Source organism: Mastacembelus armatus, chromosome 13, assembly GCF_900324485.2.
Source record: "Mastacembelus armatus chromosome 13, fMasArm1.2, whole genome shotgun sequence".
Classification (NCBI taxonomy): Eukaryota; Metazoa; Chordata; class Actinopteri; order Synbranchiformes; family Mastacembelidae; genus Mastacembelus; species Mastacembelus armatus.
In genome coordinates, this window is record NC_046645.1 from 8,565,415 (window position 1) to 8,696,786 (window position 131,372).

General features: G+C 41.1%; 10 protein-coding genes, 1 long non-coding RNA gene, 2 other non-coding genes and 1 pseudogene across 19 annotated transcripts; 8 read left to right on the forward strand and 6 right to left on the reverse strand.

Annotated features, from left to right (window-relative positions):
• The first annotated feature begins 1,358 nt into the window (after positions 1–1,358).
• On the forward strand, positions 1,359–7,337 carry LOC113125271 (protein NipSnap homolog 2-like). The gene is made up of 10 exons (XM_026298620.1): positions 1,359–1,475; positions 2,128–2,267; positions 2,362–2,407; positions 2,743–2,837; positions 3,118–3,188; positions 3,288–3,428; positions 4,201–4,232; positions 5,393–5,487; positions 6,054–6,137; positions 6,289–7,337. Exons 1-10 carry the CDS (start codon positions 1,384–1,386, stop codon positions 6,351–6,353), a joined length of 861 nt encoding a protein of 286 aa, XP_026154405.1. The 5' UTR covers positions 1,359–1,383; the 3' UTR covers positions 6,354–7,337.
• Positions 7,338–7,340: 3 nt separating this feature from the next.
• On the reverse strand, positions 7,341–10,503 carry psph (phosphoserine phosphatase). Of its 2 annotated transcripts, none has more exons than XM_026298621.1 (6): positions 10,381–10,503; positions 8,918–9,061; positions 8,634–8,768; positions 8,396–8,541; positions 8,021–8,169; positions 7,341–7,878 (listed from the first exon to the last, which is right to left on the reverse strand). In XM_026298621.1, exons 1-6 carry the CDS (start codon positions 10,419–10,421, stop codon positions 7,768–7,770), a joined length of 726 nt encoding a protein of 241 aa, XP_026154406.1. In that variant the 5' UTR covers positions 10,422–10,503; the 3' UTR covers positions 7,341–7,767. The 2 variants fall into 2 exon arrangements, with proteins under 2 accessions (XP_026154406.1, XP_026154407.1); XM_026298622.1 differs by lacking the exon at positions 10,381–10,503 and adding an exon at positions 9,689–9,803.
• A 1,659-nt stretch (positions 10,504–12,162) lies between these two features.
• LOC113144251 (uncharacterized) lies at positions 12,163–17,256 on the forward strand. Of its 2 annotated transcripts, XR_003297143.2 has the most exons (5): positions 12,163–12,300; positions 12,519–12,680; positions 12,999–13,089; positions 13,380–13,441; positions 15,952–17,256. It is a non-coding gene; the product is annotated as an uncharacterized LOC113144251 (long non-coding RNA). The 2 variants fall into 2 exon arrangements; XR_003297142.2 differs by lacking the exon at positions 15,952–17,256 and having other exon boundaries at positions 13,380–14,322.
• Positions 12,718–12,856, forward strand: LOC113125767 (small nucleolar RNA SNORA15). The gene has a single exon (XR_003295183.1). It is a non-coding gene; the product is annotated as a small nucleolar RNA SNORA15 (small nucleolar RNA).
• On the forward strand, positions 13,166–13,302 carry LOC113125768 (small nucleolar RNA SNORA15). Its single transcript, XR_003295184.1, has one exon. It is a non-coding gene; the product is annotated as a small nucleolar RNA SNORA15 (small nucleolar RNA).
• phkg1a (phosphorylase kinase, gamma 1a (muscle)) lies at positions 13,966–20,070 on the reverse strand. The gene is made up of 10 exons (XM_026330127.2): positions 19,842–20,070; positions 18,604–18,741; positions 17,474–17,652; positions 17,262–17,316; positions 17,112–17,177; positions 16,862–17,025; positions 15,967–16,057; positions 15,499–15,652; positions 15,192–15,317; positions 13,966–14,735 (listed from the first exon to the last, which is right to left on the reverse strand). The coding sequence occupies exons 2-10, from the start codon at positions 18,684–18,686 to the stop codon at positions 14,469–14,471; spliced, it is 1,185 nt and encodes a 394-aa protein (XP_026185912.1). The 5' UTR covers positions 18,687–18,741; positions 19,842–20,070; the 3' UTR covers positions 13,966–14,468.
• Positions 20,071–20,359: 289 nt separating this feature from the next.
• chchd2 (coiled-coil-helix-coiled-coil-helix domain containing 2) lies at positions 20,360–22,651 on the reverse strand. Its single transcript, XM_026330140.2, has 4 exons — positions 22,464–22,651; positions 21,572–21,830; positions 21,196–21,358; positions 20,360–20,671 (listed from the first exon to the last, which is right to left on the reverse strand). Exons 1-4 carry the CDS (start codon positions 22,511–22,513, stop codon positions 20,661–20,663), a joined length of 483 nt encoding a protein of 160 aa, XP_026185925.1. The 5' UTR covers positions 22,514–22,651; the 3' UTR covers positions 20,360–20,660.
• Positions 22,652–23,125: 474 nt separating this feature from the next.
• LOC113133965 (protein FAM98B) lies at positions 23,126–26,285 on the reverse strand. The gene is made up of 8 exons (XM_026313069.2): positions 26,136–26,285; positions 25,897–26,003; positions 25,349–25,474; positions 24,979–25,241; positions 24,813–24,893; positions 24,603–24,719; positions 24,097–24,243; positions 23,126–23,907 (listed from the first exon to the last, which is right to left on the reverse strand). Exons 1-8 carry the CDS (start codon positions 26,177–26,179, stop codon positions 23,755–23,757), a joined length of 1,038 nt encoding a protein of 345 aa, XP_026168854.1. The 5' UTR covers positions 26,180–26,285; the 3' UTR covers positions 23,126–23,754.
• A 3,750-nt stretch (positions 26,286–30,035) lies between these two features.
• On the reverse strand, positions 30,036–34,029 carry LOC113121518 (elastase-1-like; annotated as a pseudogene).
• Positions 34,030–37,028: 2,999 nt separating this feature from the next.
• LOC113121512 (BICD family-like cargo adapter 1) lies at positions 37,029–52,419 on the forward strand. Its single transcript, XM_026292081.1, has 10 exons — positions 37,029–37,274; positions 39,348–39,563; positions 44,357–44,476; positions 44,830–44,976; positions 46,644–46,826; positions 48,258–48,422; positions 49,212–49,289; positions 49,690–49,802; positions 50,078–50,198; positions 51,503–52,419. Exons 1-10 carry the CDS (start codon positions 37,029–37,031, stop codon positions 51,740–51,742), a joined length of 1,629 nt encoding a protein of 542 aa, XP_026147866.1. The 3' UTR covers positions 51,743–52,419.
• Positions 52,420–53,529: 1,110 nt separating this feature from the next.
• ube4a (ubiquitination factor E4A (UFD2 homolog, yeast)) lies at positions 53,530–66,742 on the forward strand. Of its 3 annotated transcripts, none has more exons than XM_026331439.1 (20): positions 53,530–53,740; positions 54,185–54,401; positions 54,941–55,117; positions 57,990–58,102; positions 58,337–58,489; positions 58,640–58,799; positions 58,948–59,150; positions 59,528–59,719; positions 59,808–60,141; positions 61,987–62,113; positions 62,219–62,526; positions 62,798–62,930; positions 63,051–63,241; positions 63,436–63,536; positions 64,231–64,344; positions 64,588–64,762; positions 64,896–65,076; positions 65,267–65,414; positions 65,565–65,722; positions 65,961–66,742. In XM_026331439.1, exons 2-20 carry the CDS (start codon positions 54,272–54,274, stop codon positions 66,094–66,096), a joined length of 3,234 nt encoding a protein of 1,077 aa, XP_026187224.1. In that variant the 5' UTR covers positions 53,530–53,740; positions 54,185–54,271; the 3' UTR covers positions 66,097–66,742. The 3 variants fall into 3 exon arrangements, with proteins under 3 accessions (XP_026187224.1, XP_026187213.1, XP_026187232.1); XM_026331428.1 differs by having other exon boundaries at positions 53,531–53,740; positions 54,232–54,401; XM_026331447.1 differs by having other exon boundaries at positions 53,640–53,740; positions 54,199–54,401.
• A 3,215-nt stretch (positions 66,743–69,957) lies between these two features.
• kmt2a (lysine (K)-specific methyltransferase 2A) lies at positions 69,958–101,658 on the forward strand. Of its 3 annotated transcripts, none has more exons than XM_026316824.2 (34): positions 69,958–70,295; positions 78,648–78,720; positions 78,849–82,231; positions 82,824–83,001; positions 84,042–84,270; positions 84,411–85,099; positions 85,204–85,277; positions 85,406–85,642; positions 85,763–85,909; positions 87,081–87,179; positions 87,414–87,534; positions 87,684–87,797; positions 88,032–88,216; positions 88,384–88,560; positions 89,039–89,149; positions 89,522–89,595; positions 91,544–91,758; positions 91,869–91,963; positions 92,048–92,185; positions 92,287–92,445; positions 92,657–92,768; positions 92,864–92,942; positions 93,100–93,260; positions 93,362–93,508; positions 93,650–96,320; positions 96,411–99,050; positions 99,203–99,274; positions 99,353–99,576; positions 99,908–99,982; positions 100,134–100,308; positions 100,667–100,774; positions 100,897–100,977; positions 101,125–101,254; positions 101,355–101,658. In XM_026316824.2, the coding sequence occupies exons 1-34, from the start codon at positions 70,050–70,052 to the stop codon at positions 101,628–101,630; spliced, it is 13,695 nt and encodes a 4,564-aa protein (XP_026172609.1). In that variant the 5' UTR covers positions 69,958–70,049; the 3' UTR covers positions 101,631–101,658. The 3 variants fall into 3 exon arrangements, with proteins under 3 accessions (XP_026172609.1, XP_026172628.1, XP_026172619.1); XM_026316843.2 differs by having other exon boundaries at positions 91,547–91,758; XM_026316834.2 differs by having other exon boundaries at positions 69,959–70,295; positions 99,206–99,274.
• c1qtnf5 (C1q and TNF related 5) lies at positions 101,630–113,069 on the forward strand. Its single transcript, XM_026312695.2, has 4 exons — positions 101,630–101,713; positions 108,713–108,828; positions 111,807–112,051; positions 112,125–113,069. The coding sequence occupies exons 1-4, from the start codon at positions 101,630–101,632 to the stop codon at positions 112,643–112,645; spliced, it is 966 nt and encodes a 321-aa protein (XP_026168480.2). The 3' UTR covers positions 112,646–113,069.
• A 9,374-nt stretch (positions 113,070–122,443) lies between these two features.
• On the reverse strand, positions 122,444–124,996 carry rnf26 (ring finger protein 26). The gene has a single exon (XM_026312810.1). It carries the CDS (start codon positions 124,583–124,585, stop codon positions 123,230–123,232), a length of 1,356 nt encoding a protein of 451 aa, XP_026168595.1. The 5' UTR covers positions 124,586–124,996; the 3' UTR covers positions 122,444–123,229.
• Positions 124,997–131,372: the final 6,376 nt, after the last annotated feature.

The following is a 131,372-nucleotide window of genomic DNA, read 5'->3' on the forward strand; positions in this document are numbered from 1 at the left end:
AGGATTAATTCTTACAGAACAACATGCAATATACGTAGGACAACTACTATGCTCAAAACAGTTCACCACTTCAGTTCATAGTAAATCTCCATATTTTTCTCAACAAATGTTTAATTTATAAGTTGGAATGCTGCAACACAACATCTTGATAAGTTTCAGTATGGATATGAAGATTTCCCCTGCCCCTGAAAGCAAAATACATATGGATATTTGTTTTTGTAAGATCAGCAAAATGTAAATAATAAAGGTAATGATGGCTGGATTTCATTTAGATGCTTCATTTTCAGGTTCCTGATATTGTCATTAATTTTTAAGTAGTAACATTTTCCTATTATGACAAATCAGAGCACATTTTCTTTCTTTTAAACATCTTCACAGTATCCAGTGTACATGGTACTGACTTTATGTGAATGTTTGCAGCTATGTCACTTTGTACTCACACCCATATAGTTTTTAATACAAAAAAATTACATAATACAACATGGACAATAGGCTAAAGAAAAAAATCATTCTCTGCTCTGTCATTCTAAGTTGTAACAATATCACAACTACTGCCATAGTTTGGCCTGAGCATCTAAAGTATATATAACTGGCAAATCCAGGCTATTGGCATTAACATATTCAAGAAAGGATTTCCACATTATATTAACATTAGCGGTCTTGGACTGTATACAACAGCTCATAAAGAAGTCCATTGGAATAAACCTTATGTTATCCTGTACCAGCCAGAGGTTGTGGGGAACTAGGAAGAAATCCACTGAAGTAATGTACTTTTCTTTGCACAAATGTTGAGATATTAATCAATTTTCTATGCTGCACATTAGTAATGCACATATTAGGAAGACAGGAAATACTTGGTCAAATAGCATGTTCTGCATTTACACTTTCGCTGTAATTTAAGGCAGGTCCACATTGTGTATTTTTTACAGAGGGTGCAAAAAAGACTTGCTGAGATTACATTTCGCCGAAATGCATTGAGCAATTTAAGTCAAAAGAAGTATAATGATGGATGGGCCTATGGGGCACTGGCCCAGTGGCCCTAGGGGAGAATCTTGAAGGGACTATAGCATCACAAAAGTCTACAAACAACAACAAAATACAGCAGGAAATATTGGTATAAAAACACTGGTGAATAAAAAGAGTGTGAAAATAAAGTGACATCCAAAATATGAAAAACCTCACAACACAGACACAAAAAAAGAAAATATAGGTGCAAAACTAAACATACACAAGAAGACCAATAATGTGATTTCTCCTCCAAATGCAACGTTTCAGTGCCAGCTGTCTGATGACTAAATCCTCCATGGCCCTGGTCATCTGTGAGTGTGCGGTGCTGCAGCGCCACCTGGTGGTGAACAGCCTTGTGGCCCAGCACAGCTGAAGATGGCGACTGGAGTCCTTCAGAGAGTCAGCGGAGGCTTGGGTCGGGCTAAAAACAGGGCCCACTCGGTCGGACAGCTCGTCCTGTGGGCCAGGTGGGGCAGTCGTCAGTGTGGGTGCTCGGTGTTTCTCTCTCGGTGCAGTTTCACGTTGGCTGCTGTGCGTTTTTATCGTCAGGTTTCTGCTGCGGCTACGATGATCCAGGGCGAGCTAGCCCGGAAACCGCTAGTCAGTCAGCGGGCTTCAGCTTTAACTTCCACACAGGCTGCAGCTAAAATGGTTTAATTTGAGGTGTGAACGTTTAAAGCTGCGCGGGTTTGCCCATAAACGCGAAAGAATCTAAGTTTCTCTCATCTTCTGTTACTCGGCATCTCAGGTGCTCAAGGTCAATTTGATACTTGGTGTCTTCATATCAAATTTTAATGTTTGCTTATGTCTTACAAATGGCTGACAACATAATACATTAGGTCATTAGGTATATAGCTCTGTCATTGTTACATGCAGCAGAGGTAACAAACTATACTTGGATTATATTATTGTAAGGATTTTGTCTTACAAGCTTTCAAACCTGTCACCACTGTGATAATGTTTGTTTTCAATGAAGCCCACAGTGGGAACGATGATCTAATGTTACTCAGGTTTCAGGATAAGACCTCAGGCCCTGGGACTTTCCACATCTGGTCAGAAATGATTGACACTTTCTATTTCATGCACTTGTTGTTGATTGTGAATTATCTGTGTTTGCAGGGGGTTTGCAACATCATGCCCCAGAAACAGAGAGGACAGCTGGTTTAAATCACTGTTTGTGAGGAAAGTCGACCCCAGGAAAGATGCACACTCCAACCTACTGACCAAAAATGAGGAAAGTAACCTCTACAAAGTACAGTGTGAGTAGCCTTGACTGTAGAAATAAATACTTCAAGATAACCCACCGATCTTAAAATATCAGATTGTTTTCAAACACAAAACTTTTGTTTTCAGTCCATAATGTCAAGCCAGAGTGCCTGGATGCATACAACAAGCTATGGTGAGTCTTATTTTATATTATCATCTAAGTGTGTATCGTAGGACTGACAGCAGTAGTATTATGAGACCTGAACTACCACATAGAGTATTTCACAGTATTGAGTAAAAATAATCCTCAACACTCTGTTCCTATGAAGTGATTGACAGGCTGGTATGACTTTACTCCTTCACAGACCAACCTTGCTCATAGCTAAGATGACTGGGGGCCTTGTACTTGTAGCTCGGGGCTAATTTTGGGTTTGTAACACTAGACGCACAGCATGTGACATGAAAGCATGTGACTGATGTGATGATCAAATGCAGCTGTTTAAGTTTGGCGTTTCTCATTGATCCCAGTGAGGATGTTCTGCCCTCCATCCACGCTGATAAGTACTACCCATGTGAGCTGGTGGGAACCTGGAATACCTGGTATGGAGAACAAGACCAGGCTGGTAGGATTATTAATATCGACACACAAGCATCTGCAGTATAGGTCTGGGGGTCTGCACAGTCTGTAAATCAAAACACATATTATACTTCTTATCCACACTCATGCAAGTACACTATAAATACACAAATGTAAGCAAGAATCAGTGATATACGTCCACATTATAAATCTAGCAGTGTTTACCTGTGCTAATCATCTTATTTAATGGCCCAGCCTTGAAGAAACTTTGTCTTGATTTCTGTAGTTTGTGTGATTTTGCATCCATTATATATTATTTCCCACAGTTCATCTGTGGCGTTACAGAGGTGGATACCCAGCCTTGACAGAGGTGATGAACAAGCTGAGGCAGAACAAGGTAAAGTCATCCCTCTATAAGGCTTTAACAGTGTGCCAGTCAGCTAGTATGGCCATTAATGGAAGTAAAGCATATTGATGAATGTCTGTATATTGGCAGGAGTTCACAGCTTACAGGAAGGAGCGCGGTAAGATGCTGTTATCTCGCAGAAATCAGCTTCTCTTGGAGTTCAGTTTCTGGAACGAGCCTGTACCCCGAAAGGGCCCCAACGTTTATGAGCTCAGGTCTTATCAGCTCAGGGTGAGTACCTCATCAGCAGTAAGTTATCATTTGCAGTTCAATAGGTCATGTACCAATCCAGTATATTGCCTTGTTTAAAAATTACCTAGCTTGTTTTGCCAAATAGAATCTGAGCTTGAAACCAACAATCCAAACAATAATTAAACTTGTATTCAGCTAATTTCTTTTTATTTATTGCTTTTTTTTTTTTAGCAAAAAAATCCAGTTTTACCCTGAGAATAAAGAAATAATGGAGCAGTACATACTGTATATGTGATAATTCTGTGATTTGGCATTAAAGATGAGAGTGAAGCATCTCTCTTTTTTTTTTCCCACCAGGCCATGTAAACATTTTGTATCTCCTTGCTACATACATGGTTAAATTGAAAGTAGTCTTACTGACATAATCCTCTATACACTCTCTGCCAGCTACAGATTAAATTGTCGTTTCTAATCTAAAAAGGCAAAACTGCCTGTAGATCAGCATTCCCTGTGATGTGATGAATGCAAGCTTTTATCCCTCATCACAGACTGAGATTACATTTTAGAAAGAGCAGGGCGTTTGTTGTCTTAAGCACCAGAGAATGATTGAAGAAGCTTTTGGGTGTAATTATTATTGCAGATTATCTTCACAATGACAAAATATCTGTGTTACGTCTTCACCATTTATTTGGGCTAATACATTTACCCTGGAAAGAAGAAGAAAATGTGATATCAATCTCAAGTTTGGAAAGCTCTGAATTATATGTTTTTCTTTATTGTAATAAAAAATACTGTGTTTTCTTTCCTGCAGCCAGGAACCATGATCGAGTGGGGTAATTACTGGTAAGCCTGTCTGAATTCAATTGATTCACTGAACTGTAGTTACAGAACAGTTGCACTACATGAAACCTCATCACAGTGTCATTAATAAAACGGTTCCACAGAGAGAGGCCCTATTTTGAAGCTCTACTGTCGTGCTCTCAAGCCAAGACACAAATTCAACTGGGATATTATGTAGACTAAAAGAATGTGTGCATAATGGTTGACCAGAATCAACCTGGAAAGATAAACTATGTGAGTGGAGGGAGCCAACAAGTCAGCATTTATCTATTTATGCAACACAGTTAATTGTCGTTGATTAAAACTAAGACGTGAGCTTAGCTATCTCTGCTAGAGTATTTGTATTTGTCTGATCAGCTGTTACTAATCCACTGCATTACACATCATGTACTTAATGTGTGTCATCATCAAGTATGTAAATTTGTAATGGTTGTCATTATACTGTAAATTGTTCTGTGTTTTTTTTTTTTTTTTTTTAAGGTTAACAGATTTGCAATGCATTCTAAAGCCATGGAATAATACCCAGTGCTCTGTTTAATGTCTTCATGTTTCCTTTCTTTCTAAACGGCATACATATGATTTTAATGAACCACAGGACAAAACAATACTTTGCTTTTGATGTTAAAGCCATGTTTCTTCTTTTGTTTGCATTTACACTTATTTTGACCAGTCTTTATTTGAACAAACCTATATTCATAGTAATTATGGAAGTAAAGCAATTACGGGCAATTTCAGTATCATGTGTGGAGCTAAAGGTTTAAACATGTACTTGTAATAACATTATGATTTAAATACATGTTTGCTTTAGGGTAAAACATAATGGATGTAAAACATTTCTGTCACCCCAGTCCACTCATTTCACCTAGACTTGGCCAGTGTTAAGATTCATAAACATACATACAGTAAATTATGGCATCACATCTTATATTTGGACGTTGGATAATCATAGCTATGGAGGACAATTGTTGTCCAGCTTATGTTATGCAAACAAACTAAATCCAATTGTGTAAATTAAAAACAGTCCAGAGTAAATTCTGAGATGCTGTTGAAATCCTTGTTTGAAGACTGCTCAAATATCTCATGTGCACTGGCTTGGTCTTGTTATGCCAGAAACCTTGGTTTTTTTTGGCCTGTGCAGTGACTAAAGTTGTTCTTGTCTGCAGGGCCAGGGCCATTGGATACCGCCAGCAGAACAGAGAAGCTGTGGGAGGGTTTTTCTCACAGATCGGCAGCCTCTATATGGTTCATCACCTTTGGGGTATGGTCAAACACCTGCTTTTTGCACAATTACATGCTGACCAACTCACCATGTACTGTAGATGATCGTACTGTTGCTTAAATTGCTTTTTGCTCCACAGAAAATGAATCGTGTGCTGTAAAAATAAAATGTGCTGTCTTTTTCTGGTCAACATCACTGTAAATAGAATATATTTAGGTTCTGGACAAAACATAATCACCTCAGGATCTGTACATTTTTATAGGAGTTTTCACAATTTTCTGTTATTTAAATTTAAAGCTGCACTCATTTATGTTTTTGGATGGATCAAATGACTGCGAAATGTTGTAAACACCCACAGAATAACTATCATCCAAGTGTGTAGTTTATCTGAAATGTACAGGATGTTTTGCTCTTTTAACTCATTGTTTGGGTTTACCGCTGACGTAGCCTTTGCAGACAGTGGGAACATTTCTAAGACTCAACAAAGACAGACAACGCTAACGTATAGCTGGTTAACATAGTTGGTGGAATGCAAAACATCAAAGGTGGAAACAAATGTGACTCCAAAAGAATACTCATCAGCTTTATTGATTTGTTGATTTTAGCTTACAAAGATCTTCAGTCCCGAGAAGATACAAGGAATGCTGTCTGGCAGCAGGAGGGTTGGCATGAGGTGGTCTATTACACTGGTGAGTAACAGAAAACAAATCCTGTATAACCAGAGTGTAGTGATTTGTGTAATTTGTGTTATGAGTGACAAGATTTGGAGCTTGATCAATATCAAAATGACTTGAAATGACTAAACTAGCTCTAAATCCATCATGTTTCACCTGTCTCCAGTTCCTCTCATTCAGCATATGGAATCCAGGATTATGATCCCAACAAAGGCTTCCCCACTGCAGTGAGAAACAAGTGGAAACCAACTGACGCCCTTTCAAGTGTTACATTCATCAAGCACACCACTCTCACAGTTTCAGCCTCCTGTTAGTGCTGCCAAACATCTCTTCTTATTTCTTGTCTTTGCGTTATGATTTCCAGATGTCAATAGGACAGAGACAACAATGTAACACGTATCAAGCAAAATAGTCCAAGCCACTTATAGCCCTTCATGACGCACAACTTTTTCTTTGTTGTTCTGGAGTGGGTTGAGTATATTTGGCCAATATAAGCCTCCTGATGGACATTATGTCCATCATTACAAGTGGTCCATAGAGAGCTCATGTCAAATGTCAGAAACAACCAAAGTTACTTGAAAACACGAGCAGCTGTATGGTGTGTCCGTGTGAGAACAGATAGAAACTAGTACTGCTGAAGCTCACTGCACAATGCAGTGGTTGTGTATGTATTTAATGTAAATTTGGAATATTTAGATGTTAAGTGCTGAGAAAGTGGCACTTTGATGTAAGCCATGCCATTGCAGAGCAAAGCAAAAGTGAGCAAAAGCCTCTGTATAATCATGAAAATTGTATTTCTCTTGCAAACGATAAAATAGGCCATGGGCAAAAACCTCAATTTTATATTTGAGGTGTACAAAAAAAAAGTAACATTTTTTTGGAGAAATACTTTCAGTTGCTTTTCTGGATGTTCCCAGTTTTCCTGTTCATATTGGTATTTCATGGTGCTGTGTTTGTAACTATGGCTTCTACTTTTTTCTTGTGAAGACAGCATGTCTGGTTTTAAAAACAGTTTTTATCAAATATGTTTTAATGGGATACAACCACCAGTGCTGAGTGATTCTGGCACTAAGTGGGCTGTGGTGATGCTACATACTGAAATATCAGAGATTTTATTGCTAACAGAGGCGTGTTCATCTTGTTCATCAATTCATAGGGAACAGTGTACAGCAAAGGACAGGAACACACAAAAAGAATAAAGGAGCTTAAGCAACATCCTTGACAGCCTCTTATTCTTTAATCTTCACATGCTTTACAGGACTTGTCTCTTCTTTCATTGACAGGTTTGGTTACAACATGTAGTAGCATTACAGAGTTAAAATACTTATCATTATCATTGCATATGGCTCACTATAAAAGGAGCTGCGTTAGCTTACCTAAAGGTTTGATGCAAAAGTGCAAAAACACATTTTTTTTATTTTTTTTTTCCGAACTTGCACACAGACAGTGCTTGGTTATTCTTTGAATAACAAAATACACAGGGCAACATCCCCATGTAATGTAGTAGTAAAATTAGTGTAAACATTTTCATTTATTATAAAAACCTATTGATAGTCCAAAGAAAAATGTGCACTGGATAAAACCATCAAACACATTCTTAGATGCAAATATAACATTTTAACCTTAGTACTCTCAGTGTTTTTTTTTAAATCTTCTCTAGTTCTTTTAGGAGTTCCCCAAAGCTTGTCACGTACCACGAACACCTCTCCTTAACCTGTGGCCTCACGATGTTCCCACCAAATCCAATGAAAGCACTCTGAGGTCAAAAGAGATAATGTAATCACACTGCAACTAGAATATGTGCATTCATACTGTAACAGCCCCCCTATTTAACATGCAAATGTGCACACATGACACTGAAAACCAGTTTTAGGCAGCATAAAACAATGAACACTTACGGCAGGGGGGCAGGCCTCAAGGTCAGTGGCTCCATCTCCAATCATCACCACAGTCTTGAAGCCATATTGTTCCTTCAGCATGCTGATTACCTTTCCTTTCCCACCACTCTCAGCTGTGGGCTGACTCTCATCAAAACCAGCATACTCCCCTGGAAAACAAACATATTGTAATTTGGATAATGACTGTTGTGGCAACAGACACATAAGAAAGAGGAAAAAAGTTAAAAGATTTTAAGGAGTGAACAAAACATTTTCTTTATAGATGATAGATTGTAGATGATTCAGGCCCACAGAAGTAATAATTATTTCATTCACTTATTTTTAAGACACAATACTCTTGTGAAAATACAGAAACATCACAATCACTCTGCTTACCATTAAAGTAGAACTTGAGCCGGTTGGCAAAGACATGGTGCAGAGGAATATTTAGCTGAGTGGCCACATGTTCAACAATACAACGAAAGCCGCCTGAAATGAGGAACACCTTTACGTTGCGCTGGTGCAGATGGTCCACAAGTTCCCTAGATGACAACACATGGACATTTAGCACTAAAAGGATGCAGTTAAATCACAATGAGTGTCATGACTCATAAACTGGAATCTTCTCACTCACCTAATACCTGGTGTCAGCTGAGGGGGGTGGTCTGTTATCAGTTTGTTTACTTGCTCTCTTGAACATCGAATGATAGACAGACGTTCTGTCAGAGCTGTTTTAAAGGTCACTGAGCCACCCATAGCTTTGCGAGTCCTGAAAGGTGAAAGCAAAACAGGATTGCTTAAAATCTGGAACCAATTAATTAATTAATATGATCAATATTATATGATCAGTAAGATAGTTTTTTACTTTTAATGTGACACTATCAGCATGTATGCACATAATAAACACAATGCACATACATTTCAGTGACTGCATCTCCCACACCACAAAATTTGGCAAGTTCATCAATGCCTTCCTCTCTGATAACTGTGCTGTCCACATCAAAACAGACAGCTTCTGCTCGCCGGAAAAGTTCCTTGGTCTGTGAAAGTGTTGTCATCATGCTGGGTAAAGAAACAGTATAGTATAAATATACAGGAAATAAAGAATAAAACAAACAAACAAAAAAGAAACATAGCTAGATATTCACGATTGAATATTAGTATATAAGTAAAATTCTGACTTCATCCATGGAAGAGAACCATGGATCTGACGTACACCCCTGTTCTGACGGGACTCTAGGTGTCTCTTCAGTTCTTTAGCTTTTATAGTGATCACTGACAGAGTTTTGAGTGGTTAGCACTGTTGCCTCACAGCAACAAGGTCGTGAGTTCACAACCCGGCCTTTCTGTGTGGAGTTATCATGTTCTCCCCACAAGGAGGAGTGAGTGTGAGTGTGTGTGGTTGTCTGTCTTTGCGTGTCTCTATGTGGCCCTGTGATGGACTGGTGACCTGTCCAGGGTGTACCCCTGCCTTCCACCCAAAGAGAGCTGGGATAGGCTCCAGCAGATCCCCGTGACCCGGGTTAAGCGGATATAGAAAATGGATGGATGGATGACCACACTCTCTGTGAATCCAAGAATAAGATACGCGTCGTCATATTGTCTCGTTCTGGATTTTGGTGGGGAACCATCGATCACATTGCCCTCATTGTCTTGTCAGTGAGAAACTTGTCCATTGTTCAAACTTACCCGTGCGTAGTCCGTGAGAAACAGAGACCGGTGAGAACTCACCGTGGCACTGGAGTTGTTGTTGTACGTCACTAAAATGGATCCGTGTTGCCCAGAAACCAAAACAATAATTCTGCCTGCTACATGTTCTAACATCAAAGGGAGGAAAAAAAAAAACCACCCAGGAATGATGTGCCCCCACGCCCCACGGTTTGCCTCACAGGAAGAAGGTTTGTGGTTCGAAACTATACACGAGCGTTTTACTGCCATGGATTCAGGTTCTTTATGTCAAGAAACATGATTTGGCGACATTAGATTTAATCACGTGAATTCTTAGTTGTCATGTTTCTTTAAGGTTGGGTCTGACTTTACTGTCTGTTTTCAATGTTTAACGAAACACTATGAAACAAAACACATGCACTGTCTCAAATACATATGTGCAAACGTGTCTGCGTGGACGGAGCTCATGTGAAGTAGCTAATCACGTGTCACGTTACATAAAGCAGCGAGCCTAAACAAACCACTGCGCTGTGTGGACATCGTATCGCCGGGTTGCGTCACCCTAGCGCTCTACAGAGAACCGGCGAACACCGGCAGTCGAAACAAGCGTGAGGACGAAAACCCGATGAGAAACTATCTACACGCGAAGTTAATATCTTTGTAAGATTGGATGCATAATACTGAAAATGTACCTGCTGTCCTCTGGTACTTACCGGTAGTGGTATCGTTGAAAAGGCACAAGCAGCTTCTGCATCAGTGGCCCCCTCTCAATGGAAGAGACGAGCTGGAGTCTGGACCAATCAGAGACAAACCGGTGACGGACCGCCCCCTCCCCGCCGATCCGGAGCCATGGCAACGGCAGCGGTTAGCTAACGCTAATGGTTAATTTATGCTAACTATAGTAAAATGTGCGTTATATTTTAGAAAAACTCCGTTAAAGCAAAGTTTGAGCTATTAAAGGAGAAGTTTCAGCCACCAACAAAGAACCGGACCGACAGAATTACAACCTGTGACTGAAGGTAGTAATTAATTAATAGTAATTAGTTAGAACAAAATCTAATTAGAATTAGATAATTCATATTTGATGGTGTTTAAATTATCTTAGTAACGTAACTTGTTAGCTAACGTTATGTGATTATCTACAAATATTAACTAACGCTACCTGTAAACCTACAGACAGGTTCTGCTCTGTAAATTAACAGCACTGATAACGTTAATGTTAGCTAGCTATATCTGCACATAACTTTAGCTATGTCTGAAACTCAACAAGCTGCTGGTGTGTGTGTGTGCGCGCGCGCACACTATCCCGCAGACAGCAGAGCTGTATCTGAAACATTATTTTAGCTAATTATTTAATCTTCCTGTGGTCTAACTCGCTTCATGAGCCGGTGTTACAGCTTCTGTTTTGTTTGTAAAGAGCTTAGACTTCACCACACCTTTACTTCCTGTGTAATCAAAGGCTCCAAGTTTTACTCTTCTTCTCACGGCTCTGGGACTGATTGGTCAAGCTTACAAGTTAAGAGTTAGCCAATCAGAGGAAAGGTAGGGGCGGGTCATAGCAGATGCAGGTGTGGACCCATCATGATGAGCAGGTGGTTTGAATGTGGGATTGAATTCTGACACTAAAAGAGTGGTGATAATGAAATTAAAACGCAGTTGACTGGGAGGCGTTGTTTCACTGCCACATCCACTGCCCAAGAACCCATTTCAAATTTTAACCAGTATTATTCAAAGTGATTTGAGTATTTAGTTGCTATTTTGTGCATTGAATTGCCAATTGCAAAATGCATTTTCAAATTACATGTTGAAATTGCACATTGAATTGCCACTTCGCAAAATGAATTGCAAATTGAATAAAGAGACCAAAAACCCATGGCAATATGACATGCAACTGATTTAGCTTCCATTTAAAGTTTCAATCAAAATAATTGAAAATGAACTGGGTATTAAATTGCCACTTTGGATACTGTATTGTCATTTTCAGAATTTCAAATTGAATACTCAAGCCAAAAAACGTCCATACATTTGAAGGTGAGGACTATAGAGCCATTAAGTTGTAATGGTGAAGAACATAACTAATGGGCTGTAATTTCACTCGACTGAGAGACACAGTCATCTCACATAACAAAGACTTTGTCTCTGACTCGAGTAGATAATATATATTTATCTCTTGCTAACATGCTCATATTGTATATTGTAACAGGCTTCTATCTATCTATCTATCTATCTATCTATCTATCTATCTATCTATCTATCTATCTATCTATTATGATAAATCTGAAATTATGTTGAGTTGGCAGAATTAGTATGATAATAAAAAGAACAATGGGATGTTTTTAAAAGAACTGAAAGGAAAGTTGGGCTTACTACAAATGCCAAAAGAAGATATGAAATATGGGCACGCACTGGTTTAAGTACCAGACTTACATTCAGTATAAGTATAGTTGCTACATACTCCAGTCCGGTAGGTGGCGACATACACCTTTAAAGATGGTTTTCAGGTCGCCATTAACTATAAGATTTGTTAGCGCTTCACGTTGAGTCGGATGGTGCGGAGTGTATGTGAGATATAACTCTTTCTCCTGGTTTGCTTCAAACTGTTCCTGAATCCAAAGGAAACAAACAATGAAACTGTGAGTTTACTTTCCTTTGGCTAACAGGCTAAAGTCTGTGATTAGCGGTTGGATATGTAGCTTCTTTAGCTTGGAAAACGTGCCTTCGTCCAATGCAGTTTGGAAAGTTTTAGGCGTGAAGCCTTAAAACACACAACTTTCAGAAACGTGCCCTGTTGTAAAATTTAAAGAAGCCCTCTGAATTATAACTAGGATTATTTTCTGTTTTGTGGTCAAAGAACAAGGTGACTTTGAAGGAGACATCCCTCATCCTACTCAGCATGGAGGAGCTTCCCCCGTGAAACCCAGACCATGTGGCAGAGGTGAGGAGCAGCAGGCTGTCATTAGCTGACTCTTCTCAGAGGCCTCGTCTGATCATGGCTTTGTTGATCCATACACAGGTAACTCCTACTGTGTAACATTAACGCCTATTTCAATGCATGGCTGAATTCTGTATTACTCTTGAAATAGTAAATGCAGTCAGACACCATGCTAAATGAATGATTTCACACTGACCACACAGCATGAGAGGAGTGCTTCTTATATGCCTCATTCTTATGTCAGGGTGAATACAGCAAGGCGATTGGCTAATTTCTGGTTTGTGTGAGACTACACTAGCTCAGTTACATGGCAGCAGATAAATAGGCCTTTATTATTATTGTTGCATTAGTGACTATGATATTATAGCCTCTGTTATATTTTTGTTTCTATTTATGGAGGAGCAGTAATCCATCCTCAGTTACACTGCTGGTGCGATGACAAGAGGCTTCCAGGAATGACCTGCAGGTGGTGATGAATCGCCAGCAGATGGTGTGTGTACACTCACTATTACATAGTGACATATAACATAATTATTATTCCAAGCATTGAAAAACTTCCCACCAAAGCATGGCTGAATTCTGTACCAGCTGGTCTGTGGTGGATACAGTCAGACACCGTGCAAAAGCATCATCTCATTTCTGCTAAATATGTGGATGAGTGCTACCAAGAGCCTCATCCAAATGTGTAGAAATGAGTACAACAATACATGTGTAAACTGAAGATTTTTGCTCTGACAGTGTTCCTGCAGGTTTTGGATTGATTTTGTTTTCTTTCTGCAGATCACTCAGTGGCGATTTCAAAAGCAGGACAGTGGCAAGAACTTGTGAACTATTCACTCATGGTAAACACATGAAACTAAAAGTCTAAACAACTGTTAGCACACTATTTGATGTTTAACTTAGTGTCTTAGTGTCACTCTTAACACCATAATGGAAAGGCACATCCTTTACCCCGAACTAGTACTCCATCACCTCTTTTGGAGATTATTTAGATTAAAGATGCTGTGGATGTGAATGAACCTCACATTTCTTTAAATAATAAAAAACTTGTAACTGTTCAAAATGGATAAGTATTTTGCATTGGGGTTGAACCTGTTGGGGAATTAAAGGGTCCTGACATTTAAAAAATACAAAAGGTCACATTTCTAGTAGTCTTGGAATTTGCTTTAAATAAATTTAATAAATTAATTCATAGAATACACGTTAAGATGCTATCACCTTTTAAAACTTCCTTAAGGCTGTTACCAGTACAGTACAACCTGTATGGTTAGTACACAAATACAGAAGTCGTACAATTTTAGTTATACAGGTTTTATATTTCAGTCATACTCTGTGCAAGTTATTTCTACACTTTTTGCTTTGGCTGCTACACCAAGAGCAAAGACTTCAGATAAAATGTGTAGAAGTACTTAAATAGCCATGTAAATACAGTCATTTGAAATTTAAGTGTATACCTTGTGTCCAATTATGAGATATAGAGATTGATTGCTGCATAGTGTTAATGAAACTCTCTTTAATAACATTAGTGGTTGCTGGCTCCAGCTGCCATTAAGTAAAGAATAAGTTAAAATTTTCACAGTATATACACTTGAGCACATGATCCTTTTAAAATTCAATATTTTGAAACATTCATCATTAGACTTTCATTTTCCTGCCTTTAAGCAAGCAAACTGTTCACATCACAGTGGCATTGTTGCAGATTTCATGTTTGCCATACTTGGCGCTCCTTGAGGTAAAAACAATAGCACTGTAATGATCAATATTGCTTTTAAAATTGATGAGCAAAATCCATTAACATTAAAGATGTATTTAAACCTATAGAAAGCCACACAGGGTAGAACTGTATCCCTAGTTAAGAACAATCACTTGTTACCAGATGTGGTGTATTGGCTCATCTGCTTCAGCAGCTATCGACAGCAGGATGGCCTTGGGAGTGTTCTCGAATAGTGCTGCTCTGTTCTGGGTTTGGCCCTTCTTGACCCAGTGGCCATAGATCTTGAACGCACAGGCATCAATGAGCTTACGGATGGGCTTGACTGCGTAAGGGTCACTCCTGATCACCTCCTTGGTGACAGGCTTGGCACGGCGGTAGTTGCAGTAGATCCTCATTGTGGCGAGCACAGTCATACAAATGACCTGATGGGAGAAGGTTAGTTAATGTGGAAAACTGTACAGTGAAAGTAATTGTTTTTATCATTATCCCAGGGAATTAAGTGTTAACTAAGTGTTCTATAAGACTTTTGTGATTAATATCATACCTTCATGGGACTGATGACATTAATGAAAATTAAAATTATGCAAAACAAAAACTGAAAAGGTGTGATCTAAAAATCTAAATATACCCATCCTTCACATTTTATTAACCTTAGGATTCTACTGTGATTGCTGGCGTGACGGTAGACTCCTAAAGGTTAAGGTAACATATATTTTGCCTTTTTACTGTGGGTGTGACAGTTGAGCATTAGCAGTCTAATAATGTTGCTTTCACTGGTTGTGCTTGCAGTCAAGCCAGAAAATCAAACCTGAATACAGATGGAAATCTATGCATATTGGAGAGCAAAAACAGGTCGTACAAAGTCATTTACATCTCACCTTGAACCTCCTGTAAGGACTGAACTGTCGTACTTCATCCACAACATACTGGGAAAAGAAGGAGTGGTTGAGAGCATCTGTAGCTGTGTAGCGCTGCTTCGGATCCACCACCAGCATTCGAGAGATCTAAAACCACATGCGTTATAAATTCTTGTGTAATTAAAGCTCCAGATTTTATTGTCACTAATTCTCACAAGTGTACCAACACTTGATTCACATTGTAAGGGACCACTTGCTTTTGATTCTTTTGTTATAAAATATGAGCAGAATGTAGGTGTAAAAAAAAAAATGGTGAAAAAAAGCCTACCAAATCTTTAACAGTGTCTGAGCGGTCTTCCCACTCTGGAGATGAGAAGTCGTAACTGCCAGCCAAGATCATACGCAGCATCAGTATTTGTTTCCTGTGCCAGAAGGGCGGAGAGCCTGCAAGCAGTGTGTACATAATCACCCCTGAGCTCCATCTGCAAACATGAGCCAGAACACAATCAGACATACCATCTCCGTTTACAGTGTAATCTATACAGACATTATCTAATCCATACAGACATTATCTAAAACCTGAAAGCATATTAGATATGTCACATGTATGATAACATACACATGCACTGTGGTGGTGGGACTATACAAGCTTACATTCTGAAAATTCTATAAATCTTTGAAATAATGGCACGAGTCAATCATTAAAATTTTCTATAACTTATTTGCAGTAACTAAAATTCATGATGTTTAAATGACTTTGCTTTGTGTTGTGTTATTTCAGTTTATGGATACTCACATGTCCACGGCAGTACCATATCCTGCATGTTCTGAGTCCATGGAGCACCCAATGATCTCAGGAGCAAGGTAACCAGGAGTCCCACACACCTCTGCATGCCAAAATAGTGTCAACCAACATTATATGACATCTATTATAAAATATAGAACACATTTCTTTTTGGTGTTTTTGAATCAGGCATACTATATTCCAGTAGAAGTAAAGATACTTGAAGTAACTTAAATGAAGGGACATTAATGGCTCTATTGAAGTACAGGTTACTTAATACCTAAAGCATGTAAAAGCACTGTCACATCTAAATCTTATGTATTATATTTATATAGCAGCTATTAAAATTATCCACCTGATGAAACCAGTCGTTCTCCTAAACAACAATTCTGTCAAAACAACCATAAAGGTATAAAAGTGAATTCCTATTTAACTCACACTTTGAGTGAGTTAGATAGGAATTCACTTTTATACCATTTGCATGGTTTCTATAGACAGGGACAAAGTTACAGCTCTGATGCACATTTGACGTGGCTACTAATGATCTGATGCTTTCTAAGAGGTCAGATTGAAAGGTCAGTATACTCTGAGACGACAGCAAATAGATGAGTGTCCTGTTGCATCTTAACCTTTGTAAGAGCAGCTAACAGAGATAGGACTGTGTTGTGCAATGAGACCCAGATTCTCTGCCACCCACCAGCAGCTGTGGGTCATCAACAAAGTAACTTTAAATAAAGCAGGAGACCTATGGATCTTTAATGGAATATGTTGGAGAAGGTACTTCCTTGAATGATTTGGGCCACTTTGGGACCCCGTAGAGGTGAACTTGTCTTTTGAGATGACCATAAAAGTATTAACCATTCAGAAACATGTTTTAAGCATATTTGCTGGTGGGTTTCTGTGCAACCTTTGAGCTTCTGTTCTGGCTTCATTTGCACTGCAAAGCCAAAGTCAGTGAGTTTGATGTTCATCTGGTCATCTAAAAGGATGTTCTCAGGCTTCAGATCCCGGTGCACGATGTTCTGATTGTGGAGATATTGGACCACCTTCAGCAGAGCACGCATGATATTCCTAAAACCAACACACACATTACACACTCAAAGTTTTTTTTTTGTTTTGTTTTTGCCTAAAATCAGTGCAATAACAAACCCACTGACCTGGTTTCCTTCTCACTCAGAGTAACTTTCTCTGTGAGGTAGTCAAAAAGTTCACCCCTTTTCATCCTGAGGGAAAGAATGAATTTTTGAACAGCTTCCCCTTGCTAGCGCAAAGGTGAATGTCTGTATCATCCACAAAAGCAAACTCACAGATCAAAAACCAGGAAGAAGAAGGCTTTGGATTCATAGCAATCTTTGAGCTGAACTGAAGGAGAGAGAGACATGTGAGGTACTGCCAGTATTCAATCAAGACAGGCAGAATAAAACAGCTTTTTTTTTTTTTTTTTTTGTATAAGTCAGTTAATATGAAGGTTTTAATAAAGCTTCTGATGCACACAGTTTTAATTAAAAACTATAGTTACTGATGTTGTCCTGTCCACAGACTTTCTTGAGGATGTCGATTTCTTTCACAGTGGCCTCTCTGATCTCCTCAATCTCCTGCGCGGTCATCTTGTCTGAAGGAGTGATGTCGATGATCTTCACCGCATACTCCTGAGACGTCCGTTTGTGGATGCAGCGACGCACCACACTGCTCACGCCCCTATGGAAGAGAAAGATCATGTTTTGCTTTCTTTTTATCCTGTGTGCTTTCATATAATTAACTTTCAAGAAAATAGCCATTGACTCAACTAAATTAGATTCTCATTATTATTAAAGCAGAGCTATCTCATGTATACACAATAGGTCTTAATGACAGAAACTTGAAGGTGACCAACATCAAAACACTGAGCCCGGCCAAGTGAACAGCGGCTTCAGCTGAACACACTGTCCACATCCAGTGAGCTAATGACATGCATGTGATAGCGGTTGTGAAATTATGTAACATATCTGCTAGTCCCGTGCAGCTGTCAACACTGAACCTTTGTCCAAAACATGCTGAGGTTAATGAGTGCAGCCTCCTCCTACACTGTGGCTTATGTAACAGCTCCACCGTCTGACACATGGTGGGGAATCACAATGAGCACTGCATTCCCCAGAGACTCCTGGGAGACTTCAGGGAAACCAGTTGGTTTCATTTTGTACTGTCCACAACAACAGTGACAGTTGTTCAAAATGGAGTCTGACTCAAATAAACATTACTGACATGTGTTGACCTGCAGTATATTACATTGCTGTGCTGACTAAAATTTTAGAAAATAGAAAAAAGTAGTGTATTTCTATTTCATAGCCTGGTCCCGTCCAGAAGTACCACAACTCAACTTTGTGGAGTTTCCTCTGGAAGCCTGAAAAACTGATCTTTTTAGAATTAAACAATCATGATATGACATGTTAATACTGAGCTTTAGAGCTGCTTCTGGGTGGTTTCCTTAAAATGTTGAACAACTTGTTTTAAATGAAGTAACATACAGGATATATGTATGCATCCCTTAGGCAAAGGTTAAAAATGTCTGACTGATTAGAGGAATCTAATAACTCCTCCAGTTTTGTTTAAGAGCCCTGGGTGGGAACCTCTGCTGCAGGTTATATTAGGACGAGTGCTTTATGAACAAACCTTCCCAGAATCTCCTTGGGCTCATATTTGTCGTAGAACTCCTTAGCTCCCACCCAGTCAGGGATCTCCTCTTCTTTGGTCATGATGCAGTGATAATGTTCACCACAGGCACAGAGCTGTTCTCCTCGCAGCAGGTGGCTGACAGAAACACTTGCGGTTATACACTGATACAACACAGCTCTAGGTGGGGCACATTTGTTAAAGTTTGAGGAAGTACCATTGATAACAGTTAACAGCTTATGCAACAGCAGTGGTGAAAAGTAAAGTACATTTTCTCAAGTACTGTACTTAAGTACAATTTTGAGGTATCAGTACTTTACTGGAATATTTCATTTTTCTGCTACTTCATACATCAGCTCCACTACATTTATTTTATAACTTTAGTTACTTTTTGGAATCAGATATATAAAACAAAATACAGTATAATAAGACTTTATTGATCCTCAGTAGGAAATTCAGAAGCTACCTAGCAGTATGTAAATGAACTCAAATAAGAAAATATTCACATTAGTTAACATTCAACTGATGGAGACAGTAATGTATCAATTAAAATCATCCAGTAACATAAAACATGTTAATGTGAGATCTGCCATTGAGTACTTTTACTTTTGGTACTGCAGGTTTTAATTTTAAATGACTCATAAAACTTATAAGACTTATAAAAATATTGAGTATTGTTAGATTATGGGTTTTACATTGTACTTTTATTTAAATAAAGGATCTCAGGGCTTCTTTCACACCTGCTCAGTAGAAACGTTTTGATGCTGTTGGCTCCATTAATCTGTTATAATACATACACCTTTACAATCCCACATGCTTTGTATGTACAGATAAATACACTGGAGTGAAATACACAATACTACCCTGTGATTTAGTGGCGCAGAGCATAAAAACTGAAGTATTAAAGCATGTCAACATGGTACTTGAGTACAGTAGCCTACTCAAACAGGTGACACTAGACAGGTTTGTGAATTTACAATGAGAGGTTTGAATGTCTGCTGTCTCAGACATGTTGCTTGTAACAGGATCTAATGAGCAAGCGATGTGTTCTGGACCTAGAAAATCTTGAGTCCTTAATGTCATACCCGACATGCAGCAGGGAGTAGACTAATAGAGCAATGTGCCACGATGCGTAAACTGGATATCCCTCTCATCCTCTGAGATTATTTGACCTTTGGAGGATTCCAACACAAAGCAGTGCGTTCAATAAAAAAGAAAAACTCGTTTGCTCACCGTACCTGTACCGATCAGTCCCTGTCGCGAAGGTTATCCATCATTATACCGAGCGTGCACGTTCCTAAGTCCCTTCACAAACTGGAGGGGGACGCACAGAGGGGTCCGGTCAGACGCCGGTGCTGTCGCAGCTTTGTGCCAGCACCAAAGGGTGAGCTCTAATGTCAGATTGCCAAAAATAAATCGGTGCTTCCACAGGAGCAGATACAGCACGCTCTGAACTCATGCCCGTACAAGAAGTAGCCCCATGAAATAACACCCTGCAGTTCTCGCTCTCACCAGGAGACATTTACAGCGCCTGGGGCTGCTCTGCACGATCAACATTACTTAACATGCGACGCTCAGTTTGTGGGTTTAAAATGAGGCTGGAGTGACACGACAGGTGCTGGACCCTCTGCTTTGTAGCTCTTTAAATCTAATTAAAGAAACTACATGTACAAATAGAAACCTTTCTTCAAGACTCCAGTGTAATAATGTGCTCTGCCCTGGGCACGGAGAGAAATAAATCAACAGCAAAACAATATTCATGATCCAAGTGCTTTATTATTTTTAAACCTAAGCTTGTTAACAAGCAAACTGTGGAAACTGATGAGCTAAATGGGAGGAAATTAAATTAAACAGCACTAACTGATTAAACATCCAACACCAAAATAGAAACATTATTTAAAACACTATGATTACAAGCTCTGAATTACTCTCCTGAGAAATGAATACAACTGTGCGGTCTGATGGTGCTGAGCAATGAAAATAAAGGTTGTTTATTGAGCTCTTGCGAATAACTTCCTTTCAGTAGAGTATAAATTCCCGCTCTTCAGCTCTTTGTCTCATGACAGACCTGTGAAGAAACGATAAGTTTAATTAGATTGGACTGGATGATTAGATTGTTTTCACTCTTCCAATACATTATAACAATTCATTCATTTTATTTACAGTACAAAAAAACACATTGTGCTTTATGAAACATTCAAAAAGCAACTCCTCCTCTTGGCAACACATGGTACTGCAACACATTACATCAGAGCCATGATACTGCAAAGTCATGTGACTGATGTCTGGACGACCAGGAGCCTAAACAAAACCTCATTTGTCAGTGTCAAATCATGTATGGAAAGTTCAGCAAACAAGACAACAGAGAATTGGTAGCCTGATGTATATATATTTAAAAAAAAAGAGATAAAACCTATTGTAAGTTGTTTGAAACAAAAAACACAAATTATTGTAATAGAACTGAATTTCCTTTCAGGTATGATTTAAGTTTATCTTATCTTAGTATTACATTAGCAGCCCAAAGTTGTACTTGTGGAATACCAAATGCACCAATTAAATACTCATATAATCTAATTTCATAGCAATACTCACCATTAGCAAACTTGCACTGTTTAAGGACCTCACTGAAGCCTTCGCAGAGTTTGAGGTCGCTCTGGTTTTGGGCACACTCGATGAACTGTTTGAGTTCATAGGAGCAGGCCTGCTGCTGCTGAGGGGCCCCCTGCTGGTGCATGGGCTGTGCCTGATACGGCTCCTGATTGAAAAGAGCAAATGATGGGATAGTTCAGTTACAGTGCTGTTGAGAGTATGTTACTACATACAAATTAGACATTTATTTCATCAGTAATTTCTGTATTTGGATGTTAGTAGAAGACAAACCTATTCTTTGTTACTGACGACGTACTCTCACACTAATCTGACCTGATGCTATTCCAGCCCCTAACCAGCTAAGCCACAGTTTATTTACCTGGTATGTGACGTCAGGCCTGGCAGGCTCTGAGTGTCCTCCACTGAAACCTCCAGTCAGCGCGTGGCCAATGGTGTGCCCTACCGCAGATCCTACCGCCACTCCGGCAGCTGTAGACGCCATTTGGGCAAACATACCTGGCTGCCTGGGTGCGGCGGCTGGAGCACCCACAGCAGATGCAGGGGCCTGCACTGGAACTGGGGCATGGGAGGGAGGCGGTGCCGCCCTGGCCATGGGTGGTGGTGATGGTGGTGCCCGGCTGTAAAGAGAAAAGTGACATTACCTGTATTAATGATATCGATTTCCCACATTTATACTCTAATTTTCCATCAGTTTACTGCAAACATCCAGTTCAGGTTTGACATGATCTCATATGGAAACACACTGAACATGTGTTAATGCGACACAACAAGTCAGTGTGGAGACTGTAGGTGGCAGTGGCACATGGGATTAATTAACATGAGATCTTCGCTTGGCATTAGAAGTAATGCTACTGAAAACACATATTCCAGGATGAATCCTGAGCTTTCGATCCAAACCTAACCTGAATTAGTCATTACTTAACGACAACACACAAATATCTTCTCATCTTCTCCTGTGTTTGGGATTTCTAACAGGGTTATAGGCTTATGTAAGACACTGGTGCAGATTAAGCCCGTGACCTTCATCTGTATTAGCTATAAGTTTTTGATTAAACACAGGATTCCTGGGGAAAGACATGCAGATGTAATCACATAAACACAAGTTAGTTATTTCCAGCTTATGAGTCATTTTCCTGTCAGGTAACTTACTGTGACATTACCTAAAGTCGCTAGCATGTAGGCTAGCTCACATAGCAGCCTCCCTACGGGTTAACAAGCCCCAGGAAACGGCGTTAACTGTTACATTTTACCTGGCAGGCGGGGACATCCTTGATGTTCGGCTTCTGCTTCCTCTTGGCATGTTCAATCGGCTGTTTTACTTCAGTTTCAGGATGACAATAGTAGACACGGTGCTGTCCAGTTCACTCGCAGATATCTCTCGACCTTCGTCCGGAACTTTCCATGTGTTGGTCTTCTTCTTTAGTTTGTTGGCAACCGGCTGAAACGAGCGCCACCTACTGGGCTGGAGTAGCAAACAGACAAAATCTAATCATTTTTATCGTAAAGTAATTTCTATGGTACAGTAGCTGTGGGAGCAAACGATACACAGAGAGACTGGGAGTGGGATTCAAACCTAGAACCTTCTTATTATGAGGCGACAGCAGTAACCACTACACTCTCCTGCCACACAAGATGTAAATGGAAAAAAAAAAACACATACTATCACAAATATTTTTAAAAAAAATGTATGTTAAGGCAGCTAGTTTACAGTGTAAAAAGAACAAAAGATTTTATTTTTTTCAATGATTATCAAGTGTAGGCTAACTTAAATATTTTAAAAATAGTGTTACTATTTACAAGTAGAAAGTACTACAAAGTCTAAAAATCAATTTTTAATGTAACCAAACATCCTATAATATAAATACAGTTTCGACATTTGTAACAAATCAAACTGCTGGAAAATCAGTTGTAATAAAGTTTGTTATGATTATTTTAATTGTGGGCAGAGCTGCTTCCTTTACAGATACATCAGAAAACATGACATTGCGGTGTGGTGAAGTTTAAGAGTATATTTCTATCACAGGCATATATCATATGTTAGGCAGCTTGTTTATTAGTCTCCTTTAATATTTGGTCTAAACTAATTCTAAATCATCTTTATTAATGAGAAAATCACCCAGACCATAACTAAACAGTTGGAGTTCCCAGGTTGCTTATCTAAATGGCACTTAACCCTGATAAGAAAAGGTTTAAAAGAAGATTGCACACAAAATTACAATACATATCTGCATTTCATAGGTTTATTTTTGAGTAAACAAACCTGTCTATAAATGCACAAATGCAATATAAAAAAAAAAAAAAGTATTTTTCTGTTTCTTATCAACAAAAATATCTGGTCAAGTACCAGTCCATTATTGATAATGGATAAGCTATTTTATAAATGTACACAGTCTGGTTTGTCTATGTACTATAACTAAGAATTATACATATATTTATAATAAAATTATATCATTTCAAAGTCATTTTTTAACTTATCCTAGGTTTAATAAAGGAAAGTGATTTATTTCTCAAACTAAGTATTAATGGCATAAAAGGGAAAGGTTACTCGTTTTTCCCTTTTTTCTTTTTATCTGAAAATCTACGCCGCTGATGGTGCCCTGATCTGCTTCCTTTCGCTCGACTGTCCCATGCCGGCATAGGTGGCTCAATTTCCCCTGGTCGTCCTCCTCTGTCTGGTACGCTGCCCATCAATTTCTAGAGAGACCAGCAAATTTAGAAACCATTTGTATTTTAAGATAGAAACGTCTTAGCTCAGAATCAAAGGCTTGGTTTAGAATTGTTTACAGATAAAAAAAAAGCATAAATGAAAACCCCTTTAGGCAAATTTGTGAAATGTGATATTGACCAACATAAATAAAATCTGATTTTGTGGGACAGTTGTACCTTGTAGACAGGGGTACGTGTTCCAGCCTTGATTGGCTCAATGAAGGACTGATCCTCTCGGGCAGCAAGCACATGAGACATGGACACTCGAGACGACTCAGCAAGGGGTGTAAGAGGACGCACTGAGGCCAGCGCTTCACTGCGCTCCTGTAAATGAAGGATGTTGTCATGATGCCCAGTGATGCTTCTGTCGTGTTCCCACAAAAACATCAACTATGCTGAGATTATTTTTAAATTTTATTTTACATAAAACTGTAAACACAACATGCCACATTTTTATCTAAAGTCATATCCAATTTACACAATGAATCAAACGATTTTGGTTTTGGACCGTTGGTCTGATGATTTCTAACCTTCACCGTTTGTGTTTAGGTCCTTGTGTTACTGTGCACCTGTCTGCATAGTGATGGAAAAAGTTACCAAATAAAACCCAAACAACTAACCATTTTCACCTGTTTTTAAAGTCAGCAGGTTTTAACAGATGCAATGATTAAAAAAAAACCTACCTCTTCTTTGTCTCCCCATGCAAATGACTCAAGTGTAACCTGAAACCGTTTGATCATCATTTGCCTCCGGCACTGATAGTCCTTTGACAGATGTTCATTGATCTTTTTAAGTTGGATCTGAGAAACAGAAAAGCAAACCTGCTGAAATGCTGATGATGGAGTGGCACACTGTTTCATTACAATGAAGTGGTAATGACTCAGCCAACTTACCCACTGCTCTGAGCTGAGGCTGGTGTTAAGAAGAGGGTGCATCGCCCTACAGTCCTCTACACGAGCAAGCCTCGACTCCACCTGCATCAAAACAGCATTAAAATAAGTCTTTCCGTGCTTCTCAGTTTGTAGTCATGACTCACACAGTCTCTTTCAAAAACCATACCTCACTCAACACATCTGCAAACTGAGAGGAGGCGTCCATGTCAAGAGCACGCAGCAGTAATATCCATTCTGCCTGCATCTCTGCCTTCGTTCGGTCTTTGTCAGAAGCATCATTGTCATGTTCCTGACACAACTCAGCGAGTTCATGACTGTGATCTTCCACTCGCTGCTCCTGTTCACTCTCCTCTCCTTTGCTCTTCTCCTCAGGATTCACTTCCTTATGTCTGATTATGTGAGCTGCTTGCAGTTCTGACACCAGGAACTCTGAAGGATTAAATGCTCATTTTTCATTTAAAATGATGTGAAGCAAATGCAGATATCCATGGGCACTGCAGTCAAATGTATTCCAACAACATTTTGTTTCTTCTCACCAGTGACTTTGATGAGGGTGGATGGCTCCAGTACCTCTGAGGTCGTCTCAGTGAGAGAGGAGAACAAGTCTGACAGTAAATTTCTCAGCTCTCCCACCAGCAAGACGTCACCTGTCCTACCTGAGTCTAGAGGAAGGAAATACAGAGGATTAATCCATTAATTTAATATCAAGTATTAAAAGCTAAGTACATAGAAAACTGATCAGAATCTGATAATGGATGAAATGGTCGACACAGCTTCTCACATGTGAGAGTAGCTCAGCATCACAGTTTCTGTAATATACTTGTATATGTATGTGTGTATGTACATGTATGCTTGTTTTACAACAGAACACTTACAATTTCAGAAACACAATAAAAATAATGACTTCCCAATGAAGACTACAACCAGCTCACACGCCCACACAGACACACAATCAGAAACCTGAGAGACCAGTTCATTCTGCTTTAAATGTACAGAGCTGTATTGCTGTGTGGACTATTCAGTTACTGCACCTGCTCGACTAACAGCGGCAATAGGGGGTTAATAAATCCTGGACCTGTCTCACCTCGGAGCTCTGGACAGACGGTCCTGAGCTGAGCACTGAGCCAGGTGAGCAGCGGACAGGGCAGCTCGTCACATTTACACCGAGTCAGGCAGGAACCTCCCGGGTACCTGTGCCGGAAACGACAGGTGAGTTTACCTGGCGGCCATGATTTACCAGAAAGCCCGGAATAATAATACGGTGAACAGTGACACTGAGATGCAGGTGTAGTACGACATGAAAATAATTTAAACGTTACTTACCCTAAAGCTTTAATAGCTACAACTGTCCTCACGCTCCTCTCCATTGTCTCCAGGGCATAGGCAACAAATTTAAGAGTTAGTACTATAAATCAGCCCCGACTCACCTGCTCAAACCTGGACCCTGTTCACAACTGGAGCTTCCGCCTTTGAGGCGTTTGTTGGCGGCCTCATATCGCCACCTGCTGGGCGGAGGGAGAACAGCTACTTCATGTCGCCACCTACTGTACTAGATTAACACATCTCTGTAGTCCATCCATCCATCATCTATACCTGTTTATTCCTATTTACTGTCACAGGATCTGCTGGAGCCTATCCCAGCTCTCTTTGGGTGAAAGGCAGGGGTACACCAGCTCTGTCTTTTGCCATGGGTAAATGTAAATGTAATGACAATTGGTTACAAAACCCTAATTTTGGTTAAGTCCAGTTAGTGGCAACGTGTTCGAGGTCCGGTGCAGGGTGTGCAAAAAAATGTAAAACTCGGAACAATGGGTATGAAAGCTTTGGAGACCCACATGCGGTGTGAATAAGACAAAGCGGCTGCTGAAACCTGTCGGAAAACACCTGGCATTTTATTTTTGTTTTACTCAATAAATCAAACGGTGTGTAAACAGCTTATATCAATAAACAGTGTGTTATGGTAATTGGTTGTATTGTGGGATGTTTTATTTTATTTCTACAAAATTGGTCTTAAATTTTATTCTGCGTGGTATTAAAAAGGTCTTTAAAAGTCTTAAATCTAGCTCTTAGAAACCTGCAGATACCCTGGGTTAGCTTTTCATCTGGTATCATCATCTGGTAAAATTTTTAATTTCTGTGGTTCATGAGCAAATAACTGGGAAACATATGGCATTATCAACCTCAGCTATATTTCCTGTTTAGTCTTAGTTTGCAAATGTTAACATATTAGCATTAGCATGCTGGTCACAGCATTTAGCTCAAAGACCTGCTGTGCAGCTTCAGAGTCAATACCCTGGCTGTGGGCTCTAGCCAGGTTGATATTTATATGGAAATATGTAATAATACAGGGGATCCTTCATCCCCACTGTCATCCAGCCTTAGAGCACATTAGACAATGGCAGATGACAACTCACTACTGACTACTTTCATTTTCGCTACAAGACAACCTGAATTTCCCTTCAGGGATTAATAAGGCCCCTGCCTTCCACCCGAGAGAGAGCTGGGATAGGCTCCAGCAGATCCCCGTGACCCTGAACAGGAAAAGCGGGTATAGAAGATGGATGGATGGATGGATTAATAAGGAGGAGGAAGTTTATGCACATTGCAGAGAAATGTTACAGAAGAGGCGGGACTAAAGAAAGGGACAGGTATGTTTAATTATAGCTATGCAAAGATGTTGTTCCATTTAGGGTTAAGACCAATTTAAAGACTGTGCCAGAGGTGATAACAATGAAGACAAAGACAATTATTAGCAGGCAGGCAGCCACAGTGAGCAGGAAATAAATCATACAGGAAAAATTTTATTGGAATAAATTTTGTTACTTTCTTATTGTTTTTCTTCTTTAAGTGTTCCATTGCCATTTATTGAAAGGGCTTAATGAAAACTCAAATGTTAGGTAGTTTAATTGTAGTTCAGAGACAGTCTAGAGATTGACAGAATTGGAAACCTGCTGTGCAAGAAGCTTGATCGTAAAGGTTTCCGTGTGCTGGCTGGTTGTCTCACAGAAAAGGAGCCGATGACCTGAAAAGAGTAGCAGGCCTTTACCTGAAGACAATCCTGCTGGATGTAAAAAACCATCAGCATCCAAAAAGCCATGGAGTGGACCAAGAAGGAGGTTGGCGATAAGGGTAAGAGATGATTTGCATAACCTAAATGCAAAAATGTATAAGCCAGACAATGTGTGGTGATTCAGTTATGTAAATTTTCAGTTTTCATTTTCACGACATGTCTCTAAAAGAGAAAATCTTCATCTCTCTTTAATGTTTCATTTCCTCAATAAAGTCTGAGGTTCATTGTCACGTTACAAAAATCACCACATGAAGCTTACACAACCTACTATATGCACATTTTTAGGTAAAGAAAAAAAAATTAGTATGGTGTGTACACACAGTACCTGTTCATCCATTCACAGCATGTAAATCTCCTTTTTAGTCATCAAGGTCCAGCGTTTGATCATGAATGCTGTCTGCGACTCTGACCTCACTAAAGTGACCAACTGCACGGAGCACGCACTGACTGCTGCACACCCACGCACCAGATACAGTGCTGGCTGGGATGCCAAGCTTATCTGGATCCCCCTCTCTTACATGCCTTCCTGTGTAGTTGATATCAGGCTTAAGTTGGTGCTGCCTCGTCCTACAAAGAGTGTTTAAGTCACTGACTTTGAAGAACTGTCTTCAAAGTTATCAGCTTCTTTGCATCATTTTGATGCGATTCAGAGGCTGACTTTAAAAGTATATATTTTACTATTAAGAACGTCCCTCATTTACAAGCTGAGATGCAGGCAAACAGTGGTTGCAGACAGTCTTGCATCCACCAGATGGCACTCTGCCCGTCTCTTTATTGTCTAACTCTGTAACTGGTGATCACACAGCATCTGCTGTGTGCATAATGATGTTCCTACAGAAAAGACTGTGCCGATATCCAGAGAGTTTGCTGGTAACTGAACAGACGTGGTCTTCACAGATCCTCTCACTTCCTCCACTGCAGAAACAGGCAGCTGCAAGTCCACCTTTACTGTCTGTCAAATTCTGACATACCAATATGACTCATGTTACTGAATTGGAAAGGCATTCAGCATATTATGTTTATGAACAGATATGGCACAATTGTAGATATACAGCACTTTGAATGTTTAAAGGAAAAATCTACTACATATTGACATATTGACATATTTCAAGGATACATATTGCCTCACTGATTATGTTTGTAGATGATATGAAGCTGTGAGAATGTAGGACTTTAATGAAGTCTGGACAAAAAATAGGAAAGATGAACTTGGGAGAAAACTGAAAGGCAGAAGGAAGAGCAATGAGAAAGTAGATATGAAATGTGGTTATATTTTTGCTGAATATCAGGTCAGTTAAAGATCTGGTTGTGAATTTATGGTGCAAAGAAAAGTTGTATATGTATAGTTGTATATTTGTATGCTGTGAGGATGTCTGCAATATCAATGTCACCCATGTGCATGCTAATTTTTATTTATACTCAGTCTTCTCTAGTGTAATGGAATTACCTCTGATTATTGCTTGTATCCACATAACATCTGGATATGAAGCTACTGAAATCAATCTTATTGGTTGGTTCTTTATTTTGTCATAGAGTGATAAACAAGTTTGCAATATTTATTTGTAAAACAGAATCATCTTCAATTTTGCCTTTAGATTGTGTTTTATGTGTTTTTTAAAATGTATTTTTAATTGAACTTAATTACACTATTACTCTAACAAACACTATTACAGAACATTTACAGCTTTATTGAAAGCTGTCTTTAATGATTCCTGTATTATAGTGCAGCTGTTCAGTTTTGAAATTAGTTTATTTGTCAAAATTTAAATATGTAAATTTACTCTTTAAATCTAACCATAACTACTGTTAAGTTTCTCTCGCATCTAAATTTCACCTAGGTTTTTAGACATTTTAAAAGCACCCATGCTTGTTGTCTCCCACCCTAAATACAACACAAAAAAGGTGAGGCAAATGCATTTTCGAGGAAATTTTATTCTTATAGAGTTGGTCAGAAACTCAGAACATTCTTCTTTTGTCTCCATAATCGTCCTTCTTAACCCATGATCTGGAAAAACAAGGACAGATGAGTCCGTTTCTGATTGTTCTCAGGAATTTGAGCAAAATACTGCACAAATGCATTTATAAGGCTGAATGAGTGCACAAAACTTGCAGTTACAGCATGTAGCCTGATTTTAAAAACTGACTGAAAAGTGTTAAATACTGACGCGGTTCATCCAGCTGATGTAGTTAGAGACCCGGGAGAAGACAGTTGGCTGCCTATAGGCAATGCAGTCAAGTGAGGACCCAAAGCTGGTCACACCGTGGACAACCCACTGGCCATTGACATAGCAGTTGAGGGGGCCACCAGAGTCACCCTGCATTTAGAGAAAACACATGACAAAAAACTCAGGTACTGGAGCCCTAAAAAGTTGTCAAGCTGTGGTAATGCCGCTTCCATATTTTGGCTTCTGTTCGTCCATGAATGCTGTGTTCCAGTAGCCCACCAACATAAAGGCACTAATCATAGCAGCACAGGAACAGGCTCTGAGCACAAGTTCGATTGATTGAACAGCAGGTTGTAAGATGCTAGCAGGCAGGGCATAGATGGAATGCCATAACCAAGTGGCTGGCATCGTGTACAGGAACATCTGTGCTGAGTATGGGCTGGAGGTCCCAAGGTCAAAATGGGATACACCTCCAAAGGCTGTGGAGAAGATCCTGTAGGACTTCCAGATATGGACTGACAAACTGGTTATGGTTAACCAACTGGACATAGTAGTGGCAGACAAACAGAGGAAGGCCATAGTGGTAGATGAAGCAATCCCAAGTGATAGTAGCATCAGAATTAACAAACATGGGAAGCTTGAGAAGTACCAAGGGCTGAAAGAACAGCTAGAAAAGATGTGGAAGGTGACGCTACTGTGGTCCCCATGGTAATTGGCACCCTCAGGGCTGTGAAACCCAAACTGGTAGAGTGTCTCCAACAGATCCCAGGAACAACATCAGAGCTCTCAGTTCAGAAGAGTGCAGTGCTATGAACTGCAGAGGACTTGAGACTGAGGAAGACAAGTGTGTGTGTGTGTTTTAACTGTCCATACTGATTTTGACAGGGTTAGTCTTGCAATATTTAATCATTGGAGTACTTTTATTAGAAAATAAATACTAAATGTTATGGTCCTGTCTGTCTTTGTGTGTCTATATGTGGCCCTGTGATGGACTGGTGACCTGTCCAGGGTGTCCCCCTGCCTTCCACCCGAGAGAGAGCTGGGATAGGCTCCAGCAGATCCCCGTGACCCTGAGCCAGGAAAAGCGGGTATAGAAAATGGATGGATGGATGGATGTTATGGTCCTTTCTAAGACCTCATAGACTCACCTCGCAACCAGACTTGCTGCCACCACCAGCACAGACCATGGTGGTCTTCACAGTGCTGCCCCACCATTGAGGGCTGGAGCAGGTCTGATAGTCAACAGTAGGCAGGTAGGCCTGTTTCAGCCGAACAGACATTTGTCCTCCAGCTGGGGACAGCAGAAATAAGACATCTTACAACTGTGAAAAGTCTTGTGACATCAGGATCATACACTGCTGTGACATGATTACTGCATTGAAGTACTGAACTGAATACTGGCTTTTAACATGTAAATTGATCAATGTGTCAAACTCACTCTGGGTTCGTCCCCATCCAGTGATGTAGCAGAAATTGTTGTTGGGCAGGATCTGACCAGAGGGAGGCAGGTTGGCGAGCTTGACGTAGGTGTTGAGAGTGGCATCAGAAGACAGACGCAGGAGAGCGATGTCCCACCTGAGGGTCAGAACAGCAAGGTCTCTGATCTTTGACCTGACATTTTTCTCTCTATAATAACCATGTTTAACAGTAGTCTATTGTTTGTCTTCTGATGGAAGTGATTTAAATGGCAAATAATAATTTCATGATCATTACTGTCTCATTTTATTAATTTTTCCATAGACCCTAGTTGATGTTGATGTCTGAAATTCATTTGTTTTATCTGACCTTTCCATAGTCTTAAAATAAAAAAGAATATTTATTAACATACCTCTGGAATTTTGAACCATTGTTTAATTTACCTTTACAAGTAACAACAGCTGTTAAATAATTTTCTGTTAACTACTGTTATATTGTAGGTACTACGTGTTTTCATTTATATTTAGGCTAGAGGAATGAGTCTTGTAAAATATTTCAGTTTTTGTTTCATGTATACAAATAACAAAATAATTTTATGATAGGTTATGCACAAATAATTTGTTATTTCATTTGGAGAAGAAATTCACAGTAACCACTAACCCCGCAGCAATATTGTTTCTGTTCCAGTTGGGGTGGATGTAGACACGGCTCACGCACTTGCTCTGCTCTTTGAATTCATAAAGGTGGCGGTTGTGTTGTCCAAGAACAACACGCCAGGTGTTGGATCTGTTGGCAGGAAACAAATGTCATTCTTCCACTCATACCTTCTACTCATATTCTAGCAAGGAGCAATATGTAGTAATCCTACACATTGTTGAAAATCAATACATGGAAGCTACATTGCTGACTTGCTGTAAGTCAAATTTATTCATAAGATGTTTTAGCTATAGCCTTTAACCAGGAAATGTAATATTCTGTCAGAGAAAATATCCTATTACTTGCTCATTGCTCTTTTTAGAATCAGAGGCTGAATTCATTTATTCTATATTTATACCCGCTTATTCCTTAACCAGGGTCATAGGGATCTGCTGGAGCCTATCCCAGCTCTCTATGGGTGAAAGGCAGGGGTACACCCTGGACAGGTCACCAGTCCATCACAGGGGACATGAAACTCATACTTTGTTATAATTTGTCATAATTCCTGAGCTCACAATAGGACACAAGTGCCATGAGCAACCATTTGTAAAAGGGTAAATAGGTAAAGCTAAACCACATGCTATATATTGACGTGTGTTTATATGGATAATAACAAATATGCAAATATATATATATATATATTAACTCAACGCACATTTCCTGTTTGACCTGTGGCCTAGCCCATAATAGGAGAACTCAAAAATGCAGGCAGCAGAATGCAGCAGCAAACAGAAATGGAGAAAGCACAAGATCTTCTGAACAGTAAATTCATTTACAAAAGGGATGCCTGCACATACTTGGCAACACCTGCCATATCCATGTCTTGTGAAATATTGTTTTCACTGTCAGGGCATGTTCAGAAAACCTGACCTGCCCTGTCATCGGAAAATGTAAAAAGGTTTGTCTGTTTGAGCAACCGGCTCAGTGCAAAGAAAGAGGGTTTAATAGACATGAGCAAGTTCTCAATGATTATATAACTTAATCGCACATTTTTACTCACGATTAAGAATGTGCGATTAAGTTATATAATCATGAATTAACTCATGAGTCATGAGTTAATTCATGATTATATAACTTAATCGCACATTCATGCTTATATATTAGTATGTAAATATATATAAATATAAATATAAAAAAATATATATATATATTCTTAGAATGCCCTGTTGTCTGCTCAGACATATGTCCTAAATACAGTGCCATAATCTCTTACCTGTCCACACAGTGAGCAGCAGTCATGACCCATCCTCTCCTGATGAGGGTTCCTCCACATGTGTGTCTGTAGATGAGGCCAGATTTGTACTGAAGAGAGATCTAAGAGGGAAAACACGTCTGAGTGTGTATGAAAACATTCAAAGTTAAACTTTTTTTTTTTTTTTAATCTATCAGCTCCGTATTGGCACACTCCCTACACACAATATATTATTTCTGCTGAAACTGGGAGTTAAAGATGAATGGAATCATTGACATTATGTTACTGTAGGTTACCTGTCAGGGCCAGGAGTTGGGTCTGGCCACTTCACCTCCCATAACCTTTTCAACACTGTCCTCCAGCACTATGGGAAAAATATGAAAATTTAAATCATGATTTATAAATGATTTACAAGGAACCAAACAATATCATTTTGTTTCCCTCTAAATAAAGAGTAAAGGAGAAAAACAGGTCAGGAGAGTCTATAGGAAGATCAGATTATCTGAAGATTCTATTTCTCACTGGATGGCAGCAAGCCCTATTAACTAACTGACTATTAACAGAGTGTAAGAGAGCGAATAAGACAGAAAGAGAATAATGCAGGCTATAGTGCATAGTGTGTGCTGTCATTTTCTTACCTATGGCTGCAAGACTTGTCAACACCAGAAATCTCAGCATGTCTGTAGTGCTTCAGAATGTTTCTGCAAGGACCAATTCCTTCTGTCCTTCTTTTATACCTCAGTTTGGCCATCAGCTGATGCAGAAAGGTGTGGCTGTGACAATATGCACCTGAGGTCTGTCACACACAGGTGTTTTCCACACACTTCTTGCTTTGACTTTAAGAAATCGTTCAGATTAAAGAATAACAGGTAGACTGACCAGTATATCAGTATGACGAATCACATTTGAATTTATTTGTTTGATAAAGTCCACCACCATTTTTTTTATTTTCTTATATTTTTAGGTATAGTTTCTAATTATATGTTCCATACATAAATGAATTATGTTTTATGTTTTTATTTTTTCTTAGTTTATTTTGGATTTCATATATATGTCATTTTTTATATGTTTTCTTTTCCACCCAGTCTCAAGACTGGATTATCCAGAAACACAGACTCAAAGAGGCATCGTTATCCTCAGGGTGTGTCCCACTGAACCTGGAATAATGATATTGCTTTTCTCTTTGAGGATGTTCAAATAGATTTGGCAAGCTATAATAAAATAGGCTAATCCAGAGTTGGAGATTTGTTTATTTAATCAATTACATCTTTCTGTGAGTCTGACATTTTGATTTTGTTTGATGATTTTCAAGAAGCTGCAATTTGGTGTAAATTTGGTGAATATGTTTATTTCTCCATATGAGGAATTGTAATAAATTGGTTAGAGACAAACAACCTCACACACTCACACTCATTCCTATGGACAATTTAGAGTCACCAATCAACCTGACATACATGTTTTTGGACTGTGGGAGGAAACCAGAGTACCTGGAGAAAACCCACACAAGCACAGGGAGAACATGCAAACTCCACACAGAAAGGCCCCTGATGGGTTTCAAACCAGGAACCTTCTTGTTTTGAGGCAACAGTGCTAACCACTAATCCACTGTGCTGGCCCTGTCACTAAATACCACTGAACATACACAATGAGAGTAATGAGAACAAATAATGAAGAAAAACAAAACAGATAGAAAATATGAAAAGGAAAAGAACATGATACACAGTGTAATCCCGTTTACAGAATCTTAAACCATTTTTATATTTTTGAATGGCCTACGAATTTAAAGAAACCATTCAAGTTATTTTCAAAAGCTGAAAACTGATAGTAAGTCCCTCATCTGTGAGTCAGTTAAGATTCACATTTTTGCACTGACTCTTGACACAGTTTTGTCTTTTTTCATTTGTGTCCAGTGTTTTGTTGCGTTTTATGATGCCTAGTTTTCTCTGTGTCCAGGTACATTTTTCTGTCTGTCTTGTCTTGTGCTGCTTTAATGTTATTTGGCCCCAGAGAAACAAAAATTACATCCAAGTTAATGGATGTGTTGACAGTTAAAACTCTCAGCCTTTTCCAGTCTGACACTTACTCTGATATCCCCCAAATTAAAATTTTAGCAATTGCAAACAAAGAAATTAGCCCTTTAAAACATATAAATAAATAAATGGCTGTATTTCCATTTTCTTCCACCAGATGCCACTAGACATCCGTGATAAAGAGTCAGACTGGGTGGGTAATGTAACAACTCAGGATTTAGAGGTAAAAATAAATACTCTTGGACTTAATGATGTGTACTCAATCAGTCTTATAAAATATATATATATGGATATATTTATTACATTGATTAGCTTTGGCTGAATGTGTTGTTGGGGCTGACTCTCCGTCAGCAGCCTGTAAACTCAGCAGGAACAATGGAGAAGAAGGCACTGAGGCGTACTAGACCTTGATGTACAGTGCGTCTGTGCCATATGTACAGAAGCTGTGGCCTCCCCAACAACAAAGCCTCACCATGCGTCAGGATGCTTCATCTTTTATTCCTCTGACAATGCCCCCTGCTCCAGGAAACCTTCTGTGGCCTGACCTTTGACCCTGACAAGTGGCCAGACAAAGCCCACAGACACTCCCTCTGTGCTTGGCAGCCGTGATCATGCACGGTGGATTAGTCGAGCACTTGCTGGATGTAGGTGAATGAGTAACACAATGACGTATACTGACAATACTTTAACTCAGCGCTGTGAAGCAATAAAACATGACGTTTCTAAGGCGACTTTTTATAGGTGTAGCTCAAAATATACATGTTGGCCTACATACATTTTTTCAGTGATAAGGCTGAGACTGTACTTTGATGAGTTTTGTATGAATCTTAATGTTAAAGCTGATGTGTCTCATTTTTCAGGACATGAACAGAGTAAAAATATAGAACTTATAAAAGAAATCCACGTTTTCTTATTCAGCAAAGAAATAAAAAGATTAGTGACATAAACAATAAGGTGCAACTGTGGAAGTACAAGTTGTATGAAATGAACATGTGGACATTTACACGAACAACAATAATACGTCTCTTAAAAATACATTTCCAAAGTGAAAATGATGCTTCTGTCAGAGTGGGCAGCACACACAAAGATATCTGTGGTTGAGGTTTAAGATTTAGAAAGAGTGGCTTTGTTTTTCAGACTAATCAGCTGCTCTGTGAAGTGACCACAGCAACAGAAACCCCTGAACATTGTGACAACACAGCTGCTCTAAACTTTTATTTGTTCATTTACGCTGTGAGGTTGTGATTCAATGCTACACTTACTAAGCAGGACCCGAGTAGAAATATCACACACACAAACAGCTGCACGGTTTATCAGCCAGCAGGTGCTTTGTGTGTGTGTGTGTGTGTGTGATTCTCTGACTCGGGGCAGGTGGATGAGGACGCAGGGCGGGGAGCAGGAGCTCAGGTGATCGAGGACAGCTCCCCCTCCCCCGGACACAAAGAGTCATCTGCTGGTGACAGAAGGAGCAGTTCACTCTCAGACTCTCAGCTCCGTCCACAGCCCCGCAGATATACGGAGACAGCAGCGACCCACGCAGGTGTTATGGATGGGCAACACATCGGCCCCTGCGTCTCCTGCGTGTTTTTGTGGCTTTGCATTAAAACGCTGTTTATTCAGGAGTCATCGCTGAATTAACTCCCGGTTATGGATCAACTGGACGAATGGAGCTTCACGTCCAAGAACATGGACCTGAAGGAGGATTTCTACTTGGACTACGGAGCGGAGGAAATAACAGATTATCAAGACCCCAGTGAACTGCTGGCTGCTCTGAAACAAAAGGAGGAAGAGGTTATTTTGGCAGCCCAGCTGGGAAACGCGTTGCTCCTGGAAAACCGTCAGCTGAAAGAGCAGAGCGACAAACTTCATGAACAATACGCAGACAAGCTGGAGGTAAGACAAATCTGCGCTTTTTCTGGGTGCGAGAGGGCAGATAGACAATAAAACGAGTTATTCAGTGAGAAATGTAGTTTAGAAACTTCTGACGACGGCGCTGCTGCTAAAGTCTGGGAGTGAGCGGGGAAAACCAAATGAAGTTTCCTCATTTCTGCTCAATAATACAGACACATCTGTATGAGGCTGGCAGGCTGTTTAGGAAGCTCTGGAAGTAGAATAGGCCAGAAAATACCTTAAATTTTACTAATCGTAAATGATAAAGTTTATTTCCATGTGGTAAATACACCACATTAACAGATTGTTTCTTGTTCTATTCAGAAATTATAATTGGAAACATTTTTAAACATCTGTACCATCAAAGATGTTCACAGGATTTTCATTTCTAAGAGTCTCAAGTCTCTTATCGTTGAAATCAGCATTATGTCATCTCCTACATGTGGCCCAGACTGCTCAGATATAATTACATAAGAGTTTTAATTATGTCCTGCATGATCATCACTGCTTTATCTATTGTCATACAGTATCAGCACTGATTTGTTGTTTGGTAGATGGTTAATTTAAATTGGCTGTAATATGAAAAAAAAACACACTCCGCAGCTACATCAGGTAAATAATCTACTTTAACTCTTTATTTTATTTTATTCCATATTTGTAATATTTTCTTTGTCTGCCATCTTAGCACTAACAAGTTTGTATTCATGTCCAGTTTGGGGAATTGATGACAGTATCTGCTCAATGCATCATGTATTTTTCCACAGTCAAGTCACAGTTGGGAATAACATTCAGATCATCAGACATTTCCTTCATGATTGTTCACAAGTCCCAAATCTGGAGCAGCTGTCACTTATGTAGTGTAGTTTAAATGGCTCCACATCAAACTGCTGCATAACTAAACTTTCCTAAGTGTGATCTGGTCAGTGTGTGTGTGGCCTTGAACTATGAACTGTCAGCTAAGATGATGCTGTAGCATAAGAGGCCTGTCCATGCTGAATTATTTCTCAGACAAACCATCGTAATATGAGAAAGAAATTGGCGACCTGCTGCTGTGGAATCAAACTTGAAAGACACTCACTCTGAATGAGCCATCAGCCCATAACTTCCACAGTGCATGTCAGCAGCAGGGCCCACAGATCTACTGGGGTGCCCTCAACGCTCAGACACTTTAACCACCTTGACATGACTTAGTGACGAGTCTCCCAAATTTAATAAAAGTCTTACAAAACAGATAAATCCATCCTGACAGCAGTGGAGTTGAAGACAGCAGGGCAGATGATGTCTGCAAACTTTTCCCTGCGTTTGTCTTTGTTGTGAAGCTGTTGGCTGCAGCACAACATCACACGCCTCAGTGGTCATGACAGACGAAGTAATGAGCTTGTTACTTTTCTCAGGGTGAAGGCTGACGTCTCCTCTGGTCTTAAATCTTATCAGGTGTGACTACAGCTTAAATCACAGTAAGGACGAAGAGACAGGATGTTAATGCACCTTACAGAGATGTGACAACAGAGAGGTGCATAATGTGATGTGTCATTGAATATACTTTAAAATTGCAATCAGAGTTATTTCCATAATTAAATCATCTGTCAGTATTTTGTCTATGAATCAAATGAATGAATTATGAAAGTAGATGAAGGTTAGTTAATGGACTGACAACTTAAGAGAGACTTTATTGTCATATGTCTACAAGGTAATTTTGCTCTGATGGAATATATGAAAACATTTGATTATGTTCTGGTGTAATGAATTATATCGTAAGTGGTAAATTCTCAGTGTGATCTTCATTTTAATAATGCAGATCATGGCTGTTGCACATTTCCCATGATCCTTTACAGGACGAAATGAGGCTCAATGATGTAATTAGTCCCTCAGATTCCCACCAAAACAACAGGATTTTGTTATAACACAAGGTTATTGGCAAAATATTTTCCCACAAACACATAGTGTAAACATGTTCAGTGAACTGTATTTATGGCTTGACATTTAGACTTTTATTGGCCTTCATTGATATTCCTGCTCTTCACCTCTAAAGATGTTGACCTCTACACCCAACCCCCCTCCCCTCCCAAAATTTAGGAGCTGGAGCAGGGCAGGCATGAGCTGCGGCAGAAGCTGGAGGGCTGCCAGTCCCAGTGGGAGAGCCAGGTGGGGGACCTGGAGAGGGATGTGAAGGAGCTGAGCGCTCAGGTGGAGCGGCTCACCCGGGCGCTCAGCGAGGCCGAGAGGGACAAGAGTCGAGCCGAGCTGGAGCACAGCGAACACGTGCAGCAGCTCAGGGAGGAGCTCAACACTGTGAGTCCCAAACATGGATATCAGGGCATGGTTGGGTGTATAAACTTAATGTTATTTGGACTCACATGAGCTGGAGGTGAAGCACAGAGCTGAGACTACTGTCTGAGCCCAGGTGAAACAAACACCTGCTGTGGATCCGAAGCTGCAGGCCTTCTGAGTCAAACTAGATAAGAAGGACTGTGACCCAATCCACAAGGTGAAACTCAATATTCTCTTCAAACCACTCAGGTATCATCTCTGACTCAGTCTAATCTGTTCTAGAGCAAGGCCAGACTCTCAGGCTGTTTATGGGCTCAGAGCAAGGCCATGACAAATTGCCTACTATACAAATACAAGTTTTTATTTTAAAAAAAAATAAATAAAGTTTTCATCTGGCCTGGGGAATCAGAAGTGGAGTTGGTTAGTGAGAAGCTATGAAAACCGAGTCTGTTGGCCTGAGGGAAAGTATCCGTGCCAGTGTGGAGCAGGATGGAAATGATATGTAAACGAGTGAAAGTTAATGCCATGACTTGATTTTTTAGATCTAGGACAGAGGGAGGGAAGCTTAGTCTGGAAGATGCTGGTTTTACTTTCGTCAGCCCCACTGAAGCATGTTCAATTCAACACTTAAGAATTTAGTTGAAACTATTACTCAAGATCTATTTTGTTCATCAATCAATTGTTTAAATGAAGCAAAGATGCCACAAAGTGACTAGTTCTGATTCTGTCTTCTGGTCCCAGATAGGAATGTATGCTTAGTCTTTGATGGTAAACTAAGTACCTTTGGGTTTGGGACATGTTCATACATTTGGAGACATTGGCCTGTGGGAACTTTTCTAAAAATAATTTTCTGATATTTTATGAGCAAACATTATTTAACAAAATAATCCAGACTACCTGATCATGAAAAAACAAATCAGTAATTGTGGCCTTTTGAGTTACGTTTTGAGCAAAAATAGCAAATTCTGATTTCAGTTATGTAAAACTTGAAATTTGAAGAGTTTCCTGTGAAATATTTATGATCTTTAGTTTTTTTTCATGCCATGGAACCAATCAAACTGGTGACACATTTTACAGCCTCTCATCAGTGAACATGGAGAAGCTGATTGGGTCACACAGCTGAACAACCTTGAGATCTAAACATTACAGCTGTAATGTGTTGCTTTACACATGACCAGTCATTTAGCACAGCAGTTCCTCGAGTTTCAACGTCAACAGCAGACCTGAGCTCACAAAGTTAAAAATGAATCCAAACAATAGTGTACACCCTCCCACAAGGCAAGGTCCACAGTATAAGGAACTTTCAATGTGTTTTCCCTTCTGCTGCCAAGACTAAAAGACTTTTGCTGTGGAAAACCAACTCCCTAAAAGTTCAGGAAAATACCAATTTAGATAAAAGTTGCTATCTTGGTTTGGGTTGCTCATGAAAGAGGAAACGGAGAACATGCTCGGCTGCCCGGTGTGGTGAGTTGAGTTTGTATTTCTGTGTCTGAGAGTGTGTGTTTGCACAGGCACTCCCACAATTATTACAGGAACAGAGGATTTGTTCTGTGTGTCCTGACTGGGTCTCAGTACGGCTGCAACCGATAATTATTTTCATTATCAGTAAATCTGTGATTGTTTTCATGACTTACTGTTTAGAAAATAGTGACAAATGTCTGTCACAAGTTCCCAGAGATAATACCTTCAGATGTCTCAGCCCAAAACCCACATTTGGGACCAAGTAGGTATCAGAGAGCTTGAAGACCTAAGTCCTAATTGAGTGTTTGTAAGTAGAGTATGACAGGAATCTGTAGGAGGATGTCAGTATCACACCACAGAAACCTGAGAGAGAAAGAATTCAACGTGTTTGCCAGTAACAGCAAAGCGGCGCCCTGATGTGAGAGGAAAGATCTGTTATTGCTCTCCAGCCTGCTGCATTAAAAACGATACTGACATGTGCCGCATCAGTCACAGGCTGACACTTTAAAGAGCAGTTGAAGTGCATGAAAGCAGTGTAGGTGTTAAGTATCAAGTACTGTCGAGTGATATAAGGGCTTTTTTTTGGTTTTGTTTTGTTTTCTGGTTACTTTAAACGATATCATTCCATTAATGAGGACATTTCAAGGCAATCGCTAAATGTTTAACGAGGAAATCCATGAAATAAGGTTCTGAGGAGCCAGAAGGTTATGAGATTATTTACAGAGGAGGAGAGTGAAAGAAGATTAAGACATTTTGTTGATTTAGTTGGAATTTTATCCAAGAAAATGATTCATATTGTTTCCATGTATTCAAAACTGAAATATAAACAGATCAACTCAAGGAGAAATGTTAAGGTGAAAAGGGAGGATTTTATCATGGGGCGATAAGCTGGAAATCCTGACGAAACTGAGCTTGTATATTGGGGATTTCCAGGTAATCGCGTGGAAAATCATTATTTAATCAAGTCTTAGGAAATAACTGATACGTGCCCAAAAATAAGTGAAAACAGAAAGAAGAAAAGTGGTTTAGACCTGCATCAGGTTTGATTCAGCCAAAGCTTTAGTCACTTGCAGGTTTTGGTTATCATGATTCATGTTTATGTGGGCTCCAATAAGCTACGCCATGGTCTTCTTCAAGAATAGTTCTGGTTTCAAAAGAAAAAGAGTGATATGTAGGCCAGGATAACCAGCTCTCAGTTGCCAGTTTATAAGATAGATGAAGCAAAGAAGGTCCACAAAGTGTTTTGGATTTAAAAAATAATCATTTTTTAAAAAGCAAAACTATAAAACATTTGCTGGACCTCAGCTTCTCAGGAATTGATGCATTTTCAGCAAAATGAGGTTTTGGACTTGTCAAATCAAGCAATTTGATTTATTTTTACATTCTGCAACAATTTGATTAATCCGCTTTTCACAATGAATCGGTTAAAGAAAATTGTGAAATGTCTGCTATAGTTTCCTCATGTCCACAATGACATCTTAAAATGTTTTTATATAAAAAAATATGTTTATATAAAAAACAGGATTTTGCTTTCAAAGTAAATAATAATTGACACATTAGAAGCTGCAGATGTTTCACAGCTCAGATATTTTGTCCATTGCATATTTGGTGATTTGGTCTTTTTAGCTTCAGGTTAACACATGAAAACACTTTACCTTTTCATCTCCTGCTTTCATTACATGATCACATTCCCTGGCCGTGGGTCTCCGTGTGGCAAATCCCTCACTGTGGATTTCCGTTATTGTAAAAGAAGCCGCCCAATCTGAGGCGAGCCCTGTGACCTCTGCTCCCTCTCCCAGCATCACCCAGCTCACAGACAAAAAGGCAAAGACAATATCCATTGCAAGGAGATATAAATCTTTTCATTTGCTTCTTTGATGTTGCCCCTCATACCCCAACATCCCATCATCCCACGGGAAAACCATGTTTTCTGTTTGCTCCCTGAGGGCCTCTGCAGTAGCTGGGGTAGTCAGCTGTTAGATAACAGTGTTTGGATTGGTGAAGGGCTGAGGCTGGGGGCCTACATGAGAGGATATTATCTTTGACTAGCTACCAATCTAAGCATCCTCCCATCACTCCTGTTTTGGTCATCCTAAGTGTTGTTGCCTCAGTTGTGGAAGAGATGAGTTGACCAGGCAGCAGTAGCTACGTTATTCTTTGAGGCCCCTCTTCTCCTCCTCACAGTGTTTCCGCATGTACTGTTTTGTTTTTGTCCCTCCGTGCATGCTTTACCCTCACACACACATTTCTCTCCAGTTTTAGCCCTGGCGCCTCTCTCGCTTCCTCTGTACACTCCTACATACACATTCACACAAGCTGCCCCCTCTGCTTTGCCGTCCTGGTGCCCAAATTTCCCCTTCGCCACATTGTTGTTTAACGGTGGATGATGATGTCACTAACAAGACCAAGATGCCCCCTGCTTCATCTACTGCACAGGCCAGCCTTTCATCTTGTATTATTAGGCAGTGATTTGACCTGACAGGCACCCGCCATAACTGCTGAATAAGGGGAACTGAGGGCCCCAGACCAGGACTGGAGAGGGGGGGCATCAGAAGTGAAAAAGACCTCAACATTTTTGTTGTTCTATGTTTCCAGATCCTGTTGTGGGTGATAGAGATGTTTTGTGAAAGTAGCTGATGGGGAAACTAGCAGATCCACAACTAAAAACAGACATGGATTTATTTATCATTTCTAAATAACTTGATATGACATGTTTGTCAATGATTAGCTTATATTTCCCTGTTCTTTGAAGGATCAGTGATCACAGGAGTCGTCCTGTTTTTCCTTCAGTTGCAGCAGTGGCTTACTGCCTTTTTTGGACTGTGACCTCATGAGAATTTTTTTGTAAAAATTATTTCACGTTTAACTTCAGTGTTTATCTCCAAAATGCAGTGTTTAATTTTGAGACCCGACACACATGTTGTATGCATTTTGTTCTTTCCAAAATTTAAATGTTAAAAAAAATGATTTTAAAATGTTTAATTTAAGGTATATTTAGGCTTTTATAGGGGAGAATAGCTGGTATGTGACATGTAAAAAAAAAAACAAAAAAAAAAAGAGCAACAATTAAGAGAAAAGGTGTGAAAAAGTTTTTTGGTGTCAATTAAAACTTCACTGTTTTTTTTGCCTCCTTAATATCGTTTTAACCTCAGACCTCACTGGGTGTCCGGTCTCTCAGTTTGTCTTGGTTAAGGTTTCATTTCTGTTTGAAATTCTTTTTTGTTCGAATCTCTCTTTGTGTATTTAAGTGAGCACAAAGCACAAAGAGGGCTGCCCTCATTCAAAAGCTGCACGTCTCTTTTCTTTTAATCCAATTCCTTTGTTTTCTCCCTGATGTTGATTTGTGTGTATAGGCGATGGAGGTAGAGAGAACCATGTCCAGTGAGCTGCAGGCTCTGAAACAGGAGCTCCGACAAAAAGGAAACCACAGCAGGCCACAGGATGAGGAGCTGATCAGTGCCATGAAGGAGCAGGTACAATGAGCATTTCTTAAGCAGTAATAATCTGCCAGTGCTCATTCAAATACTCATTTGGATCCGTGTGCGTCATAGAAAAGATCTGTCCCCTGAAATTCACAGCTGGGTTAGTTTTGGCAGTGAGCCATGTGTCCCTATAATAATTTGTTTACAAAAACATCAAGCCAAAAAAAACATTCTCTTAAGAAATGAAGTAGCTTTTTTTTTTTTCTTTAGGTAGAATATTTCTGGTACATCTCCAAATGTTCAGATGGCTGGATTGATGGGGTTGGATGAGAACAAGAGGGAGTAACTTTTTTTTTTTTTTTTTTGTCATATTTAAGATCAGTATTTGTGTGCAATTTTTCCAGGTGTTGCGGCTTACGCAGAAGGAACAGGTGCTGGAGGAGCGTTTGGCGAGTGTGTGCCAGGAAAATGATGAGCTGAGGTCGAGTTTGGCCTCGTTACACGCACGTCTGGCTCTACACGACCAACTCAACCAGCAGCACAGCCAGCAGGTGCATACACAGAAATAGCACAAACTTGCGTACATTACATTATCTTTCTCAAAAGTAAATGCACACTGAATAATTTTTAATGTAGCAGCAGGAAACAAAGAACAGCTCAGTGCGACCGGTGTATGAATGAAAGAGCCTCAGCAACAAAAGGGTGTTCTGCTCCCTGCCTGGGGGCCTGCGTTTCAGGGAAGGCATTATTGAACAATCACCTCATCCCTGTCATTGTGACTTTCATCTGCGGTTCTGCATTCCATTCATGTTCGTTTAGTTTCATGTCGGGCTTGAGGCTGTAATCTGGCACGTCAGGATTTCTGTCACGCTGAATGTTAGTGGAGCACATGAGTGTTACATGGCAGCATTTTAAAAAAGCTTCAGGAGTTCAAAAAGCTGGAATTAAAGGACAAAAACACAACAAACTCAATAACAGAGAAAAGGATTGAGAAGTGATTTTCTAGATAAATATATGCTTGAGAAAGGCCTAGGGTAAGATACAAAATGCCACAGCTATGTAAGGACAAAGAGGGGGGTTGGTCTTCCAGTCTTAAAAGGCTATCATAAGGTAGTGCACACCTAATTATAAAGCTAGATGAATATATTGTCTTGTTAGTTAAGTGATAGGAAGGAGCTTCCAATACAAAATCAGTTAGTAGAACTGAGAGTTTTAGATATTTAGAAGTTAAATATTATAATGTGATAGATTTCACTCCATCCTGAGCCTGAGCAGGCTGGTTTGGTGAAAGTGAGCTCAGGTGAGGTTGTTAGGATCTTATGGTTGACTCTTGTGACCCCTCTAATCCACAAACTGGCTGCAGTGTGTGTCCTCCTTTAAGGACATGTGAAGAGTTCCTTAACTTCCTGGGAACAGATGAAAGGGCAGCCTGGTAGATTGTTATGCCTGAGTCCTCCACCCTGTTAAAGGAGGGTTTTTCTACTTGGACATATATGGTGTCTCAGACCCTTCTCTCAAACCATCTATCCCCTCTGTCCACAATATGTACATCCTGTTCTTCAAAAGAGTTTCTTGTGTACTTTAAATTGAGGTACATGGCTGATTCTGGTTCTAAGGAGCTGCTCCCTCCTGTGCTGGGACCACATACACTACACTGCTCATGTTTTGTTTTGGTGTTCGGTCTTTTGGGAGGACTAGTCCCTGTCTCTTTTTCCTCTGTGGATCCTGAATCTCAGCTGGTTCCCTTGTCTTTCTGCCCGATGTGGTTGCTGTCTTATTGAAAGCCCCACTTTGAGTATCTGTTTTTTAGGGCTACTCAGGCTGGCGGTGAATAAAACTAACCTGGAGGATAAATTTGAGATCTTTAACCAACTTCATTTTCTCACTGAAGAAGACACTTGAGTTAGTGCTGAAATGTTTCGACCGAACAAGAAGACCAGTTGCCATGACTCAGCCTCTAGATGGGTAGAAAATAAACCACTCCAAACATGTAGAAGTGCATATGAGGAAAGACCTCTTAAAGCAATATCATAACTACACTTGATGTATGTATGATTTTTTTTTTTTTAATCTATGAGAATTCATATTATTATTTTAATCCCTGCGTTTGTTGTACGTGTTGTTAACCCCAGACTCATGTTTGCAGGTTGCAGGCTGCCTGCAGGTTCTGTATCTACTGTATGTTTGTTCATGCGTGTGCTTATCCTTGTGTTTTCAGCTAGCCGAAGCGTTGCAGGAGGTGGAGGTGGCACGGGATCGTTCGCAGCAGCTGCAGGCCCAGGTGGAGGAGCTTCAGGAGGAGGTGTCCCTGCATGAAGGCAGGAGCCACGGAGACGCCTCCCTGCTGTCCGAACTGGAGGGGAGCCTGGAGATGGTGGGTCTGGGAGTCAGCAAAGAAGAGGTACTGAAACGTCAGGAGTTGAGTTGATTAATGTTTAACACAGTCAGACCCAGGAAGGAGAAAACATTGTCCTTTGTCAGTCAAAATGACTGTAAAAGCATCTGTAGAAATAAATGAGCAGGACTTTTAAGATCAGATTATTCTTCATCAACTGTTTATTTGATCTTTCAAAAACTGTACTAGCATTAATTGCAAAACAAAAAAAAATTTGGTTTCATACTCTTTTTTAAGTTTCCACATTCTTCACAAATGCAGTGAATCCTGTGGAGTAATTACAAAATAAAAGTATGTCTCTTGTGAGAATCAGGAAAGTTTTATCTGAACAATAGAACAAACACAACAAGCCTTGATTACAATGCAGAGAGACTATAAATCCAACCAAGGACTGTAAATGCCAGAAACAGACAGAATAGTTTAGTGTGGGGCCTGCTGTGCTGATGTTTTCTCCATATCATGGTTGACAAGTGTTGGTTAGGCTCCTTTGTAGTCCTGCACACATTGATTCTTGTATGTTTAGGGGAAATTCTTTTCCTGTGATGGCTGAAAACAGAGAATGTTAAAGTCTTTACAAAACGATGTGTACAGTAAGATCACACAATACCACAATACCACCATAGAAACATCCTCTGCCAGATGAGTTTTAGGAAACCTGTAAAAATACAAAGGCACAGTCACTGTCTCTGCTGAAGAGAACGAGCTGAGTGAACATTTTGTGCCAAGCTCTCTGTGACACTGTGACTTTTGATGCGAGGAGAAGGTGTGAAAGTCCTTTTCAAAGAGAAGACACCACAAAGAAATATTAGATAAAGCTTTAGGGAGCAGACATAAGTATGAATTACATCTGGGAGAGAACATACAGTAAAAACCAGTCCTCTAATTCTCGCTCTCTGGATGTTATTGTTTTGTTCCAGCAGGAAAATATGATGTATGACCGCACTCGTGAGTCATTCACTACATTTCCTGTTTGTCATGGCCACATTGTAGGAGAGTTTCCTTGTTTTACAGTCTCAACACGTGTATATCAGAAATCTGTAACATTATCACATATTTCATAATCATCCCCTCTACCAAAACAAACCTGTTTGTCTGTTCAGTTCAGTATCACCACCTGATAAATGTGACTCAAGGAAACTAAATAAAGCAATGAGGTAATGTTTGCACTTCCCAGCATGTAAATACACATCACCCAAAATGTGACATGCGAGGATAATATATGTCATGTTGAAAGGTAAAGGGCAAAAGAAACTGGAAACATTAGCTGTCTTAACATGGGACAAATATGTAGCAGCAGCCTCCAGGCTATAACAATTGTGTTGTGAAAGTCAAAACCTCAAATTATACTTAGCTATGACGACATAAAGATCATAGTTAAGCCAACACTACTTTCAAAGTCATAATTAACATAAATCACTATGCCTCGTCTCCTGTTAGATAACACAAGAAATTGGGTCCATCCTTCAGTTACTGCTCCCACTGACTCAGGAACTAAACAGCTTGGGGAGGTCAGTAGTTGTGGATCAACAGGAGGACATGCAGGACTTGCTGCACCGGCTGAAGGGAGTGGCTCAAACCCTGGCACAGACATCTAACCCTCAGGTGAGCGGCAATCGCTCAACAAAACAAGTGCAGCAGGACAGGAAATGCAAACCAAAGGCTGACCTTGTTTGTCCAAAGGAGCACAGGACTATTACACTGTAGTTTTTTTTAATCGTTTGTCATTGAGGTATATAGATGTGGAGTCTAAATGTCAAACTCCCAGTTTGTGTTCATTGTTTGTGCCATGTGTTCTGAGGGTCATGAGTAAGACTAGTGATACAGGTGTGTATTAGCTGTATGCTCTTTAAAATATTGTCGTGCATCTGTGGGACAGCATAAGGCATTTGTTGATTTTATTCAGCAGGAGAAGATATTTTATGTTTTAATAATCCAAAAAAGGATTATTTTGCTGCTGGAATGACTACCCAGCTTTTTTACCTTTGTGCTGTGAGAGATTAGATCATAGAGCTAGAAAACAGCCCATTCATCTATGTCATTCAGTCATTTATGCAGTTCACTTTGCTGCCCCTTAGTGGCTGTTACTGGAATTTCACTGAATCATGACAACTGTGGCTACTGAAAAAGATTCCAGTGACGTGTTGCATTTGTTAGATTATATGGTCTGCTAAGCCTCTGTTGGGCATGAATGGGCATATACAGTTGTCTAGTTGTGCCTTAAGTCGTTTGCTTTCCATTCAGACCATCATTGTAACAAAATATTCCAGCCCAGCCTCTTTCTCCCTCAGAGCACCATGCAAATAGGCCAAGACCACAGAAACTCTTTTTGCTGTTAATTTCTGTGAAACGCACGGCCGACACCTGATCCCTTTGTTAATGTGTCTGCTCCAGGAGCTGAATCAGGCTTTTGTCAACAGGACGGGTGATCAGTGTGGGAATCTGAGTGCAGCGCAGGAGCTGAGGGATCAGGTAACCCAGTGATGAACAAACACTGTCTGTCAGGGAGGGGCAGCTCCTGTGGTGGCCCATTATTTTAGTATTTGACCGTGCCAGTACTGACCATGTTATCGTCGCTGTAAATCATTTTAGTGTTGTATATAGATGCACTGACCTTTGAGCACATTTGATATTCTCAAGTTCATTAAGGTACAAGCTTAATGTGGTAGAAATGATCAAATGTACTCACATAAAGAGGGTTTTCACTTTGAAATGCATCTCAAAAAAGAACATTTAACGTTGCTATGACTTGTTGGAAGACTTGAACTAAATTAGTGCAAAAATGTTTTTATTGTGTTAAAAAAACAAGTCACTATATAGCATAAGTTTAACTCAGCGCTCTAAACACAGCTTTTTGGTCTTCCTCCTCCAGAACGTCCAGCTGCAGGAGGAAAATGCTGAGCTGAGGCAGAAGCTGCAGACTGTACAAGAACAAGCTGAAAGTGCCCAACAAGCTATCAGAGATCGAGATGAAGCCATATCCAAGTGAGAAGCTCATTTTTGGCAATGTTCTCAAGGCAAACTATGAAATCAAATATATTCAGATTACATTTGGTTTACAACCAAGAATTGTCATTTCTGACTCTGGATTAAAACTTGTACTATGTTTCTAAACAAAAACACAGAGGTTATTCTTTGTTCCCATAGAAAGCTACTGTTGCACCCATAAAGATGAGTTTTTACTGTGAAGACTTTGGACATTGAGTGTGAGTGTAAAAAGTCTTGTAACTGAATGATCAAGGTCAATCATTTCTTGGCAGGAAGAAACTGATGGAGGCTGAACTGATAAGAAGTAAAAATGACATGATGTGTCTGAACAACCAGTTATTAGAAGCTATCCAACGTAAACTGGAGCTGTCACAGGAATTGGAGGCCTGGCAGGTAGGCTCTATTTTTTTCTCTGTAGAGTTTTTTGTTCAATGTATGTATCCTAATCCTCCTTTAAGGCATCTCTCATGCAGTCACTTTGCCACACTGATTCTTTTAAGTCTTATTATTAAACAGTACATTTAAATTACACCTCGAAAATATTGCCAATTTAAAATATTTTTTTAAAGAACACTGTCTGCATTTTAAGTGATAATTTCACAAGACAGAAGAAGGATGTGTTTCAGTTCAGTGTCCTCAGTGGGACGTCAGAGACAGACGCAGCCATATCGCTCTCAGCCCCGTCAGTTTGGAGCAACGTGACCAGCAGGAGTCTCTGTCTATGAGTCCTTCTGCTGCTGATACACTATGCCAAGCTGAACCATCTGCTAGAGAGTCTGATCTCTTGTGTTTTGATGCAGTATATTTCAATGCAAATGTCATGTATGAGCAGATATACACATGGGTATCAAAGGTGTGATGATACAAAAACATAAGTCTCCAGATTCCTTATTTACAGATGGAAGAAGCATTTATTCAGAGACAGGTCCAGAAATAAAAACTGTCAAATATACAGAAAAGTACAGGAATGTACAAACCAAGTACAGGTCAGTGCTTTCATTGAGCCGTACATATTATTTTATTATAACAACATACTCAGATCCATTTTCTCTTCTCTGCCTGCTGCCGTAGTAAAAATGGATTGGTCAAAGTAACATTTTTATAAAAATACTTCTTCACCCTGTGTCACAGCTGAGGAGATTAAACTGTGGAAATATTACCACATGGTTGTAATCCACACCAAAGACATCTATTCCTTGTTCCATGGGCCACGGCTGAATTTTCCACTAGTTTTAACTGAAATCTGCTAACAGACAGACAAAGATGCAGACTCATGATTGAAAACACAACCTCCTGATAATATAATATCCAGTTGATAATATTCTGTATTTTTATTACTGTTGACGAATCCAAATAAAATGACAAATCTAACCATGTTTTACTCCATCCTCCAGTATTTCATCTGTGCAGTGGAGGTCTGTGGTGCAAAAGAATAAGCTATATCAGTTATGAAGGCAGTTTGTGTTAGCAGGATCAGTTTTTTTTGTTGATTGATGCTTGTTAACCTCAAACAAAATATATTTAACATCAAGAACTAGTGACAAAAAAGGTCATTGCAACAATAAAGACATGTTAAGTAATGTTTATATCTGATTTAATTAGAGTACCATATGGTTTAAGTTAGAATGATATCACAGTGCTGACATGAGGCACCAGACTGAGTTTCTCATTCGCTCTTCCACCCCAACTTTCCTCAGGATGACATCCAGATCATCATCAACCAGCAGCTCAAGTCCCAGGAGCAGTCAGAGCAGCCTCAGAAGAAACCTGCCCCCAATGGCATGTCATTCTTCCGCAGGCCCAGCAGGACGCCCTCCACATGGACACGCCAGCCCTCATCCTCCTCCACTTGGAATTCAGACACTAATCTCGACAGAACCCAGACCCCCTGGAGAGACTGGTTGAGACGGGGCAAAGGAGCACAATATGGCAAATAATGAACATTGATAATAACTATCTCCTGACTGCTGAGGTGGTGATGTGCCTCGAGGAAAGGACACGGGTAAAGCTCCTCATACACCATATATAGTGCAAAAGAGCCATAAAAACAGCTTTATTTCAGTGACGAACAACAGAGCCACAATGGACAAAGACTTACAGGCACTTACTGAAACACATTCATTCAAGGGGCTGTGACAGAAAGGAACACTAGTATTTTCACAAAATTACACAGCATTTGCTTGAGACTGTAAATATTGTGCCTTATTTTATAATACTGTGAATGTCTTTATGTGTAATTATACATGATACAATAGGTCTAGATCAGTATTGAGTCTTTGTTCAGATTATTTAACTTTACAGAGTAAAGACTACAGCATAAGAGTACAGTCAGGAATCTTCTCATTATGTTGGATGTCAAAAGTCTGTTTTGCTTAGAAGCTTAATGTGTTTAAAAAAAAGGTGTATATATGTTTAAGATACACCATAGGTTTTTGTGTAGATGGAGAAAAATGTTTTTTTTTTTTATCATTTCATTTTGCTTTTGTTTTGTTTTTTTGGTATGTGTCAGTGTATGTGTATGCTCAGCGACCCAGCGCTCAATATTGAACCTGTTTAGTACTGTGTTGTTTCCTAAGCTGTCTGACTGACCACATCTGGAATAATTGCAGGATGATGCTATAAAAAATATAACAATTATGTTAATAACAAAAATATAACTTTTTGTGTATTTGTGTTGTTGATTGACTATACATACTATAGTTCTAAAAAAAGTATTGTTATCTTGTAACAGTTTCCTAAACTTTGTTTTATGTAAAGGATTTGATCAGAAAAAAGAGAGAATATAATGAGAACAGAGAATGCCTTCAAGTTAGAGATGTATCGCTGCTTCCAGGATGAGCATGTACTGAGACTGTTTAACAAATTTACATTGGTTGAAAATAATAGTCTGCATTGTCTAAAGCAGTATAAATACCAAGGGTACCCTCAATGTACAGACCTTTTAGTAAATTCCACTCTCAAGTGCATATGATTATAGTCTCAAATGAAGCAAGTGAAAGTGAGACTGTATTCGCTTTGGGAAAATTGATCAGAGCTGAATCTACTCTGAAGGTGCTGTGTTAAATGGGAACAGGATAAAAAATGGTGTCAGGCCTACGTCATATGGGGAAATATATGAGTTTTATTAAGTAAAGAACTAGATTATTATCTAGAACCTACAAAGCAAATTCGAAACAAATAACATATAAATAATACATAAGGGTCAGTATGAAGAAAAAGATATGATTATTGAAGAGGGGCAAGTTTTATGTGCCATTTTCTGAAATTACAAAAGACTATTAAAAATAGATAAAGAACAAACACCCATTGATCCTCAAACATCCTCAAACCTAAACCTTGACTCTGTGATGGACAGTCCCAAATGCAGTCTGCAGCTGCCCTCTGCTGATGGTGGGCAGACACTACCACTACCACTCACTAAAACCAAGGTGAGGACTTGAAAACTGATCTCCAACACATTTTGTACAAAAAGGAAAGAAAGCAGGTGTTAAAATATTATTTTTGTTAAAGTTAATTCACTAAATCCTGTGCATGTAACATTGGGCTCAGAAATGATTAAATATATTTTTGCATATATCTGATCTATTGATCGTATAGCAATATTGTTCAGCTTTATTTTCATAATAATCGTAAAAACCTTAATTATTTCTACAAATATTTATACTTTTTAGTACTTGTGTAATCGTGGGTCAAATTAGACATGTGTTGACGTACACATTAATGCATACAGTTATTATTAGTTGCATAAATGCACTTTATTTATATTACTGTTAGAGAATATACTTGATTAAATAGTTTCCATCGTATTTTCATGTTTACTCTGCGGCGCAGACACTCGGGCTCATTTTGATGACGTGTACAATTTGTTTACTGAGGAAGTGTCCCTGGTCTCGTAGAAGAAAAATCAAAAATACGCTTTTATTCCCGCCAGACAGGTACGACAGCACTTTTTATCGCTGGCACACTTTATTTAGGTTGCTAATACTTGAAATACTTGACTTCGTGACAGCTTAGCTTGGTGTGGTAGAGCGTTAGGACGGTCAGTGCTACTTGCTAACCGCTATTTAGCTAACTATCGTCAAGTTCCTGCCTTTTAATTTGACTATCGTGATATTACCGACACCTTTGATATGGTTAGCTGGAAAACTAGCTCAGTGAAGAGTCATCTGTTTTACTTATGGTGCGTTATTATCGCTCCTGTTACGGTGAACTGACCTGACGACATACAACGTTAAGGTGACCATTAGTAAACAGCGATGACAGTTAGTGTTGTCGCGATACCAAAGCCACGACCCGATGCCAATACTTGTCTTGGTGTTAAATGTTGTCGCGTTACCAAAACTGTACACGCTCGCTAATCCCATCCTTGGTTCTTGTGGTCTTGTCCCCTCAGCACTTCTTTGTTGTGTTTGTGTTGGGGTTCTAGGCTGAGATCTTGGATGGAGTGAGAGTTGAGTCTCAGTGAGATGACTGACCAGGGCAACAACAACCAGAACATCTCCTGTAACCCCTTCGCTGCCCTCTTCAGTTCACTGGCTGATGCCAAACAGTTTGCATCAGACCAGAAACCACAGCAAAAGTCTACTGAACCACCATGTGAGTAATTATCAGGTGCTCTGCAGTCCTCCCCTGAAATATACATATAATATAGTGATGGTGTTAAGCTGCTGGAATACTTGCTTTTTACCACTACATATGTGTAGACGACAGATGTGACGATAGCATAATTGTATATACACAGGTGACAGAAAATGGAATATCTTACTTTGAATGCACAAGATTAACAGAATTCATGGCGACCCTTGAGTATGTTACAGTATTGTTATTGTTAGGGCATAGAAAACGGCAGCAGTGACATCATAGTTGGTGTGTTAACCAGACAAGACCTATGAGTTACTGCTGGTAACTTTACTTCCTGCCCGCACTGGTCATGTGTTAATTTCTGAGGATGTGCACAATCAATACTTGCAAGAAACCCAGGATATGTGAGGAAGCCATGATGCAAATGTGTAGTTAAAGCAAGTATACCTGCTCACTTTAGAGAAGCATCAGCATACATAGTGTAAGTCATATAACATCTGGCTTCACTTTGTTCACATGGATTTCATAATTACTCTTGGCATCTGGTATCACAGTGGAGGACTCAGGAGAGAGCCAGTCAGAGTCAGAAAACTCTGTGTCTGACAGTGTTGACGACAATGACGACTCAGTGGCGGAGATCAGCCGCTCCTTCCGGTCTCGACAGGAGCTGTGTGAACAGCTCAATGTCAATCACATGATCCAGCGAATATTTCTCATCACACTGGACAACAGTAAGTAAAAGGAATAAAATGATTACACTGCTGCCTGTAACCTAGACAGATATATATATATGAGATATATATATAACATATATAAGGTGATGGCTAACCAACTGGACATAGTAGTGGTGGACAAACAGCAGAAGAAAGCTGTAGTGGTAGATATAGCAATCCCAAGTGATAGCAACATCAGAAAGAAGGAACATGAGAAGCCTGAGAAATACCAGGGGCTGAAAGAACAGCTAGAAAAGATGTGAAAGGTGAAGGCAACAGTGGCCCCCCCGGTAACCTCGGGGTTGTGACCCCTAAACTGGGAGTGTGGCTTCAACAGATCCCAGGAACATCATCAGAGCTCTCAGTTCAGAAGAGCGAAGTGCTAGGAACAGCTAAGATACTGCGAAGAACCCTCAAACTCTTTACATATGTGTTTTAAAAAGTAAACTTTTTATGACTGCATGCCCATATGCTGCTTATAGTCCAGTAAATACAGTAAAACACATGCATTTGACTCTCATCAGAGGTCACAGTCCCTGCTGTTTACACAACCCATTTCAACAACTGTAGTCCCTTACTCGTCGCTGCGTCTGTATTCGCCTTACTGTTTTTCACATTAATAACTACAGAGAATATGTACAATAGTTTACCTTTTTGTAGCTATGGATTTTATGGTTAAGCAGTAGCGACTGTAGTTATCGTAATAACCTGTTTTCTATGATTGATGTGAGTGTGAGAAGAGGTAGCAATGTCAGATAATCCGTGACCCTTTTACTTGACCCAAAATTCTTAATACTATCTGAAAGGGACATTAGACAGTGTAGCGAACCAAAGGCAGGAGAATATGGTCACGTTCCTGAGTGAGGCAGGAGTGATATCATCTGACAATTTATGACTATGAAACACTGTGACCCACTAAGGTAAACAACCGGGGATGGTACAGGTACTGCAATGTCAAGACTCCCTTTTGACAAAGAGCAGGCCAATGGCCCTCACAAAGAGAACCCCTCTTAACGAACAGACTCCCCCTGCTCACCTCCTGCCACAAATACGTTAAGACTATTTACTTTTTAGGCAAGACCTGAAAACTATACAATGACTTGAACTGGTCTTCATATCCTGTCCTTATAGTCCTGCTTTGGTTGATAAAAATGTAACATGTGTGACCAGACCTACAGAGCATCATTGTCAGACTACAGTGTGACATAAATTTTTCATGTGTTTAAACTTTGCTGGGTGGAAAAAGAAATTGTTGTTTCCATCTTAGGAATCAGTCTTAAAACACACAGCACTTAAAGAATAGGGTGATATCTTGATTCACAGAGATTAGTGAGACTGTCCATCACAGTAAGGAGACTGAACCAAATATGCAGCACTTTCTGGACCAGTCACATTGTGTTATGCACAATGAGGCATGGATTCCCCCGCCCAGCGTGGCAAGACACAAAAATACATTACACAGACAGACACACCCAAACTGAGAAAAAGAACAAGAACCTAACCAGAACTGGAACTTGAAGCAGACTTGAGAATTAACTCTTGGAAATGAACTCTGTGGAACTGAACACCCCGAAGAGAACAGAAATGGACAAAGTTCCAGACAGATTCAGAGAAAGTTAAGAGATGTCCAGACTCTCAAGATCCTCTTGCTCTGAGGAGAAAGACTCTCAGAAAGAGACCTACAGGAGAACCATGAAGTAGAGATTGTTTTACTGCCCAGCAGAGGAGGAACGAAGACATTCTCCCTGTGTGTGGCTGTCCTCCAGCTGACCATCTCACATCAACCAACTCCATGAGATGACCCTGCAGTGGCCAGACGGAGAGCAAGAAAGACGACGAACGGACTCAGGCTAAGACTCCGGGGAACGCCTACTCTCTCCTACTCCCGCCGGCAGACTGCAGTCGGACCAGCCCGCAGACCAATGGACCGAGCCTCAGTAAACCCGAGGACAAACAAGTAACCTGTGGCTGCGCTGGTTTTCTCACACTAATCTCCATAATTACTAGAGCTTCTTCCTAAAATATGTTTAGACCTCAGACTCAAACACATAACAGAAATTAATTTCAAGATTTCTTTTCCACCACTGCAAACAACCTACTGTTAGACTCTTATGTTTTATTCGTTAATTCAGCTAATTCCTCTGACCAGTTCTACCTTCATTTCCCCCTGTGTAAATATTGTAAATAGCTGAATAAATCTTAAAAAGACAACTGCGACTGGTATCATTAATGTTATTTCACACAGTAAATACGTCACTGAATCAGGAGAACTCTCCCTCAGATTGTAGACCGATATCCTTTAAGGTGAATTAATTGACTGGTTGAACCACCAAAAAAGGATCTGGTGCCCCAAATCATTAAGATGGTTTATGATATACAGAATTCATAAATTAGACATAATAAACCTTCATGTTCAATACATTTATATATTAAAATTCGCTACAACAGACAGATGACTGCCTGATGATGTAAACGTATAGCACAGTCTTAGTGGTGTTGATTTATGGCGCGGACCGTCTTCAAAGTCGAATTTAAAATTTCTCGTAAGTAACAATGACTCATCACCCTTCCAGCACAAAACAAAGGCCTTGTTCACTGTGAAGTCTCACTGAGTTGGCTCTGAGTCTCTCCAGCAATGAGGTGACCTAAGGATGAGTCATGGTGTTCAGGAAATGCTGGCTGTTTTCACACAGGAGCCTTTTAATAAATCCCACTGTCACCTCAGTCTAGAAATAAGTAAATACAAACCCCAGGTGTCTTATTTATTCTAGGTTAGGCTGTTTATTTATTTCTCAATTATAATGCAGTGATCCTGCGTCATTGGTTTCTATGTGCAAGAGGATTTGAATAGACTTTGTTTTATTGACCCTGGTTTTATTTTCACCCCAAGGTGACCCTAGTCTGCGAGGGGGTAATGGGATCCCTCCTCGCTGTGTGTACCTGGAGGAGATGGCTGCAGATCTGGATGGACAGGACTGGCTGGACATGGACAACATTGAGCAGGTCAAATTTCTACAACCTGTTCTTATGTCATCACTCCTTTGTTGCTGCGTTTTGTTTCTCTTCTCTCAATAAGCGTCAAATTGTTTGGTGTAATTTCTGTAGAAATGCCGACCTTAAAGCAATGCCATGGGCACCCAGTCAAATTTAGAATCTGTCAGACAAATTTGGAAGTTGGATGTGAGTAGGCAGTTGTGGCAAATGTTTAACATGTGTTGTGTGTGATTTGTCCACCAGGCTCTGTTTAACCGACTGCTGCTGCTAGAGCCAGGTAACCACCTCATCTACATGACGTCATGCAGCGCTGTTAACCTGTCTGCTGACCGTGATGCTGGCGAGAAATGTGCCATCCCTTACCTTTATGCTTGTTATCAGAGAGCCAAAGAAGAGGTGCGAGTTTTTTTCCTGCTTGACTGTAGTTGTAGAATTTTAATGGAACTATTTTTAGAGATCGCCAACTGTCAAGAGGCTATTCTTGGTAATTGAAGTGTAAAAATAACCCACACTCCTTCATAATTCAGCGACTTTTCTGTGCACCAGGTGACGAAGGTACCAGAAAAGTTGCTGTCATTTGCTGTTCGCTGCAAGAACCTGACAGTTTCTAACACACGGACAGTTCTGCTCACCCCGGAGATCTACATTAGCCAGAATGTCTACGAACAGCTTCTGGACCTGCTGCTGGAAGGTTTCAGTGGAGCACGTAGGTTCAGGATTGGGCCTGTTTTGTACTGATCATTCTTGTGTTCTTGCTTTATCCCCCTTCCTCACACTTTTACTGTTGTCTGCACTTGTTTTCAGCAAAAACATTCCCTGTGGTTTTCTCTGCTTACAAAGGCACTGTGTTTCAGGGCCAGAGGAGGTGGTTGAGTTTGTGGAAGAGGTCATTGCTGGCCTGTTCTCTGACCAGGAGGTGCGTACCTTTGAGGAGGTGATAGTACCAGTGTTTGATATCTTCCATGGGCGCGTTAAAGACTTGGATCTCTGCCAGCCCCTCCTCTACTCCTACCTAGATGTTCTTCTCTATTTCAGCCACCATAAAGATATTGCCAAGGTCAGGAGACACACACAGACATTACAAATGTTATGTTAGAGTAACATTAGAGTAACATTTGCAAATGTTACTCTAACTCTAACTCTTGACAACAACAGGCAATTTTCCTGCTCACTGCTAACGGTATTATGTTATCTTACTATATTTATATTTTTCTATTGTATTTGGTCTGTAATTTAGTCATTATTCTATATCTTTGTCTGTTCACCCATCTATCCATCCACCTCCAGTACCAACCAATACAAAGAAATAATTCTCTATATTTATTCCGTGATCAAAATCACTAGCATTTCACAGTGTTACCTATATGTTTGTCATTTCAGGGCCCTAACTTTTCAAATCCTTCCAATAGTTTTTGTTGTTTTGTGTTTTCCTAGGTATTAGTAGACCACATTCAACCCAAAGACCCAGCGAATGGGTTGCAGTACCAGAAGAGCCTACTAGGAGCAGTACTGAATATCTCCTGCCTGTTAAAAACTCCAGGTGTGGTGGAGGGACATGGCTACTTTCTGAACCCTTCCCGTTCCAGCGCCCAGGAGACAAGAGTCCAGGAGGCCAACATCCACCAGGTAAACAGACTGTTATTTTGTCGGCATTTTTGTGTTAAAACCATACAATACAACAGGGCTAATTATCTTTACACCCTTCGTGTTGCAGTTTATGGGCCAGTTTCATGACAAACTGCACCAGATCTTGAAAAACCTGCTCCAGCGATCTGGTGAGACGCGCCACCTGCTGCTCTCTTGGTTGGGCAGCTGTCTGCAGGCTAATTCTGGTCGAGCTAAGATATGGGCTAATCAGATGCCAGAGATCTTTTTCCAGATGTACGCTTCAGATGCATTCTTCTTAAACCTTGGTGGAGCTCTGCTAAAGCTGTGCCAGCCCTTCTGCCGGCCACGTTCACCCAAACTGCTGACCTTTAACCCCACCTATTGTGCCCTCAAAGAACTAAGCGAAGAAGAGAGGCGGAATCGCAATGTGCACGCAAGAGGTTAATATATGTGGAAACGAGTGCCAGTAACCCCATTTACCATTCTAAATACGTTAAGATACAGTGGGTACGGAAAGTATTCAGACCCCTTTAAATTTTTCACTCTTTGTGTCACTGCAGCCATTTGCCAAAATCAAAAAAGTTCATTTTATTTCTCATTAATGTACACTCAGCACCCCATCTTGACAGAAAAAAACAGAAATGTAGAAATTTTTGCAAATTTATTAAAAAAGAAAAACTGAAATATCACATGGTCGTAAGTATTCAGACCCTGTGCTCAGTATTGAGTAGAAGCACCCTTTTGAGCTAGTACAGCCATGAGTCTTCTTGGGAATGATGCAACAAGTTTTTCACACCTGGATTTGGGGATCCTCTGTCATTCTTCCTTGCAGATCCTCTCCAGTTCTGTCAGGTTGGATGGTGAACGTTGGTGGACAGCCATTTTCAGGTCTCTCCAGAGATGCTCAATTGGGTTTAGGTCAGGGCTCTGGCTGGGCCAGTCAAGAACGGTCACAGAGTTGTTCCGAAGCCACTCCTTTGTTATTTTAGCTGTGTGCTTAGGGTCATTGTCCTGTTGAAAGGTGAACCTTTGGCTCAGTCTGAGGTCCTGAGCACTCTGGAAGAGGTTTTCTTCCAGGATATCTCTGTACTTGGCCACATTCATCTTTCCTCCAATTGCAACCAGTCGTCCTGTCCCTGCAGCTGAAACCCCCCCACAACATGATGCTCCCACCACCATGTTTCACTGTAGGGATTGTATTGGGCAGGTGATGAGCAGTGCCTGGTTTTCTCCACACATACCGCTTAGAATTAACGCCAAAAAGTTCAATCTTGGTCTCATCAGACCAGAGAATCTTATTTCTCATAGTCTGGGAGTCCTTCATGTGTTTTTTGGCAAACTCTATGCGGGCTTTCATGTGTCTTGCACTGAGGAGAGGCTTCCGTCGCTCCACTCTGCCATAAAGCCCCGACTGGTGGAGGGCTGCAGTGATAGTTGACTTTGTGGAACTTTCTCCCATCTCCCTACTGCATCTCTGGAGCTCAGCCACAGTGATCTTTGGGTTCTTCTTTACCTCTCTCACCAAGGCTCTTCTCCCACTATTGCTCAGTTTGGCTGGACGGCCAGGTCTAGGAAGAGTTCTGGTCATCCCAAACTTTTTCCATTTGAGGATTATGGAGGCCACGGTGCTCTTAGGAACCTTGAGTGCTGCAGAAATTATTTTGTAATCTTGGCCAGATCTGTGCCTTGCCACAATTCTGTCTCTGAGCTCCTTGGGCAGTTTTCCTTCGACCTCATGATTCTCATTTGCTCTGACATGCACTGTGAGCTGTAAGGTCTTATATAGACAGGTGTGTGCCTTTCCTAATCAAGTCCAATCAGTTTAATTAAACACAGCTGGACTCCAATGAAGGAGCAGAACCATCTCAAGGAGGATCAGAAGAAATGGACAGCATGTGAGTTAAATATGAGTGTCACTGCAAAGGGTCTGAATACTTATGACCATGTGATATTTCAGTTTTTCTTTTTTAATAAATTTGCAAAAATTTCTACTTTTCTGTTTTTTTTCTGTCAAGATGGGGTGCTGAGTGTACATTAATGAGAAATAAAATGAACTTTTTTGATTTTGGCAAATGGCTGCAATGACACAAAGAGTGAAAAATTTAAAGGGGTCTGAATACTTTCCGTACCCACTGTATGTCAATATTAATGCAGCAGCTCAGGTTTTTGTTTTGCTTTCACAAGTGGGTTTATTGTAGTTTTTATCAGCAGTTGTTTAAAAAGCAGTGGGCTTTTCTGAGTATACACTGAATTTCATAATTATATGATACCATCTCTTATTCTAGGTCTCGACAAGGAGACGTGTCTGATCCCAGTGCACCCTCAGCAGTCTGTGGAGTCTGCACAGTCCTACAGCCTGTTGACAGAAAACCTTATCCTCACACAACTTACTCTGCATCTTGGCTTCCACAGGTGCACAGTTGTATTGTACACAATTGTAGTTTCTTCATGTTTGCACCATATGTCAGCATTAAATTGTATTGTTCTGTTTGTGTCCATTTGCCTGTGCATGTACAGACTCCATGAGCAGATGGTAAAGATGAACCAGTCTCTCCACCGGCTCCAGGTGACATGGCAGGAGGCCCAGCGAACAGGCAACCCAATGTCAGAGCAGCTCCTGGAGCAGTTTGAACGTCTGATGATTGTTTATTTGTCAACCAAAGCTGCCACTACACAGCCTGCTATGCTGCAAAGCTGCCTTAATTTCCAAGCTTCCACAGCTGCTCTGCTGGTTCAGCTTGGTATGGGAAACCAGGGGCCTGAACATGTAGCACTCAGTTTTCCCCTGCCCTCCCTAGAGAATACTATGCTCTGCTATGTACCAGGTAAGTTTGACCTTCCACTACATTACTCTGAGCAGGGAGCCCAACTGTAGCCTTGATTGTCAGACTAACCCCACAGGGTTCAGGCTCAGGTTAAGTGAAATACAAATACATTTGGACCTGACCTTTAAATATTGTACCTAACTGCAGGTTAAATACAATTAAAACTTGTTACTGTTGCTGTGCATGGAAAAGTAGTGGTTAGTCATTTACTAATACTGCACATTCCTAAACAGAATAGTCGTGTAATGTGTGGCTTCTGTATGTTTGTTAGAGTTTTTTGCAGAGAACTTGGGAGATTTTTTCATCTTTCTGAGGCGATTTGCAGACAGTGTTTTGGAGACCTCTGCAGAAAACCTGGAACACATTCTTAACTTTATCACTGTCTTCATGGGAAATGTGGAAAGGTATGGTACTCAATAATCAAATGAAATTATGTCAGCAGTCTGATGAACTGAAAGGAAGAATTTTGAGGAATAAAATTTTTACGTGACTTAATTTTTTCTGCTATTCTGTATCTCCCATAGGATGAAGAACCCACACTTAAGAGCAAAGCTTGCCGAGGTCTTAGAGGCAGTGATGCCTCACCTGGAGCCGGTGGCGCCTGGTGCTGCTCAGCCAATCGGGTTCCAGCGAGACACGGTGTTCTGCTCCTACAGACATGCACCTCAACTGGCCGAGGCCCTCATCACTGTGTTTGTAGACATTGAATTCACAGGTGAAGCAGATGCGTTCCTCATAGGTTTTGACTTCCTAGTGCTAGTTATAGGGTAATAATGCATAGTCTGTGCACACCTGTTTGTGCCCTGCTGAGTGAGATAAGGAGCAAAGCTAGATTAACTGAAAACAAGTAGTAGTAACAAAATAGCACTACAGTAGCAGGGAGGCATCTTATCCTCTCTTTTTTTTCAGGTGATCCTCATCAGTTTGAACAGAAATTCAACTACAGGAGACCCATGTATCCCATCCTCAAGCACATGTGGGGCAAAGATAACTATAGAGAAAGTATCAAGGTAATAAGAAACTAGTGTCTGTGTTTTTTCATGTAAGTAAACTTTTCAAAAATAAAGATGGTGTGATGTTTTTTTACTTTACAGCAAGAAGCTGAGGTTTATTTATTATCTTGTGTGCTTTATATCCCAGTAGCTAGACTCTTTAAACTCTTTAATATCTTTATTCTAACCTGAAGCTTCACTCATTACTGAAGTCATATTAAGTCCATAAATTGGTGTTCAGATTACATACTGTTGATCTTCTGTGTAACAATATTGGTATTAGATCAACATTGACAGGATGGTAGTATAAGAAAAATACAAGTATTGTTTTAATATTTGTGTTGGAAGTGTGTTCAATTTTTTTTTTTTGACTGTGAGTTGTATTATGGACTTTATGATGAGGCAGCTTCTATTGGTAGAATTCATTTTGGTGACAGAGCTGCAAATGAACTATCTCATCACATCCAGATTATTTGCAGATATGTGTGGAATGGAGAGGGAGACAAGATGAAGAAGTACATCCTTGGACAGCGAAACTGACCAAAATTTAATCTTCTTTTATTTTAATGCTTTAATCCCTTGAATAAAAGCGGGTGGGAGGGAGTAAGAAGACATGGTTTACTTCCAAGTGATTATATATACATGAAGATATTCACCAGATTGATCCTGGAAGTACATTATTTATTTTTTTATGTGACGTTATTTGTTTCAGCATTTGGCAGACTATGCATCTGAGAACTTGGAAGCCATGAACCCCCCTTTGTTCCTCAGGTTCCTCAATTTACTAATGAATGATGCCATTTTCCTTTTGGATGAGGCTATTCAGGTGAGTCTGTGATACATTTTGATTTTATGATATTTAATGCGTAGCAAATAATTTAGCCATTTTTTTCACATTCATGTCACATTACTATATATCTGTGACTATTAGCTGTTGGCAGTTGTCTCATTTATGCAGTTTTGTTTTATTCCATAGAAAAATGTTTGACTTAGGTTTTGTCAAATTCTGTCACTTTTTTTCGTGACCACAGTACCTTAAAATTCACACAAGAACATCTTTTTCTCAAAGTACCTGAGCAAAATCAAGATACTGCAGCTGGAGCGGGACCGTGGGGAGTGGGAAGGCCTGGCCCCTGATGCCCGACGAGAGAAGGAGTCAAGCCTGCAAATGTTTGGACAGCTGGGACGCTTCCACAACATCATGTCCAATGAGACAATCGGCACACTGGCCTTCCTCACCTCAGGTCAGGCAGACAAGAATGTTACATGTGATTCTTGTTGTTTCCTATTACGTGTGTATTGATGACGCATTTTCTTCATTCATCCAGTGTTTTTTTTTTTTTTTTTTTTTTTATCTTTTACTGTTTTCCTTCCCAGAGATCAAGGGCATTTTTGTACACCCCTTTCTGGCTGAGAGGATCATCTCTATGCTGAACTACTTCCTGCAGCACCTCGTGGGTCCTAAGATGGGTGCCCTGAAAGTCAAGGACTTCAGTGAATTTGACTTCAAGCCACAGCAACTTGTTTCTGACATCTGCACCATCTACCTGAACATGGGGTATATTGTTCATCTCCTCTTTTGCAAAGTGAATACATGCCAGGGTTGCAAACAAAAGAAACCAATTAACTAAAATACTGTAGTCTGTGCTGGTTGTAATGTTTTTTTAACTCTTTTATTGATGCCATATTCTTTGGAGGAAGAGAAACACAGTAAGGGAACAGTAAGTTTTGTTGTTTGTCTTTGCCAGTGATGAAGAGGATTTCTGTGCTACTGTCCCAAAAGATGGACGATCGTACTCTCCCACCCTTTTCTCTCAGACACTTAGGGTGCTAAAGAAGATCAACAAACCTGGGGACATGATTGTTGCTTTTGGACTTCTTGCTGATAAAGTAAAGGTATAATTTGACTTGGAAAATCTTTTTGCCATAAATAATTATATTGATTTGTCATAAGTATTTATCTTATCTTACAAATCTGTACAGTAGTCAGGTTTTGTAGGAAAAAACTAAATGGGTTGTGTTGTTGCTACTGTGTTTCTTGTTCAGTCTTATGCAGACAGACAGCAGCAGGAAGAGGAGACATATTCAGATGCTCCAGATGAGTTTTTGGACCCCATCATGTCAACCCTGATGCTGGATCCTGTTCTTCTCCCTTCTTCCAATGTAACAGTAGATCGCTCAACTATTGCAAGACATCTCCTTAGGTTCGTCATTTCCTACAAATCCCTGAAATTTACTCTAGTTAAAATATTATCCAGGTCTCAACATTTGTATCGATTCAGTTCTTTTGATTTGGAATGGTCAGAAATTGTCCTGCAGCAATATCTGTGTCTTTGTTCTAACATTTGATTAATTGCTGTTACTGAAGAATCAAAAACTGAGGAGCAACATGTGTAGATGCGTCAAATAAGTAACACTGTTTTAATTACATCCACCTTGCAGTGACCAGACAGACCCTTTCAACCGCAGTCCTCTAACCATGGACCAGATCAGGCCAAATGAGGAACTCAAACAGCAGATCTTACAGTGGCTGGATAAGCATAAGCAGGAGAGGCTTCAGCTGGGACCCAGTGGCTAGCCTTGACCTTTCACTGTGACAAACATTAACTGCATCCTCGTTTTCTTTCCTGGCCCACATCTTCTGTGATCCTCTGCTTTTTGGCTAATCCATAGTGTCCTTGCTTCTGTGGATTTCTTCACACCTCTGGTCTGATTATCATTGCATTAGACTTTTCATGCATCCTTCATGCTCCGCAGGCTCTCTCTGTGGCAACAGTCCATGCAAACTGTAGTTCACCAGCTGGTGACAACTTCAAAATCCATGTACAGTAGCTGTGTAACTCCTCCTGACGCCCTATGGTAAACATTAGTAGGGTTATACGACCTTTGGTCCTCTCCTACTGAACGAGATATATTAATTAGTTATTGCTACAGTCAGAACTATGACCAGAAGTACCGGTTTCAACAGGACTTGTTTAATGTGCTCTTGACCAGCTGGCTAAAATATGGATTTATGCCGCAAGGGTAGGTATTTTTGGGAACCTACAAGGCAGAACATGGATGGAATCATTCATAACATTAACTTGATTTCACCCTCATGAAGAGTACATCATACACTGCCTTTCAAACTTCTTGAACATCCTTATTTTAGCACTTTTGCTTACAACGCAAGCAGTATTGTAAATAAAATCAGCGATTAAAAGTAAAGCCTAAGTAAAACCGAATTCAGTTGTGTATGACTTTTATTTTACTGAGTGTAGTTTTACTTGGAGATACTCTGAATCTTTCACTGTAATAAGACCTCTATAAAACCGTACTGTGCATTTGTTTTACACTCATCTACATTTTCACATGGATAAAGGTCTTCGGATCTTCAAGTGCACAAGTTTAATCAAGCACTAATTAAAGACCTTATTAGAATCTGAGAACTTATGCATTGATAATTTGTTGGATCTAAGGATTAAAACATTCATTACTATACAGCAGTAAGCAGTAATTCTTTTAATTTGAATTAAGTACTACATTTTAGGATGTAATATGCACACACACATTCACAACCACACAGAAAATTAATTCTACCCAAAAACATAGCAAAGCATTGATTTCCTTCCTTCCTTCCTTCTTTCCTAGTAATTTTTGCCAATATATTGCTGTGAACATAAGGACCTGATACAGTATATTAGAATAAATGCATCAATAATGTGAATGGAGGCAAGTGTTGGGTCTTTAGTGGAGCACTCTTTAAGACACTCACTGATGATAATGAAACCAAAAAGTGCAATAAAGACAAAGGCATGGGAAACATTTCAGCCTTGGGTTTCAGCCTAGGTTCTATTATCACAAAACATCTAAAGCTGGGATGTTAACATGTTTAGCTTATCATGGTGTGCTGATGAGCCCTCATAAGACTGCTATTGATCATTGAAGATTTTCAAACTGGGAAAAGATGGTGGCTGTGCTAGGAATCTTGTCAAATTCCTGCCAAACAATTCACCAAAATCCAATTTGATAAATCTGAGGTGGAAACTGAGCCTTACAGCTGCAGATTCATGTTTCATTTTATATTCATCCATCCATTTATTATCTATACCTGCTTCTTCCTAACCAGGGTCACAGGGATCTGCAGGAGCCTATCCCAGCACCCTCTATTGGGTGAAAGACAGGTCACCAGTCCATCACAGAACCCATTTTATATCCACAATGTCTAGTTTCAATAATGCATGATGGTTTTCTAAATTTGTTGCTTTATTTATCCCTCATCTTTAAATCACATTAATGGCATCTCGGGTTGATGTTTCCAAACTTACATTGTCTCACAAAACCTTGACCTTACAAAATAGGCTTCGTGTCATTTTCCTTAATGGAATTTTCACAATTTTTACAATTATATCAGTTCCTCATATTTCTGAGTGTTCAATCATTTTGATTGGCAGTACATATTTAACAACATAATATAACAGATGTATGCAAGCATGGTGTAATAACACATGGGCAAACTTGATCAGCAGCTTTAGTGCCTAAAACCAAGAGCCTTGGTGTAAATGTTGGCGAGGTCAACCCTTGACTTGTTTCATATTTTTAGGAGAAATAATTATGACTTTGTTTCTTTGTGGCATATTGGAGGTTGTGGGAGAGATCATAAGTAGCGTTTTGAATTAAAGGATTTTGATTCTAAGTTGAGTGTGGTTGTCTAAAATGGCAAAATGTGACAGAAATATTATGTATTTGTTGGCATGCCCTCATGTAGTATGTTGAAAATCTGCCACCTGGGTTACATGGGTGAAATTATTGTTCAGTATTTTTGTTTTGATTGTAATTGTGAAATCTTTATTTTGGGTGTGTAGTATGATTATGAAATAAAACTAGTGTGCATTATGTAAAACACTGTTATATAGTCTTTCAAAAATATGACAGATTTCATGATGCGTCATAATTAGATTAATACAAAATAACTCCAAAGAAACAAAAGAACAACAGGAGAATAGACGTCTAAATATCCATGCAGATTATGTATTTATTTACCAGTATTTACGTGTGCAGGCAAATCAAAGGGGAAAATTATGACAAACGAAAACATCATCCTAGGATCTGATCAAATGGACTTTTGTTATAATAGTGTATCATTTTATTTACAAAGAAAGTACATCAGATTTTACATTTGTGACATACAGTATTTGCAAATGCTTAAAAATGTATCTCTTCAATGCTTAAGTGCTTAAACTGACTTAAAAATGTTCATCAGATTTCCAGAGGTTTTAGCTGCAGTGTGTGCCAAAGTTTTTGGCCAGTCTGTATTGTCACTCAGCCTGCTTGGTCTGGACTTGGACTCCACATTTGGGATCTGTGAACAATCTTTATTTTACTTTTTTTAAATTTTTAGTGCATCAAAATTAAGGAAATGCCTGCTGAGCTGAATGTTATTCCCAACTGTGATTTGACTGTGAAAAATATGTCACAGGTTCACAGACATGATGTGTCAAGCAGATACCTTGACTCCACAAACTGGGCGTGCATTCAGAGTTAACTTGTTAGTGCTAAGATGGTAAAGAAAATATTACAGATATGGAATGAAATTCACTAAATAGTTTAAGTACATCATTCACCTGATTTTGCAGCTGGGGCATAGAAGTTACTAGTCCCTCCTAGTAGTCTTACAAATGTTTAAATTCAGTATTTAATATATTTTTCTAATTCAATAATCTCTTGTACTCAGCACCCAAGTCTTACTCTTAAGCTTTAACAGCTACTGTACAATTTTTTATATTGTAAAATCAAAGCTTTGTGTGTTCAACTTCACCCTGTCTCAAAAAATAGTCCCAGCATCCCTGAGCTGAGGACTGTTGTCTTCATGCTGATGAAACCAAACTAGTTAATGCTGATACTGTATGCTACCAGATAACTAACCTAGTGATGATGATACAGTACAAGCTGTGAAGTCCTTAGATACATCAGTGCAGTTAGGAGATGATATAATGCTGATTTCAACCATAAGAGACTTGAGACTTGGACAAAAAAAAAAAAAAAGACTTGTGAGCATCTGTGCAGTCAGGTATGTTTTATTTTTCTTAAGAGTTAGTTCACGGGAATTGTGTTTCACACAGCAGTTTTAAAGGGTAAGTAATAAGTAATAATAAGTCATTTCTATAATAAAAAGCGGTTAGTCTTATATACAAATACAAATAACTCCAACTATCCGCTGCCTTACTTTCTCAGCTTATACCAAATCACTTTCCTTGTTTCACAAACTGCATTGAAAACTGACGACCTGGTCCATCCTTGAGATTCAAGTGCGACGCTCCTTTCGCGGGCAAAGCCCCGGAACCTGATTTGGGTTCAGCCATGCAGAGCCTGAATAGGGCCGCTGAGGAAATGCATTGTCGGGGTTTCTTTAGTTCCGCCCCGCAACCTGCATAAGTCTGTGTCGGCCATTGGGAGCGGAGCGCCGTGCTAGGGCTTGTTTATGTGAGTGCTGGGTTAGGGTTCCGCCCACCGAGGTATCTCCGATCGCAGGGCAGACAGGCAGAGTGTAAAATGGCGCACAGCTGTCGGTGGCGGTTTCCCGCTCGGCCCGGAGGGAGCAGCAACTCCGGTACCGGGAGGAGAGCGGGCCGAATCAGGGTTACTGCCTCGTTGCGGAGTGTCTCGGGAGCCCACCCCAACGCAGCTGGGCTCGGACACGGGTTTGACGCTGCACTACAGGTCTCTTCGGTTATCGGGAGCAACCTGCAGAAATTTCGGCATGTTTTGGGGGAATCGAGCGACTCGAGCAGCGGGGAGGTAAGCACGGGACGGGTAACCCGGGAACTCGGGCTGGACGGCTGCAAGGCTCGGTCCACCTGGAGAGACGGTTCTTGGGGCTTCAGATGGAGAGCTAGCGGTCACTCGGTGCCCAGACGTTAACCGTCTTTAAACGGGCAAACTTGTCATTGCCAGGATGCTCAGTCAACTTTGAGTTGGCTGTGTGGCCTTAAACTCCACAGTAACGTGTAATAACGTCGACTTTAGCCACGGAACAACACAAACACCAAAAGGTCGCCAGATTTGTGGACCCACTATCGTCTCCACTGGAAAGTTTTCTTCCCCTCCGCGGAGAGAGAGGACCAGCTGCGGCACATCCACACAGTTTGGATGGACTGGTGCTAACCCTAGTCTGCTAGCCCGACCAAAACATTACAGTTAGCTACAACACACACTGTACTTGACCCGCAGCAGATGTTCCGACCCATTTAGCGACTAACTTAGTTAGCCTGCGTAACTAAGCCCTTACAACTGGTTTACTAGTTAGCTGCTTGACATTAGCCTTCAGCGCCGGACAGGTTTCCTTCAAATTAATATAACGATTCATCCACGCACGGTAAAAGTTAGCGTCCTCTCTTGTGGTTGATGTTAATTTACGACAGCTAACAGTATTTAAAGACCGCTGTTTGCCATAGCGACGTGTAATAGCATTAGCATGTAGCTAATGTGTTTGAAAACAAGACATGTCAACTTGAAGCAGGCGAGAGTTGTGGTTTATAACTGACGTTAGCTAACGTGAACTTAGCAACCTCTCCGAGATAAGGTTGTTCACTAATCATCTTTTTTAGGCTCCAGGTTTCCTTTAGACAAGCTTTGCCTTCTGGATAGCTCAGTATTTACAGCTGCTGGCGGCGAGGCGAGGCTTGGCTAACAGAGCTGATTGGTTAGCTCGCAGGCTAACTGTCTACATGTCAGAGCTAAAACTACACCATTATCGTCCAGTCGTAAGCAACGTTAAAGTTGCAGGTTTTACTCGGGAGGTTGCTGTGTTTGCCGTCGATCAGCATATCGCCAGGTAGCGTGGTAGCTGAAGTTGGAGGAGCCAACACACACACACACACATAACTAAATAATTTCCATTGCTGTTTTGCTGTGGTAAGCTAGGACAGCTACCATGCTACGCACTACGCCACGCTAGCCATCGGGGCTATTGCTGATGCATAGGAAAATGGGAGGTGGACATGTTTTCCCCTTCTCTACACAGCCACGGCGAGGCTAGTACCAAAATAATACCGTGTTTATAACGCTCGGAGGTGACGTCTGATATCACAGTACCATATCAGAACCAGTCTACTCAGCGTCGAAGTGCTAATAAGAGCACATCGACAGGGTTTGGTGTTTGAATTCACTGCGATTTGTCAGAGAGACGAGACTTGGCAGTGACAGTGCGCATGCAGGGCTGACTACAATAACAACGAGCCCCTTCTCGACGGACCGTGTGATGTGGGGGTGTGTTCGCCTTAGCGAACTACCATCTTCCTCCTTCATGATGAGCAGCATGCGTTCATTGCAGTGGGAGTACACCGTGTGGGGATGTTTACCACCAGCTCCTGTGCTTCTAGTCCGAGCACAGACGGAATACTTATTTGGTTGAAGCCCAGCAGTATTTGCATATATACAAGTTACATTTTTATCTGTATAGTTTATTACCCTCTACTGGAAACTTGCTTGGGTTTTCATACATGTATATATTTGAACATAACAGTGTGTATACTGTTGCAGTCAGGTTTTGTAGAATATTGGGAGATATTTCCTGAATTATTTTAACAACTTAATTTTATGATCATCTAGAGAAACTTGAATTGTGTTTGAATGAGCATCTTAGTGAGCAGATCACTTTTTAAAGCAAATGTTGAGACCCTCTCTAACAATTCAGCGTAGTGTTTTAGATGTGTGGAGACAGTTTGAACTATTCAGTCCATATTGAACTGTAATTATATGGAAAAATCATGGCGCTTTAATTGATTTTTGAAGTACATTTCTTCTTCCAAGCAATGCTTGATATAGAAATAGCTTTGCTTGAAATTTCAGTTTTGTGCTCAGGTGGCTTTTTAAGCTGTTTTAACTCCTTCCATCCCCACTATGAAAGGCAGACAAAGGGTGAGAGTATTTAAGATGCTCTGTGGTTGACTTCCCAGTGCAAGAGATTAATATTGTGGCCCTAGCACAGTGATTTCCTTGAATTTTTTTTTTAACCTACACTAATGCTTTACATCACAGCTTTAAAATATTTTGGAGATACAGTAACTTTATGTGAAGTGTCATTGTTACTCTGATGAACAGCGTTTGAGGTAACAAGAAGTCCCTCCTTCCCCTACTCCAGTGAATGAATGAATAGGAGTATTTGGGATGTGGTGAGACAGACTGGATCGTTAAATCCCCATGGAACCTGAAACCTATGGAAGTTGCGGACACAGCATGGTGATTTTATTGAGAAGCAGTTCAGTGTCTGTTTGGCCAGACCGGGGCAGGATTGTTCAGGCTCACTGCAGCCTGCTGAGCTCACAGGGCGACCCTGAACAGAGCGCCAGCCGGACACTTGGCCACCCCTCCTTCCTCCATCCAGGCAGAAAAACCCAAATCCTCTTCAGACACACACAGCCTCGTCTGAGAGGCAGAACAACTTTTCTTCTGACAGCTGCCACTTTGGAATGGATTACTAAGCCTATTGGACTGGCTCAAAAGGGTGCTTGTCGGCTGTTGCTGTCCAAATGAAGGCATTTGTTAGCTTTTGTATATTTGTAGGGTATTCATTTTCTTGATCCGGCTAAATTGCCATTGCTTGTTTTTGTGCAGAGTGCAGTGTGTTGACTTTTTTTTTTTTTTTTGTAAATGTGTGACCTTATCACCCCCCACCCCCCCACCCCCAATAGCATCAGATCCAATCTCACAACCTCACTGTCCACCTAAGACTGCATAATTTTTTGCTCTTGATTCATTATATTTTGCCTTCTGCTACATTCATTCTACTCACATATTATTACCAATGTTTAATCATTCATACAAAAGTGTTGCTGAATAGATGTATTTCAACCCAAATGTGTCTTTGCCTCACTGGTTTGAGAGAAATGGTGTGTTTGAGCGGAAGGGGCTTCAGTCCAGCAGGTGTTTGGCCTATTTAAATGGAACCCCCCACCCTTACCCATCCCCGAGACAGCGTGTGGATTGGAGCAGGAAGCTTTGTGTCTGCTTTTATTCTAGCTCTCACAAAGTGCAGGCGGCTGAAAGAGCGCAGGCAGGGATATCAAAGGGTGCAGGGCGACCCCCCCCCTCCTCCCAACGGGACAACACTGGGAGGAGAATTAGTCACAGACCCTCCCATCCATGGCTTTATTCTGCTACAGCAGGCGGGCAAGGAGCTTTCACCTCTGCTTTAGGAGTTGCCTGACTGAGAGAAAGGCAGCAATTGTGTCGTCTTTCTTACTCTTTGTGTGTGTGTGTGTGTGTGTGTGTGTGTGTGTGTGTGTGTGTGTGTGTGTGTGTGCGTGTGTGCGTGTGTGTGTGTGTGTGTGTGTGTTAGTAGGGGTGTCCCTCAGACTTTATGTCCCTCACTGCACTCAGGAATAGGCGTGCCTTCTTTGTCTTTATTTTGATTAGAACTTCAATTCATGCTGCCGGTTGGGGTGGGTGGGATGGGATGTGTTTCTGTGGGTGCTGTTAATGTGTGTGTGGGGGTGGGGGGGACACCATACACACGTGCCCCTCGGTCTGTTTGTCTTTGTCCACCTACTGTCTTCTTCATCTCCTTTCGTGTGAGGTATAGGAAAACACTTTACCTTGAAAAGTGTTTGTTTTGGTGTGTGTGTGTGCGTTGTCGAGCATATGTGAAACTATTGCACTTAGTGTTTGGACACTTGAAAAAACAAACATCCACCTTTTGCTTGGGACTGTCAGAGGTCACAAAGCATTACCACTGTAATTTCCGCTGTTGTTCTAATCAGTCACTAAGAGTGGATCTTTAACCTAAATGTCCTTCACTTATACTGTAATTGACGCTTTGTACATTTCATTGTATTTGATGGAGCGATTGTTGGAATTCCTCAGTGGCCTTTGTGAAGAGATGTGTCATCAGACGGACATATAGAAGTATGAGCTCATCATCAGTTTACTTTCCAGGAAGGGATGAGACATAGTGTGTGCTCAGTAAATCCAAGAGGAAAGCTTCCTGGAATGTGTTAGATTTTTTTATAGTAGGGAGGAATTACTTTATCAAAGTGACAGGGTCCTAACCTGAAAATTAGTTTACACATCTATTTAACATCCCTCATCTGAGTTTGAGTGACATTCCTGTCGCTCTCCTTTATTAAGCATTTGTTAGTGAGGTGTGCTCATAATGTTGATGAGTAATACATTTTAAAGCCTTTTTTAATTTTGCATCCTTTGTAATGTGTAGGAGAGTAATATACAGAGGTGTTCTGTAGGTTCTTGGGTTTCATTACATATCTTTTACATAACTGTAAAACTGACAATGAAATCTAGGACCTGTTTTAGTTTATTCGTTTGTGCCGTAGGCCTTTATTGTTTTTCAAATGCCATTAAAGACACACCACTGAGGACCATCACCATGCTTGATGACACTCTTTTTGAAAAAGAGCTCCAAACGCTCTAAAGCCATTACTTTGTACACTCTCTTAAGCACAGAAGAGTCAACTCCATGTGATAGCTGCTCTCTGCGTATTTAAACTGCATATGTTTCAAATGGTTTCTTAAATCTTTACCTGCATTTACTTAAGTGGATATTTGTCAGAGTTACACAGGAATATTAGTTTATTTATAATGGTATGAGTTCATAGAGTCTCTGTGATACCATTTGCCACATGTGGTGGGTGGTATGGTAGTAACTTCATCTTAATATGCAGTCTGTGTAAAGTAGTGCAGGGCGTAGGGTACGGTTTAATACTGTATAATAGTAACTTGAGAATTAACCTGTTATGAAACCGTGATTTTTGAGCTTGCTGATATTGAGTGTACAGACAGTGACATCCTTTCTGGCAAGCTCTTGTTGGCAGCGATCGGTTTTGGTAGCTGCAGCACCTGGTAACTGATTTTGCAGTGTTGGGTGTTGTCAAGGTGGCGTTCGAAAGGAGCATACAGTGTTTGCCGGTTACACACAACAGCAGTGTCAATTATTTAAAGGGTCATTGCGCATTTTAAACTGATGACATTGAAAGGCTTTTCTCTGAAGCTGCCTCAGGAAGCATTCACAATGTGAGATGAACCCAAGTCTAGCCTTTGTACACCGTTACAACTCCCAACCTACGCACTCTTACTTTTTACAATGCTAAATATATGGATAACTATCTAAATATGAGTAAGTATTGTAGTTTGCCGTAGTTCTAAATAATTTTGTTACAGTTGACTGATTATGACTTTTTTGTGATGGGTGATGCTTTTATTAGCAACTTCAGGCTTAAAAGTTGTACACTCACACAGTCAATAATGTGGACTAAGGGGTGATGAAAAGTAATTGTGTTATTCATATTCTGGTATTTTATAGTAGAGTAACCAGTTCAAAATAAGAAAAGCAGTTGTAATGTAAGGAATAATTGTGCTTTATCCTTGCCTGGGAAACTAGTCCATAATCTGCAGTTCATTGTCTTGTCAGTGTCTTTAATCAGTTTGATTTCTTCTAAATGCTATTTTGAAACATAATAAAAGTCCCATTAGCTCTCTTGACAGGCAGAAATGCTCTCAAAACGATACAAAGAAGACCTCAAACCATATTCACATCCGTCTCATAACCATCGGGGACAGTCCCTTGCACCTCCTGAACATAATCATGTTTCCGCAATGAATCGGTCGGTTTCTTTCCTTTATGATTAGGGATTTCTTATCAACTAGTTTAAGCATCGATTTGTTGGATGAGATGTGACAGGCCAGCTGGAAGTAAAACTGCTCAGGATTTAATGATGTCATTGAGGACAAAACAATTGAACAGTTGTGTTATATAAAATTACAATTAATAATAATAAAACATCCTTTATATAAAAGGCATAAAATATGGTTTTCTGGTAACCTTTTAATCTCTTGCCAGGTGGTATGTAAACTTTATCTTGCTGGTCTACTACAGGTTTTGTTTACTTCCTGAAGTTACCTCTATGCCTGCTCATTGTGTGCCTTGTGTTTAACATGCTGCTGCTCAGCGCTCATCAGCCAGAGGGTGGGAAGTCAGTGAGCGTACAATGAGTGAGTGACAGAATATGTGTTTGGGAACATGAAGAGAGCAGGAGTAAGGAGGAGGCTTGTCGTGTGTAGGAGGGCTGTTTAGACTAGGAATTGGCAAAGCATTTGCATGAGCATGTTGAAACCCCAAACCCCTTTCATCCTTAATCCTCCTGGGAGACAACCGTGCTCCCCTCTGTTGTTGATGGTGCATGTGGTCAAGGTGCTGCTTCCTGTCTCATGTTTTTTTTTTTTTTTTTTCTCTCCCTCCACCCACAGACCTCCATTCCTCGCTCTTGTTCGTTTGCTTGTCTTGCCTGTACTCCCTTCCCCCGCATCCTCATTCCTATGATCTGCTTGTTTACATCTTGCTGTGCAGTTCATGCACAGGTGGAGTGTTTTTTTTTTTTTTTTTTTTTTAATCTCTCTTTCTAAACGTGTACGTGTGCAGCTAACAGAATCAGAGGTACATGTGCACATGCAGAAGTATATAAATCTGCGCAGTCCGCCTTATGCACTTGCCTCTAGAAAAGCGTGCTGTGATGTCATTGCCTACTACTCACTCTATCACAGCAAGTCGGAGCCGTCCGTTGGTACTCCGCCCCCCTCAGCTCACCAACCAAGAGCAGCAGCCTGCTCAAAGAGGAGAGGATGCTGGTATTAGTGTGGGGAGTGAGGATAGAAGCAGGGAAAGAAGCATAAGAAGAAAAAGATGCTCGAATGCACTATGAAGAGCGGAGGATGCTCAGATTAGCATTGGGTGCCAGGATTAACAGCAGTATTGACTGTCTGTTATTGTTGTTTGTTTATATGCACAACAGATGAAAGATGTACTTTTTCCACACTGTGTATGTTACACACACATGTAGGTAACAGTTATTCACATTGTGATGTGTGTATCTCTTAATGGATGCAAAGCAGTTTGCATGTCGTCATATGCACACATTTTTCTGGACTAAACTTGGATTGCAGCAGCTGCTCTACAAACTGGGCCAATGAGACCTCAAGTGCATCCCTACACGCTGCTATAAATAAACATGATAAAATGACATACTCACCTCCACTCTTAAACACACTGAATATAAGAAGTAGTGGCAAACATAGGATTCTGAAGATGTTACTCATATCATAGTCATTTCTAAAGACATATCAAGGTTTTACTAAGGCATGAGAGGAAGGATTGATGTACAGTCTGTGTATACACTATATTATATTTACAGCACCAAAATTAAGAGAATATGTTTAAGTCAATAATTTCATTAAGTGATGTATCAGTGCAGCGGGTGATAATTCCTTGGGTTTATTTTAAACATGTATTCCCTAAGTTGCTCATTCATTTAGTGGCATTATTGAATGGGACTCATGGTGCATATGACACAGTTGTGCTTTTCATCTCATGGAGTGTGAGGTGAAAAATGTTGAAAGTAGTTACGCTTTTCACAGGACAAGGGCATTTCACTTAGTCTGTTTTGTTAAAATTGGACTAAAATACCATACCTGTTTATTTGATAAATGATTGGGTACAGTGTTTGTGGTGATGCTGTTTAATGCAGCATAATAATGGTCTATCTGAGATATAGAGACATTTTACATAAAAACAGTGTTCTCCAACAGCCATGCTCCACATTTTTTGCCCCAGCAATGGAAAGGCCATATGTTGATTTGTCATTAGCATTATAGCCTCACAGGACTTTTTTCATGACTATAGAATAGCTCTCTATTTCTATTGTGTGTTTACTCTGACTGTCTATCTAGCTGTGTATTTATGACCAACCACTTGTGCATTTCCTTTAGGAAACAGGAATGCAGTGCAGTGGGTTAGTCACCCACTAGGATTGGGATGTTTGCAATTCAAACTGTCTGTTGTGGTTTAAGCTATTCTCCAACTGCAGACATGTCTTCCTAAAAACCATAGAAACATGAGAGCGGCAGAGTAAGCCAGCAGGTGAAAGTGAGATTGAGCACATCATTATGACCTTAAAGTTTTGGTTTTCATATGAATGACAGTTCAAAAATGACTCAAGTGTTGCACATCTAGGCCAACTGACTTTTATGCACCAAGGTGGAAGCTGTACATTTTTGTTAACCAACTGCTTTTTCTTCCCTTTATTTTACCATTACAAAAATTGCTTTGTCACAGAATTTTGATTTTTCCTTTCTTACTTGTAGGAAGAAGCATTTGGAGGGTTTGGAACAGTGGCTGAACAAAATAGAGTACAGAGCCCTACAACAACTTTCTCAGGTATAGTTCCTTAAATGTATGGACCTGTCAGAGACCTTGCAGTTGTCTACAGGCGCTGATGCATGTGCAGGTTGTCTGTATCAGGTACATCCATGCTAACTAAATGTTTTGTTCTGTTGTTTTCACAGCAGGCCCACCCATACAGGAAAAGAAGCCCAGAGGTCGTCCCCCACGGGCCCTCACTGCCCAGAAAGCTGCCACAATACCGTCTCCCACCTCCCTTCCCTCCCCGACACAGGCGAAACCTGAGGACCCTGAAAGGCCAGCTGAGAAGGTGAAAAGGCTGCCTGGAAGACCACCTGGCACTGGGGAAAGGAGGGGAAGAGGTCGACCCCCGTCTTCAAGTAGCAAGAAAGCTTGGAGTACAGGCAGCCATGCAGCAGGGGAGGACATTAGGCAGGCTGTATCTGAGTTGGGCATTGACACAGAAGAGGACAAAGACAGAAAGGGCTCCAAGAGGATGCCCCTGGGCTCTGCTCAGTCATATGACCCTGAGGCAAAGCTTCCCAAAGGTGGACGCGGTTTATCCAAAGTTGGAAACCTGAAAAGGCTGAGAGCAACTAAACTTGCCCCTCTCAAGTCACGACTCAAGACTTTGCCTGGTGTACCCCGGCGCAGACGTGGGCGACCACCCTCCGCTGAACGGCTCAAAGCTAAGGCTGCTGCTGCTGCAGCTGCACAGCTGTCTACCTCCATTGAATGTGGTGAAGGGAAAAGCAAGGCCTTTAGGGTCAGAGGTGGTGACAAAGGGACAGAACTACACACTTCCCAGCAGCCCATGGTGAGGAATGTGGATGGACCTGAGGACCAGGATTCTTCCAATCCACCTGCCTCCCCGTCTCCCTCCAAGCCAGGCAGGACAGTCGGCCTCAGAAAAAGCCCTCGCCATATAAAGCCTGTTAGAATTGTCCCCCCCTCTAAACGCACTGATGCAACCATTGCTAAACAGCTGCTGCAGCGTGCTAAGAAAGGAGCACAAAAGAGACTGGAGAAAGAAGCCGTGGCCATCGGGGGTAGTGGGGCAGGTGCCATTGAAGCTGGCATCAGGAAAACCCCACTGAAGAACATTAGGCAGTTTATTATGCCTGTGGTCAGCACAGTCTCCCTTCGAATCATCAAAACCCCCAAGCGCTTCATTGAAGATGAGGGCAGCTTTGGAACCCCGCCACCCCATATGAAGATACCACGCTTAGAAACAACCCCCTCATCTGTCTTAACATCTGCCCAGCCCACCTCCACCACTTCCTCTTCACACTGTCCTGTGCTGGTATCCTCCACATCTGCTGTCACTAGCACTGGCACCACTGCTCCCACTGACTCCCTCCCCCCTCCCCCACCTCCTGCCCCTGTCCCCCCTGTTCCATCAACAGCTGCGAGTCTGATCAACAGCAACACCACCAACAACGCCACCAACGGGCGATTTAGCAGTAGTGCGGCATCTTGTGGCTCAAGTGCCGTGTCGCAGCATTCCTCCCAGCTCTCTTCTGCAGAGTCCTCCAGGTCCAGCAGCCCAAGCTTGGATGACTCATCATGTGACTCCCAGGCTTCTGAAGCCACACAGGTTTTGTCAGAGGCAGAGGATCACTCTCCATCCTCGCAGGGAGAGAGGGAGGCCAACCTGTTACACAGCTCACAGTCGCCCTCCCCTCCCTCTGAGCCAGAGGCAGAGCAAGTCCTGGCAGAGAGGAGTCGGCGAGGCCGGAGAGGACAGGGACTTGGCCGGGGATCCCAGATCCAGAGGGTGAGAGAGACTCTCACTGCTGGCAGTAAAAAACCTATCATCAGCCCCCCAACAGGTGTGCTGATGTCCTCGTCTACCCTTGTAAATTCCCAGCAGACTTCATCCACAGCCTCCTCCCCTTCTTCACCTCCACCTCCTCCTCTCCTCACTCCTCCACAGCCTCCCCAGTCAGCGTCCTCAAATACAGCTGCTATCAGTGAACACCACCCGCAATCACCCTGGATGCCTCACACCATTCCTCCGTTTCTGTCTGGACCGTCAGTGATTCCTAGCTTGCAAGACAAAAGAAGTCGCTCAATTCTGAGAGAGCCCACCTTCCGCTGGACTTCCCTGTCCCACCCTGAACAACAGTACTTTTCCTCTGCTAAATATGCCAAGGAGGGCCTCATCCGAAAGCCCATCTTTGACAACTTCCGTCCTCCCCCTCTCACGGCGGAAGATGTGGGGCTATTGCCCCAAAGTGTTAGTGGAGCTGGGGGAGCTGCTCCAGTCACGTTTCCTGCACCAGGCAGCGGAGCAGGTACAGGGACTCGTCTGTTTGCTCCTCTTCATCCTCACACCCATCACCAACATCCTTCTTCATCCCGCTTTGATGCACCACTCCAGAAACGGAGCCCTCTACTTCGTGCTCCACGCTTCACACCCAGTGAGGCCCACTCTCGCATATTTGAGTCCGTTACCCTGCACTCATCTTCTGGGAGCAGCCCAGGCTCTCTGTCTCCACACCAGACATCCCCTAGTTCAAGCAGAACCTCGCGACGCAGGAGACGGCCGCTCTCGGGAACGGTTCGTGGCCATCCACGTTCTCCTTCCCACTCGATGACCAGACGTAGCAGCCATATTGGAAGCCAGATGTCTGTTGGGAAAGGCGCCTCTGAGATGTCTGTGCTGACGGGCACTGTCTCCAGTACTAACCCCAGCTCTTTGCCAGGGGTCTCCGCAAGTCCACTAGCCACTAGTGCCTTAACTCCTGCTTCTTTCAGCACCTTCTCCACTGTTTCCCTGGGCCTGGCCTTGCAAGGGACCCCTGATAGCAGGAGAGGGGCTTCTGGAAACCCACCTTCTTTGTCAACTACATCTTCTGCTTCTTCCCCACTTTTCCCTCTCTTTCCTTCTAGTGCCCAGGACACAGGGAGAGGATGTGGGAAGGGAGGTAAAGAAAAAAGCTTATCAGCTCCTCAAGAGGCTGCTCCAAAGGAAAAAGAAAGGGATTCTGAGAAAAACCGAGAGAAGGAAAAGGAGAATAAAAGGGAAGGGCGGAAAGATCTGGAGAAAAGAAGTAAGGTTTCTACACCAGATGGTTCCCCCAATGCACCTTCCAGCCTGTTTACTGTGGATGGGAGGGACTCAGAAGATGCTCTTTTACCTCTAGCTCCAAAAAAGACTCCAGGGAGAAAAAAATCAACATCAGTTGATGTGGTTACTGACCCTGTTTCCTCAGAGGTACGTGGGCTCCATTCCTCTGTTCCCATAAGTATTGCTAAAGTACGTGTACCTAAAAAAGGCAGACCTTCTGAGAAAGGAGGTGAGATGGAGGATGGGGAAAAGGAGAAGGAGAAACAAAGTGTTCCTAGCCAGCAGACAGCAAGCCTTCCAGGACAGCCAGGCAGAACACAGCTCCCTGTCACCTCTCTTGGATCTATGCTGGCCCAAGCAGAGAAACAGCCTGTGACTGACAAGCGGGTATTTAAGCTACTGAAGAAGGCCAAAGACCAGCTGATCGACTTAAAGAAGAGTAAACTGAAGCCTGCAGACCAGACCAAGGTCCAGGTTAGTTTCCCCGTTCATGGCTTGCCTTTGTAGTTATTGTATTTCTACCACAAAAAGCTTCTCATTATATAGCCCCAAGCAAGTGACATGATGCTATGAATGTTTTCTATAAATAGAAATCTGTGTTTGTACTCAAACTGAAACTCGATAATAGGAAAGTCCCCTACTTAAGGGGAATTCTCTTCACTTCATACATTATGCAGAAAGCAGTACTTGCTATGCTGAAAGTGTTGTCCTCTGTTCTTCTGCTGGTAATGTAAAGATGAGATGGAAATAGGGAGCACATTTTCAAGAAAAAATGACTGTGTCCCATACTCATCATTGTCTCGGCCCAGGGCTCCTCCTCTGCCACCATTTTATACCATCTTCATCAATTTTGCTAATTGTTTGTTGAGTAACGAAATTTCCATTCTCTGTATGTGATCTACATGTGGCAGAATCGACAATAAAGCAGACTTTGACTTTTATTTCCATCAGTAAAACATTCACAACAAATAAAAAAAATAACATCCTGTCACATCTTTGTGTTTTTTATAATTTTGATCTTCAATTTTTTTTTTTTTGCTTTGTTGTATGATGTGGTTGTGAGCAGGGTCAAGAGAGCGACTCGTCAGAGACCTCAGTACGTGGACCTCGCATCAAGCATGTATGTCGTCGTGCAGCTGTGGCTCTTGGCCGTAATCGGGCAGTGTTCCCTGACGACATGCCCACACTCAGTGCCTTGCCCTGGGAGGAGAGAGAGAAGATCCTGTCTTCCATGGGGAATGATGGTAAGGCACACTCAATTTACCTCGCATCTGACCTACTTGTGATTTTATACCTCTGGGCTTGGCTGTTAAAGGTTTACTGACTTGCCTTAGTGAAGATACGAATACAATGAATAATCCACAGCTACAGCATGATAACATATTTTACAGAGTTGTCTGTGTTCAGTGGGTCATGCTCACAATTAAGCTTCTAACCTAACAAGTTTAATAATAGTAGCAGAGGAGATAAAACGCTGTATAAGATTTTGTAAAAATTCATAAAGATGGAAAACTTCACATTCTCAGGATCAGCCCAGTCTCTGAAGACTTGTCTATTCTTAGTGTAGGTTTAGTTAGCAACGCTGCTTGACATATAGCAGCAGTCAAATATTTTTCCTCCTCAATGGAAAACTGGTACTGTGGATTTTATGATAATGTGATGTGTTTGCAGATTCAATGTAAAGTACTCACATTGACTTACAGATCAGTCCAAAGTGAGTGTTTATTACGCCACTTCTCTGCGAGTTTTGAAAAGGTTCTGCAGCATGCATTGATGACAGACTAATCACAAGAGCAGAGAAGTCCAATCACCAATGAGAGCACAAGTACACAGTGAAGTGGTGATGGAGTGAGAGGAGTTTGGCTGCTCATGTTCCTGTTAGTTTGTCTGGTTTCATGTCATCTTGCTACATGTGAATGTTTGCAAGACTAGAGGATATGATGTCAGTGACATATCAAGAGTTAGCAGTGTAGTCACAGTCATCATTCCTGGTTTCCTGGTCATTTAATTGGCACACACACATTTAAACAAGCTACTGAACATCAGACATTGTATATGTAATACAGGCACTTTATTAAGATCTCTGACAAGAATGTATTTTTTCAACACTCTAATTTATTTTTTACAATATAGTTTTTAAGTGTACATGGCAACCATATGAAATAGGTTTTTTGTGCTCTTTTTGGATCAGGACCAAAGGATTTTCAATGCGATGAGTGAAATAAATACTAAATACTACTGTGTGTCAGTAATGATGACATCTGCAATGCGTTTCTTCTTAAAGATAAGTCATCAGTAGCAGGCTCTGAGGAGGCAGAGCCTCAGTCCCCTCCCATAAAACCGCGGGAGACACGACAAAAAGCTGTTCAAGAAGCTCCTCCAAAGAAGGGGCGTCGGTCTCGCCGCTGCGGTCAGTGCTCTGGCTGCCAGGTTCCAGAAGATTGTGGTGTTTGTACCAACTGTCTCGACAAGCCTAAGTTTGGTGGACGAAATATTAAAAAGCAATGCTGCAAGTAAGTTCCAGCTAATGGGTTATTTCTTATTATAGATAATTGTTAAAGTAAAGTAAGTCTTATAAAATAACATTATCTAAAAAATTCATTTAATAGAATAGTTAAGAAAATCTATGTGGAATTTGTGTCAATGTCTACAGGATGAGGAAGTGTCAGAACTTGCAGTGGATGCCCTCAAAGATGTTCCTTCAGAAGCAAGGCAAAGTCAAGAAGGAGAAGAAAAAGAACAAAGTGTCTGAGAAGAAGGAGGGTCCAAATCTGGCAAAAGGGCCAAACACAGAGTCTGGACCCAAATCTTCTCCTGCACCACCAAAGGAGGAACCTCCCCGCAAAAAGAGTGAAACCCCTCCTTTAAAGCTAGGAGAAGAGAAATCAAGACAGCAGCCAGCCTCAAAGCAGTCCTCTCCAGCCCTTGCTTCTTCCCCTGCACCCGCTGAACCGCCTCAGACCCCGAGCACAGTCACAGCCCAGGCTCAGGCTCCAGCTTTGACACCAGACTCCAAACAGCTGTCAGTCACAACTAGCATCGCCGGGAAGAAGGGACACAAACCACTGCAGCCTGTACCGACATCCTCCTCCTCATCCTCCTCTTCCACTTCATCGTCTTCTTCATCTTCATCATCTTCGTCCTCGTCATCTTCAGTCCAGAATTCCCCCTCCCAGTCTACACAGTGTCATCAAGTGACACAGCAACAGCAACGGCCACTTACTAGTCAGGCACCTTCAAAAAAAGATGCTTCACCTAAGATTCCTCTGAGTGAGCCCAAGAAGAAACCACAGGAACAGTCATCGCAGCAGCAAAGCTCAGCTACAGCAATTTCAGACACAGGTTAAAAAAAAAAACTGGTCACAATTTTTGTGTCATAACTTAAATATATTTGTTTATATATTGTTTATACTACATGCTTATTCATCCTGTCCTTTTATTCATAGTTGAATCAAAACCATTAAAGAAGCCAACATCTCGCACTGTTTCTCAATCTCCTAAACAAAGACCAAAAGATAAGGTAAGTAGTGTGAGCTTTATCCTTTTTTTTCTGCACATCTGATTTAGATGCTTGTGTATAGACCTCATATCATTTATGATATGTAACCCTCTTCTGTCTTTCTCCTTTTGTGTCATCCACATGAGAAGCCACTGACCACTAAACCCCCCAGCAGCAGTACTTTAAACTGGCTGGGCACTCCCTCGACTAGGGGCCAGGTAAAGTCCCGAGCGCCCTGCGACGGAGTGCATCGTATCAGAGTGGATTTCAAGAGGGACCATGATGTGGAGAAGGTGTGGGAGGCTGGTGGCCTCAACCTGCTCACTTCTGTGCCTGTCACACCCCGGGTGCTTTGTTTCTTATGTGCAAGCAGTGGAAACGTCGAGGTAGAAGAAATGATCATTGTCCTAAAATTGTTTTCTTTTAAATTTCCTTTTGTCAGAGCAATAGTTAAAGTTTTTGACTGACAGTCTCTTTCTTCTTTTCTCTTTCTTTATATTGTATAGTTCGTCTTCTGCCAGGTATGCTGTGAACCGTTCCATCTCTTTTGCCTGGGGGAGTCAGAGCGCCCTCTCCAGGAGCAGATTGAGAACTGGTGTTGTCGACGATGCCGATTCTGCCAGGTCTGTGGGCGCCAGCACCAGAAGACTAAAGTAAGCCATTCATTAAAGTTCTGTTCATCTAAAGCTTACACAAAAGAAGCTTAGTATGGAGTGACAGTTTGTAAAGGCTGGAGAATCTTCCCTAGAAAGACACTTGCTAGTCGTGCCAGCAGACAGCATTTAATAGGCTTCTTGGATTCCTGCCATGATTTCGTTATTTAACTCAAGTCCTTTGCATAGTGTGAGCCTTGTATGGTTGTCATTTTAGAATATATAAGCATATTTGGTCTACACAACAGCCATATGCCTGGTGGATTGTTTTGTCTTGTTGGTACGTAATAAATTGAGTGAACTTGTTGGTTATTGGTTATTCAGTGCTGGCAGCAGAGGATGTGAGTACTTAGGAAACAGAGTCCTCATAGCTGGTTCTTTAAAGCAGATATCTGTCTAAAGAGCATTAGGCTTTTTATTACTGTGATTGGCTTTTATCTCTGACCAAGGAGCTGCCTCAACAGCAGCAGGTCTCTGACACTATTTGACTCCACAACAAAGCGTGGCTTAAAAGCCTGAAATCTACTGGCATGTCAACTACTGCAGATATATCATATCACAGACTCTATGAGGTGCAGTCATAAAACTCCTATGTATTGTACCTCTGACATTAGATAGTGTTTCATTACCACACAAATATTGAGTGTAAATCTCATGAAACAGTAGTTACATTTTATTTTTAGTATTTATGAATGGCAGAATGGGGAAAGGTGCTACAGCAACTGTATGCTGGACAACTTTAATGTGAGCTAACTGTATGGAAGTGTAAAAATGTGTCTGCAGTTGCCACTTACATGGCTGTTTACAAAACTCTGTAGAGCTCATACTGTAAATGCCTGCAGTGCCCTTTGATAATGATGCTTATCCACCTGTGAAGCCCAGAATGAATGGCCATTGAGTAAACTGGGCGAGCAGTGTCATATCTCTGCACTTTTTAATAGAATGATCATCTTTTGAAAACATTGAAATGTTATGTCTAACTCATGCATTCATTCTTTTCAATACACCACCGATTGACCAGAGTGAATACTATTACAGGTCAAAAGCAGGTGACATCTTTCATACTAGTTTGCTGTGAACTGAAATATTCTTTGTAGGGCGTGAAATATTTAACATTGTGTTATTTGGTCTTTAAATAATTTCATATCACATTTTCCTTGTGTCACTGTAGCAGCAGTTGCTAGAGTGCGATAAGTGCCGTAACAGCTATCACCCGGAGTGCCTGGGTCCAAACCACCCCACCAGACCCACCAAGAAGAAGAGAGTCTGGGTATGAGTGCACATCCTCCCCAGCCTCTCACCTTTACATAACCATCATGATCAACCTTTAGCATTAAACTCACACATTCTTCTCTTACCACATTTCTACAGCTTCTCATGATTGTGTTACCTGCATCCATGGAACCCTCTCTTAGGCAGTGTGTCTAATGCACTTTCATGCCATTTCTGCTCTTTAGCTGCTGCCGTTTATTCACTGCATTATCTATATGTACTCTCTTTTCAGGTTTGTACCAAGTGTGTGCGCTGTACGAGTTGTGGAGCCACTAAACCTGGGAAGTCTTGGGATGCCCAATGGTCACATGACTTCTCTATGTGTCATGACTGTGCCAAACTCTTTGCTAAAGGTGAGTCAAAAGCTTGATGAGTCCAAAATACGGTTGACTTCTAATTAGTGTTTGGTATTCTTTCTAAGATTAAAGTAGGAGGAATTCTTACAAATATATTTTGCTGAGTGATTTAATATGACTGTACTGGTCACTGTCTTCTTTCTCAGGGAACTTTTGCCCACTCTGTGATAAGTGCTATGATGACGATAACTACGACAGCAAGATGATGGAGTGTGGCCGTTGCAACCATTGGGTTCATGCCAAGTGTGAGAATCTGACAGGTCAGTAGGTCCCATATAAGCAAAGTAGAAGATCATAGTACAATACACGTTCTCTGTATGCTCGTCACAAGTACAGCTACGCATTTAGTATTTAGCAGCACTTGTTGCAGTTCATTTGTCTTGTCAGTATGTCAGCCGGCTGACAGGCTGTCCTCTGAGAGCTGTCATGTTGATGAGATGCTGAAACGTAATAATGGGCACAATAATGACCTGTTGTCTTCCGCTGTCCGCCAGATGAAATGTACGAGCTGCTGTCAAAGCTGCCAGAGAGTGTTGCCTACACTTGTACCAAATGTACTGAACACCATCCGGCTGAGTGGAGGACAGCTTTGGAGAGGGAGCTTCAGGGCTGCATTCGCCATGTCCTTACTGCACTGCTCAACTCCCGCACATCCACACACTTGTTACGCTATAGACAGGTTAGACACACATTGTGTTGCTTATCCTTCTGCAGATTCAGTCACTGTTATGATCCTTTGCCTCTGTACCCTCTGTAGACAGTGTTGCATAACAACTGAAACAGCAACCATAGATAAATGAACATAATGGAGAGAGCTTTACTCAGTTGTAACTGGCTTTCATGTAGGCGGTGAAGCCTCCGGAGCTGAACCCAGAGACAGAGGAAAGTCTTCCATCCCGTCGTTCCCCAGAAGGTCCAGATCCTCCAGTCCTGACAGAAGTCCCCCCTACACCTCCCAGTGACTCCCCTCCAGACTTGGAATCTGTTGAGAAAAAGATGGATCAAGGCCGCTACAAGTCAGTGGTAAGAATGTCTTTTTAGCATCGTCTCTGCGGACAAACAGGACAAACAAGAGACCAAATCAAAAGTATGTTGCTGCTAGAATCTAAAGCGGTTTATGTGTATTTACAGTGTATTTATTGGAGAATGGTAGGGACCTGTACAAGCTAACCATAGGTAACTTTTTTTTTAAACTGAAAAAGGCTGTCCTAATGAGTTATGGTGAGTCATAAGAGCAAAACCTGATTCAGACGACACCACCTCATTGCCTCAAGCAGCAGTTATTTAGAAACATTTCACTATTTTGAAGCCATTTTTATGGTAGGCTTAAATATTTTATGTGTTCTTGTCTCTGAATCTCTGGTCTCTGGTCAGGCCTGTGTTGTATAAAGCTAAATTAACAAAGGTAGCTACAGTAATGACTTTTCCACCAGTGGTCATCAGCACTGCACTGTTATAACCATTACTCTGTCCATGTGTGTGGGGGTCATTTCTCTCCCAGCTGGAGTTTAGTGACGACATCGTGCGAATCATTCAGGCAGCCATCAACAATGATGGTGGCCATCCTGAGAGCAGAAAAGCCAACAGCATAGTCAAGTCTTTCTTTATTCGGGTAAGAACCTCACATCAGCTCTGAATTATATATGTCCACTGAAAACACTTCAGAAGTAGTCACACTTTACATGTTTGAGGTCACACCAACATTTTATCTGTTATTTATGGACTTATATGATGTTATATTCATTTCTGATGTGCACAGTTTTATAAACATGTTCTCAACCATGTCTGATGTTTTTAAAACTAAAAAAAAATATATGTGTGTATATATGTTTTTTTCTTTTTCCTCTGATTGGAGCATCTCTCCATCAGGTATAGGTTAAGTATCTTAGCAGAATCACTGGCCAGTGTGTTGCTCGAAATGCGGGTCTGTGCAAGTGCTTTAACAGACTGATATGCAAACTTCATGGAATGTTTTCTGTTTCAGCAAATGGAGCGAATCTTCCCGTGGTTCAAAGTGAAAGAGTCCAGGTTCTGGGAAAGGCAAAAGGTTTCTGCCAAGTGAGTGTCAATTGCAGCATAGTCAATATAAGTGGTTTTACTTATTACACAGTGTTCAGTGTCCAGGAGCCAACTCCTCTGAGTAACTCATTACAGTTATGTAAGCCATCGTTTATATTACCAATTGGTTCCACATTACATTTACAGTGATATGATGCTATCATTTGAAAATGAAGTAGATCTGTATAGTTATTGTAGCAGCTTATATAACAGTTCTGTTGTCATTTAAAAGTCTGAAAGATTTGTTTTAAGAAAGAGCTCCAAGCAGACAGTGCTCTCATTTTTTTTAATAGTAATTTGTGCCATTATTACAGAGAAGAAATTTTGTTTTTAATACTCGTGTAATGTGAGCCAAAAACCTCGGGAGAAAAATAGCCATTTTCAAGAACTTAGGGTCTGTAATTATTGTAAGGAGGAGTATGATGTGGTACCATCATCTGTATATAGGAGGGAACCAGAAAGCAGTGAACTAATATTTATAAAATGTGTGGGCTGACTGTACCAATAGCTTCTGAAAATATAACAGCCAAGTGGCAAGATCAGGATGTCATGTGTCATTTTTTTCTGTTTAAGTGGTTAACAAAATCTACAAAGTTGTGTGACATTCTCAGTTAGGAACCACAACTAAAACGTCTTCTTGGCCATAATGTTAGAGAGTCCAGAACAGTGACCGTGACTAAAGGCTCCAGTCATGATTTTGAGTTGCAGTAATGAAATGTTTGTCGTGTTCAATGAGCTGGACAGCTTAGCGGTGAATATATGTGGAGAACATTTGATTTGCGGCCCAGGCACCTAAACAATGATAATATCTACTGAAAAGATAAAGCCACAAGGAATATTTTATAACCACATAACAGTGACTGATAATGAAATGTTTACATTGACTAATTAATGCTGTCCAAGTAAACAAATGTAATAGCGTGGTTTTACTGCTCGGCATATTTTTCCTACACACACATTCATTCATTCATTCTCTTATATTTAGCTATCAGCTTTCCACATTTATTCTTTCTCCAGGCATTGTGGGAGGCTAATCATAACACAGTGTCACATTTCACTTGAACGCTGTTTGATACATATTTGTGGTCTAATTGTGGTTTCTTTGTCAGTTTGGTCTATTGCGTTATGTACTACTCCAACCCAGGAAACTAATGGTCCATCCAGTGGATCCTGTGGCCATCATTTGATGGATGCCTGTTTAGATGCCTCTGCTGGCTCATTAAGTGTGAGACTCCACATCACACCAATTACCAAGCCGTACTGGACTTGGCAGAGTCTTTGGATACAATTATTTACTACTGATGTCACTGCTCACTTACTACACAGAATAGTAAAAAAAAAAAAAAAAATCAGAGTGCATATTATCTGTCATTATCTGTTTAGTATTGAGAGATTACTTACACATTTGGGGTAGCTATTTGTCAACACTTCGTGCATAAGGACTCATGGTGGGCCTGGTTTAAATAACTTTTTGGGGTTATGTTTTTTCTGTATCACCTAAAGTCTGTCAGAAAATTTAGACATCACCTGTGTGCTTAGCAGAGTTGAAAGTGTTACAGTTGAGTGATTTGTTAAGTGGTATTTGGTTTTTAGGCTTACTTTAATAAGACACTATATAATCTCAGTTTGGTCAGACCTGCGAATACAGATATATGAATATTTGCATCAGCAAGGTTTAATTAGTGTTGCTGGTGTTTGTAAATCTGAGTTTAATTGCACAGATCTAACCAAGAGCAAAGCATGTGATAAGTTGGTTTGATGTAAAAACAATCCCTATGTGTTTTCTTTCATGTCGTTTGGCTTCGTTGAAGTGGGCAACACACACAATGACCTGTATAGTTATTCTGAAGTTGTTTGGTATTCAGTCAAGCCTTCCCATTTTACCCAGTCACCCAGAACTAATAGGTTGCTCATTGATAGTGCCTGTCTGTATTCTGTTGTTCCCCAGCAGTGGGCTCCTCCCGAATGCTGTGCTGCCTCCGTCCCTGGACCACAACTATGCCCAGTGGCAGCAGAGACAGGAGCTTTCCCGCGCTGAGCACCCCCACCTCATGAAAAAGATTATTCCAGCTCCCCGGCCCAAGACCCCCGGCGAGCCGGATTCTCCGGCCTCCCCTCCACAAGTCCCACCGGCTATAACCCCACCACCCCTACTCCTACCTGGTATGGCAAAGCATAACTACAATACATGTGTACAAATACATATATGCACACTGTTTTTACACATCTTGTCATTATTGCTTTTCTTTTCAAATTTGGTATGTGGTTTTCAGATTGTGAAGACAGTCCAGAGCTCCCTCCGCCACCAGGTGTTAGGGATAACAGGCAGTGTGTTCTGTGTCTGAAGTATGGAGATGAAAACATTAATGTGAGTCAGAAACCTCTGTGAAATTACTTTGATGCTCATAAGACATAGCTGTCTGTGACATTTAAAAATGTTGGTACGTTTCAGGAGGGTGGCCGGCTGTTGTACATCGGTCAGAATGAGTGGACCCATGTGAACTGCGCCCTGTGGTCTGCAGAAGTGTTTGAGGATGATGATGGATCCCTCAAAAATGTTCATATGGCCGTTCTCAGGGGAAGGCAGCTGGTAAGACAGGACACGTTGTCCAAGTTCCTGCTATTTGTTTTTTTTTGTTTGTTTGTTTTTTTTAGGATGGATATTTACAACCTGATGTACTTTCTTTTTAGCGCTGTGAGAAGTGTCAGAAGCCAGGGGCCACTGTTGGCTGCTGCCTTACCTCTTGCACCAGTAACTACCACTTTATGTGCGCCCGCCAGTGTCATTGCGTCTTCCTGGAGGATAAGAAAGTCTATTGTCCAAAGCACAGGGACCTGATCAAGGGAGAAGTAAGGAAATCTCATTATGTACTATATCTAAAACTCATTAATAAAATGAGATGGCAGCTAGTCTAAAAGTAGGTTCCGATTATTTAAACTTAGTTTATCCTTTAAGTCTTGTGAACTACACCAGGTTAGGAACTATGTTGAAACTGTACTGCAACTTGATTGTGTTAATTTTCTCTTCACCTTTCATATATTTGTGTATTTTTTCCTGTAGGTTGTGTCTGGGTTTGAAGTGACCCGCAGGGTCTTGGTGGACCTGGAGGGCGTTAGTCTCCGGAGGAAATGGCAAGCAGGACTGGAGCCTGAAAATGTTCACATGATGATTGGTTGGTTGATTGCTAGTAAATGTTGGCGGATAAATGTATTTCTGTATCCTACTCCCATTGTTTATGTAATGCTGATTTAAATGGCATCATTTCAGGCTCCATGACCATTGACTGTTTGGGGATACTGACTGAACTCTCAGACTGCAAACGCAAACTCTTCCCTGTAGGATACCAGTAAGTGTTCTTTATTACCTTTTCATTTATCGTAAAGTCTTCTCTTGCGATTTTAAGTTGCTACTATTAATCTCTTTACAAAATACATCTAGCTGCTGGAGGCAGGTTATATTATGAAGTTAAATGAATCAAAATAAATAAATGCTCTTCTCTGCAGGTGTTCCAGGGTGTACTGGAGTACATTGGATGCCCGAAAGCGTTGTGTGTACACCTGTAGAATATTAGTTTGTCATCCTCCAGTGGTAGAGTCTGATGTGAAGAGCAAGATGGCTCCTGAAGAGAATCGCACGATAGCACACAGCACATCCCCTGTAGCAGGTAACTTACAGACTATTGTCAGTTTGTGTCATCTTACAGTTTGTACCTTATTTATAATGTGTTAAACTGTTTTGTGTGATTTGTTTAATTTTTATATGTAGACTTTCCGGATCCATTTGAATCCCCAAGGCGCTCCGACACCCTTTCCCCCGCTAACACCCCCAAGCTCAGGGTTTACACCAGAAACCGACATCCCAGCTACCCCCCTTGCCAGCGCTCAGTAGTCCCCAGACCTATACCCTTTTCCGGTACAAATGTGCATTTAATTTTTAATTGATTACATAATGATAAGATTATTTTGAAATTAATTTATAGGCAATCAATCCTATTGTAACTGAGTCTAAATATTGAATGGAAACATTAAATTGTCCATTTCTTTTATTTTATAGGAGGTATCTCTCAGCCCCAAAACCATGAGATTGTGACAGTTGGGGCCTCACTGATGAATCCAGGAATACGAAATATTGACTCACGTCGCCACAGTTCCCCTTCTCTCTCTCCTCCTCCCCACCATCTAAACAGACAGAGAGGAGTGACTTCCCCATCACAGATTTTATCACGACCCCTTACCTCTCCCCCTCCACTAATCCCTTCACCTGCAAGAGACCCCGAAAAGTCCAAACACCTCTTCAAAGACTCAGCGAGGAGTCCAGTCCAGAGAGATGATGAAAGAGGTAGACTCTTCTCCACAGACAGAAGCAGACAGCAGCCCTCAAGAGACCAAGGGTTGAGAGATGCTGACAAGGGGAGAATGTCAAGTCGAGACCAAGCTTCTAAGGATTCTGAGAAGAACAGATTATCCAGAGAACTTGGGCAGAAAGACTCGGACAGGAGTGAACAACCAGCCAAAGAGTCGGAAAAGAGGAGATTGTCGAGTAAAGACTCAGGTCAGAAAGAGTCTGAGAGGGGGAGACCTCTCTGCAGAGATCCCCTAAAAGAGTCAGAAAAGGTGAGACAAGTCAACAGAGATTCTGAGAAGGGGAGACAGGCGAGCAGAGAGTCGAGCAATAGAGAAGCAGATAAGTGCAAATCAACCTCTAGAGATCCCAGTTATAAGGACATGGAAAAAGCTAAGACACTGAGTAGAGATTCAGGGCTTAGGGACTCTGAAAAGCATAGACAGTATAGCAGGGAAACAGGAAAAGATTCAGGCCAAGGCAAGGACAGACCAACTAGCCGAGACCCTGACAAGGGTAGACCTCCCTCTAGAGATTCCAGTTACAGAAGCACAGAGAGATACAAAGACTCTGGCTCAGGGAAAGATACCAACCCTGGTAGTCAGTCCAAACAGGCTGGAGGTGAGAGTAAGAGCCCCAGACTGGCACCTGCAGGCTCAGGCCAGTCCTCCCCCCCTGTGGGCACTGCTGTTCTCACAGGTCAGCAGAGAGGTGGCAGCACTAAACAGACAGGTAGGCAAGGGAAACATGGAGGCAAAGACCAGGATGTTTCTGGAAGCCTTGGTTTGTTGCAGCGTCACCGGTCCACCCCCACCTCTAACATCATCCAGCCTAAGGACAAGCCCAGCTCAGGGAAGGACAGTAGTTGTGCCACTGGAAATTTATTGCCATCTTCACACCATAAGGATTCTGTTATTGGGAAATCCAGCTCTCCACAGGCCTCATTTCAGAAGTCCAGTGCACGGAAATCAAATGATTACTCAACAGGTCTAGCCACAGGAGCTGTGAAGCCTCCATGGCCGCTGAGGACACCAGTAGATGGGGACATTGTCAAGCAAGGCCCCATGCATCTCGCCTCCTCAGCTGCAGCCTCAGCTGCCAAAGACAAACACTCCAAAGTTAAGGCTGGCAGCCGAGAGGTTTCCAAAGTTTGTGAAAGAGAGAAGACTCTCCAAAACAGCAACAGCGGCAACAAAATTCCCATTCTCAACAACAATACTAAAGCATCTGGCAGCTCCATCACACATGCTTCAAACCCCAGCTCTCACAACAGCAGCAACAGCAAAGCTCCAGTGCTTGGGAACAGCACCAAAACCCACGGGAAAGCTCAGGGGGAGAAGCACGACAACCAGGGAGGAGACAGGTCGTCTTCAAAGAGCAGAGAAAATTACTCCTGTTCAGAGAGGAAGAACAGCTCCAGTCTGGACAACCTACAGCAGCTGCAGCAGGCTGGTTTACTGCCAGAAAAAGGACTGAAAACCTCTTCGCATTCACACACCAAGCAAACAACAAACCAGCTGCCGTTGTCCTCTAGAGAGAAAAAGAGATCAGTTACTCCCTCCACTGGAACTCCGCTAAAGACTGAGCTCAAGACTGGCCCTAATGGGACCAGCGCTGCTGGTGGTATTTGTACTTCCTCCTGCTCTTCGACCACTACCTCCACTTTTTCTCCCCCTGACCAGGGGACCCGTCGACCTGCCCGCTCTGCTCTCTTCTCCTCACCCTCTGCCAGCAGCAGTGACAGCTCTGAGTCTGACACCCAGACACAGACAGAGGAAGACGATTTGCACAAGGATCACTCATGCAGCCAGCTCCAAGACCACCACAACCTCCTCACTCAAGGCACTGAGGATGAAGGTGATGGCCCAGAAGACGACCATGACAGAGGTATGGATGATAAGCATCATGAGGATGACAGCGACGGGTCAGGGTCAGCCAAGCGGCGTTACCCTCGACGTAGTGCACGTGCTCGCTCCAACATGTTTTTTGGCCTCACTCATTTGTACGGGATTCGCTCATATGGTGAGGAGGACCTTCCCTTCTCTGGCGTCAGGGATGGAGCCGGGGCCATGGTGAAGAGAAGAACAGGTGGACGCAAGAAGTCAGCTGAGGGTCAGGTAGATGGCGCAGATGATATGAGCACCTCTTCTTCCTCAGGTGACAGTGGAGAGGATGAGGACAGTGGGATGAAACAGAGGGGTAAGGATCCTTATTATTACAACTTCACCCGCACAATAATTAATCGTGGTGAGGGTCTCCCATCGATAGAAGGGATAGACCAGTGTCTAGGACGTGGCTCCCAGCTCCAACGCTTTCTAAAAGATGAGGAGCAGCAGCAACAGAGGGCTCAAGGAAATGCTGAAGAGGACCTGCTGAGTGCTTTGTGAGTACACACAATTTTTCAATGAAATAATTTGTGGTTATTTATTTGTCCTCTAATAACAATTTAACATGTCCATTCTCTGTTTAACAGGACTTTAGGGAAGCAGCATATTGGCCAGCTCGATGGCATTGATGACGGCTCAGAGAGTGATACCAGCATCTGCACCACCAGCACCACAACCACTACAGCCACCTCCTCTTCCACACCACACAAAAGCACTCCTAAGAGAAGGGGTAGAGAAAGGCACATCGAGAAACTCGATGACTCAAGCAAGGAGGCAGACAGCAGTGGTGGAGCAGTATCTGGCAACACACGAGAAGGACGAAAGAACCAGAAAGAAAACTGTCTTCCTCTAGGGGTCAAGTCCCAACCACAGAGTCATGGTCAGGATCCTCTCGAAACCCAGCTATCCCTCAGCACAGACTTGCTAAAATCAGACTCTGACAACAACAACAGTGATGACTGCGGGAACATTTTGCCATCAGACATCATGGAGTTTGTTTTGAACACACCTTCCATGTCAATGCAGGCTCTGGGTCAGCAGTCTGAACCTTCCTCCTCAGAGCTGTTGCTGGATGAAAGTTATGTCGGGGTGGATGTCAACCGGCGCAAAGACATTTTGTTCGAAGACTTTTCCCAGCCACTGCCCAGTGCAGAGGGTGGGGGTGTGGTTGAGAGTAGTGTCAATAGCTCAATGTCTGTGGAGGAGCCATATCTTCCTCTGGAGCTTCCCTCTGACCTCTCTGTCCTGACCACACGCAGCCCTGCTGTCAGCACCAGTCAGAATCACACAGCTGGAAGTCTCATCTCAGATACCTCAGAGCGCACTATGCTGGGCTTGACCTCTGACCCAGAGACTATCAGTGGAGAAAAGAGTGGGGACAAGAAAAGAGCCGGGCCAGGCGTGTCACCATCAGAGAATCAGCATGATACAACGACACTAGGAAACAGGGATACCCAGGTCACCGAAGGTCATATGACTCCTGAGCAGTTTATCCCCAGCCCTGCTATTGGTCAGGTGGTTGAACCTCCAGGTAACCAGGATGTTCCCAGGGGTTCTGGTACTCCTGGATTGCCAAGTTCCCCCTCCTTGCCCCTTCAGGGTCAGAAGTATCTCCCAGCTGCAGCTGCAGGCAGCCCGAGTCCAGTCTCAGGACCAGGACCTTCCCAGGCTCAGGTTTCCAGTCCAGCAGTCATCAAACCAGGCCCTGACAAGCTCATTGTGGTCAATCAGCAGTTCCAGCCCCTTTACGTTTTCCAGACTGTCCCTAATGGTGTCACCCAAAAACTTAGTGCCACAGGAGTGATGGACACTAGCTCTCCCGCAGTGCTGAGCTCTATGACACTTACCACAGGACTAAATACTGGTTTGTCCCCAGCCCAGCCAATATTTCCTGCTGGTGGCAAAGTCCTGGGCACCATGCCTCACCCTTCTCAGATTCACACCTTTACTGGAGCTGCACAGGCAGGCTTCCCAACAGGAATCCCCAGCACCACCTCAGGGCTTCTTATTGGGTTGCCCTCTCACACCCATGACCAGTCCCAGATTCTGGTCTCAGAAGCTGGTCGACCGCATGAGTTGGGTCCCAGTGTTGCCATAGTGTCTAGTCCCTCCTCCCTCACTTCTTCTCCAACTGTACTTGCCTCTGCTCACGGCAGGAAGAGGCCCATCTCTCGTCTTCAGCCAAGAAAAAACAAAAAGTTGGCCCGCTCCCGTAGCCAGCCTACTCTGGCTCCATCTGAAGTGGGTCCCCCTAACATGACCCTCATCAACCTGTCTTCCCCACAGATTACTGCTAGTATCCCTGGCCAGCCCGGTGGTCTGGTTGAGTTAAGCACCCTCTCAGCTTCTCAGCGAAAGGTCCCAAATATTATCAAGAGACCAAAATCAGGTGGAGTTATGTACCTGGATCCCACCACTCTCCTTCAGTCGAGGATTCCTGGCTCTGCTCAGCCTGGTATCCTGGGTCATGATTCCTCTACTCATCTCTTACCCTGCTCTGTCTCTGGTCTCAACCCCAGTCAGTCAGTGTTGAATGTTGTGTCTGTGCCCCCTAGTGGTGCTACTGGCATTCTTGCACCAGGATCAGTCTCTCTCTCCACTCCTGTCCTCAGCTCTGCTGAAATCACAGGGCCAATTAGCAACCTCTTATTTAAGGCAAGTCAACATGGCTTGGGCTTGTCAGATCAGCCAGTGGTCCTTCAGTCAGCAGGAGGAGCTCCTCTGATGTCACAGCTTAGCTCCCCTGTGCAGACGTCTATATCCAGCAGCATCTGTGTCCTTCCCTCTCAACAGACTATCAGCATGGCTGTAAACCAGCAAGTTGAGACAGAAGGCAGTAATGTTCACCTACAGCATCAGTCTCAGCCTGTTAACAGAGCCCAGACTGTGGATCCCAGTCCAAGCACCAAAGTAACTTTAGCCCCCGGCCCAGCCACCTCTCTAAGTCCTGCCAAGGGACGTGTTGTTGGAGTGTTCTCACAAACACAAACCTCTGCACACTCCCAGAGCAGTAGAACAACTCCTATTTCCAGATCATCAGAACATAGGCCGGGAAACTCCAACACAGTAGTGTCAGCAGCATTCTCTGGTTCAGGAGCAGAAAAGGGCAAACAGAAAGTCAAGAGGAGCAGGCAGAGTCTAGACTTAACTAGCGGGAAGAAGCTCAAAGCCTCTCAGACAGAAGACCATCATAGTAACCCTGCAGGACGACTCCCATCAAACCAAAGGTGAGACATTAATAAAAAAACAGGATATTCTCCTAAGTGGGAAAAATATTTACAATAAGAAGTGTGTCTGCCATAGTAACTATCTGTTGATCATTGAAGGACTTTGCATAAAATTTACTCCCAGTTTAAATCTTCCCAACCTTCTTTTCAAGCAGGTCCAAAGAGCTGAGCTCCCCTGAACCCATGGACACCGGCAAGCCCCCAGAGAAGGCAGCTAACAGGAGGTATGGAGAATCACTATTAGTCACCCATTTTCAAATGAATCAAAAACATAGAGTCCTAATGCCTCATATTGTTTCTAGCATGCTTGGTAAAAAGAAGACATCCGAAGGTCCTGTTTTACCGGGTAAGGTGGTGGGAAAAGACAAACCAGCCACTGCAAGAGCAGGATCTCTCCTTGTGGCATCACCCCCTGACCAGGATGGCAATAGCATGGATACCAGCTTGGATAGCAAACCCAAGAAGGGAATTATTTTTGAAATCTGCAGTGAGGACGGCTTCCACATCCGCTGTGAAAGTATCGAAGGTCAGAGGAAACAACTTCACTTGCATCATATTAGTTAAATTTGTTTAAAGGGCAGCTCAGTATCTGAGACATGACACCCCCTTCCTCCCCCTTTCTGTCTCTCACTGTAAAATAAAGGCAAAATAGCCATACAATAAAAACAAACAGGCCCAAAATCCTGATTGCACGAAGCATGAGAGCAAATACATTTGACAAAAAACTAAAACTAAATCTGTGCGAGTATAAGAACTAGGAAGTGTAATATAAATATTAGGACAGTCAGGTGTTTGTGTGTGAAACACTGTGCATGAAATATTGAGTTGCCTTGTCCAAATGTCTTGTCCCTCTACAGAGGCTTGGAAGTCCCTGACTGATAAAGTGAAGGAAGCTCGCGCCAATGCACGACTCAAAGAGCTGTCCTTTGAAGGTGAAGCACCACTGTACATTACTGTACATCAAAATAAGAAAGATGATCAGACATGCTGTTTTTTTAGATGTGTTTCCTAGTGTCCCCTGTGGGCTAATATTTATCTTAATGTTGCTAAAAATGACTCATTATGAATCTCCATGCTTCCCAGGGGTGAATGCACTGAGGATGCTGGGAGTCGTCCACGAGGCAGTGGTTTTCCTGCTGGAACAGTTGTACGGCTCCAGACACTGTCGGAGCTATCGTTTCCGCTTCCACAAACCAGAGGAAACCAATGAACCTCCCATCAACCCCCACGGATCGGCGCGTGCAGAGATCCATCACAGGTTAGGAATGGACCTACACATACACGCATCTCTAGAACATTGTATTGTGTAGTGAGTACCAAGACTGTTCTTCCATCACGAGGCCAGGATGTATGGAGAACAGGCTGCTATTACTTATGTTTCTAGGTCTTATGTTTCAAACTGCACTGAACTTATTTTTATTGTATGTACTGCATGTGATTCACATTGTTTATAAACAATGCAGGAAATGTTATATCCAAGACTTTCTTTGTCTCTAATAGTCCTTATTGTTAATTGATCTTTAATGCAGCTTGTCATTACCTGGTCTGGGATAGGATTTCTGTAGGTCTGTAAAATAGTTTCTTTCTGACTGCTGTCTGTTCCACCTGTCTTCCAGGAGGTCTGTATTTGATATGTTCAATTTCTTGGCCTCAAAACACCGCCAGCCTCCTGAGTACAGGCCGCAGGAAGATGATGATGAGGAAGGGCAGCTCAGGACTGCCAGGTCTGTAACAACACACACAAATCTCTATTTTGTTCTTACAGGAAATACAGTCTGTTCAAAAAAAATCAGTATCATATCTTACCTTGTTTTCATAGCATTTCTGTCTCATGCTGTCATTGCAGGCGTACCTCCATGGAGCTGCCACTGACTGTGAGATTCAAACAGCTCAAGGCCACCTCTAAAGAAACTGTCGGGGTGTACAGGTTAGACCAGTCTGTTTGTTCATATTCTTTACATCAACAACAAGACACCAGCTAAATTTATTGGTTTAACAAAATCTTTGTAAACGAAGGGATTAAAACGATCAATTGGTCAGTTAAATGACTGTGATTCCCTCTGTCCCTTTGCAGGTCTCCTATTCATGGCCGAGGTCTGTTCTGCAAGAAAACCATTGATGCTGGCGAGATGGTCATTGAATACTCTGGAAATGTCATTCGGTCTGTGCTCACTGATAAACGGGAGAAGTACTATGATGGAAAGGTGAGGTCTTTGGAATGAACAGTGAATTTAACATTAGTTTGTTGTTTAATTCACTTGGCTAAGTGTTTTTTGTTTTTTGTTTTTTTGTCTGTTCCAAAAGGGGATTGGCTGTTACATGTTTCGCATTGATGACTATGAGGTGGTTGATGCTACGGTGCATGGCAACGCTGCCCGCTTCATCAACCACTCTTGTGAACCCAACTGCTACTCCCGCGTCATCACTGTGGACGGCCAGAAGCACATTGTCATCTTTGCCTCTCGCCGCATCTACTGTGGAGAGGAGCTCACCTACGACTACAAGTTCCCGATTGAGGATGCCAGCAACAAGCTGCTCTGCAACTGCGGTGCAAAGAAGTGTCGCAAGTTTCTCAACTGATGCCCAAATCTAAACAATTTGTAGACGACTGCAGGTCTGTCGAGCAGCAGTGCCACAATGATCAGCAGACACTCATGCTGGAGGTTTGTTGTGGCTTTATGCTGTTTTTTTTTTTTTTGTTTGTTTTTGTTTTTTTTTCTGGGCCTGGTCCACATAGGATCAGAGCTGTCAGCAGGGCAGGAGCTCTGTCAGTGTTTCTGCTGCTGGTGCTGGCAAAACACGGCAGAAACTGTGGTTGTGTGTTGTACTGATTATGCAGAAAGGGCAATTTTGGAGGAGGGGCCATTTGTGGAAATTCCAACTGATTGTGCCTCCTTTTTGTCTCATTTATATTTGGCATGGGAAGTTTCACCTTAGGGGGTGACTTATGAAACGGTTTGAGCCTTCACAGCATTGCAATATGATAACGTTATCCCTTCATAATTTTTTACGTTGGTCCATCCTCCTTAATTTTCTAAAAGTATGTTATGGTCCTCTAATCCTGAGATGTGAAGATAGAAGAAAAAAAAAATCAAAGAACTTGGTTCCATTTTACACCAAAGTGCAATTTGTTGAAGGGACTTGGAACATCAATTTTACTAGAGTAAAAAAATTAGGAACTTGTTAGATTTTTTTTTTTTTTTTTTAACCTCAGCATCAGCTGTTATTGATGCACAACTCCCTGACTGAATGTGTCCTGATGCCTTCAGAGCTGCTGTGATTTGCTGAAACCTTCCCCTAACCAGGCTTTTTCAAAAGCTTGATGGTGTGTACATTCGACACTGTAAGTAGAAGCTGTTTGTGTGGCGCAGCTTGATAAGAGCTGTACAGGGAGAAACACTAGGGGGAGCAGTGGCCCTTTCTGTGGCCACTGCTCCCCCTAGTGTTTCTCATGGGTCAGAGGAAAAAAAAAAAGGTAAAAGGGGGTAGAAATGTAGTTTTGTTGGGGGAGGGAAGAAAGTATTTTTGGTCTTTCATGTAAAGGATGTTATCAGAGGTTGATACCATCCGTTGTACTTAAATAGTCTTTTAGTCTGACAGCTTGGTAGCTACATAGACATGATATTGATGGGAATAAGTGTCTGGCCTGAGAGAGCGAGGCAGCTAGAGATTCTGGTGGACTGACAGTCAAGGGACTGGAGAACCCTACTGATGTGCTTTAGTAGACATTTGTATTATAGATTTTTGGAGCTGTGATCTGGAAACAGCAGTGGATCTTACAGAAATACACAGATGTGTTGCAAGTTTGTGCATGCCGTTGTTATACCAGCCTTGTTTTTGGCAATTATATAAGCTCTTACTTTTGAATCATTTTCCAAATTACAGCAGCAAAGAGAACCAAACGTCACACTCGCAAATTGGGTTTTCACACAGCTTGTTTTCCTCTTGGCCTGTGGTGAAAACCATTAATACAGATTTTTTTTTTTTTTTTTTTTTAAATGTTTTCTCTTAATTCTTGTCTGTTTTCTGTCTTTTTATTATGGACAGGGATATCATGTTTGCTTTTTAAAAAAATGTAAATAATGTATATTTTTCTACAAAAAGACTTAAAAAGCACTCACTAGTGAATAGCACTTAATTATGGTATTTATATTTTTTAAAATCATATTTATTTTATTGCCATTTTTTGTAGGAAATAGAGGTTTACAAACACTAATGCTTGGTCTCTGTGTTTTGTATTTCGCTGCCTTTTGAAATTTCTTTTTGTCATAATTTTGTTTTTGTTTTTTTTTTTTTCTTCATTAATTTGTAGCCTGAATGTTTTCTTTGATTCCAAAGACTGACGCTGGTCTGTGGCTTGGTCCCATTTTAACTCAGTCCACCAGTAGCTCTTTATCAATCCTGGGCCGTTTGGTCTGAGCTGACAGCTTTTCTTCTTTGTTCCAAGTTTCTAGCTGGCAGCATGGCATTCGTGAACAATTATTATGCACTTGGGAGAGTTTAGCCTTATTGTCTCATCTCTGCACCACATCACACAGAGAATCAAGTCCACTTACAGGCTGCTACCACAGTCTTATCAAATTGGTCTGTTTGTATTTTTTCTTGTCACTAATCAGCCATGATTTGACAAGCTTACATACAGTTGGCGACATATGAAGCATTGACATGAGTAAAATCCAACCCGTCAGTTCATAGGGTTTGTTCCTCTGCAGACTTGGTCTTTACTCAAGAGGTGCCTTCATTTTAATGCCACCAGCAGCATCTGTCATATCGCTGCTGAGCCACTTCATCCTGGCGACCACTCATCAGTGCTCACCAGCATTTGAAAATCACTTTTTATTCTTTGATTCAGTGTCCTCATGGTTTGCCTTAGTTGGAAATGAGCATGCCTCTTCTCCCTTACAAGCCTTTGTGTCCTGAACCGAATATTTAATTAGACTGTTGAGACTGACTGGTTCCACGATGTGACTGAGGTCAGTTACTTTGTTTTTGTCCCTTTTAATTAATTTATTGTTGTTCGCCGTTCATGTTGACTTTGTTGTGAGCTGAAACAAAAATATGACCCACACATGGTTTGCACTTTAGCTGTGACACAGGCACTGAATAGACATAGGAAATCTCAGCTCTTTCTCCAGACAGACAATGCAACTCCAATGCTGAAACCACAAGCACAGATATTAATTGAGAATACTTTGAGTTTGTGCATTAGGTCCTCAGTTCAGTCAACCTAGAACTGGTCTTGATGACTCCTGAAGGTGGTGTTTGAGACTCTAGCAAAGTGCACTTGACTCTTTTTTTTTTTTTTTTTTTTTTTTTTTTTTTGCCACATAGTGAAGGCAGGGACCACGCCAGCAGCCCTTTCCTTCCTGAAGGTGCAGTGTGTACAAACCTTGGCTGCGCTTTTCCATTTTAGGCACGAGATCAGGTCCCTTCTGGTCTCGAGGCCCCTCCAGCTTGACTGACAAGCCAGCCTTGGGGTCATACTGCTGCAGCTACACTGGGCTTGCTGGGTTCTGCTGCTAAGGTCAACAATGAATGTATATTCCTCCTTCACATCACCAGACTTGTGATGATGTTGATACTGTGTCAGCTGCATTTGTTTTCAGTTCTTGACTTGTCAACACCCCCGGTAGCTCTGGAAGATGTGTAGATGTGACCTCAGACTGGGGGGCGGGTAGCAGCAGTTTCATTTCAGCACTGGGAATAATACTGACATGTGAACAGCAGTGGCATTTCTGTCTGTAGGTCAAGAGGTTTTTATTGGGATAGTTCAAACAGTTCATGCTAGCGTCAGTGACAACACGTTCGCTGATGCCAAGGGCTCTGTCTACGACTCACTGCGAGATCCACTTCTGCATTTTCAGGATCAGAAGGTTCAGCAACCAATAAGTCATTTATTTCACAGTTTTAAACAACAACATATATACGATAAGGAAATGGTCTCTGTTGTTTCTTTGGACTTCATTTTACCACGCCACACCAGTGGCCCTTCTCCGTCATTACCTGTAATTATAGTATAAATACATAACAATATTATACGGAAACATGCATAGTAATTTCTTGTACTTTAGTATCTATACAATATATGGTATGGACAGACAAACTTAGTTACAGTAGCAAAACAGCAGATTTATAATGGTTAATAGCAATGTTTCAATGTACTCTATAATGGTTTTGTGTTACAGTACTATCAGATGAAACTAACGTGCATCATTCTTTTGTATATTGATATCCAGTACCAATTTTGCTGTGCCTGTGAGTGTTCCTTCGCCAGCAAGGAGCATTGCAGTTTTTCTTCTGTTATTTTCTTTCTGGAAAGGAATGGTTTTTATGTGATGAGAAATGTAAGTGTATTAATGTGGTTGTGAACTTCTTGAGGTCAGCCATTTTGTGTTTTGTTTTGTTTTGTTTTATTTTATTTTATTTTTTTTTTCCCGATTGTTGTAGTGAATGTTTTTTTTTTTTGTTTGTTTTTTCTTTGTGTTTTAACAGGGACTTTTTAGACGGCTTACTTGATGTGGTATAAATTAAAGAGTTTGGTTTGTGGAGACTGATCAGGAGTTTTAAAGATCACCCCCCCAAAATGGCTGTTTTTCATTTTGGAAACCTCGCATGTCTCCCTGATCACCTCTCTCTGTCCTCCGAAGCTTTGGTTGTACTTATCATGTACTGTTTTTATAGTAAGTCACAATGCTGAAATAATGCTGATGTTTAAAACATTTAATTTATTTATTTTATGCAACATCCACCCTGGATTGTTCTTTTACAAGTCGTGTTTTCTGAGCGGTTGGATGAGTACTCAACACGTATTTGTAATTTTCTAATTGTTTCTTGTGTATAGAAGTTATCAGCCTTGGATGGATTGTGGTGTTGCAGAGGGAGCAGGTGTAGGACGTGCTAATAGAGGGATCATGGCTCATAAACAGGCTTGTTTTCTTCTGCCTTGAATATACCTTTGTCTTATCAATATTCCTCTAGCTCTCTGTAATAACGGTATTCATGAGTTCACCAGTCACATTTTCTCCCGTCTTGACAGTGTTCATCACACACATCAACGAAATGAAGGAAAACCACCACAGTGAAAATAAACCACAAACTACTTGGTTGAATGTATAATTAGGAAACAAAGTTGTACATATGTGTAAAAAGAAAAGTTTCTAATCATGTTTATTTTCTATGCACTTTTTTATTTAAGTGATAGTTTAAATAATAAACATGTCTCCTTTACTTCTTTGTGCGTCTTGACTGGTGCACTGATTGAGTGTGTGTGTGTGTGTGTGTGTGTTGGGGGGGGGGTTTCAACATCCTTATCAGTAGAGAGGGTTTGTTCTTAAGTCCAACAGGAATGTTTTTTAAAATATCTCCGCTCCCATGAGAATTGATCAAACTCTACTGATAACATTTGGTTGATATCAAAAGATCCAGCTACTAAATGGTCTTTGATAATGTGGTGTGTTTACTTCTGTGACCGTTCAGACTCATTAGTCTGACGTCGGAGCAGAACATATTTACAGTTAGTTTTTAATTTGTACAATTTGTGGGTTTTATGAAATTACATTGTAAAGTAATTTTGTGAATATTTACAAGAGCAAAGAAACTTTCTAGCTTTCAGTTTGAAGGAAAAGATGAGAAAGAAACAGCTGTTAGGCTGATATGAAAAGTCTTCACAGCTTTGACAACACAAATTCATAGACAGCACCTACAAGATTATCCAAACAACTCATTTCTGGAGGAAGGTTTGTACCTACTAAAAACAAGAGCATCCTTTAGTTGTCTGAGCATTTACTTTGATCAATAATTGGAGTATTACTGTAAACCGTCTTTGCTGCAGTGCTGTGGTGGTTCTTTGTCACATTTACCTCCTCCTGAAGATGCAAACCATAAAGACAGAAACTGCCATCATGTCTCTTTCATTTTTTTTTTTTAGACTATATTCACTCTAGCATGTGTTACATATCAGTGGATATCCTTTTTTATTAAATACTGTACACAGTCATAGTACAGTACAGAGTACTATGTAGTACTGTACTGTACAGAGTATGGTGAATTGTATCTGGATGCAGTAATAAGTTTTTTTTTAACTTCAAATCTGAGCTTTGTTCGCCACCAGGGACAGATGTTCTGGGAAATAAGAGCATCATCTCACATCTGTGTGCACAGCTTTGCATATTATTGTTTTTACTGCGACAGATCAGTTTCTGAAACGCAGCCAGAGTTCAGTCCTGAACTAAACCCATGGGTTATTTCTCTGCTTTAACTTCACCACTCATTAAAAATGAGTTCACACTACTCATTTGCCATATGATCCAAATTAGCAGTATACAGTCCAGGCAGTTTATGGATTCTTACAGGAAATTAGCGTAGCAGGTCCAGAATGTGCTGATCCTGGCACTGCTAATTAAAAACATGTCTTAACTCTGCTGTGTTTCTCCGCAGTTATAGCTCACCGCCTCCACGGGAGCCTGGACAAACCTCCCCTCTCAGCAGCCTGAGAACTGAAATTCAAAGGAAAAGGGAGATCCCTCCCACCCAGACATCACAGCCCCATAAACCCAGTGTTTTAGTGCTGAAACACTCAGCAGACCCATGAGTACAGTCAGACTTTCACTACAGTAAAATACTTCATTCATGAACTGAAGGAGCCCACTTTCACAATCAGTGTGTAACTGAAGCGATAACAATGACTGCTTGAAACAGTTTCATAAATCAGTTTTGTTTTAAATCAAAAGAAGCAGAGAAATATATGGAAAACAGGCCTGTATTTCCACCACTGCTGGAAAAAACCTCAACAGTTCTCAAAAAGCTGGTCCATGGTTCAGCCTAAGTTCAGGCCCTTGTACTGAACTAAACAGATTCCTGTAAGGCTTCGCCCTGTTTATTTACTGTTTTGTCCCACACTGATTAACTCAATGGACCATGGTCTTCAATCTCCAGTTTTGGCACAGGTCTGGTCCGTTTGGAGTCACTGCTGCATGACACCGGGGAGAAACATGTTTGTGTTCGCCCAAACACAAGGGAACTGTTGGAGCTTTAACCAACTCATGTTTAGCTTCCTTGCCAAAAACACATTAAGAGCTCCTGCTTTATCACGTTAATGCTGCCACTAAAGGATTACAGGGAAAAGAGGATTACTGTCAGAGAGTCTTGCTTGAGTGGAAGGCTGATATTAGTAGGATGGAGCAAACTGCTTCATCTTGCAGGCGTATAATGAAAATCACAGTGTAGAAGGAAAATGTGAACGTAGGTTGATGACTGTATTTGCCTCTCTTCACATTTCTTTACAAAAACTGGTGTTTTTCTGTAATAAAGTGAAGAGGATGGCTCATTTTCAGCTGCAGTTCATTGTGGTGACATTTGCCTTCTTGCTGACCACAGCCCTCTGAACTCTCTGTGGTTGGACAGTTTCCTCAAACAGTGTTATGCAATCTACCAAACATTCCTCCATTTATCATCCTCCCTTAACTTTTCTCATCCCCCAAACCCTTCCTTTCATGCTGATTTTAAAACTTTTTTTTTTGTTATTTTCATATTTCTGTTTTATTTGTACTGGATTACCATCAAATATTTCTCTGTATCCTCCCTGTTTGCTGTCCTCCCACCCAGGTCCCTCCTCTCCCACCCACCCCAGTTTCTAATTGGATTTCATTACCATTTCCTTTCAGTTTTTCCCAGCCAGACTCTGGTTGGGAGGGAAAACTTTTGCTGGATTCCCCTCAACATCCACAAACATCAGCGGTAGCAGCAGCAGCAGCTCCCAAAGACTGCACTACATCACCTGGTAAGTTTGTTGTTGTTGTTTTTTTTTTGTTTTTTTCCTTTTTGTGCCTGTTCAGTATTTTAGTTTGAGGAACACACTGAATCCTGCAGGGCTGAGATGGGTTTGATTGATTTAGTGTTGAGAACAGAAGTACTGGTTGCATCATTGGGCATTATATACATTACACAGAAAACAGTAGTGAAAGGGGTTTTCAGATCCTTCACTGCAGTAAAAGTAGCAATGTAACTGTTTAATAATACTCTGTCACATGTGAAAAACCTGCATTCAAAACATTAAGTAAACATACAGAAGTATTACGAACATTATGGACATGAGGTATCAAAAGGGGAGATGCTCATTATGTGCATAATCCATGTTACATCTAGTGGTGGAGTATTCATTGGAAAAAAATACTAATGCTACACTGTGAACTAAAAGCCCTGCGTGCCAGTGAACTTTCTTTATAGATGAATCTAATAACTATTTGCTTGTATTTACAACAAAGCACCATAATTTATAAGCTCCTCATATTCTATAAAGTGACATTTATACAGTATATACTGTAAATGTTACAGTACTTTCCACTAGTAGAAAAAACTAAATAAATAAATGCGCAGTTTTGTTTTTTACAGTCTGATACTCAGTTACAGTAAATGTGGAAAAAGATCCGTGCACTTCAGCTGGTCTGAAGGCCACATGCCAAACCTTACAAAGAAATCAGATCTTTGAACTGCCTGTAAATGTTAATGGAAATCATCCAGGCGGTAAAGTGGAATCACTCTTTTTTTGTGACTGACGGAATCTAAATAGTTTCAGTCAGTTGGTCTTCACCTGATAACAAAAATAAAATTATAGCAGTCCACGAAAAACAAACGTCCTGAAAGCATTTGAAAAAACAGCCTGAGTAGAAGCATCATGCCTCCAGTCAACAGTGTGTAGTACAGTAAACACTGTAGTTCACATGTAACTGGGCTACAAACAGTGAGTTCTTCTTCAGTGCTTTTATTGAAAACATTCATGTTTCTAGTCTCCTGAAGGCTACTGAGTGTTCACTCTCCAATATTTGTCCTGTCTTTGGCTCTGCCCTCCTGCCAGGAATGCTGACATGCAATTCTCTCTATCTCCGCCTTTTTCTTAATGTTTCTTTCTTTTCTATCAGTCTTTTTTAGACCCCCCTTCCCCTTTTTGTCTCTCAGTCTGCAGCTGTTGTGGATATAAGAGCTCAAAATGCAGAAAGATGCCAAAAGCTTTAACTTTTCTCACCAGCCACACACCAGAAACAGAAAGTTAGCCTCACTATAACACAAAGTTGGAGTCCCTGGGAAGTTATTACTGTGAGCCAGCTGTAAATCCAAGTGTTCAGTCCATCAGTTTGCAGAGAGGACCAAACAGGGCGATGGTGCAGACAAGCTGGAGCCTTGTACAAAAAATCTCCTGCAGGAAAAAATAGCAACACCGGGAACAATGATGCTGTAATACAATGACACTTATAAATACCAGATTTTGCACAACTCAAAAGGAGAAATTCCGTCCCACCTACTTGTCCTTGCACAGCTGTCTGAAGTCTAAGGCTCGTCATGTTCACATAGAGACAGGAAACAGAGACAGTGAGAGAAGAAAATATGAAGATTAACCTTCTAATTTTTAGGTGTGACTGTGGTTTCTGACTTGGCTGTCTGGTATTCAGAGTCTCATCTGTCATTTATAAGAAACATCTGTGTAGAAACCAAGAGCGGTTTGTTTAGTGATTATGAATAATCTGTGCTGAATCAGTAGCTGGGGACACTTTATTATTTTCAACCTCTTGAACATCACATGAAGATCTTTAGACCTCATGTTTATTCACAAGCATTTCTGATCTTAAACACCAGTAGTTTGTGATGTAAAACAGCTTTTTGAGTGTTACTGATGTTTTAATCACTGTGCTCTGGCATCACGGATGATGGTTGCACGTAAAATATTCTGTGCATGTGTAGGTGGTCGTCACACTGCAACAATCTCAGCCAAGCAGCAACATATAGATGTTGTTCAGTCAGCCCTGCCTGGCAGATGGAAATGTCACTGCTTTGCTAATTGAAATAGCTGGGAGCTCAGTGTGTAGATTGTTTTGTCAGTATTTCCCCTTTAGCTTGTTTTTTTGCACCTGTGTTCTTTTTTTTTCTATGTGTCCACCCGACCTTTAATTTTCTTGTCTTTTTTTTTTTCCTCCCATCACTTCCTTCCACATGCCTTCCCTGAAACAGAGCATGTTGTTCTCGGGCTCATGACTCTCAGTTGAACCATCTGTGCCAAAAACCGCACCTGTGTTAATAAACACGAGCCATCCACGTGCGTGCCGTCTAAAGTCTGCACTCACAAAGAGATTCCAATCTATTTTCTAAAGACGTCTACCTGAGTGGAGAGGAGCACAGTTAAATTGTCATCTGCTCTAAATTTGCTGGTTATTTCCTGACAGTGTTGGCAGTACTGGAAGTTAAGGAATGATGCCAGCTCAGTAATGTAATATGTTTATTTCAGTTTTACTTTTTCATTAAGCCAAATGAAAAATGGACTAGAAAAACATAATAGAGTGCAATAAGTCATATTTTTTTTTCTGGGAATACAATACAATGAAATATGTTTAAAATACACTAATAAATTCTGGTTAGTTAAAAAGATGCTGTGTCTTTTGTGCATTGTTACAGTTTGGGGACTAAAACTCAGTGTAGCATTATCCTGCAGGTTTGAATCTTATTTTAAAACATTTCTTACAGTCTGTTTATACATGCTGCAATTTGTGCCCTCCCTGCTTTTGTAATTTGATGATGTTTGATTTGAAGTGATGTTTACAGTGGCGATTGTGGTGCACTCTTGTTTATTCATGATCACTGTTATGCCATAGTGTGTGTCCAGTTCTGACTCCTCCACAGGTTTGTTTGCAAACCATAAAGTTTCCGCACATACTTTCCTTTATCTGTGTTAGCCCTGAACTCTTTGTGTGTTTCTTTTTTCTCTTTCAGCCGTGATACTGCAATGACCTCACTCAGGCTGCTGCCCCTGTTGCACTCCCTCCTCATCCTACAAGTCCATCTTTCCAACCAGTTAGAAGACAACAAAATCCCTCCCAGTCTGTGTACTGGTCACCCTGGTACCCCAGGCTCTCCTGGAGTCCATGGTAGCCCTGGTCAACCAGGGAGAGATGGGAGGGATGGAAGGGATGCTGCACCGGGGGAGAAGGGAGAAAAGGGGGACAGGGGAGACCATGGTACTTTATTTTTGTTTATTTGAGTGTGTGTATTGTAACAGTGCTGGGTGTTCATGTCTGCGCTTCTGCCCAGGTGAGACTGGAGTGCGAGGCTTGACTGGGGACAAAGGTGACTCAGGAGAGAAAGGGGAGAGGGGACAGCCAGGAGAGTGTGCTGTGGCCCCCAAATCAGCCTTCAGCGCCAAACTATCCGAAGGCCGTGCTCTACCACTCACTGTAGGCGATGCGGTCCGCTTCGACAAGATCTTGCTGAACGAACAGGGGGACTATAACACAGAGACGGGACGCTTCACCTGCAGAGTCCCTGGTGTCTACTACTTTGTCGTCCACTCCACAGTCTACCGTTCCAGCCTGCAATTTGACCTGATGAAAAACGGACACACAGTGGCATCTTATTTTCAGTTTCATGGAAATTGGCCCAAACCGGCGTCTCTGTCAGGCGGCTCCTTGCTCCACCTTATTCCTGGGGACCAGGTGTGGGTCCAGATGGCTCTGTCAGAGTACAATGGATTTTACTCCAGCACCAAGACAGACAGCACCTTCACTGGCTTCCTGGTGTACTCAGACTGGAAAAACTCTGCTGTGTTTGCATGACATGTGCCTATGAACAAAACCAAATTATATTACACTTTGGGAATTGAACCACAACCTATTTTCCGCTGTTTTAATTAACTAATTGAGATATTCTGGAATAAGGCACATGAATAGGCTGTGGTACGGCTGTAATTTGCATAATAAGTAAAAACCATACCAGACAATGTAACTTGAATGGCACATACTGTGCTGGTGAAGGATGAGGTACATGCACTGACTTGTTTGCTCAGTGTCTGTTTTTCAGTTACAGCCTTTAAACTGTTGTGACAGTTAATTCTTGTAACAGATGTAGTGACAACGGCCTCCGGCCAACTCCAGGCCACAGATTCAAACAGCTTTCATGCTATTATTGCACCATGATTCACAAAAATCTCTGTACAGCAAACACCAAACACAAATAAAACATTGTAGTTTCTAAACCACACAGGACTGATGAATTTCTGGCTACAAAGACCACTTCATACTACAAGAGTGACAAATGCCCTTCATACGGGGCTGTTAAACTACTTGTTCAGTTTTATTATGTACATGTTTGTGTGATTTCATTTTTAAAATATTCATATTAAAACTAAAGTATCGACATTTTTAAGCAAGTCTGATGTTCAGTGTTTAGTGATATTGCACTATTAATAATACAGATGTATTGATTTGTAAGTGACATTTTACAGCATCAGCTATTTGACGTGAAGCAAGTTGTAAATGCTTCATATACAGTGAGATGTTAAGGGTCAGGCTTCTCTGGAGGATTAGAAGATTAGAGATCTAAAGATGATTAATGAGGCAGAAAAGAAGAAAAAGCTCAATTATTTTGTTTTTTGTTTTTTTTTCTTGTATAATTTTACCTACTTGGGAATCAGATTGTTATTTAAATGAAGCCATCTGGGATGTTTAGATCTCACTGATGTTAATAAACTCCAACACTCAGTTCTTTGGTTTTTATTCCCAGAGGCAAAGACTGAGAACTACCAAACTAAATAGTCTGCCATAAAGAAAAAAATCTGGAAAATGTTCCTTTCCACTGGGTTCTCACTGTTTACCTCTGCCTAACGAGTTCACCAAATGCTGCAAGTACCTTGACAGACTCACAAGCTACAGTTCAAACGCAGTGAGTTGGTTGATGTTTTCTCTCTCCTCCTGCCACTGATGATAGCTTAAAACAAAAAGAACATGTATTATTTTTCATTTTATTGAGCTGAGTCTCTCCTACTTGTTTATTTTGGAGAGCAAGCACTGACAGTACCAGAACCCCGGGTGAGGCTGTGTGTGCCTGTCAAATACACTGCCTCAGACATGAGGAAATGTTATTTTCCCTTCACTCCCTGAGACTCCTACACATGATTAAGCTCTAAATATACCCTCATAACTTTCCCCTCTAGGGTAGAAAGAGAGGAGCAGGGGAGTTAATCAATCTTCCCTTGGCATCAATCAGTTATTTCCATTAATTCACGGCCTGTAAATCATTCTCAGACTCCTTGAAGCTGAGGGCCAGGCAGACAGTGACATCACTCCATGAAATCCAGAGGTGGGGTTTTGGTGAAGCAAAGAAGCTAACATCTGGATTAAAATGTAAGCCTGGATTCTGATCTGATTTATGTTTATTGAGACAATATCATAATCAGAATGATGAAATATGTTTTATAGACTTTTTAAGGAATAAAAACTTTATTATAATGACAAAAACAGACTAGATGTTTAGGGCCATTATAAAAATATTTTGTGAGTATCGACTTTATCCTGACTATAAAGTCAAAATTCAAAAGATTTTATAGAGGTGCTACTCCTCTGGACATTTCCAGACATGGAGACACAAAAATTATGTTACTACATTCTTATTTTGTTGTCTTCTTATGTATCAGCTCCTTCAGTCACATGACCCCAAACCCCAAGTTGCTCCTGGTGATTGAGCCATCGGTGTGTGAGTGGGTAAATGATTGTATGGTGCCAGTGTGACTTATACAGTGAGAGTTGAAGAGGATCAAGGTTTTCTTCAGGGCGTACACATCACCAGCACAGTATAAAGCAGTCAACTGAAGACCTACTTAGATAACTATGATTATCTCAGTTCACATATTTACAACACATCAAGTGCATCTCCTGCCTTCCTCGTGTTGAATCTGAGTATGATCACCTGAGGCGCTAGCTTTCAAAAATACTTATCAGCTGGACCAGCCACATTTCTAGACAGGAGTAAGTAACTTGCCTTACTCATCAAGTTACAATGAGGTACTTATTAATAATGTTGTTTAATAATCCTTGTCCTGGTTTCCTGTTTGGAGGCTTTTATTTTGTGTTTATTTCCTGTGTCCCCTGTAGTTAGCTTTATGGTTCATTGCCCTGACTGCTTTCACCTGTGTCTGCTTTTTGGTCCCTGGTTTTCTCCTGCCCCTTGTCTCGCTCACTCCATGTGTGTGTATGTGTGTCCTCCTAAAGCAACTTGGTGATCAGTCACACATGATGCTGATTAGGCATCAGGTGAACAAAGAATTTATACCAGCTCTTCACTTCACCTAGTTTCTGGATTGTACTGTGACCTGACTGTTCTCTGGGTGTGATCACATGCTCCTGAATCTCCTCAGCTTCATCCTGGTTCTGTTTACCTGAGTATGCCTTGTTCTCCTGAGTTTCCTTAGTCTCTCCTGTGTTCTGTGTCTCCAGACTCCAGCTTCCCTGTGAGTAGACCACACTCTTGTGAGACTTCCTGGTCTCCACCTGGTTCCTGAGTCCTGTGCCTCCTGGCTCCTTCAGTCAGCACACTCTTATGAGTCTCCTTGGGCTCTCCCTGTTCCTGTGTCCTGGGTCACCGGACTCCAGCTTCCTTGGCTCTTGTGTCCCTGTGAGTGGCCACATTCTCCTGGGTCTCTCCTGTTTCTGTGTTCCATGTCTCTGGACTGTAGCTTCCCTGGTTCCATGACTCCTGGTTCCTGTTTTCCTGTGAATTGGCGCATTCTCCTGTGTCTCCTAGTCCCCTCCTGGTTCCTGTTATCCTGGTCTCCAACTGGTTCCAGCATTTTGGTTCATGTGTCCTTGGTCTCCTGCTGTTCTCCACGTTTCCAGGTCCTGCTTCTGTCTTTGGATTCACCTTGTAATTACCTGAGTAGAGTTTTGTCTTTGTCTGAAAGCTTGAGTCCAGATCTAAAGTTATTCAGCAAACGTGACGTTTCATGGCAATTTCTCAGGACTTGACAAAATGAACGTCTTTAGCATGGTCCAAGACTGTAGTTCCAATCATATGCTATAACAAACAATCAAGGGTCAAGCTGCTCCTTTACATTGTCATGTTGGGCTGTTTCTGTGATGCTATATTTGGAAAAATAAATGCCTCAAAAGAAATGAAACAAGAAAATCATCGGGGCTGAGACATTTGGACTGCTGTCTCCTAATGCAGACAGCATTAAAGGAAATGAACTGCTGTTTCATCAGTGCAGATAACTACAAGGATGCTACTGCTCTATTAGTGGACTGTTAGTGTTTGCTTTGAGACCCATTATTGGTTAAATACAGCTGTTGCTCCTGGTCATGAACAGACAAACCTAACATTGTAGACAGGGATTCATGTGTTTTAAAGGTATGAGGGGTGCTCAGAAAGTTGCATTTTGCATCTCACCACTATGATGATACTAAGTCTTTCACAGGGTCCAGGGTGTACCCCTGCCTTTCAGCCAAAGACAGCTGGGATAGGCTCCAGCAGATCCCTGTGACCCTAAATAGGAATAAGTGGGTATAGATGATGGATGGAGGTGCAACAAGGGAGATTTTATCTTTAGCCAGTCCCAGGCTAGCTAATTCCCCAGTCTTTATGCTAAGATAGTGCCCTGCTGCTGACAGCTTAATTTTTCAGATAGTGACACCAATCCTCTCATCTAATGTTCTGGGGGAGGACCTGACCCTGTTTTGCTCACAAATAGTCTGTAAACTAAAATTGTCTGAATTCTAGTCCTGCTCAAATAAAAATGTGATTTAAAGTCAAAGACAAAATGTTCCCAACAAATATAGTCCCACAGCTATGCTGTTATGTTTGTGGCTTTAGCTCAATCTTTTCCAGCAGGGGGCAGTGTTGTATAACTGTTCAGTGGCTCAAAGTCTATCTGCAGTAACATCTGCATAAGGGAGAGTCAAGTATCAACAGTCTGTGCTTCAGATGAATCTGAGCAGCACTGAACATTTCAAGCAGCTGTATCAACAGTCATTGAGCCCTGAGCAGTCTTTCTGATGAGAGCAACAGTGGCTGAATGTTTTAAAAGAGTTCAGACAAGAAAGTGTAGTACTTTAATATTTTATTAGCTGAAAAATCTGCTCATGTAGCTTTTTTCATCACACCAGACTCCAGTACTTATTGATCATATTCCTGCTCTGAGAGGAAAACCTCTAACTTAAAGATTTCTCTGACAACCAGACGACCATCACTTGTAAAATGACATGTACCCTTTAGAGGCTACAGACACAAATTTAAAAGCAATTACTTCGATTAATTAACTAATAAATTAAGGCCTTACATGTCAAAATATTGGCACTGCAGTATATGGACAGTCTTTTATATGTTAGAGTAAAAGCTACCACAGGGATTATTTTCATGAAATGAAACTGAGAAGCACCTCAGACATACACAACAGACCCCACTCTGCTCTTCAGTTCATTATAAATGCATGAATGCTCGTGCAACATTAAAACACATTACTTACAATCTGTGAATACTAGATGGAGTGTTGTGTTTGCAGATCAGCATGTAATATTCATAATTTGTTCCAGCCACTGGAAACTGAAAGAATGACAAGTTAATACCTTTAGATTATATGTTAAAGGCGGTTTTATATGCATTTAAAAGTAAATATATTTGCTTTAATTGGTTTCTTTATGGGTCTTCCCAATGCCTGGGTTTTCAAACCCTGTGCTCTAGAGTAAAGATGTAACTATGAAGTAATCTCTACTAAAAAATGGGAATATTTTGCATGTGACTTTGGAGCAGAATTACAGCTGTAATTAAAATATATTCTTGAAATATTGCACTGAAGAGTAGACTACAGTTATGTAACTGTGGCACAATGAGGAAGAAATTCCACTGAAGTTTGTTTCCCTTGTAAGGTAATCTCTAAAGATGCAGTGCAGCAGTATCACCGAACCAAATATTCACAGGGGGTTCTCATCTTGAAATGGTGCTGGTCATGGTGCTGCATTGTCCTGTTTTACTGCACATGGTAACTAAGCCAGTCAAACTCTTTCTTAAACCAGTTGTCCAAAGAACAATTATGTCACAAAACATATTCAGCAAACGTTCAAGGTACATGTGTATTTTTACCACAATTAACTGAAGCTCCTTATCTACACACAAGTGATATCAACTTTACCTGTTACGTCACTTCTTAAACCAACTGTCTGCATGTGTGATGATTTAGGTTGTGCTATATTTCTACTTATGCAAACATTTCTCTCCTATTTTTCTCATATTTTTGTACGAGGAAATAGACCTGCTTTTTCTTTGGCATTAAAGGGTTTAACTTTTTGAAAATCTTATCATCCGCTTTTGTACTTCAGGGGTCAGCGGCTTCAATCACTACACAGTGCATAAATCAAATCTTTCATTTATCCAAGGCTGTTATGGTTCTCTGGATTTATCAGAACAAACATCATTTCAATAGAGTCACGGTTGATTGGAGGCCAGTGTCTCTGTCTCTGACACTGTTTTCTGTCTGTTTTACTTTTGAGCTGTTGAATTTGTCTTTGTATAATGATGAATGGCCTTAACATGTCATGTCATGTCATGTCTGATATCAGAAATAGAAACATTACTCTAAAACCATCCCATAGCTGGTCTATATGTGGAAGTTCTATTGTCAGAGGTCAGGCTTGACTATGGAGCAGTGCTCACCATCTTAAATGTTTTAGCAGAGAAGAATCTCACTGTTGTGGCTTCTGGTTTTATTTGTTAAGATGTCAAGATAAAAGTACACAGACTGGAGACAACAGAGAAAATAAAGAGTAAGCACTAGAGACCAAGATGATAAACAGAATAAAAAAAGATTTTAAGTGAGGCAGGGAAGAATGACATAGAGTTTGACATTTTCCCACACTTCTGCCAGGACCCCTATGGTCAGAAGGAAGAGGCCAAATCCCCGGGGTATGAAGCTCTACTTACTTTACAACCCCCGGCTCATCCCCTGACATTAAACATCCTCTCCTCTGTTAACACCATCCTCATTTACAGCTGACACATAAACACTGCAGAGGCAGAGCTTGCAGGTCAGGAGACAACAAGATAGTAACAATGAGGAAGATTTCATGTCTCATGTTGACTTCGTGCCAGGAAATGAGAGGATCATTCAACAGTAAAGCAAATGCAAATGTTGTAACATCAAGCTACAAAAATACACAAATGTTAGACAGAGACTGGTGTCATTGTGTGCACGCTTTTATCTTAGCAGGAGTCTAGTGTTGAACCAGGGGAGATATTTTTGGAGAGTACACTGGGAACAGGAATGACGCTGTAAACCACAAGGCTCTGGTGACCTGTCTTATATTGGTGGAAGTGGTTCTTTATGACCATTATGACCCACTTCTCTACAGTCCCCAAACATCCCCTTTATCTTTACAAATACAAGATGTTAAAATTTGTTTTGTAAATTTTGGGCCCTAATTTTTATTTAGTTAGGAGAATATGTGTGTTAGTGTTTTGGTTTTAATCAGTAACTCAATATGTTTTTGTCAAATGTTGGCCAGTGATGTTTGAGAATTTTTGTCCTGCATGTTTAACGGGTAACTCTTAAGCATTTTGACACTGTGGCCTTGTGAACAGTTACAGTGGGCGATCTCAAGGTTAATGGAAAAGAATGTTTATTTGTTCCCACACACTCTGTCCATTTCATCATGCTTTACTGAGCAGTGAGTGATTCAGCAATGATTGTGTCTGAAACACTGTTCACTGGGTTTAACTTGATACAGCTTCAATTGTCAGATAATGGTAATATAGTGACTTTTCTCCAACATCTAGAGGAGGGTATAGAGCATTGATTGATTACTTGAACTACATCTTGATTTCTAAATAGGGTGTCTGTGAAGTGAATGAGGACAGTGTGATGGTGTGACAGTGAGCAGGACCAGGACCCTGAAAATGAAGCAGCTAAATGGAATTAGTTTTATTACTTACACATTTTAACTGTGACATGTCAAAATGTGAAAAGGGCTTTTTAGAAATCCCTTCGCATCTTTCTGCTTTATTTTATTTTGCTCTGTATGTTTAGAGTTGCATTGGTGCTAATACCACTTGAGGTGGCAGAAGATGCACTCATCAACCACTTTATTAGGTACACCTGTTCAATTGCTTGGTAAATAGCTAATCAGCCAATCACATGGCAGCAACTCAAAGCATTTAGGAATGTAGACGTGGTCAAGACTTGCTGAAGTACAAACCGAGCATCAGAATGGGAAAGAAAGGAGATTTAAGTGACTTTGAACGTGGCATGGTTGTTGGTGCCAGACAGGCTGCTCTGAATAGTACAAAAACTCCTGATCTACTGGGATTTTAACACCGAACCATCTCTAGGTTTTACAGAGATCAGTCCAAAATATCCAGTGAGCAGCAGTTGTGTGGACGAAAATGCCTGGTTAATATCAAATACCATCTTTGGACGTATGTTGAACCTTGAAGCAGATGGGCTACAGCAGCAGAAGACCACACTGGGTGCCCCTCCTGTCAGCTAAGATCAGGAAACTGAGGCTACAATTCACACAGGCTCACCAAAACTGGTCAACAGACAACTGGAAAAATGTTGCCTGGTCTGATGACTCTCGATTCATCTGTGACATTCAGATGGTAGGGCCAGAATTTGGCGTAAACAACATGAAAGCATGGATCCATCCAGCCTTGTATCAAAAGTTCAGGCTGATGGTGGTGTGATGGTGTGGGAGATATTTTCTTGGCACAGTCTGGGCCCCTTAGCACCATTTGAGCATCATTTGTATTCCACACCCTACCTGAGTATTGTTGCTGACCATGTCCATCCCTTTATGACCACAGTGTGTTTGTCCATCTTCTGATGGCTACTTCCAGCAGGATAATGCACCATGTCACAAAGCTCAAATCATCTCAAACTGGCTTCTTGAAATGACAGTGAGTTCACTATGTTCCAATGACCTCCACAGTCACCAGCTCTCAACACATTAGAGCACCTTTGGGATGTGGTGGAGCAGGAGAGTCGCATCACGGATGTGCAGCCAACAAATCTGCAGCAACATGATGCTGTCATGTCAATATGGACCAAAATCTCTGAGGAATCTTTCCAACACTTTGTTGGATTTATGCCACGAAGAATTGAGGCAGTTCTGAAGGCAAAACCTGATGCTAGCAAGGAGAACCTAATAAAGTGGCTGGTGAGTGTGTATTTACACTTTATATTAAGCTATCTCAGATAGTTTTGAAAATGATCTTTTTTGCAACATGCTTCCTACCTTCCATGCATGTTTTATTGTAGCAGAGTATGATAAAGCAGCCAAACTTATTGAGCTTGGTTGGAAGTGCAGTCAGATTATTGTAGCTATTATATTTTAACAATAGACTTTAGATCTGCCTCAGACCAATTTGAAATCACGTGACATTTTTAAGATCAGATATCATGAGGGACATTGTTTTCTATTTGTTGACACTGGAGACTAATTAATGAATAAAGAAAATAATCAGTAGATAAACGATTATAAAAATAACTGCAGAGGATCACAAAAACTGTTTTAATGACTTGTTTTATTATGAACAGAGGACATACCGCATATGTGGCAGCCATAGCATTAAAAAAAACACAAATAACATTCATATCTTGCATTCACACTGTTTACACATAAAACAGGTTGTCACGTGATCTGTTTTCATGTCCATTTCACCATGCTCTACTTGGCAATGTAGTGTAATGTCAGTAACTGGTAGTATATAGCTCCAGTCACAAAAATAATTAAGAAATCTAATTTCTGTAATCAAACAAATCCATTAACAAAAATAAACACTTTTCAAAAAACAAACCAAAAAAATATATATATGCCAGATGGCACTTTCTTCTTCCACAGATCTGACACCACAGCACTTATCATCCAAAACAATACAGTGACTGGTGTCAAAATAGTGCCCTGTGAATTTTAAACATAGATCAATATGAACACTTCAGCTTTGACAGCAAAAACTGAAAAAAAAATAAAGCAAATGGAAATGTAAAGCCTTATTAGTTTAAGGTCCTTTTACACAAAAAAAAATTGGTTTTACTACAGTGACAAATGAAAGAAAAAACCTTTTATGGATTATGGGTTTGTGGTGATGGTAATATGTGTCTGATGGAAGACTGGAAGAAGCGCTATCAATAGAGCAAATAAATAGAATAAAGCTGTGTTTTGTTTTTTTTTTTCATCACTGACTGGAAAATTATGAACCACATTCCTCAAAAAAAAAAAAAAAAAACAATTTTTAAACTCTTTCCACAGCTCTATATGAAAGGCTCTTTCCAGCAGAAACATTTAAATGGTAAGAGTAACGATGTAACAAAAGTTTGACAGAGATCAGAATACACTGTTATACGTTCAACCTTCACACACATGGAATCACTTGGATGCTCATGCAAAAAAGCACAGTGTTTATTTTCTTTCCTCATAGCTTGGCCCACTCAAAGCACAACGTTTTAAGACATGTAAACGTTTTAGCATCAGAGATGGAGGGCACCTACGGGTTACCATGGCTACCAGACCTGAGATTTAACGTGACATTCAGAGACATCTTAATGCCAAAACAGAAATGGCAGCTGTGTCCCAAGTCCATACTACAGGTTTATTTCTATCAGGATTTGCGTATGAAAAGGTGGAATTACTAATAGCAGGTATATAAGAACCACCTGACAAATGACATCAAACTGTGTTTGATGGTGAGACAGTTCAGTTGCATTGTGGGAAAAACATTTTACCGTCTCTTTTAGAGCTGCAGTGATCAGTCGATTTAATCATAATATTTAAGTTGCTAGTTCTAGCTGAAACAATTAATATTGTAAACTAACACTATGCATACTATAAAGACTACACTACAGTACATTATGTGTACAGTCAGTAGTCTATATATGATTAGACATGGGACACATTTGTTTACCTCAATGTCTCTACTGCTATTAGAGTGTAAAGATCTGAATCCAAATTTTAAATGATCAGTCTGGTAATATTCTCTATTTTTTATTATCAATAAGTCCCATAAATTACAATAAATTATCTCATTGATGTTCGCACCATTTACCTCTTTACCTTTGATTAAAACTACAAAGCCAAACTGCTTCCGAAAAGTAACCTTAAAAAGAAAAAACAGATCTATTTATGGTCCACTTTAAATGCTTTGTGCCATCTGTGGGAATGAACAGGCTTGAGGCAGGAAAAGGTAAACAATCAACGTTTGGTTACTTTTGGTCTTATCATGGAATTTGTTGACAGCGAGAAACATAGAATATTCACCAGAGCTATGTTTTACCACAGTCTACTAATAAGACAGGCTTACCACATCATTTCAGCAGTGGTAAAACTTTAAGTATAACTAGTGATAGGCTGCTACGCTCCTTGATGTCAGGCTTTCATGGTCCTTCATAGATACACATCCATTGTGTTGAGGATCATGTGCCGACAGAGCGGGCAGTTCTGTTGGTAGACAGGCTGCCTCAACAGGATGCTTGTACAGTCTCTACACAAGCAGAGGTGTCTGCACGGCAGCAGCACCACCGTCTTGGCACAGTCCTGGCAGATCACACACTTCTTCCTCTCCTCCTGCTCCTTCAGTAGAGAGAGCAGATTCTTGGCAGGCAGAGGTCTACTGTCACTGTTGGAAGACAACTGCTTCTCGTCTGTTTTGTTTGTACTAGAAGAGGGTAAAACTAAATCCAGCAGCTCCTGGTGCTCTCCATCTCCTGCTCTTCCATCTGGTGGGTCTCGCTGTCCCTCCCCGGGCTCGCCGTCGCCTCTTATTCTGTATCTGTTATTGTTGTCCCTGTGGAGACGTGTCCGCAGCAGCACGCCTAACTGGCTGCTGTGTCGAGACAGTTCCTGCCAGAGTCCTCTCTCCAGCAGGTAAAGCTGATGGACTAGCCTCCGCAGGTGTTGCACGTAACCACGTACAAAATGTGGGGCTCCCCACAAAGTTAAAGCAAGGCGATGTAGAGGTGGATATAGTCTACGCAAAGCGGGAATAGAGTTAACGTACTCCACAACTCGCAAAACAGCCTGTCGGGTCAGCTCAGGGTTCAGATAGGCAGTGGTGGTTATAGTGATAGCGATGGTGAGCAGGAGGCCGTAGATGTTCAGTATGAAGATGCTGACGAACATGTGCACCAGCGAAACCACAAAGTCCAACACCAGCTTACAAGGTGACCATAGGACAGCTGATGTGCCAACCAGGCTGCTGTACAGAAAAGTGAAGGAGGTCAGCGTGAGCTCCAGCACCTTCTGCAGCGGGCTGGACACCGTCTGCCACACGCTGACCACAGCCATGTACATGTTCTGAGTGGCTATGAGGGCAAAGTTCACCACCGTGTTGGTGAAATAGACCACCAGGCTGACTGCTATGCTGCAGCCCTCCAGCACTGACAGGGCACCTCGACACAGGTGCTCCTTCCCCCGGAGCAGGACGTGCATGGACAGGTAACCCACCATTTTCAAGCTCTCCAGCAGCCCCTCCAGAGCCAGCATGAGGCTCCCCAGCATGTTAACGGTACTGTGGGCTGCGGCCGAGGTCGCCTCTGCCATGGACATCAAACAAACCACGGTGAAGTTTCCCAGCTCCAGCACCGAGTTGAGCAGGAGGGTGGGCAGGCTGTTGATGAAGGTGAGGACCGCCAGCACAGTCCGCACCACGCTGTGCACGATGAGAAAGTTCAGGTCCAGCAAAAAACATACCACGTCCAGGCATTTTCCCGCAGTGGAGATGACAAAGTCCAGCAGACCCATGGTAATGTACTTTCTCAGGTTGTCTCCCAGGAAAAGTCCATGTCTTTGTCTCTTCACGGCGACAAACCCACACGGTCACTACATCTTGTTCAGGCCGGTGTTCCTAACTACACAACACCTGCTTTCTCTTCTTTTCTCCACCTTTGTGGGGCTGAAACGAGCAGCTAGCATCGTAAACACACGCGTTAAAGAGGCGGATGTTTGGTTTCAAACGAGAGACGACACTTCCGTTTTTCCGACTTCGGTTTTATTTCGCTCAGTAATCGGCTCAGATGTGTCCGATCAGTCGGACGGTCACAATATCAAACTGTAACGTGTAAAGGCGGGAAAAAGCATCGAGAGAGACGAAAAACACGAAAAGCTTCAATGTGTTTACATCGTTACTGTGGCCGCCATGTTTGTTTTGGTCGTGTCAGGTGACTTCACTATGTACTTCCGGTGAGCATGTGCAACGCCACAAAACTTCAAAATACTTTTTAAAAAATAAAATATGAAATAAAATATAACATGCGACGTTGGTAGATATAGGCAGTTGACACATTTCTCTTTCCGATAAATAGTGTTTATTTATCTTACTTACTAACTTCCTGGGAGAGCTAACAGTGAAGATCAGTTTGAAATGAACAACTTTACTTTCAAATTTAAAAAAAAAAGGAAAAACTTAAATTCACTCGTATACATACATGACAAGTAGGCTTTTAAAAAATCAAAATAAGATTTTTTTTTTTTTTGCATTCACAGTCTTCACATGAAAGTCATCGATAAGGACGTGGCTTGTGATTTTCACAATAAAAGCTCAGTTGCAGTCGTGTTTCGACTAGCTGCTTCACTACAGACAGAACAGGCAGCCTACCTGCGTTTTCATGACTGTGAAAAGAGCCAGTATTAATTCTAATATTACCTATTAATGAAATTAATGTTAAAACAATTGAGTGGGCTCTGTCTTTATTAATGTTTTTTTTTTCAGAGCCCTTTTGTTGTCAGTCTGAAAAGAAAAAAATATATAAATATGATGATATGAAATAGGTAAAACTTTCTCTCCCCTACATCAGTTTAGTTATCTTAAATTTATTCCATTATTTTGTTTTATTTTGTCTCATAACTGTACACAGTTAGTAACAGAATACTATTACCACTGCTCCTGCTGTTGCTGTTAATAACTACAACAATAGTACTTATGTTGATGCTATCTTGTATATCCCACACAGTTCACTAAATCATATCTCTTTAAATTTAGTTTTAATGTTTGTTGTGGGATATTTATGTATTTTGAAGTTTGGCATTCACAGATTTTTTTTTTTTATTTTTATTTTATTTTTTGTTTTCTTGGAAACCTCTGTCTGTGAGTGAAAAAAGTATAAAGTACTGATGTCATAATTTCAAGTATTGTGACCTTTCATGTCACTAGCAGAGTTTTCCAATCTACTCAGCCCATTCCATTTTCCATTGACATGAACCCGATCTCACTTGTTGTGCTATACTCTGCCATTACCTCAGCCACTTGAGTGGCAATGAAACACAAAAGCTTTGTAATCAACAGTATTTCCTTCCTTGCCTTGCGCTTCATCCTCCCCATCTGAGCTGTTCGGCACTGAGCTTTTTTCTTTTTTTTTTTTTTTTGTTAGGTTTACAAAGGGAAACTGATATGATCATGGGAAATCCTGTCCCAAACCTTTGCCACTTGACAAACAATCTTTGTTTAAACAATTCATTACACAACAGGGAAATGTAAAGGCAGTGCAAGAAGCTATAAAAGGTCTTATATGTTACTTGCTTCTAGACCTGCTCCTTATATGGTAACTTACCTTCTGGTCTATTAGCAGGCCAGTCAGCTTCCTTTGTTTTCGGGTCAACCAAATCCTTCCTCTGCAAATGATGAGAGCTTAGAAAAGATATAGTTTCAACTGAAAGTGTCAATAAGCTTTCTTTAAGTGTCCTTTAAGTTGTGTTTACACATAAAACAGGATTAGGTGTAAGATTTTTCAGTAGCTCTAAGGTATCCAAATGAATTTGTATGAATGTGGCCTCTGGAAAAATTGATGGATGATATTTAATAGAACCAAGATAAGATTTTTTTTTTTTGTTGATAAACAACATTCACAGTTGACTCAAAGTGAGAAAATTCAGTTTTTATCAGCAACTATAATGTTGGTTTTCTTCAAACTCACTCTGCAGTTAATAGAAGCGATTTGTGCACCTGATTCCAGCCATTTGTCAACGACAGATACTGCAATCCCTTTTAAACTCAGATCTGTAGTACTTAAAGTGCAAAAAAAAAAAAAAAAGACAAAAGGGCGCTGACATGGAAAACAAGAAGCTTGCACAGGATGGTGCAGACATGGCAAGACAAATCATACCCTTGACGTCTTTCCTACCAAGAGCCAAGGTCCCACAGATGACTAATTTGCAGCAATTGAGCTTCTTACCTCGGGTCATTTCCACCCTTTTGAAAAAGCATTAGCATCTGACCCGCCATTCCAACCCTGTGGCTGCTCTTCCGCGTCTCAAAAAAAAAAGAAGAACCTTTTCTGCTCTGTGTCAGCCCTGTTACTAAATTAATTTAGCAGTTTACTAATGGCCAGTTTTACTGTTGAAGATTGGTATAGATATAATTCACACAGACACTAAACAAGAGATTTTACTGATGTGTTGCATTTGGATTTTTACGTTTAATCAGATGATGTGTTGATGTTCAGATTTTTCCAGATTACTGGGATACAAATGAATCATGTTAATAGAAAAGAATGACTTCAAATTGTCTGAGGCAAATTAAGTTTACCTTTGACCTAACCGTTTTTGTACAGATCAGTCTCACTACAATCCTGGAAATCTGTCATCAAAATTGGGGCACTTTAAGTTTTGACTTGTGTTCCCATATTTTGTAGTTTATTTTGGGATTTAGAGTTCAGAACCCCTGGCTCAAAGATGACTTTGGCTGCCAGCCAGTATACTGCACTCACATAAATTTACATTCAGAATAGATCTGTATGTGTTTGTGTCTTAGAAGAAGGACAAGGGGTAGGCGGCAGACCAGAAGCTTCTCTGGGAAAGCATAAACTACAAACAGTAGAAATCACTGGAGTGCAGACTGGTCAAAACCCAGAGCAGGACCCTGCATTTCATAGCTACCCTGTGCCCCAAACCAGCTGTCCCTGCTGCACAATGAGAGGTGAGAGGGGGAGTGATGGAAAACTGAGAACACAGTTGAGAAAAGACTCATTACAGAACAAAAGGCAGTGATCATTTTACTGATGTGACTTAGTAGAGGGATACAATATGAAAAGGATGATGAAGACTGTGCAGGTCCCTCAGCGTGACATTCCTCTCCTTTGAGTCGTCTTCTCAGGACCTTGTCTGTGCATCTGCAGGATGTCCACATGTCTGCAGGCAGTAGTAGCTGTTTCCTGCTTCATGACTCATTTTTCTGCTCTTCCCTTGGCTAAAAAAAAAATCACAAAAATTCTTTGTTTAATAATGACCATGTAATATTTATTTTTATTATTTCTTCTACTTCTGTAATTGTCAGAATTGCAGACCACAAGTTCCCAGATCTTACTATGATATCTAAAATGATTTTTGTCTGGCAGCTAAAAAAACCTTAATTTGTCAACAACTACACTGTTACAATTTACCTTTATAAATAAACGTGCTGTTTTTTGATCAATTAGTAAATTTTCTCTATAAAATCTCAGGTTGTGTTTTCAAAATAGCACTTCCATATAATAAATACTAAAACTATTATTATTGTGACTTTGTGGTCCTCAGAACTCATACAGACAAAATCCAGTGATGAAGATCTTTAGATCAGAAACATTGTGTGAATAAAGTGAGTTCAAGTGACTGACAGCCCAAGTTCACATCTTTAAATTGCTTATTTTTTTCCTTCTAAAGTTTTTCTTCACTTGTACAATTAAAATATTATTTTTATATCGAAATATAATACTGCAATTCAGTCCAACCTCTTCCTAAACTCTAAGGACTGGACCAAAAAGTACAGTTAAGTAGAGATGTCTGTATGACTGACTATCTTTGACAAGCTCATACAGGAAGAACTATTGTAAAAAAAAAAAGTGTCTGTTTTATTTCAATTTTAAAGTTAGAAGTGCCCAGACACATGAGTTGCATTGCTAAACTGAAGTCATTAACCATTTTAATTCATCTTCCTCTGCTCATCTTCTTAATACCAAAATCCTCCCAGGCTGAGACACTGAAAAAACATGTCAGTGGGTGGATTTATTATGGTTAATGTCCCCTATTACATATAATCACCATGGAGAAGCAATGTTCAGTTCTTGGCCCGTGTAGTTATCAAAGTGTCTCTTTGTCACCATCTTTGTCGTTGGGACGGAGTTTAGCAGAAATTCTAATTTCCCTCCCACTCTTCCTCAGAACCCCCTCACCATACCAGTACATGCTCAAAATCCCCTCGTCCTCTGGAGCAGCTCGGACAATAGCTGCCTCTCATGCCCCCCGAAACAACTTGCTCTTGAGTCTGGCATCAGTGGCTCGGAAAGAATGACTTCTTTTCCCCTCTTTCCTTCCTTCAGGCTTTCCTCAGTCAGCGAGCACAGCAGTGTGAGCCTTGGTGGGATAAACAGAAGTTGTGTTTGATCATCAGTCACAGAATAGAATACACAGGGTTGCATGGTAAGGACATTCAGGTCAGTGCATCAGTAGAAATCTTAAAGGAGCCAACATCAGAGGCAAAACTGAGTGTGAACACTCACAGTAGAGATAAAGGTGATTATTTGATATAATCACACCCCCAGATTAAAGACTTTAGAAATTACACATTCAGAGTGCAACTGCAAATTTTAATTAAGAGTCAGTCTGACATTTTATGACATATGCAGATTTATCATCTTTGCAAGAGTAAATAAATGAATACCATTCTACTGTTTGTGGGATAAATGGTAGAAACAGGGAAATTGCCAATATGACTGTGTCCAGAGATAATAAAATGTGCCTACCAGCACCTCAAGGGTTAGTGGGTCAAAGTAAGAGGGAGTGACTTCGGACATCCTACACATTCTGTAGCTTTGATAAAACAGCAATTTGTTGTTTTTACGCTCATGTTTTGTTACTTATTAGATTATAAGATATAAAATCTCAATTAGCAAGAGGCAAATATTGTCACTAGTAACTTTTAATATAAGATAAAGATACTTATCTGAGAGAACAGAGGCTTAAATATTAATTACATATTTGTTTATCTGAAATACAGGCTATGAGATTTAACTCAGGATTTTTGGGATAGTAGTTGAAAGCTGAGGTTGTGAAAAATGTTCATATTTCCAAGATTTACAGTCCCTGGGAACTCTGTGGGGGAGGTGCTTTTCCTGCTTCTATTTCTCTCATTCCCAAACTCACTGCCCTCTGATATTCCCAAACGCCCTGTCCAGGATGTATCATATTCAATTAAGGGTGAAAAGGGGACATTCTTGAAATTCATGCTCAAGGAATCTTAATAGGACTGTTGAATAGTTTCCACAAATTCTGTATGTTTATGTACATGCTGTATCTATATTGGTTCTTCCACGCCCAAGTCACATGGACGCCCTAACGATTCAGTCATAATTTACTGATCTGGAGGGGCAGAACAATGTAGTTGTTTGGAGAACAGTTAGTTCTTTGCTATCAATGCAAACCATAAGGACTGTGCTTCTCTCTGCAGGAAATGAAAACATAATCACGCCAGTTTACATCCTCCTTTACATTTATATTGTCAGTTTAAGGAGCGCCTATTGTGCATTTGCTGGCTTCTTGCTCAGTTCTGTAGGTTACCTCGACATTTTTAAACACTGTAAATACACAGAATCTTTTAACACGTATATCACAGGAACTTCACTGAACAAAGTGTGTGTAAAACACATTGTGAAGGGTCAAACAATTGCAATTGTTGCCCTGTGCGGCAACGATACAGCAATCCAGATGGGATGTGCTGAGTTTCTGGCAACGCAAGCTCCAATTAACACAATATCACAGCTGGTTTTGAGAGGATGTCAGGCTGTGTTATCAGTTATGGCCTCATATTTCCATCAAAACAGAGCAACAGTGATCATATCTGCACCAACAGATCCCCTCTGACATCTTGGGGGGGGGGGGAGTTGTGGAACAGAACACCAGTGATATCTGAACACTAAAGGTGGCCATAAATCCAGACACACCTTTTCTGTTTTATTTCTGCTGTTCACCTACTCGGAAAATTTAGAGACAATACACCCTCAAAAAATAGGGAACTGCAGAGAGAGCATGGCTGTAGATGCTGTGACAGTTAGCGAGGTTCAGTGAACTGACAATTTCACTCTATCTATTGTAAGTATGAAAAGTGTGGTTCTTTCTTATTTATATGTTTTCTAGCATTTCCTTAATCCATCTCATGCAAAGGGCTTTCACATTAACTGCACAGGAGTTTGGCAAAGAAATACAGAGACAGATCCCTGAAGCTCTCCCACGGCCTTTTAATTTGGTTGCCACCAAATAAAACTAATATCTAAAGAATACAGCTTGAAATAGAGCAGCAAAATAACAGAGAACACAGCAAAACAAATTCCATGATGAACCTAAAACTAATATTCTTCAAACATGATATGAATGTTGATCAAATGTCCTGATTTAACCAGAGTTAAACAAACCACATAAAGTAAATGATCCATTCTGCCCTGGGCATTGTCTTCACTTCCTGTTTTCCAGGCATATCTAAAATCAGTAACGTAGAAAAGGCTCCAGCAGAAGCAACCGTGACTGTTTTGTGTTTGTGGAGAACTGTTCCCTCTTCCCAGGACTT

Bases quoted from the DNA above. Each gene is read 5' to 3' on its own strand.
- kmt2a (XM_026316824.2), top strand. From the start codon at position 70,050: ATGGCGCACAGCTGTCGGTGGCGGTTTCCCGCTCGGCCCGGAGGGAGC. The intron at 82,232-82,823 runs GTTAGTTTCCCC...GGTTGTGAGCAG, and splicing joins CAGACCAGACCAAGGTCCAG to GGTCAAGAGAGCGACTCGTC. The intron at 85,910-87,080 runs GTAAGCCATTCA...GTGTCACTGTAG, and splicing joins GCCAGCACCAGAAGACTAAA to CAGCAGTTGCTAGAGTGCGA.
- LOC113133965 (XM_026313069.2), bottom strand. From the start codon at position 26,179: ATGGAGAGGAGCGTGAGGACAGTTGTAGCTATTAAAGCTTTAGG. The intron at 24,894-24,978 runs GTATGGTTTTTG...GTTTTGATGCAG, and splicing joins TTGCAGATGTGTTGAGTGAG to GTGGAGTCGAGGCTTGCTCG. The intron at 24,720-24,812 runs GTAAGTTGGCTG...TCTGTTTCTCAG, and splicing joins GCCTCAGCTCAGAGCAGTGG to ATCCAACTTAAAAAGATCAA.
- c1qtnf5 (XM_026312695.2), top strand. From the start codon at position 101,630: ATGCCCAAATCTAAACAATTTGTAGACGACTGCAGGTCTGTCGAGCAG. The intron at 101,714-108,712 runs GTTTGTTGTGGC...ATTTCCTTTCAG, and splicing joins AGCAGACACTCATGCTGGAG to TTTTTCCCAGCCAGACTCTG. The intron at 112,052-112,124 runs GTACTTTATTTT...GCTTCTGCCCAG, and splicing joins GGGGGACAGGGGAGACCATG to GTGAGACTGGAGTGCGAGGC.
- LOC113125271 (XM_026298620.1), top strand. From the start codon at position 1,384: ATGGCGACTGGAGTCCTTCAGAGAGTCAGCGGAGGCTTGGGTCGGGCT. The intron at 2,268-2,361 runs GTGAGTAGCCTT...TTTTGTTTTCAG, and splicing joins TAACCTCTACAAAGTACAGT to TCCATAATGTCAAGCCAGAG. The intron at 2,408-2,742 runs GTGAGTCTTATT...CATTGATCCCAG, and splicing joins GATGCATACAACAAGCTATG to TGAGGATGTTCTGCCCTCCA.
- psph (XM_026298621.1), bottom strand. From the start codon at position 10,421: ATGCAGAAGCTGCTTGTGCCTTTTCAACGATACCACTACCG. The intron at 9,062-10,380 runs GTAAGTACCAGA...TTCTTTACCCAG, and splicing joins TTTCAACGATACCACTACCG to CATGATGACAACACTTTCAC. The intron at 8,542-8,633 runs GTGAGTGAGAAG...GTTGTCATCTAG, and splicing joins CAGCTGACACCAGGTATTAG to GGAACTTGTGGACCATCTGC.
- ube4a (XM_026331439.1), top strand. From the start codon at position 54,272: ATGACTGACCAGGGCAACAACAACCAGAACATCTCCTGTAACCCCTTC. The intron at 58,103-58,336 runs GTCAAATTTCTA...TTTGTCCACCAG, and splicing joins ACATGGACAACATTGAGCAG to GCTCTGTTTAACCGACTGCT. The intron at 63,242-63,435 runs GTGAAGCAGATG...CTTTTTTTTCAG, and splicing joins TGTAGACATTGAATTCACAG to GTGATCCTCATCAGTTTGAA.
- rnf26 (XM_026312810.1), bottom strand. From the start codon at position 124,585: ATGGGTCTGCTGGACTTTGTCATCTCCACTGCGGGAAAATGCCTGGAC.
- chchd2 (XM_026330140.2), bottom strand. From the start codon at position 22,513: ATGCCAAGAGGAAGCAGAAGCCGAACATCAAGGATGTCCCCGCCTGCC. The intron at 21,831-22,463 runs GTAAAATGTAAC...TTCTCTTTACAG, and splicing joins AGGATGTCCCCGCCTGCCAG to CCGGGCACCACCATCACCAC. The intron at 21,359-21,571 runs GTAAATAAACTG...CTTTTCAATCAG, and splicing joins GGCCTGACGTCACATACCAG to GAGCCGTATCAGGCACAGCC.
- phkg1a (XM_026330127.2), bottom strand. From the start codon at position 18,686: ATGACCAAAGAAGAGGAGATCCCTGACTGGGTGGGAGCTAAGGAGTTC. The intron at 17,178-17,261 runs GTGAGTTTGCTT...TCTTTCCCTCAG, and splicing joins TTCTTCCTGGTTTTTGATCT to GATGAAAAGGGGTGAACTTT. The intron at 15,318-15,498 runs GTAGGCTTTTTT...ATGTGGTTTTAG, and splicing joins CAGACACTGTTAAAGATTTG to ATCTCTCGAATGCTGGTGGT.
- LOC113121512 (XM_026292081.1), top strand. From the start codon at position 37,029: ATGGATCAACTGGACGAATGGAGCTTCACGTCCAAGAACATGGACCTG. The intron at 44,977-46,643 runs GTGCATACACAG...TTGTGTTTTCAG, and splicing joins ACCAGCAGCACAGCCAGCAG to CTAGCCGAAGCGTTGCAGGA. The intron at 49,803-50,077 runs GTGAGAAGCTCA...ATTTCTTGGCAG, and splicing joins CGAGATGAAGCCATATCCAA to GAAGAAACTGATGGAGGCTG.